We start from the raw sequence: 144179 nt of genomic DNA, 5'->3' as shown, positions 1-144179 counted from the left end.
ACGCATCTCCCCCATTTCACGTACATCTGTCACCCCACTAGGAATAGGGTTCCCCTGGTCCTCACCTACTACCCCACCAGCCTCCAGGTCCAACATATTATTCTCCGTAAGTTCCGCCACCTCCAACGGGATCCCACCACTAAGCACATCTTTCCCTCCCCCCCTCTCTCTGCATTCCGCAGGGATCGCTCCCTACGCAACTCCCTTGTCCATTCGTCCCCCCCATCCCTCCCCACTGATCTCCCTCCTGGCACTTATCCGTGTAAGCGGAACAAGTGCTACACATGCCCTTACACTTCCTCCCTTACCACCATTCAGGGCCCCAAACAGTCCTTCCAGGTGAGGCAACACTTCACCTGTGAGTCGACTGGGGTGATATACTGCGTCCGGTGCTCCCGATGTGGCCTTTTATATATTGGCGAGACCCGACGCAGACTGGGAGACCACTTTGCTGAACATCTACGCTCTGTCCGCCAGAGAAAGCAGGATCTCCCAGTGGCCACACATTTTAATTCCACATCCCATTCCCATTCTGACATGTCTATCCACGGCCTCCTCTATTGTAAAGATGAAGCCACACTCAGGTTGGAGGAACAACACCTTATATTCCATCTGGGTAGCCTCCAACCTGATGGCATGAACATCGACTTCTCTAACTTCCGCTAAGGCCCCACCTCCCCCTCGTACCCCATCTGTTACTTATTTTTATGCACACATTCTTTCTCTCACTCTCCTTTTTCTCCCTCTGTCCCTCTGAATATACCTCTTGCCCATCCTCTGGGTTCCTCCCCCACCTTGTCTTTCTTCCCGGACCTCCTGTCCCATGATCCTCTCGTATCCCCTTTTGCCTATCACCTGTCCAGCTCTTGGCTCTATCCCTCCCCCTCCTGTCTTCTCCTATCATTTTGGATCTCCCCCTCCCCCTCCAACTTTCAAGTCCCTTACTCACTCTTCCTTCAGTTAGTCCTGACGAAGGGTCTCGGCCTGAAACGTCGACTGCACCTCTTCCTACAGATGCTTCCTGGCCTGCTGCGTTCACCAGCAACTTTGATGTGTGTTGCTTGAATTTCCAGCATCTGCAGAATTCCTGTTGTTTGTATCTAATATTTTAATTGTTTTGTGGCAAATCGCTGGAATAACTTAACTGAGGTTCTTGGAACTACTGTTGGGGGTCAATATCAGTCCATCAAATAATAACAGCAAATCCAATGGGCTTTTATCATCTCTCTCTAATTTGTATTTTTCCAGTTGTTCCCTTTATGTGCTATTCAAGCTGCTTCAGAACTCCGTTTCCTGTAATAATAGTCATCAGCTCATTTAAAACCCCCCTCCATTTAAGTGCCGAGTTTCAAAGTTCAAAATAAGTTTATTATCCAAGCACATACTGTATATGGTGTGGGCACGTGGCCAAGTGGTTAAGGCGTTTGACTAGCGATCTGAAGGTTGTGAGTTCGAGCCCCAGCCAAGGCAGTGTGTTGTGTCTTTGAGCAAGGCACTTAATCATACATTGCTCTGTGACGACACTGGTGCCAAGCTGTATGGGTCCTAATGCCCTTCGCTTAGACAACATTGGTGTCGTGGAGAGGGGAGACTTGCAGCAAGGGCAACTGCCGGTCTTCCATACAACCTTGCCCAGGCCTGCGCCCTGGAGAGTGAAGACTTTCCAGGCGCAGATCCATGGTCTCGCAAGACTGTATATGCCACTATGCACACCATTGCGAGCATACTCAGTAAACCCAAGAACCATAATAGAGTCAATGAAATACTGCACCAAACAGGCAGACAAACGACCAATGTGCAAAAGACAACAAGCTGTGCAAATGCCAAAGAAAAAATAGTAAATAAATATATAAATAAACAATAAATATTGAAAATGTGATGAAGAGACCTTGAAAGTGAATCCATAGGTTGTGGGAACAGTTTAGTGATGGGCAAGTGAACTTGAATCCCCTTTGGTTCAAGAGCCTGATGGTTGAGGGGTAACAGCTGTTCCTGAACCTGGTGGTGTGAGTCCTGAGGCTCCTGTACCACCTTCCTGATGGCAGCAGTGAGAAGAGAGAATGTGCTGTGTAGTGGGGGTCCCTGAGCCTGTATTCATTGGAATTCAGAAGACCTTCATTGAAACCTATCAAATGGTGAGATTGAATGAGCGGTTGTTGTTGTGGCAATACTCAGCCAAATGTTCAATGTCCCTCTTTTATGCTGATTTGTCACCACCTTTGACTCGACCAACGACAGTGGTATCCTCGGCCAACTTAAATATGGCATTGGAATGCTGATTTCCTGCAACAGTGCTCCATGTAGATGTGCTCAATGATGGGAAGGGCTTTACCCATGATAGACTGGGCCATATCCACCACTTCTTGTAGGATTTCCGTTCAACAGCATTAGTGTTTCCATACCCGGCCGTAATGCAACCAGTCAATGTGAAGAGTGTTGTCATATGAAGAGCATTTGATGGATCTGGGCCTGTATGAACTACAATTCAGAAGAATGAGGGCTGACCTCATTGAAACCTATCAAATGGTGAAAGGCCTTAATAAAGTGGATGTGGTGAGCATATTTCCTATGGTGGGAGTGTCTAAGACCAGAAGACAAGGCCTCAGAATAGAGGGGGTGTCTTCGTAGAACAGAGATGAGGAGGAATTTCTTTAGCCAGAAAGTGGTGAATCTGTGGAGTTCTTTGCTACAGGCAGCTGTGGAGGCCAAGCCTTTATGTATACTTAGAGCAGAGATTGAGAGATTCTTGATTGGTCAGGGCATGAAGGGATACAGGGAGAGGGCAGGAGACTGGGGCCGAGAGGAAAATTTGATGAGCCATGATGAAATGGCAGAGCAGACTCGATGGGCCAAATGGCCTAATTCTGCTCCTATATCTTATAGCCTTATACACTCTCCACCACACAAATATAGATGTTTGTTGAAGTATTAGATGTCATAAAGAATCTTCACGAACATCTAATGAAGTAAAGTGATGCCATGTTTTCTTCATGATTGTATTTACTTGCTGGGTCCAGGACAGGCCCTCTGAAATTACAACAACGAGGATTTTAAAGCTGCTGATCCTCTCCACCTCTAATCCCCCAATGAGGACTGGTTCATGGGCCTCCAGCTTCCTCCTTCTGAAGTCAATAATCGGCTCTTTGGTCTTGCTGACACTAAATTGTTGTTGTTGTGGGAATACTCAGCCGGATTTTCAATTTCCCTCCTTTTTTGCTGATTCACCACCACCGACCTCGGCCAACGACCTCAGCCAACTTAAATATAGCAGTGGAGCTCTGCTTAGCTACACAGTCTTAAGTGTAAAGCGAGTAGAGCAGGGGGCTAAGCACACAGCCTTGTGGTGCACCTGTGCTGATGGAGATTGCGGAGGAGATGTTGTTGCCAATCCAAACTGACTGGGGTCTGCAGGTGAGGAAATCAAGGATCCAATTTTATAAGGAGGTATTGAGGCTAAGGTCTTGAGGCTAATTAATTCATTTTGAGGGATGATAGTATTGAATGCTGAGCTGTAGTCAATAGAGTGTCCTGCTGTATGCATCTTTGCTGCCCTGATGTTCCAGGATTGAATGAAGAGCTTATAAAACGGCATTTGCTGTGACCTGCTGTGCCAGTAGTCAAATGGGAGCAGAGTTGATGTGTTCAATCGCTGACATCTCGAAACAATTCATTACTGTGGATGTAAGTGCTACTGGGTGATTGTCATTGAGATTCTTCCGAGGCACCGGTATGATTGAAGCCTGCTTGAAGCAGGTGGGCACTTCAGACTGCCGGAACGAGATATTATAAGATATTGTTGAACACTCCAGCCTGTTGATCAGCACAGGTCTTTAGTACTCGGCCAGGTACCCTATCTGGGCTGGATGCTTTCCGTGGGTACATCCTCCTGAAAAATTTTCTCACTCCGACCTCAAAGACTGAAATTACAGTATCATCGAGAGCTGTGGGAGTTCATGCTGGTTCCTCCATGTTTTCAAGGTCAAAGCGAGCATTGGAGGCCTCTGATCTGGCCCTCAGCAGACTGTGGATCTCATGCTTCATCCAAGGCTTCTGGTTGGGGAAGACTCTGAATGATTTTGTGGACCACATTTGTTTACGACTGTTTTTATAAAACCGTGATGTATTCATTCAGATTCATTGATGAATCCTTGAACACAACTCAGTCCACCGACTTGAAAGAGTCCCATAGCCACTCCTCTGCCTCCTGCAAACATCCCTTTGTTATCCGAACCTCTGGAGCCTTGCTCTTTAGCCTCTGCCTGTATGTCGATAGGAGAAGGACAGCCAAGTGACCAGATTTCCCAAAAAGCAGTCTGCACATGGAACTGCATCATTCCTTATCATAGTAAACAGTGGTCCAGTGCGTTGAGACCGCTAGTGGTACATGTGACATGCTGATGGTCATTAGGCAGAGGTATCTTCAAACCAGCGTGGTTGAATTCCCGGACTATGATTTGGAATGTGACGGGTGGACTTTTTCTTGTTTGGTGATGGCATCATGCAGTATCTCAAGTGCCTGATTACAGTTGGTCAGTGATGGTATGTAAACTGTGGTCAGGATCGTGGAGATCACTCTTGGTAAATAGTTGATTATTAGTTATTCCAAGTCATGGAACACAAGGACAACAAAACATTGGAGCACCACAGAGAGTTTATCATGAAACACACACCCCACCTTTTGCCTTTTCTGAATCAGCAGTTTGCTCCATCCTGTTTGTCAGAAGCCTTTGGGTCTGATAGCTGAATCTGGTGAGCTGGAAGTAAGCCATGCCTCTGTAAACTACCAAACACAATTTCTCATTTCCTTCCGAGAGCAATCTTGGTCTCAGGTCCTCAGGCTTGTTCTCCAGTGACAGCACATTTGTTAACAAAATGCTGGGTAGAGAGGGTCTTGTTCCTCTGTGTTTCAACCTGGCTTGGAATCTCCACCACCACCGCCTTGCATCTGGCCATGGTGATGAACCTTCATCCACTTACAGGTGCCATATCTGCTTGCTTGAAAGCTAACTCTGCCGAATCCTTGAGAAGATCGTGAAATCTGTAGTTTATTAAGTCAGTTCAAAAGTATTGCTTACAGAGAAATTACATGCTGTAGATTGTAGTGAGAATAATTCAAAAGATGTATATTGAGAAGTTTTGTAAGCCAACCAGCAGAATATTTCCTCTGGTTCACTGTTGTCATTTTGAGTAAGGAAGAAAAAACATATATACATACACACATACACACATAATGCTTCTCTTCATTGAACAACACTGTTATGGGTCTTTTTATTTATTTGGTGAGCCCCAATAGCAAGTCCAAGAATTTATTGTTTTATGACTTAAAGGGTAAGCAGTGGAAGAGTTAGGAGAGCAAGTTCAAGCAGGTAGGAAACAGTTGTCTGTCTGTCTAGCTGTGGAAACAGCTCTTCATGCTTACATAAATTCAGAAAACTCAGGGCATCAAACAAAGTGTTGGCGGAACTCAGCAGATCAGGCAGCATCTGTGGAGGGAAATGGATAGTCAATGTTTGGATCAAGACTCTTCACCTTGGACCAAGATGAAGTGTCTTGATTCAAAGTGTAAACTGTGCATTTAGCCCCACAGATGCTGCCTGACCCACTGAGTTCCTCTGGGATTTTGTCTGTAGCTCCAGATTCCAGCATCTGCAATCTCCTGGGTCTTCAGAAAAATTGGGAAAGAAGATTATGGGTATTGGAAGCGGTTGGTTAGATCAGTATAACAAGGTGGGTGGAACAGGAGAGACTGGGAAACGATCAGTAGAAGTAGGATGGTGGGAGAGTGGGTTTGGATAGATCAATGATAAGAGGCTGGTAGACGAGAGAAAGAAGTAAAGTTCGGGTGGAATATCCTAGTCAGTTTTAGGTCATGCGTTGGTCTTCACACCTGTATTGGAGTCTCTGTTTTCCACACCTTATCACGAGCCACGTGGAACAAGATAGTTTTTTTTGTCATCCCCTCAACTGGATCCACCCATCACTTGCCAGATCTTCCTCCACCTTTTTTATGCAGCCTGGTCGCCCTTGTTCTTTCAGCCCAGTTGAAGGGTCTCAACCTGAAGCCTCCTCTGCCCATATCCCTCCATTGATGCAGCTAGACCTCCAGTGCCTGTGTCTTGCTCCAAATTCTAGCAGCTGCAGTCTCTTGTGTCTCCAAGATAATTTTTGTCATTGGGTATCACAGCTAAGTAATTGACACAGCACTCCGGTAGTTAGTGGTGCTATCATACATTACAACCTACCCTGACCTCCTGCCTGCATGCAGTGTGCATGTTTTTCCTGTGACTGCTTGGGCTTTCTCCCACATCCCAAAGGCATGCTGGTTGGTTAATTGCTACTTGATTGACCCTAACTATAGATGGATGGTAGGAGAATCAGGGAGGTTAAAAGGGGTGTGAGAAAGACTAGATTACAGAAAGGCAAGTGGGAAAATAGAATCGATGGAAAAGTCCTGAGAGTTGGCACAGACTCAACAGGCCAAATGGCCTCCTCCTACTTTGCAAAGGGGTATGCGTAGGAGATTAATTACAGAGCTTTATTTCTGTATAAGCAGTGTACATGACCAAGCAATATTTTGCGTAACTGCCTGAAATGACACACATGTGAGCCTCCAAAAATAGCCCACCAAATGTTCCTAGATGAATCTCATACCCTCAGTAATGTTTACATGATATCAAAAATCAAAAATCAAAATCCAGATCACTGCTGCAAAACTCTAATCATCCAAGCCAGGTAGTTACTTTCCTGAAGAAATCACAGATTAGAACAAGTTTTCAAAGTTACTATGTTACTAATCAGATTTTTCTAAAGGGAACACTCTTCTATTAAATTATTAATGCAACACAACACCTTCTGCATAAATGAACTGAGCCAGAAAATCTTGGACACTATCAACCCCGGCTTCAGCAAATTTTGAAATTCACAGCACCTGAACAGCTCCTAACCTCTGAATCCAAAGGAAAACATTTATTTTAAATCAAACTTCCAACACATAGTTGGAAACAAGCCATCAAACTACAGCTTTCATTGGACGTTGTAGAGTGTTTATTGCCTTTGGTGAGAGAGCCTCAGGAAAATTAAATTCTTTTATCAGGAAGGACATTCACTTGTAAGGCAGTGATTGTCAAATCATATTGATTCATTAAATAGTCCAGAATTTGCCCCCCAAGTAGCAGCAGCTTAGTTGAAAAGAAAACAAAACTGCAGATGGTGAGAATGTGAAATGAGAGTAGAAAATACTCATGAGGTCAGGACACAACTAAGGAGAGGTAGGATTTCTGATGTAGAGCCTTCAACCTGAAATGTTAACTCTGTTTCTTCCAAGACAGTTGCTGCCTAACCTGCTGAGTATTTTCAGCATTTTCTTCCCCAGCTATTTAATTACACTTCGCCCTTATCCAGCAAAGCTTGGCAAAGTAGTTTCCTCTGAAGAGTTGGTAAACAAATTGTGCCATTCTACTGTCGTCTTTGTGAGATCAGCAGCTTGCTTTCAGCTTCCACATGGATATCATAAAGTAATAACATCTGCACACGTGTCCTGCCCTGCTAACTCGGTAAATTAGGGCTGCTTGTGGGGAGACTAAATACCTGTTCAATGAAGAAATGTATGCTCTTGCAATGTCAATCAACCCCTCTATTCCATATAGTAAGAAATTTAATAGTGAGCTCTCAATTTAGAAAATAGAACAGTAAAGGGCGATTTATTTTTTTTTACATAACGTATTTTCTTCCTGTGCTGTTCTCTATGTAACAAACCTTCCCCTCTCTCCCTCCCCCCTCTCCCTCCCTCTCTCTCCCTCCCTCTCTCTCCCTCCCTCTCTCTCCCTCCCCCTCTCTCCCTCCCCCTCTCTCCCTCCCCCTCTCTCCCTCCCCCTCTCTCCCTCCCCCTCTCTCCCTCCCCCTCTCTCCCTCCCCTCTCTCCCTCCCCCTCTCTCCCTCCCCCTCTCCCCCTCACCCCCCTCTCCCCCTCACCCCTCTCCTTCCTCTCTCTCTCTCCTTCCCCCTCCTCCCTCTCTCTCTCCTTCCCCTCTCCTCTCTCTCTCTCTCCTTCCCCTCTCCTCTCTCTCTCTCTCCCCCATCTCTCTCTCTCCCCGTCCCCCTCTCTCCTTCCCCCTCTCTCTCCTCCCCCCTCTCTCTCCTCCCCCTCTCTCTCCTCCCCCTCTCTCTCCTCCCCCTCTCTCTCCTCCCCCTCTCTCTCCTCCCCCTCTCTCTCCTCGCCTCTCTCTCCTCCCCCCTCTCTCCTCCCCCCCTCTCTCCTCCCCCCTCTCTCTCCTCCCCCCTCTCTCTCCCCCCCTCTCTCCTTCCCCCCCTCTCTCCTTCCCCCCTCTCTCCTTCCCCCTCTCTCCTTCCCCCCTCTCTCCTTCCCCCCTCTCTCCTTCCCCCTCTCTCTCCTTCCCCCTCTCTCTCCTTCCCCCTCTCCTCCCCCTCTCCTCCCCCTCCTCTCTCTCTCTCCTTCTCCCCTCCTCTCTCTCTCGCTCCTTCCCCCCTCTCCTTCCCCCTCCTCTCTCCTTCCCCCTCCTCTCTCCTCCCCCTCTCTCCCTCCCCCTCTCTCCCCCTCCCCCCCTCTCTCCCCCTCCCCCCCTCTCTCCCCCTCCCCCCTCTCTCCCCCTCCCCCCCTCTCTCCTCTCCCCCCCTCTCTCCCCCCTCTCCCCCCCTCTCTCCCCCCCTCTCTCCCCCTCTCTCCCCCTCTCTCCCCCTCTCTCTCCCCCTCTCTCCCCCTCTCTCCCCCTCTCTCTCCCCCTCTCTCTCCCCCTCTCTCTCCCCCCTCTCTCCCCCCCTCTCTCCCCCCCTCTCTCCCCCCTCTCTCCCCCCTCTCCCCCTCTCTCCCCCTCTCTCCCCCTCTCTCTCCCCTCTCTCCCCCTCTCTCCCCCCTCTCTCCCCCCTCTCTCCCCCCTCTCTCCCCCCCTCTCTCCCCCTCTCTCTCCCCCTCTCTCCCCCCCTCTCTCCCCCCTCTCTCCCCCCTCTCTCCCCCCCTCTCTCCCCCTCCCTCTCTCCCCCTCCCTCTCTCCCCCTCCCTCTCTCCCCCTCTCTCTCTCCCCCCTCTCTCTCTCCCCCCTCTCTCTCTCCCCCCTCTCTCTCTCCCCCCTCTCTCTCTCCCCCCTCTCTCTCTCTCCCCCCTCTCTCTCTCCCCCCTCTCTCTCTCCCCCTCTTCCCTTCCCCTCTCCTCTGCCATTACTCATTTTCCCTCACCAGCCCTTCAATCATACTGTAGGTATTTTGTGCCTGTAGATTGTCAATTCAGTCCTCCACAGAAGTCCCAAGTAACCCACTTATTAGTTTGTTCCTGTAACTTCCAGGTAGAAAATAGCTTTAACCTTAAAATGGCCACAGTCTAATGAGATGCTTCTTTCCAGGAAATACTGGGTAATTATTTATAATGGAGATACACAATAGTGCTGCCACCTGCTGACAATCTCAGTGTGGTACCATTAAGTATTTGCTTCTTTGTCCACAGCCAGTGGAAGGGTAAAATAAACCAGCAAATGACCAGATCTACAGAGGGACAGAGACATTTTGTGCGACAGTATGTAGCTAATACAATTTATAAACTAATAATGCTTGATATGTGGCTCGGGTTTCTGAAACCGATGTCTGAATTTACTGTGTATTAACCAGATTTGCAGCATAATGCATCATAAATAGAAATCAGCAGACATTTTGGGCTCAGTTTGCAAGGATTGCTGCAGATTCAAAATGGTTACTTGTAGTTATCGGTGTGAAAAATAAAAAAAAGGTTTTTCCTGACAGAAACTTCAAAAATACACTGAATGTCAATTTTCAGCAATTCTAAACAGAAATGACAACATTTAGTGATTTGAATGCATTGCCTGTCAAATGCAGAAATCAAGGACTTACTGATAGATTCTGAATATCAAACCTGTCACTGGGATTTTATAGTGTTACGCAGCGCACCCACTCTTGCTGGAATTCCTGGTTTTATACTGGAAGATCACCTCCCAGATCCAGCATCCTATTAATTTCAAAAGGAATTTCAGGATGAAGAAGATAATTTATCTCACTTCATGCTTTTTAAAACAAATCATGTATATTACTTATTAACCAATTTTATTTAGTTTTAATTGGGTTAGATTTCTAACTTTGCTTCCATTTTAATAGTTTTTACAGGTCTCAAGATGATAGAGATATTAAGATGTGACTTGTGCCTTTAATACTTAAAAGCTGTTTTTCCATTTATGAAGAAAGGTCAGGGATATTTGGGAGCTGGGCTTCCCCTTTCTGAGCCTGGTAGCCCTATCATTGCTCAGATCATGTCACTGGGATGTAAAGGGCTAATGAGTTTGTTTACTTGCCAGTCAGTTGGATAGGTATGGCACAGGGACAATAATTCCAGCAGGGAAGTAGCCAGCAGGTTCACTCCCAGTTTTTAGATTGTGCCACAGAAATGGGAAGCCCCAGCCATCATCTGCTAATTAATTAAATGCTGTCCCTCAACTTTATTCCCATGATCAGAAGGGAAGTCTCATATTTGAATGAAAACCTGCTGCCCTTTAAGAGGTCAGTTCAATATGTCTTTTCACCCCAGAGAATTTTCCAATATCTAATCCCAGTTTCACCTCAAGCTGAACAGCTCTAGGACACTGTACCTCCTGATTGCCACAGTGACAAGCACTTACAGAGAAAACTTCTTAATGGAAAAAAGATTAATGCACACGATTTTTCAGCTGGCAAACGTACCCACATTTGTGAAAGTTGTTTAAAACTACAGAAGGCATCTGTGAAAGCAATATTTTAAGTTTACATCGTTGCACTTTTTAAGTAACAAGCAGTATCTGGGCTGCATTTAACTCTTTGCCTGAGACTTGCCAGCAGCAGCCAGCCCCCAAGTTTTGAGTTATAATGTTGGTAACTTTATTCACTCTGTATCCATTTAACCCTGACCAATAGAGATCTGTCAGCCTCACCAGAGCAAGCTGCCATAGTTATGGGAGGGAGTGAGGGAGGGAACGTCAACTCAGACCATGAGAGGCCTGCGTCGGGCATTTTCATGCCTTACAAGGCGCAATGGGAAATCTGAAATAAAAATGAAAACTGCGGGAGACGGACAGTGGGTAAAGTGACACTGGGGGAGGAGGGTAGAGAAATGTTCCAAATGGAAGACCTACCAGAACGTCATGGACATGAAGCCACTCTGATCCCCTCTCCATAGGTACTCTCTAAAATGCTGAGTATTTACAGTCATCATCATCGTCACTATGTGCCATGTCATATGACGTGGCGATCATGGTTTATAACCATGATTGTTCTTGGCAAATATTCTAAAGAGGTGGTTTGCCATTGCCTCCTTCTGGGCATTATCTTTACAAGCCATCTTCAGAGATTGTCTGCCTGGCATCAATGGTTGCATAACCAGGACGTGTTATTAGATTGGATTAGATTCAACTTTATTGTCAGTGTGCCGAGTACAGATACAAAGCCAATGAAATGCAATTAGCATCTGACCAGAAGTGCAAAAGAATAGTATTATTTACAAAATAATAACCAAGGACACCAAGGAATATGCACCAGCTGCTCATACCATGCAGTCACGGGGAGAATAGACAAACTCCTTCCAGATAGTATAGAAACCTGATCAATGATCACAGGCACTGTAAAGCACTGCACTAACTGCTACATCACCATGTCGCCCCACTTGAACATTCTCAGATCACTTACATGGTAGACTTATTAGTATAATTGAAGCATGGAAGGGACTATATATAATTGGTTAAAGGAAGTGAATAGTCCCAAGCAGTTGTTCTTTGGATTGTTGAGAGGGATGGCAGTGGACTTCAAGAGAGCAATGGAAGACTGGTGCAAGTATTTTTAAATTAATATGCAAAGTGATTACAGTTGGATAGGAAAATAAAGAGAAGTATAAACTATAGGTACAATTTTAAAGTGAAGACAAGAACGAAGAACCCACGAAGTGCATTTGCAGGAATCTAGGAAAGTGCTATGTCTATTAAAAAGATAAGAGATGACCTTGAATAGGTGACTTGGAGGGGATTTGTTCCCCATTTGGTCACAGAGATCTTGAGCAGTCGATGCACTTGTCCAGAGAGGGAGTAATGGTTACCAATGTACAAGAAATCCAAGTTGAAAGCTTTATTCCAACTCTGAGGTTGCTCTGAGAGTTTGATTGTTTAAAGCTGACACATAGTTTGCCAAATATCTTGACTTATTTAAGAGCCATTCAACCTTGGTGGCCTCCTACCCTGACAGCTGAGGAATGATTCACCCTGTCTCTAAATAATTACCACAGAAGGACAAGCATTCCGAGGCATGTTGTAAACCATAACTCTAGCCATTTAAACCCAATCTTTGCAATAGACCATTGATTTTCTAGCACTGGATGATGCCTGCAAGTAAAGTTCGATGATGTCTACTCATTGAATTTGGTCGCTCCATAACTTAAACCAGCTACACCCGTGAATCATATTATAATTATTATATTACATGACAAATGAATTCACGAGAAGAAGCTTGACAACGATGCTGTCACTTCTCACTGATTCTTATAGCAACTGAGGCTTGAATTTCAGGGGTTTACTTTGGTTTGTCAAACAAAAATTAAAAACGTACAGAATTGATTTGTATTTGGAAACAATCATCAGAAAATAAGTGGGAGAATAATTGTACCCTGATCTTATTTTATGGACTTGAAAAATCAAATAGCCAAAAAGTGAACCGTCATACCTTTTCAAAAGCTGATGTTGAATGTTTTACTCAATCCTGGGACATCTCCAGATTCATAAACAAAACTTTTGCGAATTTCCACAACGTGGACTTGGGACAAGGCAGCCTCTCTCCTCTGATCATTTCAATTCCTGAGATTGTGTTTTCCAGAAATCTGCAAAGCAGTTGCGGAAATCCACTGACCAGGAAGGCAAAGACGAAGCTGAGAAGGATATCAAGGAGGAAGAGGATAAGAGTGGTTCAGAAACAGGAGAGGCAGATGGCGATGCAAAAAATACTGCTGAGTATCAGCAAATGAATGAGGAGGTAACAGTGTTAATGCTTTAGAATATCCAGTGAGATTTTTCCTCAGGTTTGGAAACTGTGTTAGAGCAGGACATTGGTAGTTAAGGGAAATTGATAAATATAGCACACATTGACACAGTTGGACAGGTTTTAGGGATCTGATTTTTTTTTTCACTGAAAGAGGCCATTCAACTGTGCCTGCCCTTTAAAAGAACTGTCCAGTAATTTCCTCCCTTGAAATATCTCTGTAGTTTTGAAAGGTCTTCCCTTTCAAATCCCCTTTAAAGTTTAATTGAATCGATCTTCACCACCCTACGTAGCAGTATATTCTATATATGATCACAGCGTATCATGGTTACGTTTCTGTGTCTTGTGCACTGAAGGTCACACAAGTTACTGTTTCATGAAATGCACATTTCTTATGGAGGTGCTCCCTGGCTCAGCTATATCAAGCATCTGAAGATCAGTTTCAAAATGCAATATAGAAACATAGAAAACCTACAGCACAATCCAGGCCCTTCTGCTGACAAAGCTGTGCCGAACATGTCCTTACCAGAGAAATTACCTAGGGTTACCCATAGCCCTCTATTTTTCTGAGCTCCATGCACCTGTCCAGGAGTCTCTTAAAAGACTCTATCGTGTCCGCCTCCACCACCATCGCCGGCAGCCCATTCCACGCACTCGCCACTCTCCGTGTAAAAAAAAAACACCTTACCCCTGACATCTCCTCTGTACCTACTTCCAAGCACCTTAAAACTGTGCCCTCTTGTGCTAGCCATTTCAGCCCTGGGAAAAAGCCTCTGACTATCCACACGATCAATGCCTCTCACCATCTTATAATGTAGTCAGAGCATTAGCCCTGAGTTCCTCTAACTTCAGTCATCAGTTCAACCCAACTTAAATTTGTCAAAACTAACCCTAACATATCCCATTAGTCTTGCTTTCACTTTGTCCAGTTTCAGGAATATCTTTAAGATCTGGAACATCAGATCTTGCATATTACCTAGCAGAAATAGACCTGGATCCACCAATATCAAGTGCTCCCAGCTATGAGAGCTGGTGATAATGAATTGCTGTGAGCAATCCACCTCAATCCATTAATTTATCTGCAAATATATTTTGTATAGAACTCAGTTTGAATGTGCTTGTACTTGTGTGAAAGAAACTGAAGAGGACTGCAAAAGAATATTGTTTTAAGATGCAATGGCTGATGCCTTGAAGTTAAAGCAGAAAATGTTGTAAATATTCGGGGAATTGGGCAGCATCCGTGGCTAGAAAAACAACATTAACATCAGATTTCAGAACCTGAAATATCGCCTATGTCCTCTTTCCATAGTTATTGCTACAGCTACCGAGCATGTCTACAAAGTTTTGTTTTATTCCAGATTTCCATTCTTTTGCTTTTGGACACTTTAAAACTGACACTTCTTATATTCTGCTTACCCTCTGAATAGAATGGGCCGCAGAAAAGCAGTTCATGTTTGACTGAAATTAGAACGGAGAACATCACAGCACAGGAATGGGTCCTTTGGCCTACAATTTCTGTGCCAGCCATGATGCCAATCTAAGCTAATCCCATCTACTTGCACATGGTCTGCATCCCTCCATTTTCTGTTTATTTATGTCTCCTCAATCTGCTTCCACTACTTCTCCTAGCAGCAAGTTTCAGGCACCCATTCAAAGTTCAAATTCAAAGACCATTTCTTATCAAAGTATGTATACATAATGCTACCTTGAGATTCGTCTCCTTACAGGCAGCCATGAAGCAAAGAAACCAAAAGAACCCATTAAAAAAAGAAGCCCATCAAGCACCCAATGTGCAGAGGGGAAATAAAAACAAATTGAGCAAACAATAAAAGCAAGCAAACAGCATTCGGAGCTGAAGTCCATGAAAGAAAGTCTGTCCGCAGACACGAAGACATGGCCTCAGTTCATCACATTCATGTAAAAATAAACTCATCAATTTCCTTTAACTGCTCCCTAAAGCTATGCACTGCAGCGTTTGACTTTTCCACCCCAGGAAAAAGACTCTGATTATTTACCTTTACTCCCTCTCATAATGTTATATACTTTTGCCAGGTTGCCCTTAGGCTTCCAGTGTTTCAGGGAGAATGATATTCTCATTCATTCATTCATTCATTTTCTCTCTCTCTCTCTCTCGCACACACACAACAAAAGGTATTTAATTTAGATGTGTTATTCTTCACATTCAGGACAATTCACATCATGAAAACAATATGATTTTATATTGGGATCTGACAGGCTAATGCATTATTGTTAGAGGTTTATTGAATGTTAATGTGGAAGTTTTAGAATCAGCCCTTTGAAGGGGATAAATCACAAGATGGAATATAGACTGTTCCACATAGCCAACTAAAAGGTAGACATAGCTGGGGCCTATGCGGATGCCAGTGGTTACACCCTGAGTTTGGAGAAAGTGGGAGGAACTGAAAGATAAATTGTTGAGGGTGAGCACCAGTTCTGCCAGATGGAGGGGAACTGGTCAGGTCTTTTGTCAAGAAAAATGCAGTGCTTTAGAGCCTTCTCTGTGCGGGATGTAAGTGTATAGGAACTGGACATCCATGGTGAAAATCAGGCGATCAGGACCAGGGATTTGAAATTTGTTAAGGACATCGAAAGCATGTGAAGTGTCACATATGTAGGTGGGAAAGGACTGAACCAAGGGGGATAAAATGGAGACAAGGTATGCAGACTCAAATTCAGTGGGACAGGTGCAGGCAGGAACAATGGGCCTATCCGTCAGTGAGAGTTGTGGATCTTTGGAAGGAGATAGAAATGAGCATTGCAGCATAAGGGAACTGTGAGGTTGGTAACCGAGGATGGGAGATCTCCAGAGTTGATCAGGTTGGTAATGGTGCAGGAGACAATGGCCTCAGTGTCCTGGTGCAGAGTGGGGAACCCTTGCCGAAAAAGTGGACTCAGATTCAGAGGTGGCAGAGAATAGCTTGGCGTGCTGACTGGCATAAAACTCACTGAGGTGCGGGTGAAGGAGAACAAAAGGTAAGGCCCATGTTGAGGACAGAACATTCCACCTCAGGGGTAGGTCAGATGGAATGGTGAAGGCACGACAGGGATTAGAGCTGGCATCATAGAGAGGTGGTGGCATCAGCAAAGAGGGAAAGGTTGGGTGTTCAGAGAGGGTGAGGTGGGAGGAAGATGCAGGCTCTAAGTGCCCAAGAGGTAACAGAGGAACCTGAGAGACCCAGGGTTGCAGCTTGTGGTGGGGGAAGGGGTATCCAGGGGCCCAAAGGCAGTGAGAAAGGTCTCAGTCCGGAGCTGCAGGCGGCTGAGATCAGGGCTGGAGCGGTTGGCTGCATAATTCACGTCTGAAGGCAGCCTGGGTCACTGGAACCAGGGTTAGTTAACAGGGGGATCCATGGTCTGGAGCAAGCTGAGGTTGCTTGAGCCAGAGTTGGTGACGGTGGCGTCTGTGGTCTGGAGGCTGTTGGAGTTAGAGACGGTGGGATAGTTGGTGTTTTGCAGTGAAGGCTCTGCATCAGAACCAGGAGTTGGCCGGTGTAAGGAGGTGAGGGGGAGTAGTGAGGAAGGTGGATGGGTGGATCCAGGTGAGGGGAAGATAACGACAGATGCTGGGAGGTGATTGGTACAGACAGCGCTTTGCTTTTTCTTTTGCAACCATATTAAATTGATTTATTTTAGTTAGAAAGATAGACCATTGAAAGTCATTATAAATTCATAAGTTATTATCTAAGTCTCTCAAAACCAGTGAAATCGTTAGGCAAACATTCTTTGCAACTGCTCAGATATGACACTGAAATGTCCAGTGAAATCTTTAGTAAGTGTTGGGTAATTAGCTTAAGATCTCACTCCTCCATTGAAATTCAATGCACAGCAGGCAGGATTGCATCAGATCCTTAAGACAATAAGAAATAGGAGCAGAATTAGGCCATTCGGCCCATCAAATATGTTCTGCCATTCCATAACGGCTGATTTATTGTCCCTCTCAACCACATACTCCTGCCTCCTCCCTATAACATTTCACTTCCATGCTAATCAAAAACCTACCAACCTCCACCTTAAATATTCTCAATGCCTTGGCCTCCAAAGCCATCTGTGACTGATGAATTCTTCTGGCTAAAGAAATTCCTCCTCATCTCTGTTCCCTCTATTCTGAGGCTGTGCCCTCTGGTCCTAGACTCTGCCGCTATAGGAAACAACATTTTTAGATTTCTGAACGTTGATACAAACGTGGTAAAATGCTCTGTTCCAATGAATAATGAAGGTGATCAACAGTCCGGCTGCAAGTTCCAAGCCCCTTAACTCTGGTTCACTTCCGAAAGTTGCTGCCTGCTGAGCGCTTGCAGCATGTTGTGTTTTTAAAACTGTTTCTCTCGTCACAAGTTTAGAACATTTCTGGGATATTTGATGTTTCTTTAAAGTTTCCAGCATCTGCTGTAGTTGTTTAACTGTTTTGAATCCTTCATTTCAGACTTCGATCATTTGAATTCTGGCCACTAAGGACGGAGGACCAGGTCTCAGCTGTCCATGACTGGACATTTTACATACAATCATTCCTTCTGTCTCTGTCGACATCAGCATTTTGTGCAGGCTTTCCTTCGTTGTGCTACCGACTATAATTTTGCGCACATGCCAGTCAGTAAAACACCAAGAAAACGTCATGTATTTTATATTCTCCCTCTTCTGGAATGTGGTGAGCGGCATTCCATCCACCCTTTACAGTACTTCATTCTTATAACTGCCTAGCTGTTCTGTTACTGAGAGAGGATACAATATTTATTTTTGATGCTTGCTTTAAATGTGAAAAATAAACTTTTTTTCTTGTACTCAGCTTAGTTTTATTCTTCCCTGTGCCATTTGTCTTATGGGATTTTTTATGCATTTATTTAGTATCTTTACACAAAAATGTCTGTTCTACTGCTGTTCAGAAATGACTGGTAGAATAAAATTAATGGAATGCATGAATGTTGGTGTTACTTATTTTGAAGCAGATCACAGTGCTAGAAACTTTGGGAGAGGTCATGAATGTATGAGTTGATCACTATATAATGAAATGGTGAATGAAGTTACCATCATGCCAGAATTGAACAGTGCCACCGGTGTAGATGCTGCAACCTATTTATTATGAAATTCTGCAAAGGTACAACTACCGTCAGAATTTATTATCATTTGTACAAGTACCCATTTGCTCAGGTGCAATAAAATATCTTACTTGTAGCAGTATCACAGGCGTATAGTTCAAAGTACAGTACATATATATCACCATAATACAACCCTGAGATTCATTTTCTTGTGGGATACTCAACAAATATAGAGAATAGAGCTATAACAGACTCAATGAAAGACTGCCCAACTAGGGCGTTCAACCAGAGTGCAGAAGACAACAAGCTATATAAATGCAAAAACAAGAAATAAAAGTAACAAATATTGAGAATGTGAGATGAAGAGTCCTTGAAAGTGAGGCCATAGGTTATGGGAACATTTCAATGACGGGGCAAGTGAAGTTATCCCCTTTTGTTCAAGAACCTGATAGTTGATGGGTGCCAACTGTCCCTGAATCTGGTGGTGCAAATCCTGAGGCTCTTGTACCTTACTGATGGCAGCATTGAGAAGAGAGCATGTCCTGGGTGGTGGGGTTCCTGATGATGGATGCTGCTTTCCTGCAACAGATGTGCTCAATTGTTGGGAGGGCTTTACCCATGATGGACTGAGCCATAGCCAGTACTTTATGTAGGTGAGGCAACACTTCACCTGTGAGTCAGCTGGTGTGATATACTGCGTCCAGTGCTCCCAGTGCTCCCAGTGCGGCCTTCTATATATTGGCGAGACCCGACACAGACTGGGAGACCATTTCGCTGAACACCTACGCTCTGTCTGCCAGAGAAAGCAGGATCTCCCAGTGGCCACACATTTTAATTCCACGTCCCATTCCCACTCTGATATGTCTATCCACAGCCTCCTCTACTGTCAAAATGAAGTCACACTCAGGTTGGAGGAACACCACCTTATATTCCACCTGGGTAGCCTCCAACCTGATGTCATGAACATTGACTTCTCTAATTTCCATTAACGCCCCTCCTCCCCTTCTTACTCCATCCCTTATTTATTTATTTATTTATTATTATTATATTTTTTTCCCTTTTCTCTTTTTTCTCCCTCTGTCCCTCTCACTGTATCTTCCTCTGATGCTCCCCTCCCCCTTTCTTTCTCCCTAGGCCTCCCGTCCCATGATCCTGTCCCTTCTCCAGCCCAGTATCCCTTTTGCCAATCACCTGTTCAGCTCTTGGCTCCATCCCTCCCTCTCCTGTCTTCTCCTATCATTTTGGATCTCCCCCTCCCCCTCCCACTTTCAAATCTCTTCCTAACTCTTCTTTCAGTTAGTCCTGACGAAGGGTCTCAGCCCAAACCGTTGACTGTACCTCTTCCTATAGATGCTGCCTGGCCTGCTGCGTTCCACCAGCATTTTGTGTGTGTTACTACTTTTTGCAAGATTTTCTGTTCAAGGGCATTTTTGTTTCTATACCAGGCTATGATGCAGCCAGTCAATATACTCTCCACTACACATCTATAGAGGTCTCTCAAAGTTTTAGAAGTCATGTAGAATCTCAGCAACTCCTAAGAAAGTAGAGGCGTCATATAGGCAAGAAAAACATACTTTAAACACAATCTTTACAAGGAAGTACACAATTAGAACAAAAAATGTCTTATTTTAGTCATCATATATTTAGGATTGTGCCAATTGGTTTAAGAACCAAATGCTTGAGGAAAGTAGCTATTCTTGGACTTCATGTCATGGGATTTTAAACTTCAATACCTCCTGCCTGATGGGTAACTGGGAGAAGATAGCATAGCCTGAATGAAGGGTATCTTTGATGAGGGATGTGTCCGTGATGTATTGTGCAGAGTGCACTACTCTCTGCAGCTTCTTACATACCTGCTCATTCAAATTACCATACCAGACCATGGTACAACCAGTCAGGACACAATTACTCTAAGAAACTAGGGTCCTGTCTGGAAAATTGCAGCACTGTGACTGTGAAATCATCCGGTCTTTAAGATACAGCTAGGTCTGTACTGCAGGTATGAAGTGCAATAATTGCATTTACTATCCACTAACTTTTCTTTAATACCCTCACTACTGTGTACTCATTCAGTGCTAATACATTCATGGTTTTGTTTTAATTGTATGCTACATTCACATCTTCCTCAATCTCAGTGCTTCTTATACACTTAGCAACCAGTTAGGAACTCAAAATGTTTCATAAAGTATGTTAATTTCTAACCCGTTCACACCTTTTTATATCATTAATGCAAAGTAAGTAACTTGCCTTCACTTCCTCCCCTCCAGATTGGCATCATCTTTGCTGGAAGTGAAAAACAACACTTAAAAATATTAACTCTCTTTGGCAGCATGGCTTTGTGAGGACAGGCTGTGCCTCATAAATTTGAATTCTTTGAGGAAGTGACAAAACAAATTGATGAAGGTAGAGCAGTAGATGTGGTGTATGTGGATTATAGTAAGGCTTTCCAGAAGGTAGCTCATTGTAGGCTCAATCAGAAAGTCCAGAGGTATGGGATCCAGGGAAAGTTGAATTCAGAAATGGCTTGCCCATAAAAAGCAGAGGGTGGATGTAGATGGTGTGCATTCTGCCTGGAGGTTGGTACCCAGTGGTGTACCAGAGGAATTTGATCTGGGATACCTGCTCTTTGTGATTTTTATAAATGACTTGGATCGGGAAGTGGAAGGATGGCTTAGTATGTTTGCAAATGACACGAAGATTGGTGTGTTGTGGATCATGTAGAAGGCTGCTGTAGGTCACAATGGGACATTGATATAATGCAGATCTGGCCTGAGAGTTGGAAGGTGGTGTTCAATCCAGGGAAGTGTGAAGGTCAAATTTGAAGGCAGAGTACAGAGGTAATGTCAAGATTCTTAGCTGTGTGGAGTAACAGAAGGATTTTGGGGTCCACATCCATAGATCCCTCAAAGTAGCCATGCAAGCTGATAGGGTGGTCAAGAGGGCATATGTTGTGTTTGCCTTCATTAGTCAGAAGATTGAGTTCAAGAGCTGCAAAGTGATTTTGCAGTTCTGTAACACTCTGGTTGGACCACGCTTGAAGTATTGTGCCCATTTCTGCTCATCTCATTAGTGCCCGACACCGGCCCCCTAGGCCTGAGTTGATGTAGTAGTAGTCATCATAGGAAGGCATATAGAAACTTTAGGGAACGTGCAGAGGAGATTTATCAGGAATCCACCTGGATTAGAGAGCGTGCCTTTTGAGGAAAGGTTGAGCGAGCTTAGGGCCTTTCCCTTTGGAGTGAGGGAGAGTGAGAAATACCTTGATAGAAGTGTATAAGACCACTAGACAGCCAGCACCTTTTCCCTAGGGTGGAACTGGTTCACACAAGAGGGCATAGGTTTAAGGTGAGTGGGGGCAAGTGGGATGTTTGAGATAGGCTTTTTACACAGTGTATGATGGGTATGTGGAATGCGCTACCAGGGAATGTGGTGGAGGCAGATGCATAATGGACATGTAAGAGGCTCTTTGATAGGCACATGGATGAAAGAAAAATGGAGGTCTGTGTGGGCCTTAGAATGACCTTGGAATAGGTTAACATGTTGGCACAACATTGTGGGCTGAAGGGCCTATACTGTGCTGTATTGTATGTTGTAACTGGCTGATGAAAATATTCCAGAGCCCAACGATGAAGATATTTGAAGCCCAGACCAATGGATTTTGTCATAAGACCATATCAGCAGGCATAACTTACATTCATAAGATGCTTTAAATATTGCAAAATGTCCCAAGAGGAATTATTGGGTGAAAACTGATAGCAAGACAAAGGAAGCATCATTTGGAAGTAAGCTGAAGGAAATGAGGAGGAATTTCTTTAGCCAGAATCTGTAGAATTCATTGCCACAGGCAACTGTGGAGGCCATGTCACTGGGTATATTTAAGGCAGAGGTTGTTAGATTCTTGATCAGGGCATGAAGGGATATGGGGAGAGGGCAGGAGATTGGGGCTGAGAGGGAAAATGGGTCAGCCATGAATGAAATGGCAGAGTAAACTCGATGGGCCAAATGGTCTAATTCTGCTCCTATAGCTTATGGTCTTATGAAGAGACGTTGCAGAGAGAATTCCAGAACTTAAGGCTGAAGAGGGGTAAGGGAAAATTGCCAGTGGTGGAGTGGAGAGAAAAAAAACAGGACCAGAAGAACAAGAGAACTGTTGTTATCGCATTGTAGGGCTGGAGGAGGTGAAGAGAAATGAAAGGGATTTGCCTGTTTATTATGGCATAGAAGGAAGCCACTCAGCCCATCTGGACCATTTTGTCTTCTGACAAAGACATCCTATCTGTCCCGAGTTCCTCCTTTGCTTCGTTCTCTCTCATTAGCCGTGATCTCTCCTTTGGTTCATTTGTCACATACCTTTAGTATGGTACAATTTACAATGGACAATTGATCTACCAGCACGTCTTTGGGAGGTGGGAGAAAACTGCACTTGGTTGCAGGGAGAATGGCCAAGCTCCACACTCACACGTGTAAAAACAGACAGGATGAGGGATCAGGATCAAATCCGTGTCAGTGAAGCCGGGCCGCAGCAGCACTGGGTACTATGCCTCCCTGGAAGGATTCAAACACAAGGAAAATTTATACATCAAACGTGGGGGCTCAGGGCACCCTAATGTGTGGATCAGACGGCAAATTGGGATACATTAGGCAGGTTTTAGGAGTGCTCATGTTTTTAGAAGATAGGTGAGCAGTGGGATATTTTAGTTTAAAGCATTAATGTGGGATTCAGCCACAGAAAAGCTGATGGGAACCGTGATCCTTTAAATGAAGGGTGCAAACCATTTGACAGAGTTTCAGGGAAGGGCCTGAATTCAGACTTCAGACAGCATGTACTATGCAACAGCCCAGTTAAACTACATCCAGATAGGATCAACCCTGTGACAATGAGGAGAGCAGATGGGAACAGTCCCAAGCATACCAAAAAGTAAATGTCACCCTGGTGAAGCTACATTCCTGCTAAACATAATAAAACAGAGACATAGATACAGTGTGAAATCAAGCCCTTTGGCCCATTAAATCTGTGCTGACCATCATGCACCCATCTCTGCACTGATTCCATAACAACCTCTTTTCAACTCCCCACATTTCCACCAACTCCCCATAGATACTACCACCTGCCTATACTCAAGGACAATTCAGAGTCATAGAAAAATCCAGCACAGAAACAGGCCCTTTGGCCCATCTAGTCCATGCTGAACCATTTAAATTGCCTGCACCCATTGACCTGCTCCCAGACCACAGCCCTACCATCCATGTACCTATCCAAGTTTCCCTTAAATGTTGAAATTGAGCTTGTATGCACCACCTGCACTGGCAGCTCATTCCACACTCTCACAACCCTCCGAGTGAAGAAGTTTCCTCTCATGTTCCCCTTGAACATTTCACATTTCACGCTTAATCCATGACCCCTAGTTGTAGTCCCAGCCAATCTCAGTGGAAAAAGCCTGCTTGCATTTACCTTTATCTATATCTCTACCAAAACTACCCTCAATTTTCTACCTTCCAAGGAATAAAGTCCTAACATTGAACAGCACATTACAGGCCCTTCGGCCCACAATGTTGTGCTGACTTTGTAACCTACTCTAGAAACTGCCTAGAATTTCCCTACCACATAGTTCTTTATTTTTCTAAGACTCTCTTAAAAGACTATATTGCTTCCGCCTCCACCACTGTCATTGGCAGTGCATTCCAAGCATCCACCACTCTCTGTGTGAAAATCTTTCCTCTGACATCTCCTCTGTACCTACTTCCAAGTACCTTAAAACTACGCCCCTCGTGTTAGCCGTTTAAACCCTGGGAAAAAGCCTCTGGCTATCCACACGATCAATGCCTCACATCATCTTATACACCTCTATCGGGTCACCTCTCATTCTCTGTCGCTCCTAGGAGAAAAGGTCGCATTCACTCAACCTATTCGCATAAGACACCACCTTTTCAATCTTTCCTTGTAACTCAGAATCTCCAGTCCCAGTAACATCCTTAAAAATTTTTGGGAGAAAACTGTACTTTAGAGACATGTGGGATTAAGCCAGAATACTCAGAGGAAACCCAGGTGGTCACAAGGAGAATGTGCTGCCTTCACATAGAAAGACCCAAAATTGGGCTTGCAGCCATGTTACCGGAGCTGTAAGGAAGTGGCTCTACTAAATGAGTCAATGCATCCATAATAAAAAGTAGAGCTATAAGATTGGGCCAAATTTCTATAGTCTTTCAAGATCTAATGATGAATAATGTTGGGCAAAGGATCTGGTGCTTTCTCGGCGTATATGATGAGTAAACTTCTCTCAAGCTTTCAGCCGGGTGAAGATATCGATTATATCGACTTTTCAATGGTAAACTCTCCTGTTTTCATCAGGGATGAAGCCTGGGCGTTTCCAGTCCTGTCATATATATACCCCCGTCGTCCGTCTCTACTGATTGGTTAGTCCTCATCCAATCACGTTGGACAATTAAACATCAAACAGCAGGGGAAGACTACATCAATATCCCTATTCAGAATGAAGCCAGGACCCAGCAAATGAGTGCAAAAGGTAAGGCTGAGACATTCACAGCCACATTCAGGTTAGGTAAGAGAGACTGTCATTAAAGTCAAGATAGTTTTTGACTGAGTGTGCCGTCAAGGAGCACTAATAACACAGGTCATTGGGTTGTTGATATTAGAGGTCTATCATTACTGCCAAAGTTCCTCAGGACTGTCCCCTATGCTCAGCCAGCTTCAGATCCTTCCTTCCATCATGATCTCTGTAGTGGGAATGCTTGTAGAAGATTACACATCATTCAATTCCATTTGTAAGTTCTGTGCCTGCATGCAGAACAACATAAAGATCCAAGTAAAATCTGTGCTCAAAAAGTGGCAGGTAATGACCTTCTCCAATAAAAAAGTTTTATGTTCGGTGGCATTATCATCCCCATGAACACCGTCATCAAAATCCCCAAAGTCAGCATCAATTGAGACACACTCAACACAGAAATGGGTCCTTTGGCCTATTGTATCCATGCCAGCTATCAACTACCAATCCATGTTCCTGAACTCATCCCTTCTATAACATGACATTTTAATTGCTTAAATATTGTGGCATACCTGCCTCACCTAGTCAGGCAGTGTGTTCTGCATTTTAATCATACTCCAGATGAAAGAATTCCTCATCAAATTTCCTCTAAATCAGGAATTCCCAACCTTTTTTTATGCCTTGGACCAATACCATTAAGCAAGAGGGCTGTGGATTCCAGGTTGGAAAACCCTACTCTACCTCACCTGCACCTCGCACAAAATTCCCCCCCAACCCCCAGCTCATGGAGAGCTCTGAAACTATCTACCCTGTCAATGCCCCTCATAGACTGACCACCTCAATCGTGTGTTCCCTCAGGCTTCTCAGCTTCAAAGGGAACAAATCAGCTAACCAACATTCTGGTGAACCTCCTCTGCACTTTCTCCAGTAAAATCACATCCTTCCTATTATGTGGTAACAAGAACTGTGCAGCTGCGTCCTAACTAACATCTTTTAAAATTGTACCATAACATCCCTGCTCTTCCTGTACTGATGCCATCAGGAATTTTTGGACCAAGACCCCTCTGTTTCTCAGTACTCCTTTTGATCCTATTCATTTTATTTATCTTATCATTATTAGTCCTCCTAAAATGCATTACCTTACATTTACCAAGAATACATTCTGTCAGATATGGCTCTGTCTATTATATAAAATCAACAAAATAAACAGAAACTAGCCTTTAACAGATCAGAGGATCAATGTTCTGCATTATAGTCAGCTCCATCTTGGGTACTAGCCTACAAAGTACTCAGGACGTCTTCAAGGAGCTGTGTCTCAGAAAGGCAGCATCCATTATTAAGGACCTCCAGCACCCAAAGCATGCCCTTTTCTTACTGTTACCATCAGGTAGGAGATACAGAAGCCTAAAGGCACACACTCAGTGATTCAGAAACAGCTTCTTCCCCTCTGCCATCCGATTCCCAAATGGACATTGAGCCCATGAACACTACCTCACTTTTTTAATATATACTATTTCTGTTTTTGCACAATTTTTAATCTACTGAATACACATATACTGTAATTGGTTTATTTATTTATTACCCTTTTTTTCTATATTATGTATTGCATTGAACTGCTGCTGCTAAATTAACAAACTTAACAACACATGCCGGTGACAATAAACCTGATTCTGATTCAAATGAATTGTCTCCTGACACAACAAGGCCCTTTCATCCATTGGAGTGTGATAGACAATTGACATAGTGAGTGCAGCTTCAACAATTCTAAAGGGGAAGACCGTCCAGGATAAAGCAGCCTGTTTGACTGGTACCCAATCTGAATCCCAAACATGCCTTCCCTCCAACACAGTGACTGCAGCGTGTACCCTCTGCAAAATCCACTGCAGTTGTCCAGGCTATCCTACAGCATTTCCCAAACTCTTCTGTCAGGAAGGGCAAAAGCATTAGAGACATAGAAAACTACAACACAGAAGCAGACCCTTCGGCCCATCTAATCCATGCTGAGCCATTTAAACTGCCTAGTCCCATTGACCTACAGCCAGACCATAGTCTTCCATATCCCTCCTATCCACCTACCTAGCCAAGCATCTCTTAAACGTTGAAATCAAAATTGCATCCAGCACTTGCACTGGCAGCTCAGTCTACACTCCCACCACCCTCTGAGTGAAAAAGTTTCCCCCCATGTTCCCCTTAAATATTTCACCTTTCATTCTTATCCATGAGCTCTAGTTCTAGCCTCACCCAACCTCAGTGGAAAAAGCCTGCTTGCTTTTACCCTATCTATACCCTTCTTAATTTTGTATACCTCTATCAAATCTCCCCTCAATCTTCTAAATTCTAAGGAATAAAGTTCTAACTTATTCAATCATTCCTTATAACTGAGGTCTTCCAGTACTGGCAACATCCTTGTAAATTTTCTCTGTACTCTTTCAGTCTTATTTACACCTTTCCTATAAGTAAGTGACCAACACTACACACAACACTTCACGCAACACACATCAAAGTTGCTGGTGAACGCAGCAGGCCAGGCAGCATCTCTAGGAAGAGGTACAGTCGACGTTTCAGACCCTTTGTCAGGACACAACACTTCACATTAGGAATCAGCAATGTCCTAAGCAACTTCAACACAGCATCCCTTCTCCTGTACTCAATACTTTCATCTATGAAGGCCACCGCACCAAAAGCTTACTTAACGACCCTATCTACCTCTGACACCACTATCAATGAATTACGGACCTATATTCCCATTTTTACCACACTTCCCAGTGGCCTGCCACTTACTGTGTAAGATCTTCCCTGGCTGGTCCTTCCAAAGTTCAACACCTCACACTTGTCTGCATTAACTCTCATCTGCCATTTTTCAGCCCGATTTTCCAACTGGTCAAGATCCTACTGCAAGCTTTGATAGTTTTCCTCACTGCCCACTACCATCCCAACCTTGGTGTCGTCCACAAATTTGCTGATCCAGTTAACCACATTATCATCCAGATCATTGATTTAGATGACAAACAACTGACACAGCACTGATCCCTGTGGCATACCACTAGTCACAAGCCTCCAGTCAGAGAGGCAACCATCTACTACCACTCTCTGGCTTCTCCCACATAGCCAATGTCTAATCCAATTTCCAACTTCATCTTGAATGCCGAGCAACTGAACCTTCCTGACCAACCTCCTAAGCAGATCCTTGTCAAACACCAGAACAACATTAGCTATCCTCCAGTCATCCGGTACTTCACCTGCTGCTAAGGATGTTTTAAATATCTCTGCTTGGGCCCCTACAATTTCTACACTTGCCTTCCCCAGGGTCTGAGGAACACTTTGTCAGGCCCTGATGACTTATCCACCCTAATTTGCCTCAAGAGAGCAAACGCCTCCTCCTCTGTAATCTGTATGGGATCCATGACTTCACTGCTGCTTTGCCTCACGTCTATAGACTGTGTCTGTCTCCCAAGTGAATACAGATGCAAAAAATCCATTTAAGATCTCCCCAGTCTCTTATGGCTCCATGTATAGACTATCATTCTATTCTTCCAGATGACCAATTTTGTCCTTTGCAATCCCTTTTCTCCTAACATATCTGTAGAAGTCCTTAGGATTCTCCTTAAGATACCTGTTACTCACCTCCTTTATTTTCTTAACCTCAATATCTGTCAAAAAACCATGGCTCCCCTTCCAAACTGTCACCCTGCTGCCTGTGTCCTGCACTTTGGGTGTGACTACCTCCCTGTCTATCACCCCCTCAGCCTCCCAAATGATCCAGAGTTAATTCAGTTCCAGCTCCAACTCCTTTACTAGGAATGTTAGAAGCTGCAGCTGGATGCACTTCTTATAGGTGAAAACGTCAGGGACACTGGAGATCTCCCTGCCATCCTACATCCTGCAAGAGAAGCGTTCAACTGTCCAGCCTGGCATCCCTACTGCTAAAGCTGTGCATTAAGGGGACTGAGAACACTATCACATGAAGATCCCCTCCAAGGCATATGCCATCCTGACTTAGAAACATATTGTAGTTTATTTATTATAACTGGGTCTAAATGTTGTAACTCCTAACCAATCATACAGTAGGTGAGCCATCACAAGAAGGTCTGCCCTGGTCCAGGATGTGACTCACTATCAACTTTAGTGAGTGAGACTGTACTATTATATACAAACAATAAAAGCTGCCCTTGCCAACAACTCCCACATCGGAAAAAAAGATGAATAAATGGAAACAACATTCCAAGGGTAAGGAATCATTCACGGCTATCTGAGAATAACCAGCTGTATCCAAAGATGTTCCAGATACTGGAAGGCTGGAGTTATAAGGAGAGAATGGATTGGCTGGAACAGATTTTCCTGCAGCATTGAAAGCTGAGGGATGACCTTACCAAGATTTATACTGAGATTTATAGAATTATAAAGAGGAATAGATAAAATGGATCCTTCCAGGGTAAGGATGTCTAAAATTAGTGAGCATCAATTTAAGATGAGAGGGGTAAGATTTAAAGGGAACTTGAGGGGTGGGTTTTTTTACGTAAATAGTAATCTGTACAGTCCTCAGGTCAGCCTTAAGGACGTGCAAGATCAGTCCCGAGGACCTGGAGGATGTTGCTGTGTCGGGATGTTGCTATATTCTGGAGATGGAACGAACAACCAGAAGACAGCAGAGGAGAGCCAGGAGAAATGCAGCCATGGTTGCCACCACTACCACATATACATGTCCCACCTGAAACAGAGCTTGTGGGTCCAGGATAGGACTGTATAGTCATCAAAGACCTCACCGTTAAAGGAGTGGACGTTGTCATCGGATTTCGATGGACAACTGAAGTCTGTACAGCGGCATGCAAAAGTTTGGGCACCCTGGTCAAAATTTCTGTTCCTGTGAATAGTTAAGTGAGTAGAAGATGAACTGATCTCCAAAAGTCATAAAGCTAAAGAAGAAACATTCTTTTCAACATTTTAAGCAAGATTAGTGTATTATTTTTGTTTTGTACAATTTTAGAGAGAAAAAACGGAAAGGAGAACCATGCAAAAGTTTGGGCACCCCAAGAGATTTGAGCTCTCAGATAACTTTTACCAAGGTCTCAGACCTTAATTAGCTTGTTAGGGCTATGACTTGTTCACAGTCATCATTAGGATAGACAGGATCTGATTAGGAACAGTCAACATGGATTTGTGCGTGGAAGGTCATGTTTGACAAATCTCATTGAATTTTTTGACAAGGTTACTAGGAAAGTTGACGAGGGTAAAGCGGTGGATGCGGTCTATATGGACTTCAGTAAGGCCTTTGACAAGGTTCCACATGGAAAGTTAGTTAGGAAGGTTCAATTGTTAGGCATTAATATCGAAGTAGTAAAATGGATTCAGCAGTGGCTGGATGGGAGACGCCAGAGAGTAGTGGTGGATAACTGTGTGTCATATTGGAGAACGGTGTGTAGCGGTGTGCCTCAGGGATCTGTACTGGGTCCAAAGTTGTTTGTCATATATATTAATGATCTGGATGATAGGGTGCTAAATTGGATGAGTAAGTATGCAAATGATACTAAGATAAGTGGAGTTGTGGATAATGAAGAAGGTTTTCAAAGCTTGCAGAGAGATTTAGACCATTTAGAAGAGTGGGCTGAAAGATGGCAGATGGAGTTTAATGCTGATAAATCTGAGGTGCTACATTTCGGTAGGACTAATCAAAATAGGATGTACATGGTAAATGGTAGGACATTGAAGAATGCAGTAGAACAGAGGGATCTAGGAATAATGGTGCACAGTTCCCTGAAGGTGGAATCTCATGTGGATAGGGTGGTGAAGAAAGCTTTTGGTATGCTGGTCTTTTATAAATCAGAGCATTGAGTATAGGAGTTGAGATGTAATGTTGAAATTGTAGAAGGCATTTGTAAGGCCAAATTTGGAGTATTGTGTACAGTTCTGGTCACCAAATTAAAGGAAAGATGTCAATAAAATTGAGAGAGTACAGAAGAAATTTACTAAAATGTTGCCTGGGTTTCATCTCCTAAGTTACAGAGAAAGGTTGAACAAGTTAGGTCTTTATTCTTTGGAGCGTAGAAGGTTGAGGGGGGACTTGATATAGGTATTTAAAATTATGAGGGGGATAGATAGAGTTGACGTGGATAGGCTTTTTTCATTGAGAGTGGGGGAGATTCAAACAAGAGGACATGAGTTGAGAGTTAAAGGGCAAACGTTTAGGGGTAACATGAGGGGGAAATTCTTTACTCAGAGAGTGGTAGCTGTGTGGAACGAGCTTCCAGCAGAAGTGGTTGAGGCAGGTTCGATGTTGTCATTTAAAGTTAAATTGGATAGATATATGGACAGGAAAGGAATGGAGAGTTATGGGCTGAGTGCAGGTCGGTGAGACTAGGGAGAGTAAGAGTTCAGCATGGACTAGAAGGGCCGAGGTGGCCGGTTTCCATGGTGTAATTGTTATATGGTTATAGGAAAAACCAGGTGATGTAAATTTCAAAGCTTTATAAATACCCTGACTCCTCAAACCTTGTCCCAACAATCAGCAGCCATGGGCTCCTCTAAGCAGCTGACTAGCACTCTGAAAATTAAAATAAATGATGCCCACAAAGCAGGAGAAGGCTATAAGAAGATAGCAAAGCGTTTTCAGGTAGCCATTTCCACAGTTAGTAATGTAATTAAGAAGTTGCAGTTAACAGGAACGGTGGAGGTCAAGTTGAAGTCTGGAACACCAAGAAAACTTTCCGGGAGAACTGCTCATAGGACCCCCGTTTGACTGCAAAAGACCTTCAGGAAGATTTAGCAAACCCTAGAGTGGTGGTGCACTGTTCTACTGTACAGCGACACCTACACAAATATGACCTTCATGGAAGAGTCATCAGAAGAAAACCTTTCCTGTGTCCTCACCACAAAATTCAGTGTCAGAAGTTTGCAAAGGAACATCTAAGCAAGCCTGATGCATTTTGGAAACAAGTCCTGTGGACTGATGAAGTTAAAATAGAACTTTTTGGCCGCAATGAGCAAGGTATGTTTGGAGAAAAAAGGGTGCAGAATTTCATGAAAAGAACACCTCTCCAACTGTTAAGCACAGGGGTGGATCGATCATGCTTTGGGCTGGTGTTGCAGCCAATGGCACGGGGAACATTTCATTGGTAGAGGGAAGAATGAATCCAATTACCAGCAAATTCTGGAAGCAAACATCACACCATCTGTAAAAAAGGTGAAGATGAAAAGTGGATGGCTTCTACAACAGGATAATGATCCCAAACACACCTCAAAATCCACAATGGACTACCTCAAGAGGCGCAAGCTGAAGGTTTTGCCATGGCCCTCACAGTCCCCTGACCTAAACATTATCAAGAATCTGTGGATAGACCTCAAAAGAGCAGTGCATGCAAGACAGCCCAAGAATCTCACAGAACGAGAAGCCTTTTGCAAGGAAGAATGGGTGAAAATCCCCCAAACAAGAAGTGAAAGACTCTTAGCTGGCTACAAAAAGCATTTACAAGCTGTGATACTTGTCAAAGGGGGTGTTACTAAATACTGACCATGCAGGGTGACCAAACTTTTGCTTCGGGCCCTTTTCCTTTTTTGTTATTTTGAAATTGTAAAAGATGGAAATAAAAAAGTAATCTTGCTTAAAATATTAAAGAAATGTGTCATCTTTAACTTTATGCCTTTTGAAAGCGTAGAAGGTTGAGGGGGGACTTACAAACTGTAATAGAGGTATTTAAAAGTATGAGGGGGATAGACAGAGTTGACGTGGATAGGCTTTTTCCATTGAGAGTGGGGGAGATTCAAACAAGAGGACATGAGTTGAGAGTTAGGGGGCAAAAGTTTAGGGGTAACATGAGGGGGAAATTCTTCACTCAGAGAGTGGTAGTTGTGTGGAACAAGCTTCCAGCAGAAGTGGTTGAGGCAGGTTTGATATTGTCACTTTAAGCAAAATTGGATAGCTATATGGACAGGAAAAGAATGGAGGGTTATGGGCTGAGTGCAGGTTGGTGGGACTAGGTGAGAGTAAGCGTTCGTCATGGACTAGAAGGGCCAAGATGGCCTGTTTCCGTGCTGTAATTGTTACATTGTTATATGGAAATCAGGTTATCTTTTACTCACTTATCTATTCACAGTAACAGAAATTTTGACCAGGGGTGCCCAAACTTTTGCATGCCACTGTATATATGGAGCTAGAGGAAGCAGTTGAGGTGGATACACAATATTTAAAAGACATCTGGACAGGTATATGATAGAAGGAAATGGGTCAAACACAGGCAAATTAAAGTAGCTCAGGTAAGCACTTTGTTTTGCACACATGAGTTGGGCAGAGTTATCCCGTACTGTATAACTCTGTGACCCTATAATGAGGGTGCTAGTTCTTGCAGTTATACTTTGGGCAGAAAATGCACAAAACATCAAGATAAGCATTCAGCCTCCTGAGCTCCCTTCTCCTTTTCCATTAAATCATTCTACACATCAAAGTCATATCTTCCATGGTTCCTTTTACTACTTCTATTCCCTATTTCTTGGTTCACCAAAGGAAAGAATTCATAAAATGTTCAGTTGACTCAATCGACAGCTTGTTAAGGAATTAGCCCCTAATTAGGTCCTTCAGCATAAAGAATTCTTTCCTTAAAGATCTGGATCTAATTTCCCTATACATCTTTATATCTACCTTACTAAATCCCTTTATCGTGATAAATTACTAAAATGGATTACTCACAACTTTCTCAACTCAGGAGACTGCAAGCTAATTCAATGCAGCTTTATCTCCATAAGTAGACTTCTGAAGTCTGATATAATTCTGGTGAATACATGTTCCATCACCTTATGATCAATACAATCATTCCAGTATGTTTCACAGTGTTTGTACAAGGTCCTTTACTTCATCACAATTGCATTCTGGATTCTTTTCATCAAAGGTCATTATTATATCAGCCTTTGCAATGACCAAGAGTGATCTTATATATTTGTCAATGACTTGTATACTGTACATGGAAAATAACATTTCCTATCTCCTCCACCACTATTTTAATTTCATTTTAAAACGTCTGATTTGCCTTTTCCTACTCCATGAAGTATCAATCTCATCAATCACATCAGCACCAATTTAAATAAAATCCTAAATTAATCTGAAGAATTATAATCGATATTGATATCGTGGCAAATTTCACTGAATTAAATTTAACCATGACATCATGAGGCAGTACATTTCCAACTCTGTTATATCCATGGGTTCATAAAAGGTATAAATGCAGAAGGGATATGGTGACCCTGTAGAAATCACTGGTCAGGCCACAACACTTGTCCATTTCTGGACTCTACACTAACGGAAGGACATGAAGGTCCAGAAGTAAGACAGAAAATAGTCTGTACAAAGGATCCAAAGAGTGATTTCAACTAGTGTATCAGACTGGAGAAGCAAGGTCTATATGCCATAGAGTAAAGAGGCTGAGAGGACCCATGGAAGAGATGGACAATGAAAATGATGGTAGTACAGTTGATCAGGACTTTTGAAAGAGATGACTCTGGAGGGAAAATGATAAAAACAAGGTTTGAGACAAGGGGCAGACAATGGGAATGATGAGATTGCTCTTCTAGAAGACTCCAAGACATATCTGTTCCCTTACAAATCCACACAGTGTTTCCTCATTCTGTCCTTCCTAGGTTTCGACAACACAGTTCTGAATGACTTCATGTCCTACTTTGCATCAAGTGCAATTCATTGTTATCTCTGAATTATCACCTCAGTGTAATATTCTCAACCTAGTTTTCAACCACCCCCCACCCCTTGCTCTGGTCCTTCCTATCTCCAAAACAACCTCCAGCTTCAGCACACTCTAAAACACTTACACCACCCTATCATTGTTGTCAGCGGTTTTCTTCATTCCATGGTTGGCAGGCATGCCATCGGCTATCAAGGCACTAAAAGTTCAAAGTTCAACGTAAATCTATTATGAAAGTACATATACATTACCATAAGCTACCTTCAGAATCATATTCTTGCAGACTTTCACAGGAAATGAAGAAATACAATAGAATTTTACAAAAAATACTATACATTAACAAATAACTGATGTGCAAAAGAGGACAAACTGTGCAAACAAAAAATGTTGAAAACATGAGTTGTAAGAAGTCCTTGTAAGTGAGCCTATAGTTTGCAGAATCAGTTCAGAGTACTGTGATTGAAGTTATTCATGCTGCTTCATGGTTGTAGGGTAAGAACTGTTCCTGAACCTGGTGGTGTGATCTAAGGCGTCCATACCACACACAAAATGCAGCAAATCAGGCAGCATACAATATATGGAGAGGAAGAAGCAGTCAATGCTTTGGGCTGAGATCCTTCATTAGGACTGGAAAGGAACCAGGAAGAAGTCAGAATAAGAAGATGGGGCAAGGGGAAGGAGTACAAGTTGGCCGGTGATAGGTGATGTCAAGTGAGGGGGAAGGTGGGTGGGTAAGGTAGTGGGGATGAAGAAGCTTAGAGGCTGTGGACGGAGTGAAGCTACTCAATAAAGTGGTGCCCCCATCACCGTGTAGAGCAGGCTGCACTGGGTACAGTAAGTGATCCTTGCGGGTGAAGTGTTGCCTCACATGGAAAGAGTGATTGGGGCCCTGAATGTTGGTGAGGGAGGAAGTGAAGAAATTGTACTGCTTGTAGGGTTAAGTGCCTGGAGGGGGATCAGTGAACGAATGGACAAGAGTCTGATGGAGAGAGCAATCCCCATAGGAAGTGGAGAGGGGGTTTGGGGGGGGCGGCGAGGGATAGGTGCGCTTAGTGGTAGGATCCCATTAAGGATTGTGAAAGTTACGGAGAGTGATCTGCTGGGTATCCAGGCTCATGAGAAGGCTGTACCTCCTTGAAGATGTCCTGGATGCTGGGGAGGCCAGTCCCCATGATGGAGCTAACCTTAAAACTTCCTGCAGCTTACTTTGATCCTGTACATTGTAACCCTACACAACCATCCCCCCACTCCCATACCAGATGGTGATGGAGCCAGTTAGGATGCTTATCACTATATATCCGTAGAAATTTACAAGTGTCTTTGGTGACGTTCCAAATCTCCTTAAGCTCCTAATGAAATATAGCTGCTGTCATGCCTTCTTTGTAACTGCATCAACATGTTTGGCCCAGGATAGGTCCTGAGAGAAGTTGACACCCAGGAACTTAAAAATTACTCACTCTTTCCACTTCTGATCCTTCTATGAGGACTAGTGTGCACTGCCCCATCTTACCCTTTCTGGAGTCAATGTTTCATAATATTTCCGCAAAAATTTTCTCCAGCTATACTCTATGTATTTATCAATAAAGTCCAGAAATATTAACCCCATTCACAACCTGTCCATCCACACTTGATGGTTTTGCACACATACTCCTGTTGCCTTTGTTCTTGCACCTCTTTTACTTCCTTAAATGCTTTCATTGAGCCCTGTCCGTCAACAATCTTTTAGACAGTACCAAAATATTCCATGTTGCAGAGTGTCAAATTTGGCACAAATATCCAGTGATTTAGTATTTTTCTGCGCTAAAGGCGTATTATAAATACAAGTTGTCTTTGTTTATTTGAACCACAGGAGGGAGCTGACAGACACGTTCATTCTGAGTCACTGATTTCATCATCACTCACTGTATATCTGCACAGCAATTCAAAGGACATTACTAGTTTATTGAACTGCGTCAATGCTAGATCTTTAAACGCTTTACCAAGGAGAGAGATACGTCATGGATAAATCACAGACAGATCTTCAATGGTATAATGCTGCAGACATGAATAATCGAGATGTCCAGTTTCCATTTCCGTGAAATCTGAATCTAGTCAGCATATCTGACTTTAGTTAAACCTATCTTTTTAACAATCCTTGGGTCTAGTCAACATTACTGTAAAAATCAAAACAAAAAGGCAGATACTGGAACTCTTAAGTAGAAGTAGAAAATTCTGGAACTGTCAGTTCAGGCCTTACTTGTTATGTTTTGTAACTTCAAAATATTAAACTAATTTAAGAAAGATGCAGGGGGTCTGAAAATACAGTTTAACTTGGTCTTTACTTTAGGAACATAGAAACATAGAAAACTTACCGCACAATACAGGCCCTTCAGCCCACAAGGTTGTGCTGAACATGTCCCTACCTTAGAAATTACTAGGCTTACCCATAGCCCTTTATTTTTCTAAGCTCCATGTACCTATCCAAAAGTCCCTTAAAAGACCCTGTTGTACGCCTCCACCACCATTGCCGGCAGCCCATTCCACGCACTCACCACTCTCTGAATAAAAAGCTTAGCCCTTACATCTCCTCTGTATCTACTCCCCAGCACCTTAAACCTGTGTCCTCTTGTGGCAACCATTTCAGCCCTGGGAAAAAGCCTCTGACTGTCCACATGATCAATGCCTCTCATCATCTTAAACACCTCTACAGGTCACCTCTCATCCTCCGTCGCTCCAAGGAGAGAAGGCCGAGTTCACTCAATCTGTTTTCATAAGGCATGCTCCCCAAACCAGGCAACATCCTTGTAAATTTCTGTACCTTTTCTATGGCTTCCACATCCTTCCTGTAGTGAGGCGACCAGAACTGAGCACAGTACTCCAAGTGGGGTCTGACCAGGGTCCTATATAGCTGCAACATTACCTCTCGGCTCCTAAATTCATTTCCACGATTGATGAAGGCCAATACACCGTATGCCTTCTTAACCACAAAGTCAACAGGCGCAGCTGCTTTGAGTGTCCTATGGACTCGGACCCCAAGATCCCTCTGATCCTCCACACTGCCAAGGATCTTACCATTAATACTATATTCTGCCATCATATTTGACCTACCAAAATGAACCACTTCACACTTATCTGGGTTGAACTCCATCTGCCACTTCTCAGTCTAGTTTTGCATCCAATCAATGTCCCGCTGTAACCTCTGACAGCTCTCCACACTATCCACAACACCTCCAACCTTTGTGTCATCAGCAAACTTACTAACCCATTCCCCCACTTTAAGTGAGGCATACACGTATCACGTGATAGCGTGATGGCATATACAAATAATGTATTTTTATGTATATGTTGCAATTAATTATTTAACCAAAGAAGAATGCTTCATCAAACAACAAATACAGTACCCAAATAATTCACATTACTGTGGGAAGAGAGGCAAAGCTGACATTTTGGTCGTACAACACAAACAAAACGCTAGAGAATCTCAGCAGGTCAGGCAGCATCTATGGAGAGGAATAAACAGTCAATGTTTCGTGCCAAGACCCCTCATTGAGACTCAGCCTGATATGTCGACTGTGTACTCCTCTCAACAGATACTGCCTAACCTGCTGAGCTCCTCCAGCATTGTGTGTGTGTCACTCTAGATTTTCAACATCTGCAAACTCCCTTGTGTTTATATTTAGGTCGAACACCCTTGTCAGAATAGTCTGACGAGGGGTCTTAGACCTGGAACATTAACTCGGTTTCTTTTCCCACAGATGTGGACTGGCCTGGCCTGCTTCCAACATTTCCTCTTTCTAACTCAACTGTTACACTTGGCAGTATTGTGGACTCTGAAATGTATTGAGGTAAGTGAAAGCAGGACAAAAATAGATTGGTAGAATGAGCAGATGTATGGCAGCAAAGCTTATTCTATAAAATTGTCATGCGATGCGTTTGGCAGGAAGAATGGGGAAAGGAAATATAGATTAATATTAATATAGATTAAATGAAACCATTCTATTATGTATTGTAATGCACTGCTGCCACGTAATAACAAATTTCACGACATATGGCAGTGCTATTGATCCTGATTCTGATTCAGCATTGTCTGGTCTCAAATGGAGTATCATGTTCATTTATGGTCATGTCACTACATGAAGCATGTGGTGCTATCAGAAAGGGTCCGGGGAAGTTTTGGGCACTGGTACTGGTTCACTTTCACATGTACGAAAATACAGTGCAAAGGTTTTGTTTTGCCTGCCATCGAGACAGAGCATGCCATATATAATTACACAGAGATGGTGAAAAAAAGAAAACAGAATACAGAATATAATTTTGCCATTTCAGGAAAGTGCAGTGCAGGTGAAAATAAAGTGCAAGGGGTAGATTAAGGTTTCAAGGGTTCATCTTTTAGTGTATGAGAGGTCTATTTAAGAGTCTGATAATAGTGGTATAGAAGTCTGACTTTGAGTCTAGTGGTTCATGTTCTGAGACATTTGTGGCTTCCTCTTAATGAGAGGGGGATGAAGAGGCAATGCCCAGCTTGGGACGGTCCTTGATTACGCCGACTGCTGTCCTGAGGTAGCTGGGAGTGTAGACAGAGTTAATCGATGGGCGATTAGTTCGTATGAATTTTGATAATAGTTTACTATGTGATGAGAATACACATAAATTAAGATGTTTGCTGGCCTGGGCTTGCACCAGTGGCATCAGCAGTTGGTCTGCCACCTGTCCTCAGGGGACGGAGAGATAAGGAACAATGAAGCAGCATTTGGAGGTGTTAATGAAGGAGCCATCAGTCTGGCTATTGTCAAGAGCGGCTCCCCCTTTGAACCCTGAACTGTTTGAAGTGATGGACAGGCGATACCCCAGCAGGGGGATAAAAAGGGACAGGTTCGCTAAGGCAGGACACACACGACACCCGAGGTAACGAGACCCTGGAAGCGGTGCGCCTCTCACGAGTCGGTGGGAAGTACCGGGCCATAAACGCACAGGGTGGAAAGGTACGATCAGCGGGAACCCGGTGTGTGTCCACCCTCGCTTGGGTGCCGGGTTCACTGCAGAGGATCGACCGCATCTGGAGGAGGGGTCACAGTCGGTGACCTCAGGTGACATCACAAAGGACCCGCCCGAAAGCTGCTTGTGAGCAATATCGCCGGTCTGTGAGTGGAAGCCGTTCTGAATGATCAGTCGTTCTCGTTCTCTCTCTCCCTCCCCCCACGTTGTCCATCGCCATGGCAACGATTACTGCGAACTGAACTAAATTGGACTGAATTTTGTGTCACTTTGAAATTTGGTCATTTACCCCTAGACAACGATAGAGCTTGATTGATGCTGTTATCTTAATTCTGTGCACATGTGTGGTTATCATTGCTGAACTGTTGCATTTATTATCCTTTCGATTACTGCGTTGCTTGTTTCTTTAATAAAACTTCCATAGTTCTAGTAATCCAGACTCCAACTGAGTGATCCATTTCTGCAGGTTTGGCAACCCAGTTACGGGGTATTGGAATCGATATGGGTAGAGCTGCGTAACACTAAGGGGCAGAAGACGCTGGTGGGAGTTGAGTACAGGCCACCTAACAGTAGTAGTGAGGTCGGAGATGGTATTAAACAGGAAATTAGAAATGTGTGCAATAAAGGAACAGCAGTTATAATGGGTGACTTCAATCTACATGTAGATTGGGTGAACCAAATTGGTAAAGGTGCTGAGGAAGAGGATTTCTTGGAATGTATGCGGGATGGTTTTTTGAACCAACATGTCGAGGAACCAACTAGAGAGCAGGCTATTCTGGACTGGGTTTTGAGCAATGAGGAAGGGTTAATTAGCGATCTTGTCGTGAGAGGCCCCTTGGGTAAGAGTGACCATAATATGGTGGAATTCTTCATTAAGATGGAGAGTGACATAGTTAATTCAGAAACAAAGGTTCTGAATTTAAAGAGGGGTAACTTTGAAGGTGTGAGACGTGAATTAGCTAAGATAGACTGGCAAATGACACTTAAAGGATTGACGGTGGATATGCAATGGCAAGCATTTAAAGGTTGCATGGATGAACTACAACAATTGTTCATCCCTGTTTGGCAAAAGAATAAATCAAGGAAGGTAGTGCACCCGTGGCTGACAAGAGAAATTAGGGATAGTATCAATTCCAAAGAAGAAGCATACAAATTAGCCAGAGAAAGTGGATCACCTGAGGACTGGGAGAAATTCAGATTTCAGCAGAGGAGGACAAAGGGCTTAATTAGGAAGGGGAAAAAAGATTATGAGAGAAAACTGGCAGGAAACATTAAAACAGACTGTAAAAGCTTTTATAGATATGTGAAAAGGAAAAGACTGGTAAAGACAAATGTAGGTCCCCTGCAGACAGAAACAGGTGAATTGATTATGGGGAGCAAGGACATGGCAGACCAATTGAATAATTACTTTGGTTCTGTCTTCACTAAGGAGGACATAAATAATCTTCCAGAAATAGTAGGGGACAGAGGGTCCAGTGAGATGGAGGAACTGAGCGAAATACATGTTAGTAGGGAAGTGGTGTTAGGTAAATTGAAGGGATTGAAGGCAGATAAATCCCCAGGGCCAGATGGTCTGCATCCCAGGGTGCTTAAGGAAGTAGCCCAAGAAATAATGGATGCATTAGTGATAATTTTTCAAAACTCGTTAGATTCTGGACTAGTTCCTGAGGATTGGAGGGTGGCTAATGTAACTCCACTTTTTAAAAAAGGAAGGAGAGAGAAACCGGGGAATTATAGACCGGTTAGCCTAACGTCGGTGGTGGGGAAACTGCTGGAGTCAGTTATCAAGGATGTGATAACAGCACATTTGGAAAGCGGTGAAATGATCGGACAAAGTCAGCATGGATTTGTGAAAGGAAAATCATGTCTGACGAATCTCATAGAATTTTTTCAGGATGTAACTAGTAGAGTGGATAGGGGAGAACCAGTGGATGTGGTATATTTGGATTTTCAGAAGGCTTTTGACAAGGTCCCACACAGGAGATTAGTGTGCAAACTTAAAGCACACGGTATTGCGGGTAAGGTATTGGTGTGGGTGGAGAGTTGGTTAGCAGACAGGAAGCAAAGAGTGGGAATAAACGGGACCTTTTCAGAATGGCAGGCGGTGACTAGTGGGGTACCGCAAGGCTCAGTGCTGGGACCTCAGTTGTTTACAATATATATTAATGACTTGGATGAGGGAATTAAATGCAGCATCTCCAAGTTTGCGGATGACACGAAGCTGGGTGGCAGTGTTAGCTGTGAGGAGGATGCTAAGAGGATGCAGGGTGACTTGGATAGGTTGGGTGAGTGGGCAAATTCATGGCAGATGCAATTTAATGTGGATAAATGTGAAGTTATCCACTTTGGTGGCAAAAATAGGAAAACAGATTATTATCTGAATGGTGGCCGATTAGGAAAAGGGGAGGTGCAACGAGACCTGGGTGTCATTATACACCAGTCATTGAAAGTGGACATGCAGGTACAGCAGGCGGTGAAAAAGGCGAATGGTATGCTGGCATTTATAGCGAGAGGATTCGAGTACAGGAGCAGGGAGGTACTACTGCAGTTGTACAAGGCCTTGGTGAGACCACACCTGGAGTATTGTGTGCAGTTTTGGTCCCCTAATCTGAGGAAAGACATCCTTGCCATAGAGGGAGTACAAAGAAGGTTCACCAGATTGATTCCTGGGATGGCAGGACTTTCATATGAAGAAAGACTGGATGAACTGGGCTTGTACTCGTTGGAATTTAGAAGATTGAGGGGGGATCTGATTGAAATGTATAAGATCCTAAAGGGATTGGACAGGCTAGATGCAGGAAGATTGTTCCCAATGTTGGGGAAGTCCAGAACGAGGGGCCACAGTTTGAGGATAGAGGGGAAGCCTTTTAGGACCGAGATTAGGAAAAACTTCTTCACACAGAGAGTGGTGAATCTGTGGAATTCTCTGCCACAGGAAACAGTTGAGGCCAGTTCATTGGCTATATTTAAGATGGAGTTAGATATGGCCCTTGTGGCTACGGGGGTCAGGGGGTATGGAGGGAAGGCTGGGGCGGGGTTCTGAGTTGGATGATCAGCCATGATCATAATAAATGGTGGTGCAGGCTCGAAGGGCCGAATGGCCTACTCCTGCACCTATTTTCTATGTATGTTTCTATGTATAAGTGGGGTTCTCGTCCGCGATTTTGAACGCTAAATTTGGGATGGAGTAAATTGATTGGGTTAAAATTCCCGAAAGAAAGAAAAGACAAACAGCAGAAATGGAGGCTGAGGAACTTATAAAGGCTCCGACCTTGGAGGCATTAGAGGATGCCAGGAAATCGGAATCGGTAGCTGTGGCCAAATGGTTGAATCTTGCTAAGGGGAAGTCGACAATGAGGAGAGAGGAGATACACAGAGCTATTGTAGAGCACTATGTATCTAAAGGTGTGTTTCCCCAAGGCGAGCTGGGGGTGGTGTCTATTGAAAAACCTGCTGGAGACGCGGTACAGGTTCAGCTTGAAAAGCTGAGACTGGAGCACGAGTTCCGGGTACGACAGTTGGAGCGAGAAGAGAAGGAGAGAGAGGTAGAAAGACAAGAGAGAGAGAGACAGTTGGAGAGAGAAGAGAAAGAGTTAGAAAGGCAGGAGAGGGAGAGAGAGAGACAGTTGGAGAGAGAAGAGAAAGAGAGAGAGAGACAGTTGCAGCAGTTGGAGAAACAGAGAGAAAGGGAATTCAAGCTGGAGAAGTTAAGGTTAAGGGCAGAGCAGGGGCTCGTGCCGAACCAAGGTGGAGGGTTCCGGGCGACCCAGGAGGTTAGGCTGGTTCCTCCATTTGACGATACCGACGTGGATCAGTACTTCCTCCATTTCAAAAAAGTGCCTATAAGTCAGGACTGGCCGAGGGATAAGTGGGCTGTGTTACTTCAGAGTGTACTGAAAGGGAAAGTCCAAGAAGCTTACTCAGCTTTGTCCGCAGAAGATGCCCAGAGGTATGAGGTGGTGAAAGAGGCCATCCTCAGGATTTATGAGTTGGTCCTGGAGGCATACCGGCAGAGGTTCCGGAATGCGAGGAAGCAGTGGGACCGCACATATTTGGAGTTTGCCCATGAGATGCAGACAAGTTGTGAGCGTTGGTGCACCTCAAAGGGGGTAGAGGGGGATTATGACAGACTACTGCAGCTGATCCTGATTGAGCAGTTTAAAGGTTGTGTCCCTGAGGGTATGTGACCCTACCTCGATGAGAAAGAGGCAGCCACGTTAGCCGCAACTGCTAAGTTAGCGGATGAGTATGCGTTGACGCATAAAATGAAGTTTGCCCTGAGTAAAGGCTACCAGAAGGGTAGTCAGGACGGTGGGGAGAGTCCGCCGGAAAAGTCAGAAAGTAAGCCGGGGACTAGTGAGAAGGATAAGGTAGACCGGGAGCAGTCTAGTAGGAAGTCCCCTGGGGTCGTCTGTTATAATTGCGGGAAAGTCGGACACTTTGCGTCCAAGTGCTTTGCCCCAAAAAAGGAGACAGAAAAAGGGAAGACAGCGATTTTGAATGGCTGTATCGAGCTGTTAAGCGAACCGCTAGGGAAGGACAGGTCTGCCAAAGTTCAGGAAGGGCGCGAGAGGTTTATCTCGGCCGGATTGGTGTCAGTGAAGGAGGGGTTAAAACCAGTTCCAGTGCGGATCTGGAGGGACACGGGAGCGTGTCAGTCTCTAATACTGAAGAGTGTATTAGAGTTTAGCTCAGAGACCCGGATTGGGGAGGTCAAGGTCAAAGGTGTTGGGGAAGGGACAGAGTCAGTCCCTTTGCACCAGATACACTTACAAAGCAACCTGGTCTCTGGACTAGTCACGATCGGGATGAGGTCCAAATTACCGATGAAAGGCGTGGAAGTCTTGCTCGGTAATGACATCGCCGGGGGAATCGTGTTCCCAATCGTGAGATTGACAGGTCAGCCTGCCAGCATTGAGACCCCGCCCATGGACTCACAGGTTCATCACGGGGCTGCGGTAGTGAATTTAGCTGCGGTGGTAAATTTAGCTGAAACGTTTCCTGCCAACCTTGTACGAGAAGGGGGTAGAAAATGAAAAGAAGGAGTGTGGTGAGACAAGAGGTAGTGAGGGAGCTGGGACAGACGTAGCATTAGCCAGGAAAAAATTTGTGCAGACACGGGAGCGAGACGAGGGGCTGATGGTTTTGGCAGAGACAGCTCTCTCTGACACAGCCTTAACAAGGGAACTAGTAGACCATTGTGCGGAGGAGGAAGTGCTAAGGAAGAAAGGGAAATCAAGTGCAGTACCCACAGATGAGGAATGGGGGGTGGTGCAAAAGAGTTATGGGGATGAGGTTTTTAACATGGCCCACGAGGTACCCCCCGGTGGAAATTTTGCGGTGCTGGAGGAAACAGTTGGTGGAATCATGAAAGAGGTTTACCGGCTGCCCAGGGGGAAGGATGTTATTGATCATGACCGACGCGAACTGAGATGGTCACAGGCTTTTGATATGCTAACAAACCTAGTCAGTGTTAGCGTGGAAATCAATGAAGCTAGGGGCCCCCTGATAAGAGAAAAAAAACCATTTTGAAAAGATTAGTATGGGATTGATCAGATGGGAGAAGGCTATTGTTTTGGCCAGGTCTACTGATAAGGTCTCTCCCTTAATCCCCGAACAAAGCGACTCTTTAGCAGAAGTAACTAAACGACTCGCACCCGTGTGTTTGATTGTCCCGAGGCGATGCAAAGAACTGGGACGTTGGGTGATGTCTGTTACAATAGGCCAGCCTAGTAAACAACACCCATATATAATGAGTAATTCCGTGACTAAAGGGCTGGTGAACACAGAGGTGTGTATTGGCAATTTAATACGGCTGTCTGAAGCCAGCTTGATAGTGAACCTTGGAAAAAATGAGTTCGGCCACACGAAGGTCACTTACCTGGGAATTGTGGTGACACAGGGGCAGCTGGCAGTGATGCAAGCTACAGTGCAGGCTATCGCTGCCAGCTGCCCCTGTGTCACCACAATTCCCAGGTAAGTGACCTTCGTGTGGCCGAACCCAACCCCGACAGACAAGAGGGCCCTCAGAAGGCTCTTGGAGAAGGTGGGGTACTGTAGGAAGTTTTGCAATAATTCTGCGGTCACTACCCCTCCCCCTCCTACTAAGCCCTTGCGAGAGAAAACTGAGTCGGAATGGGACGACCCTTGTTATTATGGTCCGGGACAAAACCAGATGAGAGGTTACATTGATCACAATTCATCAGCGTTTTTGGCCACTATGAAGTTTGCTGAGTTGGAGCCTGGTCTAAGGGATTATTAATAACACATATAAAAGGGGTGGAAAATGTGATTACTGACTGTCTGTCAAGGTGTTGACAACTTCAAATTCTCTGTATTAGCCAAATAGCTGATAAAGATGTATATTTGTGTGTATCAAATAATGTACTCATGTTTTTTAATTTTTACCTCCTGGTAAAAATCCTTAAAGGGGGAAGTGTGATGAGAATACACATAAATTAAGATGTTTGCTGGCCTGGGCTAGCATCAGTGGCATCAGCAGTTGGTCTGCCACCTGTCCTCACGGGAGGGAGAGATAAGGAACAATGAAGCAGCATTTGGAGGTGTTAATGAAGGAGCCATCAGTCTGGCTATTGTCAAGAGCGGCTCCCCCTTTGAACCCTTAACTGTTTGAAGTGATGGACAGGCGATACCCCAGCAGGGGGATAAAAAGGGACAGGTTCGCTAAGGCAGGACATACACAACACCCGAGGTAACGAGACCCTGGAAGCGGTGCGCCTCTCATGAGTCGGTGGGAAGTACCGGATCATAAACGCACAGGGTGGAAAGGTACGATCAGCGGGAACCCGGTGTGTGTCCACGCTCGCTTGGGTGCCGGGTTCACTGCAGAGGATCGACCGCATCTGGAGGAGGGGTCACAGTCGGTGACCTCAGGTGACATCACAAAGGACCCGCCCGAAAGCTGCTTGTGAGCAATATCGCCAGTCTGTGAGTGGAAGCCGTTCTGAATGATCAGTCGTTCTCGTTCTCTCTCTCCCTCCCCCCACGTTGTCCATCGCCATGGCAACGATTACTGTGAACTGAACTAAATTGGACTGAACTTTGCGTCACTTTGAAATTGGTCATTTACCCCTAGACAACGATAGAGCTTGATTGATGCTGTTATCTTAATTCTGTGCACATGTGTGTTTATCATTGCTGAACTGTTGCATTTATTATCCTTTCGATTACTGCGTTGCTTGTTTCTTTAATAAAACTTCCATAGTTCTAGTAATCCAGACTCCAACTGAGTGATCCATTTCTGCTGGTTTGGCAACCCAGTTACGGGGTACGTAACAACTACAACAAGGACAGATTGGAGAAGTTTGGGACTGTTAACCCGAGAAAAGACCCGGTGAAGATTTAGTAGAATACATACAATGATAGTGGAGAAGGAAGGATGTTCCCATTGTTGAAATGGTCAAGAACTAGAGATCATTGGCACAAAGTGAAGGAGAACAGGATGAAAAGTGACATCAGGAGAAAAGTTTTTTTGCATTATCTGGGTAGAACGTACTACGGCTGTGAAGGAGGCAGGTTCCATGGTGGCCTTCGAAAGTGAATTGGATAAACACATGGAGAGGTTACATCTGGAAGGTGTGGAAACGAAACCACGGGCTGTAACCAATGAGTCGCTCTAGTCTCCTGGATTCCATGGTACCTTGCTTCCATTCCATTTCTGTGGGTCCTGATGAGGAAGGTGATTGGGACCTACAGTCTTTGATCTGCTCAGTGGAGTGATGGGGAGGTAAGTTGTGGAGGTAACGGGCCTTTTCCACACTTCCTTGTGAGCTCCCTCATGCCGTGAGGAAGATACTTGATGTTTCCTGCGGCTTTCTGAATGTTCTTCCTCCACCTAAAGGAGTCTTGCGCTAGGCGTTCCCTGTGTCTGAGGGATGTGGCACTTTTCCAAGGAGCTACCTAAGAAGAAGAAGATGAAGTAGCCCTGAATAAACTGTGGATGCTGACTGATCGTGTTTCGGGATTGTTTTGCTAAACTGCAAGGATCAACGTTATCACTAAACCGGTCTTCTCCTGTGACTGCACCCAACTGATTGTAGATCAGCGGCATCTGTGCCACCTGAACATAAACACACATTTGCCTTTACAGAGCTGTCACAAGTGTAAATCAGATCCTAAGATACTTGGGGTAGTAATGAACTGTATATTACAGGGTATATTCTGTGTCCTGTACAGTGAGTCTCCTGATTGAAATGAGGACCAAACAGAAGCGCTTGAGTGTGTTGGAGGAAGTAATCAAGAGGCTCTTAGAATATAGGTGAATCCCTTTGGTTCAAGAATAGAGCGTCTGTTTCTGGACACTGGTGAGTGACATGGTCTGCCCAAAGTCGTTATAGCCCCAAAGCTAGGAGGGCTGCCTTGGGACAGTTTGCTGACTTCTGGTTTACGCAGCTGGAGGTGAACATTGTACGACTGCAAAAGTTTGTCCAGCTTCAGGCCTGAACTAGGACCATGTACTCACTATGCCAGACCTTCACTCACAGGCTGGACTGTTGGACTTTATGCACTTCTTTCTGAAACTCTGCTTTGAGGGAAAAGGACATAATTCTGGGAAGGCAATTAATGGACTTGGCCTCCAGACAGATATAGATATCATACCCAATGATCTCACTGTCTGAGTTATCAAACAAATCTCTGTACTACATTAACTATTTATCCAGCCTCATTTGTGCTGAGTGAGGGACGATTGATCGGCATGGACAATCTGGGTCAAAGGGCTGTATGCTATGTCTACCTTGTATACTTTGAAGTTGCTCCCTACACCAATCCCATTAATACCTAAATATCTAAAGATATTTCTGTACACTCTCCAGCCTACATGCATCATCTCCAATTTTCCAAGTTCCCGTCTGTGATCATTTGCTCAGATTACAGTGGTAGGCGTTGCCACCTTTCCTGTCCACATGACCTGTTGGGCCCTCTGCACTCGCATGACCGGGTCCCAGAGAACAGGTTGAAGACATTTCCGTCAGTCCCTAAGTTGCGGAGCCACTGATATGCAGACTCTCATTGTAGGAGACTACTTCCATTGATAGTGCTTGCATTGTTGAATATTATATAATTCAGTTAAACAAAGAGCATCAGAGAAACGCATCAGTTTATTGAAGCAGAGATGTTTAACTGCCTGAAACACAGTAAACGGAGTGGTACAATGGTTAACTGTGTGAATTAGCTCTTTAAGGTACCAGCAACTCCAACATCACACTGATAAACATACAACAGTTTTTAATGTTGTAATCGCTGCAGTCTTAATAGAAAACATTTGACACGAGCCACATGCCATTTAAGGATATACAAGGCTGAATTTTTGTACAAAAACTATTTTGCCACGTTAGAGATTAAAATCTAGTACAGGATTTTGCAACCGTACCTTGAACCCTCCTTGAACTCATCCACTTCCTGTCTGATAAGAGGCCGACTGTCCAGTTTACGAAAGCAGGCGGTTATTTAACTGTTACAAGGCTGGATTCTTGAAATAGAGTCTATACCACACAGTTTGTATATCAGAGGGAGCAAAGGTCTTTCCTGGAGAAGTTGACCCACTTCCACCTTCCGTGGCCTGCTAGCTCCACTACACACAAATAGGCCTCAAATATCCTCTGTTCCAGTAATGGCCACTATTTACCCACATTGAACTGCCTAACCAGCATTGGAGCACTTTTCTATCAAGCCCTAGCTCCATTGTTTGGACCTTTCCTTTGGTTTAGGATCCCTGAAGATTTACACCCACTATTCAAAATTTGGAACCACGCTCCTTACCTGATCCCTTCACTCCCCTATTCTCATTAACTTCAGCCCTGTAAATCAAGCTTCCTATTTGAAAGGCATCCAGATTGTCAACCATACAGCCTGAAGGCAGGAATTGCAAAGTAAAAATTACCTTTAGTAAAACACTAAGGAAGCCCAATCTTCCAGGTTTCCCATGCTTGTATCAGCACCCACCATCTTTAACCAACTTACCACACAGAGCTCCCCTCGGGACCATTGTAACAAACAACTAAATGTTTGATGAATGAGGAAAGGTTTTGGGAGCATCTTCAAAGAAGAGAAGTGCTGAGTAGCAAAGCTTAGGAAGAAAAATCTAGAAGCCGTGGTCCAAATTCCTCAAAACGCAATTTCTCAAAGTGGAGCAATGGAAATTCAGGAAACATGGGAGGCCAGAGCTGGTGGACTGGAAGATAAAGGAGATTGTGTAGCAACATCCAACATTAAGGGCTCCCATCCTGGTCATACCCTTTTCTCATTGTTGCCATCAAGTAGGAGATAAAGGATTCTAAAGACCCACACCTCACAGTTCAACAGCAGCTGCCATCAGTTTCCTAAACTGGCCTGACAAACCCTAATACTGCCTCAGACGACATTTCCCTCAAATTATTAATTTTCAGCCCCAGATCCATGGTTTGGATCGTTTTAATTTTATTTATTGTGGTATGTAAATTATGGGTGATTAATGTTAATTTAAGTTGATGTAATTAGTGTTTGTCATGTTTGTAATGTACTGAGCTGCTGGTACAAATAAAAGCTAATTTTCAGGACAGTTATACCTAGGACGTGTATTACTTTGACAATAAATATAAACCTGAACTTGAAACTTGCAATGTTCCTTGGGATTTGCCGAAGATTAGTGCAGTAGGGAAACGAAGCAGTCAATTTTAGCTGAGTGCAATGACAGAATTAGACATCTACATTGTCTTAAAATCCACAAATTTATATCATGAAGATCCTTCAAAAATGAGTACAGATTTAAAAAAATGAGGCAGAATGTCCCTCAGATTCATGTTTGTTTATTTATGTTTCACATTGTACTCTTATTTTTCCACACTAGTCATCTTATGTAAACAGTCATCTTAACATTGGCTGCATGAACTACAGGATCTACTGCGTATAGTTCAAATATATTCAAAGCAGATGATTTGTTACGATCAATAATAATGATTCTATTCTAATATCAGTATCTTCACTGCTTTCAGCACATCTTACAGTAAGACTGAGACAATTCAGCCCATCTTATCAATGGCAGCTCTATGCAAGTTCTACTTCTTCAGCATTATTCTACAGCCCATCCTTTCAAACCTCTCTGCAACGCCCTGTTAAAAGTTACTATTAATAGTTTTGCCACATTTTCAGAAAGTACACAATCTAAAATTATACCAGACTGCTGTACTGATATTCACAGCCCCTCCTGGTTCCTATTGCACAGACAAACTTGGTAACTTATTGCGTTACACAGGATAAGCATTGAAACTGATGTGATTGATGCAGATTTCACAACTGCAGTCATTGACTAAAGTATAATAAGTGCATTGTGTTTGGCACTTAGATTACAATTGCTCTTAAATACACAAATCTATTAATTTTACTCAACAGTACACTTGGGAAAATAAAACAGTATTAATACCAAAATAGAAAATGAACTTCATTTACAAGGCACCAATACAATTTTCTACTAATAATGTTTCTCTAATATTAAATACGCAAACCTATTTAATTAACAATTATGCATATTTGGACATAAAAATAAATCATTTCATATAATCAGGGTCTACATGGTCTTTGTGTCCTTTTTTCTTTTTAGAAAAAACTCTGGGCTATTGATACATCTGTAGGCAAGTAACTGTGGCAGAATACCATACAGTCCATTTATTAATAGAAAGGACAGATAGGCGTCTTCTGGTACTCTGTATGTGTAAGGAGTCCTGGAATGAAGGGATGCTCCAATGTGTGAAAACTGTGCCTGTTTGTTAAAGAAAACACACATTAATAAATACAAGAAATGCAATATTAATCAATAAATTGATTAGAGAACAAACTTGGGTCTGATATATTTGCATTTCTGCCTGTTCCCATTAGAAGTACGTATATGAAGCGATGTATTTTTTTCCCTATGGAGGAAAATAATTCTCTGTGAAATTGCTTCAAAAGAACTGGTGGAATGAGCTCACATGCAGGAAATGTCCTGTTCGAGCCACTACTGCCCACTCCTTCCCTCCCTAGCGGATAACCAGTGAGATTTAGCAGGGACCAAGATATTAAAGATTTCCCCTGCCCTCTATCATGTAAAGCGTATCCCAAGATGCAGATAGAAAATGACAAGGTTACCTCCCTCCATTTTTGTACTCCAATTTGTGAAAACTTTGAACAGGAAGTCATAGGAGAATCCTCCCCTATCCAGCCAGCTCCCGAGACTAACCCGAGATAGCCCCCAGTCTCAGCAAATATCTCTGCAGAAGCTTATTTCAACATTACGGAGAGAGGGTTAAGAACTGGTGCAAAATAGTCCATGTAAACCATAGAAGGCCCAATTATTCTGAGGTTTTGTTCCCCCACCTAAGCAAGGAGATACTTGTGTTGAAAGGAATGCAGAAAAGAGTCACCAGATTGATTCTTGGGAAGAGCATCTGTCACCTATAGAGCTTGTTCCTCTAAGCCTGACAGGAATGAGAGGTGACCTTATAGAAATGTACAAAAATTCTTCTGGAGCTAGACAGGATTGATGCAAATTTTATATTTTCCCTGACTGAAATATCAGAAACCAGGGGTCATAATCTCCAGAAAAAAAAAGAATAGTTATTCAGGGCAGGGATGAGAGGAAGGTTCTTCATCCAGAGGGAAATGTTTCTTTGAAATTCTCCTCTCAGAGAATTGTGAAGGCTCAGTCACTGAGAATATTTAAGGATGTGTAGCTTTTAATCATAGGTTATTAGATTTGGCGTTAGTACAGGAAAGTGGGATGAATGCACGGCTCCTGTCTCTTTTTCTCATGTTATGTATGCATGAAGGAATTACACAATAGCAACTTCACCAAACAGGTTAGAAATTGTAAGATGACTGAAAATGCACAACAGAGCATTGATGTGGGGGATTGAACCCCCAGTGTTATACTTAGTGTATGCTAGGACAGCCCTTAATCAATGTCTATAGTCCATGAGTTCATGCCATTGCAGAGTGTGGACTTCTCCAAGAAATTGAGTTGGGCAGCAGATGAGAGCGGGGTGGCTTATCATTGTGAGAGATGACTGTGGGGTGGAGGCATAAACAAGATCATGAAGAAAGGATCATTGTTAAAGTGCTAACTGAGGAGGTGATCAATGTGGGCATATGATTGGGGAGTCTGAAATCAGCAGCCCTGAAAACTGATTTCAGTACGCTGGGAACGCCCATGAAAGAAAGTCTGAGAGAAAGCTTTTTGAAGAATATAGGCACCTCAGGCTTCCAGTCTATGGTCTAGTTAAGTTTGGACACTTTCCAAATAACACCAAGGGACATTTCACCTTCATTAGGGTCTGCTTTAGTGTGCAACATAATTTTGCCCAAGTTACAATCAGCACGTTCCACTGTTTGATATCACAATATATATTAAGTAGTGTCCATGCATTTACGTCTGATACACAGAATCTGGAATAAAATCGCAAGTGTGTGCACACAGCCACCTTTAGTGACTGTGTCTTTCACAAAGTTCCATCACAGCATGAAGAAAACATTGATTTAAGCAATGGAATTTCAAGATAAGTAGTTTCTTTTGCAAAATTCAGCAAGGACAGCTGTGAAGAATATTTTGCCTAATTGTGTCTACCTTGCCTTATTGCCATCTTTGAATTAATCTCCCTGATTGATGCTAATTAAATAGTCTGGTCTCCACGGCATATCAAGCTATAAGGTTTACACCATTCTGTGACTATTTTTATTGCAGGCAGCTGACTTTTAAAATAGCATCATTGTATCTGGGATTGGATATGGCCATTATTTTGCTCTGTAACATCAACAGAGTGCAAGCAGGAGATCAAATAATATCTTAAATTAGAAGTGCAATGTGGCTCTGCACTTTGCTTCATTCTGTGGAACACAGAGACTCTCAAAGTACAGTTTAAGATTGCTGAGCTATTTTATCCTTGATCCACTTTCACATTCCTGCTATCTATTGTTAACCAACTGCCTTCATTCATTCCTCCCCAGAACCCTTTCTTCACCAACTATGGCCAGAACTTCATAACTGAATGCACTATCCACATTCCATGCCTATTTACAACACTCGTGACCTCGACACCTTATAAATAGAATGCATAATAGAGAATAAGTAATGTGCTTCCCAATGGAGTCAAAGTATATTCATCCATGCACCGTGTTTATAAACATTTCCTCTTCATTTTAAAATGCTCACTAGTGACCATTGTTAGTGGGAAGCTGAGATGACTGGGGGTGCATAGCAGCTTAAGCACTATGTGCTCATTACAGTATCAATGGTTTCCAATATATTCACTGTTTTGAATGCCAGCATAGGAGATGGTGGCTCAGTGGTAGCATTTCTGCTTTTGAGGCTGCAGGTTGTGAGTTCGAGCCCCACTCCAGTGATATGCCATTCAGGCCTCTGGTACAGAGATGACAACCTATTGAGCTAAGGAACCAACTGCTTCACAGATAGGCACAATAGATCCTAGGTTACATTACTGAAGAGCAGCAGGGGGTTTTTCCAATATTTATCCCTTGGTCACTTTCACTAGAAGAGATTATCACATTTCTATTTATGGGGTTGTAATGTCTATAAACTGGCTGCTGTGCTTTCTACAGTGATTTGTGCCTGAAGTACCTCAACAGCTGTAAAGCACTTTAATATGTGAAAGGTGTTCTAAAATGCAAGTTTTCCTTTAATGTGGGGTTAAGACTGGAATGGAATTTGCAAGGGTTCTCTGTAAAAGTAATTGCAGTATACGGTTTTATGAATCCTCCAGCAAATGGAAGTCATTATCTAATTAAATGCAAGTGGTTAAACCAGTGCATAGAAATGATCCTCCCTTTTGTTTATTTAGATTAAAAACTGTCAAATATATATGAATTAGAAATTATTCATCAGATTCACATCTTTGTCTTTATTCAGCAAACAACCGGGAGTACCGTAGTGGTGCAGCTCAAAGAGGTGCTGTCACTCAACTCCAGCAGTCCAGGTTTAATCCTGACAATCTCCCCAACCCCCAGTACTGTGACGTTTGCATGCTTTGCCTATGACTTCACGGATTCTTTTTCTGGTGCTCCAGTTTCTTCGGCAACCCGAAGACATGCTGGCTGGCAGGTGAACTGGCCTGTGTGAATTGCCCCCAGTGTGCAGATGAGGGGCAAAATCCAGCAACAGCTGATGAGAATGTGGAAGGAATAACATGGGCATAGCTTAAATAAGTTCTTGATAGCTAATCCAAGACTTGAAGGGCCAAAGGGCCTGAGCTGCACTGTACGAATATGGTTCAAATTCACCAAGACCTTTGGTAAAATTTAATTCAACAAAACGGCTTCGAAAAGAAGACTGAAAGCTGTTGGGTCTTTGTCACTGATGCCCCTTGGAGAACAGAGCCTTCCACATGTCCAACCAACACGTGGTTCTAATTCCACACTCTGTGGTCAGATCTCAATAACATTGTAGCAAGAGATGGGTAATATTTGCAGCTATGTCGGTGATGCCAATGTTAGGGAAACACATACAAAAAGGTCAGGCTGCATTCAGTTTGGTCAGCCTTGAGCTGTCACTCTGTACCGGTTCTAACCTGATGCGGGCAATGGGTCCAAATGTCCTCAGCCTTCTGACCCTCCAGCTGGGTGAGGTGAAGACCACCACTCCCACAAAGAAAACACCCCAACAACTCTCCGCAAGAAGCAAGACAGGGGCCAGAGTCCCACCCTTCATTAAAGTTCTCAACAGAGTGTCAGATGTATGTCATCTGCAGATAGTGGAGATGCACTTTCTACCCTGCAATCCATAAGAACCATCCCAGAATTAACAGAACTTTGGAGGGTATTGTTTCATCTCTGCAAAGAGCAGTCACTATCTCTTAAGTCAATTCTTTCAAGCCTTGAAATGTTGATCTTGGGTCCTTGGGTTTTGTCAGTTTTCAATCTCACCAACTTCTCTAAAGTTGTTTTTTTCACTAATGCTCAGTCCCTCCAGTTCCTCATTCTCATTAAACCTTTAAGTTCCTAATACATCTGGCACATTGCTATTGAAACAGATACCACCAGCCATTTAAAGCACACCAGCACCGTGTAAAAACAAAGTACAAAATAGAAAACGGTGGAAACATTCTCTGAGCTGAAATATTAACTCGGCTTCTCTTTTCACACTTGGCCCCTTGTTTCAGATTTCCATTGTCTGGAGCTTTTTTATGCTCATGTAAAATAATAAACATCTGCCACTTGGATTACTTATCACCGTCTCTTTTGCTGCCATTGAAAACAGTTTCCATTCATCTCATCTATTATCATTTGTACTATTGCTGTTAACTCAATTTTTAACTTCCTCTCTTCTAATGATATCAAGGATACGGGGCCATAGGGCGAGACTTGTTAAAGGGAGATTTCAGACTAACATCAGGAAGCATTTCTTTACACGTGGAACTAACTACCTAGTAGTACCCTAGAGACTTTCAAATCCAAGCCCGATAGTTATTTCAACACACTCTGCGAGTCGGAATTTGGCAAGCTTTGTTGGGCCAAATGGCCTGTTCTTGTCAAAAAAATTTCTATTGTTCTAAGAACATCTTTAGATTCTGTAAATCATTCAAATTCAAAACTGTGTTGTTTCTTCAAAGCAACAGTTCAATAGCCTGGAGTTCCCATAGCAACTTTTCTTTATCCCACCACTCTCACTTCCAGCACAGTACAATTGTGTGCAGCGTGAAACACCTGCACAGTGCCCCAGGATGGTGCTTTTTGCCAAGATTCAGTTCAGGATTTCCTAAGGATGCGACTGTTTCCTCTTCCAAATGAATCCAAAATAAAGAATATGATGATTACATTTCTTGAAATGGGTTTAGGTCATGGATCCAATCAATCTGAGATTTCAGATCAAAACTGACACAAAAATATAGGAGTTACCATTTTCTAAGTATCTTCTTGCCTTACCTTCCCTGGTTAAAACAAGAAAGAAGTAACATTCTCCAAGCTCACAATAAATAAACCCTTTCTAGCAAGTTAACCTGAAATTAGGAAAGGCAGAAGCCAAGATGACACAGCACAATATTCCAAAGGGAATATTTTATCAGTGTTAGTTAAGGGACAAATGTTGAATAAAACATTAATCTTCTGTACATAATGTTATACTTTGACCAAGCAGTCAAGACTTTGGGATAATATCTGTCCCAGGAAACACATTCCCAGTTGATACCACTGGTGAATTTCAACAGAGGTGTACAATGTACTAAATCTGTACTGGGGACATCAGGTTATGATAAGGGACAGATTACAGTTTTAAATATTTTAAACCTCAGACCTGTTCGTAACCCAGCCATTACTTCTTTATTGTGAGCCACTGAGACAAGATTAACACAACAGAAACCACTTATATATCTCTCCGAAATATTCCATATTCCATGGTGCTGAGCTGTGACAGTCACACCTGCTGTAAAGGATTTACACTACATTTCCTAAACAAGTGAAAACTGATCAACTTGTTTTTCAGATGATCAAGATGCAAAATAAATTCTGGTTGCTGAAGACTTTAGGCCAATTGTGTATCCTTTATGACAGATAGACTATCTTCTAAACAATTTTAGATGTAGAATCAATGTCTACCAGATCCTAATGTAATGCGCTGTAAGGCTTCATTGCTAAAGTAATGGCCTCTCTGTAAGGTTTCACTGCTAATGTAATGGTTTCTCTGTAGCAGCAATGTTTGGGTTATGAATAGAGATAACGGGGAATGTGTGCCATCTAATGAGAGGCATGCTGTTCTTTCTTGTTGTGCTGAGAGAAGGGATCTCACAGTTTTTTGCCAGGGAGAGATGAAGAGAGAAGACGCGAGTGGAGAGAGTTGGTAGACCGCCGGACGGAGTGGACTTGGAGCGAGGGTCCAAGGGTCAGTGGTGCTCAGAAGAAGTTGATGGGGAACGAATGAATGGAACCCTGAGCTCCAATGTGCACATTAGACTGTTTCACTAATAAAGAAAGGGCATCTTAGCACTCATCTGGGATGCAATAGTATCAAAGTAGTATCAATCAAGAGAGGAGGGTGAGCTACCTCAATGACTAACACCCAGTAGCGCTCACATCTACTGTGATAGAGTGCTTTGAGAGGTTGGTCATGGCTAGAATTAACTCCTGCCTGAATAACAATCAATACCTTAAAAAAACATGCAAGCATGGGCTGATAATTTGTCTCAAAACACCTGGACAATAATCATCTTCACAAGAGAAAGTCGAACCGCCTGCCTTGATGTTCAATAGCATTGCCACTGCCAAGTGAACACCATCAATATTCTGGGGATCAGAAATGGACCAGAAACAAGAGCAGGTCAGAGGGTGGGGTGAGTGACTCGCTTCTAAATTACTTGAAGCCTTTTCCACATCTGTAAGACACATGTTAATGCTGTAATGGAAGACTTTTCACTTCCTGGTAGACACTTTAAAAAGCCAAACTTCATCCAGACCAATGCAACCTATTTGACTGACGCCCCAGTCACCACCATAAACCTTCCTCCCTTCCAGCACTGCCACACACTATACCATCTATAATTTACACTGCAGTTCCTCACCACGGACTGCACCTAATAAACCTACAACCTCTACCACCAAAAAATAGTCAAGGCCTTCAGGGACAGGCAAACAGAAACTTGTGCAGGGCCCCTCTCCACCCCTTCACATACCATCATCGTCTGAAAATCTGCCACAATTCCTTCATCATTGCTTGTACTAAATCCTCCCCACCAATCAGCACTGTAGGAACTCCAGCAGTCCAAGTGAGCAGACTACATCCATCTTCCCAATTACAAATCAGTATTAAATGTTGCCCTTACCAGCAATACTCAATAAAAAAAGAACAAATAAAAATTAAATTGTTCTTTAAATGTTTCCAGCAAGATATTTTAACTATTAGAAAAAGAGAAGCATCATCATGCTTTCTCATTGCTTCCATCAGGGAAGAGGTACAGGAGCCTGAAGGCACACACTGAACATTTCAGGACAGCTTTTCGCTCTCTACCATCAGATTTCTGAATGGACATTGAACCCATGAACACTACCTCACTACTTTTTTTTCTCTCTTTTTGCACTACTTATTTAATTTAACATATATATATATATATATATATCTTACTGTAATTCACAGTTTTTATTATTATGTATTGCAATGTACTGCTGCCTCATAACAACAAATTTCATGACTTATGTCTGTGATATTAAACCTGATTTTGATTCAGATTCTCGGGGCATCTGAAGATGGGTAATAAATATTATTGTGCATCCATTTCCTGTGAGTGATTTTGTTAAAAAAAAGTAACACTATATTACTTTTACTGAGGTTGGAAGGTGAAATGAAAGCATAAGAGTTTTCAGTATTATTGTGTTGCATGGTTCAGCTCGCTATATTTAACCCTTCAGAAGAATAGAGATACATTTTAAACAATGCATTACTCTTCAGGTTACAGCACTTAAACAATGTAGCAACACCCTCATTGATATGATGACTAATATATTAAAAGGATAATTAGAATTTGTCAGTTATGCAAATAGAATCACCACATTGGTTAGCACAAAATAACTTAGCTGGATCATCACAGTAAATGAAAGGAGCAGTGAATATTACTGTTGTGTATTTAATATGTCAGTAATATTGTAAATATATTGTTTGATTAAGCATTCTTTGTTTGTTTTCATGATCCATTACAGGTTATATGAAAGAAATACATGAATGGCATACATCATTATGGCACCACGTCATAAGTGAGCGCCTTACTAAAGAAAAACAAAGTACACACATTTTCCTGGGCTCCCACGTCTTCCTTTCGATTCATTTCTGGAGTAAAGCATAAAAGAGGCAATGAGGAAGCTTTAAAGCAAGCCCAAAATGACTAAATGTTGAAGTGCAGCACATTTTTTTCTTCACAAGGAGAGAGAGAGAGAGAGAGAGAGACGTTCAAGTGAAAAAGTAAATGCCACACATGTTCCTTCACCAAAGGAAAGAGATTGTTGATTTTTTTTAAAGGCAGAAAATGGATGAAGTTTATTGGTTCATTGACAGTGAGAATCAGGTGATAATAATAATAATAAATATAATAAATCAGAAATGGCACCAGAAAGATAGATGTGTTTGATTGAAAAGCAGATAACTGGATGATGTATACTGAATGAATTGAGGAATATTTTGAAGCAAACAAAATAGACAATGAAAAGCGAGTGCTAATGTTACTGAGTATAACAGGTGAAAAAGCATACAGTTTACTTAGAAGTTTGACTGTTCCAACCAAACCAGACAAAATTAGCTTTACTGATATCAGGAAAGTAATGCAGGAAAATTTAGAACCAAAACCACTGTTGATTGAATTGTTGGTTTAGGTTCCATAAGTGGAATCAAAGGGAAGAGGAGTCCATTTCAGCTTCTGTGGCTGAATTGAAGAAATTTTCCAAGCATTGTCAGATCAGTGATGCACTGAGAGATTGTTTAGCTTGTGGAACCTTACAAGAAAGTATTCTAAAGCAGCTCCCAACTGAAGCACAACTCACATTTAAAGGAACAGTTGAAATTGCTCTATCTATGGAAACAGCAGCCAGTGACACAAGTGAGTTGTAGTCAGGAATGAAAGTAAGCATGAACAAAATTGAGACTTTCAAAACCAGCTTGGCCAAACAAATTGTGTTACCTTTGTAGCAGGGTCTCACATACAACAGAACAACGCAGGCTTAGGGGTGAAACTTGCAGAAAATGGAAACAAGTAGGGCATTTACAAAAAGCAAGTCAGGCAGACAAAAATAAATAAACTGCACAGGGAAGAGAAAAAGATTAAAAGTCAAATTGCAGATTCACAAAAGCATTAATCTGTATGCTGTTGATGTAAAATCAGACAATAATGAGAGTGAAGCGGGATTGCGTAGTCTTAAGATTTATACTGTGGAAACTAACAAGACATAAGCACTATGGCTTACAACAGAAGTGAACGGCAAAGTAATTCAAATGGAATTGTGCACTGGCTTGGCTGTTTCAGTCATTCCACAAAATGATCTTGAATGGCATTTCAAATATACTGAACTGAAGCCTGCAGATATCTAAGAACTTACACTGGAACAAAAGATAACTTATTTGGGAATGGCATTCGTAACAATGAAATACAACAACCAACAAGCCATATTGGACTTGAAAGTGGTAAAAACAAGAGGGCCAGCATTATGGGGCCATGATTGGGTGAGAAAAATACAACTTGATCAGAGATCCATTCACTATTTGCATGCCACATCTCCTGCAATAGAATCAACTGAAACCAAATTAAGAAAGGTACTGCATGATGCCACAGCAGTGTGTTCATGGATGGCATTGGAAAACTCAAATATATCAAGAGTAAAATAGCGGAAAATGAAAATGCCACACCCAAGTTTTAGAAAGCCTGTCCGACTCCTTATACCATCCGTGATAAAAGTATCCTCTGAACTGGATCGCATGGAGTCTGAAGGTATTCTTTCCAACATTGAGCGGAGCCAATGGGCAATGCCAGTGGTTGCAGGAGCAAAAGAAAGGGTCTTTCGGGATCTGTGGTGATTTTAAGGTCATGGTCAACCTAATACTGAAAATAGATCAACAACCCCTGCTCAGAGAGAGAATACCTTTGCAAAGGGAAATGCTTCAGCAAATGGATATAGCTGACGCCCACCTACAGATGGAGGTGTAGGAAATCCAAAGTGATTCTCCCCATAAACGCTCACAAAAGGCTTTATCGCTATAACAGATTTATTGTTGGAATAGCATCGGTACCTGTACTCTGGCAGAAAGCTATGTTCCAGGTGCTGCAAGGCTGCCCAGGCACTCAGTGTTATTGGTAAGGATGACAAGGAACATCTCCAAAATCTCGTCAGTGTTAAAAAGATCATGGGCTCACAGCACAATGCAACAAGTGTGAAATCTTTAAACACACATCACTTACTGTGGTCACACCATTCACACACAAGAATTTACATAATGGTGCTGAGAAAATTCAAGCAGCGGTAGATGCCCAAGGTCAAAGGACATGTCACTGTTGCAGTCCTTTATAGGATTTGTTAATTACTATAATAGGTCCCTGCCAAAGCTGGCTACTGTGTCCCACCCCTTAAACTCATTATTACAGATCAAGAAGAACTGGCAATGGACAAAACAGTGTGAAAGTTGGCTTTCCAAAACGCAAAGGAAATGGTGGCGTCAAACATTGTACTCACACATTATGATCCACATTGTTCAGTAAAGCTTGCCTGTGACACCTCACCTTATGGTATCCTGTTGGTGCACTCTTGTCATGTGTTATGAGTGATGGAAGTGAACACCCTACAGCCTTTGCATCAAGTTCCCTTACCACTGCAGAGAAAAAAATATGCACAGATTGACAGAGAGGCCTTGCATCTGGTTTGGGGTGTAAAACGTTCAACCAGTACTTGTTTGGGAGAGAGTTTACCCTCATTACTGATGATCAACCATTTTCAATCCACAGAAGGGTGATCCACTAACAGCAGTGGCACAAATAAAGAGATTGCTCTTTTTCACGGAGGACACCATTATGAGACCGAATTCAAGAGGACAACTAATCATGGAAATTTGATGCATTGTCCCGTTTACCTGAAAAGAAAATACCTGAAAAATTTACAAAAGAGGACATTTCTCTTGACATATTCTCCCTAATGCAAATCAAAAGTCTCCTTATTATGGCAGAAATGATCCAAAGGGAAACTACACTGTCTCGGGTCTACATGACAACTCAAAATGGTGGAATGTGCAGCTGAAATTCCAGTTCCCCCATTTTTACCGGTGCTGGGATGAACTTGCCCTTGATGGGGTTTGGCTTATGTGGGGATTGAGAGTTGTTGTGCCGTCCAAGCTGAGAGCTGAACTGTTGGAGGAGCTACATGCTGGTCATCTAGGCATGATCAAAATGAAAGTGCTGGCTCAAAGCTTTGAATGGTGGCCTGGGTTAGACCAACAGGTCAAGCAGCTTGCAATGGACTATTCGAGATGCCAACACATCCAGAAGTTGCCAAGAGCAGCGCCCCTTCTTTCCTGGGAATGGCTTGCATTGCCCTGGCAGAGAAGAAAAGTGTCCAGAGCTGTCAGAACCACTTCCTACAATCCTAGATTCAGCTCCTACAACCAGCACGGAGGAGGCCCTGAAACCTGAGATTGTTTCACAGCTACAAGTCTCACCTGCCTGCATTGTTTGTTTACATAATTCATTACAGATTGTATGTGAGAAGTATGATATTACACCACCAAGTCATACAGTAAGTGAGCACCTCACTAAGTTAAAACAAAATAGACACGTTTTCGCAGATTCCCATGTTCGTTCTTTCAATTAATTTCTGAGGTTACAAAACATAACAACCATTGCTGCAGACTTACAGTAATGTTTCTGTGAAACACTGTTATTTTTAAAGGCAGATCAAAACCGAAATTTCTTAAAAGGCTAGGAGGCATTATTTGATAATTACACAAGCGTAATGTTTTGCATGGCCGATTGCCAAAAGTGATGAGTTATTATGCCATAAAACAGCAGAAGTGACACAAACTGACTAGTGTAATGTTTCTTGAGAAGTCTGATTCTAGTACATGAGTCACATTCACAGCTGCGAGGAACAGAAAAAAAAATACACACCAACTCTAAAACTGGTTTCCTTGACGTTTTGCCTTTGTAAATATGTGATCAGAGGTGGGACCTTGTGCAGTCAAAGATGGCTGCCACTGCCAGCCAATCAGAACCCAATGCAATTGAGCAGGCAGATGCCTCTTTCTGTTCATACAACCATGTTTATGTTTACAGTGATGCTAAGCATTTCAAAGACCCATGTCGCTTCCTCTCATCATCTTTCACAATTATTACCACCACCTGGTGGGGGCGGGGGAGGTGTGCCACTCCAGGTCACATGACCTGCAAATTTATTCTCCCCCCCCCCCCACATTGTCACTGAAGTCCAAGAATCCCCAACTCCATAGCACCATGGAAAAACATCACCTGAGGTCCGCAACAGTTCAGGAAGGCAACTCAACACTGCCTTCTCAATTAGAGATGGGTAACAAATGCTGCTCTTGCCAACAACGCACACATTCAGAAAAACAGATACCAAAAAGATTGTTCTATTTTATGATCTCTTCTGAGTCACATCTCCAAGAATTAACCCCTTCTCTTCTGAGTATGGATCTAGAGCTAGTGAAATTTATCAACCAGTATTTTATTTTTGAGGTAAACTTACAGAACCTTTTGCGGATCACCGAGTATTTTATCATAGTTTTGTAACAGAATACTTCTGAAATAGAGTCAGTGGATGTTGTTTACTTAGATTTTCAGAAGGTCTTTGACAAGGTGCCACGCAGGAGGCTGCTAAACAAGAGCACATAGTATTACAAGAAAGATACTAGCATGGACAGAAGACTGGCTAACTGGCAGGGGCAAAGAGTTAGGATAAAGGGGGCCTATTCTGGTTGGCTGACGATGACTAGTGGTATTCTGTAGGGACGGTGTTGGGACTGCTTCTTTCCACATTATATGTCAGTGATCTGGACGACAGAATTGATAGCTTTGTGGCCAAGTTTGCAGATAATACAAAGATAGGGTGAGGGGCAGATAGTTTTGGGGAAGCTGTGAGTCTGCAGAGGACTGACAGGGAGAAGCATAAGTCACATGAATCAGTATTGCAACACAATAAAGAGAATTACATGTGGATTGGAGGGGATACTGGTGGGGATGATGGCAAAACAGAGGAGGCTGAAGCTTCTGGGAATAGTTCAGGATAGATATGTCCCACAGAAGAAGTTGTCCTCAAATGGCAGGGTTAGGTAACCCTGACTGCCAAGGTAAGTTGGATGATTGGGAAGCTTTTAAAATTCAACAAAAGGCAACTAAAAAAGCTATGATAAGGGAACATGATTCCCCATAATATGAGCGCAAACAAGCCGATAATATAAAGCAGGATACCAGAAGTATTTTCAGTAACATAAAGAATAAAAGGGAGGTGAGAGTTGATATGGGACCACTGGAAAATGATGCTGGTGAGGTAGAAATGAGGGACAAAGAAATAGCAGATGAATTTAATAAGTACTTTGCTTCAGTCTTTACTGTGGAAGACATTAGCTGTGTGCCAGAGGTCCGTGAGTGTCAGGGAGAAGGAGTGCCATTGCTAGTGCAAAGGAAAAAATGCTAGGCAATTCAATGGCCTGCAGGTGGATAAATCACCTGCCCAATGAAGCAGTGGACGATACTCAGTAAATATATTTAAGACAAGGTTGGATAGATTTTTGCATATTAGGGGAATTAAGAGTTATGGAAAAAAAGGCAGGTAGGTGGAGAGATCATGGCCAGATCAGTCATGATCTTATTGAACGGTGGAGCAGGCTTGATGGGCCAGATGGCCGACTCCTGCTCCTATTTCTTATGTGCTTATGTTCTAAAGTTATGGACCAGATGGACTACATCCCAGAATCCTGAAAGGGGTTGCTGAAGAGATAACGGATACAATGGTCATGATCTTTCAAGAGTCACTTGGTTCTGGCATGGTCACGGAGGACTGGAAAATTACAAATGTCATTCTGCTCTGTAAGAAGGGGGGAAAACAAAAGAGAGGAAATTATAGGCCAGTTAGCCTAACCTCAGTGGTTGTAAAAGTGTTGGAGTCCATTATTAAGGAGAAGGTTTCGAGGTACTTGGAGACTAATGATAAAATAAGTCAAAGTCAGCATGGTTTCTGTAAAAGGGAAATCTTGCCTGACAAGTCTGTTGGAATTCTTCAAAAAAGTTAACAAGTAAGGTGGACAAAGAGAGGTAGTGGATGTCATTTACTTGGATTTTCAGAAAGCATTTGATAAGGTGCCTCACATGAGGCTGCTTGACAAGATAAAACCCTATGGTGTTACAGGAAATATACGGGCATGGATAGAGGAACGGCAGACAGGCAGGAGGCAGCAAGTCGGAATAAAGGCCTTTTCCGGTTGATTACCAGTGATTAGTGATGTTCCTCAGGGGTCAGTATTGGGACCACTACTTTTCACATTGTTTGTTAACGATTTAGGTAGTGGAATTATCGGCTTTGTGGCAAAGTTTGTGGATGATATGAAGATAGGTGGAGGAGTAGGTAGTGCTGAGGAAGCAATGCGATTGCAGCAGGACTTAGACAAATTGGAAGAATGGGCAAAAAAGTGGCAGATGGAATACAGTGTTGGGAAATGTATGATAATGCATTTTGGTAAAACGAACAATAGTGTCTTAAATGGAGAGAAAATTCAGACTTCAGAGGTGCAAAGGGACTTAGGAGTCCTCATGCAAGACTCCCAGAAGGTTAATTCACAGGTTGAGTCTGTGGTAAAGAAGGCAAATGCAATGTTGGCATTTATTTCAAGGGGAATGGAATATTAAAAAAAAGGAGATAATGCTGAGGCTTTATAAGACACTAGTCAAGACACACTTGGAGTATTGTCAACATTTTTGGGCCCCGTATCTCAGAAGGGATGTGTTGTCATTGGAGAGAGTCCAGAAGATGCTCATGAGGATGATTCTGGGAATAAAGGGGTTAACATATGAGGAGTATTTGCAGCTTTGGGCCTGTACACACTGGAATTTAGAAGAAGGTAGTGGTATCCCACTAAAACCTACCCAATATTGAAAGGACTAGATAAGGTGGATGTGCAGAGGATGCTTCCTCTGGTGGGGATATCCAGAACTAGAGGGCACAGCCTCAAAATTGAGGGGAAAGTTTTTAGAACAGACGCAAGGAGAAATTTTTTTAAGCTGAAGTGTGGTGAATCTGTGGAATGCTCTGCCACAGACTGTGGTTGAGGCCAAGTCCGTGGGTACATTTAAAGCAGAATTTGATAGATTCCTGATTGGTCAGGGCTCCAAGGGATATGGTGAGAGGGTAGGGGAATTGGGTTGAATGGGATCTGGGATCAGCCATGATGAAATGGCAGAGCAGACTCGATGGGCTGAATGGCCTAATTCTGCTCTTACGTCTTATGGACTTCGATATTTTGGGAGAATAAGCAAAGAAGTGGCAGATGGAATATACTGTAGGGAAGTAGGGAGAAAATTCAAAAATCGAGCTGCAAAGGGACATGGGAGTCCTCATGCAGGATTCCCTAAGGTTAATGTGCAGATTGAGTCAGTGGTAAGGAAGGAAAATTCAATGTTAGCATTCACTTTGATTGACTGAAATATAAAGGCAAGGGTGTGATGCTGAGGCTTTATAAGGCATTGGGCAGACTGCACTATGAGTATTGTGAGCAGTTTTGGACCACTTATCTAAGAAAAGATATGCTGACATTGCAGAGGGTCCAAAGGAGGTGCACAAGAATTATTCTGGAATTGAAAGGGTTAATATATGAGAAGCATTTGAAGCTCTGGGCCTGTTCCCTCTGCAGCTTAGAGAACGACAGGGGATTTCATTGAAACCTATCAAATATTGAAAGGCATAGACAGAGTGGACGTGGAGAGGATGTTTCCAATTGTGGGGGAGTCTAGCAGCAGAGGGCACAGCCTCAAAATAGAGGGACATTCATTCAGAACAAAGATGAGAAGGAATTTCTTTAGCCAGAGGCTGGTGGTCTGTGGAATTCATTCCCATGGATACCTCTGGAGGCCATGTCATTGAGTATATTTAAAGCAGATGTTGATAGGTTCTTGGTTAGTTTGGGCATCAAAGATTGCGGGGAGAAGGCAGAAGAATGGCGTTGAGAAGGATAATAGATCAGCTATATCCGAATGGTGATGGATCGAGTGGCCTAGTTCTGCTCCCATGTCTTAGGGTCTTAAATGGTGCACTATTGCTCATGTTTGCTGCACACCACTCATCCTTCCCGTAGGCATTACAGCACTCAACATACTAAATGCCCATTCCCTGTTCCTACAGATTTAGTTTGATGGGCAACATCCATTTATCATAGAACATAAATAATCCCTTGCATTGCAATAACTTATTTGCCACATTCATTATTTTTTCTCTTAAAACTGATCTCTTAATCTTGGCAAAGTATTGATCAGCTACAGGGAATGGAGACCTAAATAAATTCCAAATACCTATAATCACTTCAATATCGTATTGTTCTGTTGTGATCAAATGAATTAAAACAGAATCTGCCAGAGATGTTCAAAGTTTATTCTCCACCAGCATGGAGTGAGAGTCTGGAGTGAGATACAGCAAACCTTTCAATTGTCCTGTGTTTAGACTAGCGTTAAATAATTAGGTGGGTCACTGGGTGGTGTGACTTTCCTGCTGGATTTATAAATGAATAAACAAACAATGGTTTTAGCCACGTGGAGGAATTCTGTGGTCAACCTTCAGTGAAATACCTATTCTGTTTTTGACCAATTTTGCTTGTTCAGAAGAGCTTGATGTTGATGATTGCTATGTGAAAACTAACAGGTTTGCAGCTTGGACCAATGACCAAACTATTCAGTAAAATAACAATGATTTCTTTCTCTTTATTTGCCATTTTGATGTTATGCAAGGCTGAAAAAGAAACTAAAAAGAAATAAATCTGGACAGTTTATCACAGTCACCAATTCACATTAAAAAATTCTAAATATACTCCACTCAAACTTGGCAAGAAAGCCAGACAGAAGCCTGTTGACCCAACCATTCTCTGCTGACAGTGGTGAATGATTAAACAAAACTATGCAGTATTATGAATGAAGCCAAATTACAATTACATTTTATGATCCACATTTGAGAACTTTTTGGAATGAGAAGGTTAGCTGTGCTTGCTAACTATTCTGTCTATTAATTATGTATTATACTGATATAAGAAATACATAAAACACAATATTCAAATCCCTGGCCTTCAGGAAATAGCAAGTCTTCTTAAACCCTCTTAGACAGAATGAAACATGTTCCTTTACAAGCTGTTTAGGTATAAAAGTGTTGAAAAATACAATCCTTTGCCCCAGGGTGTCTGTAGGCCTGCATTTGCTTCTGTGTTGTAAAACCTGCATAACCTCCATTGACTCTGTCTATGTTTCCTGCTTCCCCCTTCAATTGGGCAGAAGGCACAAAAACTTGAGAACACATACCACCAGGCTCAAGGAGAGCTCACTGTAATAAGACTCTTGAATGGACGGCTTATATGATAAAGATTGCTCACTCTACCTCATCATAGCACTTGCAATTATTGACTACCTGTATGGTACAGTACTTTCTCTATAACTATAATACTCGATTCTGCATTCTGCTTCCACTCCCCCCCCTTTTGTACTACCTCAATGTATAGAATAATCTCTCTGAATGGTATGCAAATAAAAGTATTTCACTGTTTCTGTGACAATATTAAGCCAATTACTAATCTACATTAAGGTTGCTCATACAATCTCCTTATGAAGCTAAGAAGTTCAGGGAAGATTGCTTCACCCCTCTCCAGACCATCACTTCTCATCTGTTCTAGTGATTATGAAGCCTTTGGTAGTCACACAGCCAGTCAGCACACATGCCCAACACACAGATAAGCAGTATTATCTATTACTCTTAATACTACACTACTACAATTTATACTATTGCTCTGAATAGTATAAATTGTCTTCCAGGAATAAACCACCAGGATGAACGTTACTTATAGATGTGCGAAGGCTGAAAGTACTTGTGAACCGCTGGGGTTTCCGTGAAATTACTATCATCTAATCCCCTTCTTGACCCACTCAGCTCTGTATTGTGTTCACTATTCCATAATGGTTCCTCAGAACTTGACCCTGCATAAATTCCGTCCTCATGGAAAGAAAAGCAGCTTAACGTATTTAAGCTGTACAATATGACACATGCTCCTATTGAGGGCTTGAAGGGCAGCGCATCTCACTTCTTTACCTGCGCAAGGCCTCCAGCATGAAGTACAGCGAAGTCAGGGAGCCAGGAACATCCAGGAACCAAAAGACCATAGATTGTTCCAATGCAGAATGGGACAGAGTAAAACATGTACACCAGCATCTAGTGGAGGACAAAAGAACATGTAAAGAAAGAAAGATCACCCATAATTAACTTCACTAGCTCAAAACCTTATTCTACCAAGTACACAGCCCAAATGGACTTACTCCAGATCGAAATATTAAGAGGCGGCTGGAAGAACTCAATGTGCAAATCCACCATTAGGATTAGGGCTTGGATTGTTTCTCCAGATGCAATGTCAGGATTATTCCCATTCCCTCAAACTTTTCCCTGAGGGCCATTCCAAAAAGCCTGCTTTACCAGCTAAATCAGCATTTAACGAAAAAAGACATTGCCAGGGTATACCTGAAGCTAGGATCCACAACCAGGAAATGGGCAAATTGACTTGTTTTTGGATTCCAAGATAAAGGTGGTGGCAACTATTGTCTTCCAGGAATAAACCACCAGGATGAACGTTACTTATAGATGTGCGAAGGCTGAAAGTACTTGTGAACCACTGGGGTTTCCGTGAAATTACTATCATCTAATCCCCTTCTTGACCCACTCAGCTCTGTATTGTGTTCAACAGCAAGATACAGCACATTTCCTTCACAGTCCACCAGATGCTCTGCTCTAAATTGGCCAAATAAAACAGCACCTGTCTTTATTTCTCCCATGGAGAAGGGCATTTTCTGCTGCAGTGTGATGAGAGGGGCTTGGGTGCTACGGCATTTTTGCCATTTTTTGACTGTCAAAACACACATACAATGCAGGTTGGAGGCAATCTCTGTTCAATGACTTCTTTCGCATTCCTCTCATGGACATTGCTGCTACTTTAGAGCTTAGAACATTAGACAGGCCATATATACACACAGTAGAGGAACAGGCCCTTTGGTCGATAATGTTTGAGCAAATGCTGAATTGAACTACATTTGTTTTCTGGTTGTTCATGAACCACATCCTTTCATTCCCTACACATCGATCTAAAAGCCTGTTAAATACCACGGCTGCATCTGCCACTACCAATGGTAGCCCATTCCAGGCAACTAAAACTCTCTGTATAAATCTTGTCCACTTCCCCTATCCCCTATAAACTTTAAAAGCATGTCCTCTACTATTTTACTCTTCTACCCTGAGAAAAAGTTCCGACTGTCTACTCTATCTCACTCATAACTTTACTGACTTCCACTCAATCTCTGACACTGTTGAGAAAACAGGCCACATTTGTAACCTAAGTAAAGCCAATTCCAACTCAGTGACAACCCCTCGAACTCCTAACCAGCATATCACCAAGTATCACACACAAAATGCTGGAGGATCTCAGCAGGCCAGGCAGCATCTATGGAAAAGAGTACAGTCAACGTTTCAGGCTGAGACCCTTCATTGGGACTGGAAAAAGCAGAAGAGAAGTCAGAATGGGCATCATCTCTCTTGATGAAGTCCTGATGGAGGATCTTGGTCCGAAACATCGACTGTTTACTCTTTTCCATAGATGCTGCCTGGCCTGCTGAGTTCCTCAAGCATTTTGTGCAAATTACTTTGATTTCCAGCAACTGCAGATTTCCTCTTGTCTGTGATATCACTAGGTATCACCTAGAGGTGCAGTCGAACAGTACCAAATGTCAGGAAGAGTTCAACCAATCAGTTACCATCATAAATGGGACAACATGGTATCGTAGTGGTCAGCACAACGCTTTACAGCGGGTTCAATTCCTGCTACTATCTGTAAGGAATCAGTATGTTCTCCCTGTGAATGTGAGGGTTTCCTCCCGGTGCCCCAGTTTCTTCCTACAGTCCAAAGACAAATGGTTGGTAGGTTAATAGGCCATTGTAAATTATCCTGTGATTAGGTTAGGATTCCACGTTGTATCTCAATAAATCAAAATAAGTAAGTCTATCTTTTAATTAGTTTGAGCTATCTTTCTATAAAATTTACCTCTTTATAAGGACTAGCTTTGATACTAACTTACAGCTTTTGACCGATCAAGTCTCTGCTGGCCCTCAGACCATTCCCTGTCAGGCCCATCCTTCTATTTATTCTCACTATAATCTATTCCCTAACTCATACCAATCACCCCACCCCACTGACTCTCCTTCTACCAATTTACACCAGGGGTGGCTTACAGGGGCCAGTTATCCTTGGGATGTGGGAGGAACAAGGGAAAGCTATGTAAAGTGTGCACACTCTATATGTGCATCATCCAAAGGCAGGATCAAAGGTTGCTTGCTGGAGCTATGAGGGGCCCCACTAATTGCCTCCCACTAGGCAAATAATGAGGCACAGGACTGTTACCTGTATCTTTGGATAGGCTGCGGGATCTCTCAGATACGGCTCTTGTTGCTGCAGGTATTGGCGGCACACCTCGGCAGGGCAATCCAAGGCCACCTATGACCAAGAAAAACATATTGAAGACAATAAATTCTGATGACTAAGGAAATGTCAACCTCTGTGCTCTGCACACCACCTCGACCCAGTTTCACGTTACAATTTACTGTGGAGTGCCTCATTCTATTTCTGGGGGTTTCAATTACTTCTGTGGCAGAGTCGCGGAGAAAAGATAGAATCCAGGCAGAAGTCAAAAATTCACATATAGCCAACAATGGAGTTCATCGAGGTCATGTTTGAAAGAGAATTCTGGACGTGGAAGTTTTGGAGATTTTAATGTTTTCATTCCTGCAAGCAGGAAATTTTGAAAACCTTCCAGTCCTAAGATAGTCTCATTTTCCTTGTCCTGTTTAGACAAGAAAGATGAACCTGTTTCCGTTCTTTCTGGGCAGGTTAAAGGCAGAGAAACCGAAACAAGGAAGTCCTGACTAGCTACAGTGTGACTACGACTGTTTCACCAGAGGTGGAGGACTTAGTTCAGGCAGAGCTGAGGATACACAGCTGAACACCTGCTGGCTTCTACTTTGTCCTTCGCGTGCTCCACAACCCAGGGAACCTGCACCGGTTCGGAACGTAAGCAGGCAGATAGGAATCACTGGCAATTAAATGATTTATGACCTCCCATTCCTTCAAACATTGCTTCATTACATCATCAGTTGTAATAGACCAAAAACCTCAACAGAGACTCACGCTGACTGGAATACCAGGAGGAGAATCATTGCAGCTCCATCAATTGATTTATGCAGTGAGATGGGTGTATGTTTTACTAGAGTGTATTGAAGTCTACACAAGTCCATTTAAGACTAGTTACTCTCAGTCAGATACTTTGGGCAGGCCATGTGTCTGATACTTGATATCCAAAGAAAACAGTCTACACTGAGCTGGTAAGATGTTGATAGATTGGGAGGGAAAAATTGAAGGATGTTTTCAAACCTTCCTTGAAAATATGCAACATTCCCAATGGTCCTTGGAACCACTGTTCAAAGTATGGAAGCAATATTTGGGACGACATTGAGTACCCCATAGCCATGCGTCAGGAACACGCAGAAACTCTGCATAAGTACTAAGAAGGATGGACCATCTCAGAAGCTACCTACTTGTCTGTCTTATTGGGCATTTCCCATCATAGCTATGGAAGAATCTACAGTTACAGAGCCTGCAAAACCAGTTATCCTTGATCAAAAGAGTCTGTCTAAGAAGATCTCAAGACAAACCTGGAGCAACTGATAAAGTCAATGCAGAGTTGAAAACTACATAACCTTTACCTCTCATTATATTGTGGTAATGCAGAGATGAGGAAATAAAGTTGATTTCCTTACCAGTCCTCTGAAAATACTGAAGGCTGCAATGAATACGAATAAAATCGCCAACACCAGATCAAACGGTCTCTGGATCAGATTCTTCTTTTGGACAATTTCAATTGCCTGAAATGTTGGAAACCAACCTTTGTTTTAAATCGTTCTGTTGAAATTTTAAGGTTAAAAATAACTAGAGAATACCAGCAATTAAGTATATTCAGTCAATATTCTCATCAGGTTGAAGCCGCTTATTTTCAGTAGGCTGACATTTAGCTGTGACTCAGTGAATAACAGTCTTGCTTATGAGTAGGAGGGTCCTGTGATCAAGACCCTCCAAATGACTGACCACAACGTCAACACAGTTAGGTGGTGCAAACTCACAGCTCCAGCGACCTGGGTTTGATGCTGACCTCAGGGGCTGTCGGTGATGAAGTCAGTGCATGTTCCCTCTGACCACATGGGCAGCTCACACAAGCTCCAATTACTGTACCTCATAAACCCAAAGACCTGTGAGCAGATTAACTGGGTGTTGTAAATGATCCCTTTGTGGGGATGAGTGGTCAAAGCAGAGTTGATAGACATCTATGAGAGAATAAGTTGCAAAGGTACAGGGAAATAAGGAGAGTGGGAATCGGACTGATAAGAATTGTAAAGCAACATGGACGCAATGAGCCAATAGCACCTTTCTGTTTTATAATCATCGAGATATAGAAAAGCACAGCACAGAAACAGACCCTCCATCCCATCTCATACATGCCGAACCATTTAAACCACCAACTTACATCGACCTGCACTGGGACCATAGCCATCTATCCCCTACCATCCATATATCTAACCAAACTTCTCTTAAACATTGAAGTCAAACTCGCATGCACCTCTTGCGCTGACAGCTCTTTCCACACTCTCACCACCCTCTCAGTAAAGAAGTTTCGCCTCATGTTCCCCTTAAAATTTTCACCTTTCACTCTTAACCCATGATCTCTAGTCATAATCTCACCCAAAACTGCTTGCATTTACCCTATCTATAACCTCATAATTTTGTATATCTCTATCAAATTTCCTCTCCATCTTCTACATTCCTAGGGATAAAGTCCTAACCTATTCAAACTTTCCTTATAACTCAGGTCTTCCAGACCTGGCAAATTCCTTGTAAATTTGCTAGGTACTCTTCCAACCTTATTTACATTTTTACTGTAGGAAGGTGACCAAAACTGCACATAGTAGGTAAGTAAGATGCTATATTCTGGCCTATTTCTCAGGGAGTACTGAACTGTCGTTGTTGCCATGTCTTCGAGAAAATATTAAAACAATATTGAATAGGTTGGGACTTTATTCCTTGGAACATAGGAGAATGAGGGGAGATTTGATAGAGATATACAAAATTATGATTGGTATAGATAGGGTAAATGTAAGCAGACTTTTTCCACTGAGGTTGGGTGAAACTAGAACTAGAGGTCATACGTTAAGGGTGAAAGGTGAAATATTTAAGGGGATATCTGAGGGAGAACTTCTTTGCTGAGAGGGTAGCGAGAGTGTGGAACGAGCTGCAGACTGAAGTGGATGTGCATTCCATTTCAACATTTAAAAAAAAATTAGACAAGTACGTGGATGGGAGAGCTGGCTGGTGGCGTAGTGGCATCAGCGCCGGACTTCAGAGCGAAGGCTCTGGAATTCGAACCCAGCCGGCTCCCCGGCACACTTTCCATCCGTGCTGGGTTGAGCGTCGAGCTAGCAACTTGACCTCGTAAAAAAGAAATTGCCTGCTACAGAAACGTCAACAGCAAAAAGTCAATGGCCTATGCTCTCTCGTGAGTTTAAAAGGCAATTTCCTTTTCCTTACATGGAGGGGAGAGGTATGTAGGGCTATGATCCAGGTGCAGGTCAATGGGACCAGGCTAAATAGGAGTTCTGCATGTGCCAGAAGGGCTGCAGGGCCTGCTTCTGTGCTGTAATGCTCTACAACTATGACTATACTCCATGTCTGATCACTCACAGTGAAGTTTTGACCTGAATTTATTCTTTACCCCCTATGAGACAGATCAGAGATGGCTTCCATACAGACTTCAGGCTTTAGGTGGCTCAAAACATAACACACTATCTTAATAAAGGATGCATATGCAAGGAAATTAGCTAAAGAACTAACTTCTACTTGCGTTCAATAAAAAAAATGCACCCAGTTTATCTCACAATCCATCCTAACTGCCAACACTGAAGAAGTTACACTGAGGGCTTTGGTCGCTCCTTAAATGCAAACTCAGCTTTAGCTTTTTGCTTGCTACTGGAGTTTAGTGCAGCATTTCTCAAACACGTTAGGAGACGTGGGCATAATTTGCTGAGATTTCAACAATACTGCAGCAATATGTATCCTGGAAGTTTTTGGGAAAGAGTGCTGATCTCCGTTACTAGTTGGACAACTGCCAGGAGGAAAGGACTATCAGTCATGGGCAATTCACTGGAGTCTTCCTTTGTCTCCGGAATACATGAAAGGAAGAAATAGAGCAACATCAGCAGCGATTCTAGGAGAGGGGCTGGTGAGAGTGCAAGGAAGAAGTTTAAGGGAACTCCATAACCACGTAGGCATGTGACACCTGGCCTCCTCCCGAGGAGCTTTCACTTGACCACATCTGGAGAGGTGTGCTAAATTATACATTATAAATTCTGACAGTTTCTTCCTCAATAGCTGTTGAGAGTGGGCCAATGTTTTCAACAGCCGTCACCCACCCACCCACCCTCCCCTTCATCTTCTGCACCTCCCACATTGGGCCTTTCTGTGCTGGGCCTGATGACCTCAGTCCCAGAGTCACCTTGAAATATTCAGCTGGATATCAGTCAGTGCATTCCACACCATCATAGGTGTTAGATTGGGAAGTCAAATTGTTTTTTTTTGTGTAGTTTTACTTACCAATGCTTGCTTGTATTTTTATATAATCACCTACATACATGTAATTGTTCAGTGAAATTTCCAGTAATTATGGTACAGCTGCTCATGGATTTTCTAGTTTTCAGTACAAGGTGTCACACTACTTGAGTTTGGTTATTTTATACAGAAGGTTAACTGCTACACAGAATGTTTTGTTATCTCGAGACAGGGTTATGAGACAACCAAGACTGCATTTCCCCTGCCTTTGTTCTCTCGGCTCCTCTGTCTTGTTTGTTTTCCACTCTTGTAAGACTTAATAAAACAATCATAAACAACAAGTTTTATGTCTCATTCTTGACTTCCAAGGAATCTTTGGGTCACAAAAGCATCAAGATCCAACGATGGTCATTCTGAACTGACTCCAGATATACATCATTGCTGTTAATCAGCATTTGAGTGCTAAACTGAAACTGTCTCTGGATTTACGATCAAGCTCTGGGCAAATTCAAATTGGTGGTGTGCACCGAAACTGGACTTCCAAATTCCATTTTATTAGTACAGCACCCACTCAGCAACTGCGTTCATCCAAACAGCTCAAAGTATCTAGTCATGATCAAATGTTGGTTCTGGTTGTGCAGAAGGCTGGCCCCTACTTTTAACAAAACTTGAACCTCTGATGACGAATCGATGAGGAATGATCTGCAAGTATGCAGACAAGCTGGTGGGGTGGATGGACACACAACAGACTAAACATTGCAAAACCGTGAAAGGTGAAAGACTTTGATGAGAAAAAAGAGGGATATTGCCTAGAAAAATGGTGCAGAGGAAGGGAGATTCAAGAAGAGAGATCAAGAGGCGCTTGTACTTGAAGAAGAAAAGTCATAGTCATAGTCATAGTCATATGAAGTTTATTAATCCCGGGTGAAATTGCTTTTCGTTACAGTTGCACTATAAATAATGAAATAGCAATAAAACCATAAATAGTTAAATAGTAATATGTAAATTATGCCAGGAAATAAGTCCAGGACCAGCCTATTGGCTCAGGGTGTCTGACCCTCCAAGGCAGGAGTTGTAAAGTTTGATGGCCACAGGCAGGAATGACTTCCTATGACACTCTGTGCTGCATCTCGGTGGGATGAGTCTCTGGCTGAATGTACTCCTGTGCCCAACCAGCACATTATGTAGTGGATGGGAGACATTGACCAAGATGGCATGCAACTTGGACAGCATCCTCTTTTCAGACACCACCGTCAGAGAGTCCAGTTCCATCCCCACAACATCACTGGCCTTATGAATGAGTTTGTTGACTCCATTGGTGTCGGCTACCCTCAGCCTGCTGCCTCAGCACACAACAGCAAATATGATCGTACTGGCCACCACAGACTCGTAGAACACCCTCAGCATCGTCCGGCAGATGTTAAAGGACCTCAGTCTCCTCAGAAAATAGAGACGGCTCTGACCCTTCTTGTAGACAGCCTCAGTGCTCTTTGACCAGTCCAGTTTATTGTCAATTCGTATCCCCAGGTATTTGTAATCCTCCACCATGTCCGCACTGACCCCCTGGATGGAAACAGGGGTCACCGGTACCTTAGCTCTCCTCAGGTCTACCACAGCTCCTTAGTCTTTTTCACATTAAGCTACAGATAATTCTGCTCACACCATGTGACAAAGTTTCGTACCGTGGCCCTGTACTCAGCCTCCTCTCCCATGCTGATGCATCCAACTATGGCAGAGTCATCCAAAAACTTCTGAAGATGACAAGACTCTGTGCAGTAGTTGAAGTCCGAGGTGTAAATGGTGAAGAGAAAGGGAGACAAGACATTCCCCTGTGGAGCCCCAGTGCTGCTGATCACTCTGTCGGACACACAGTATTGCAAGCACATGTACTGTGGTCTGCCAGTCAGGTAATCAAGAATCCATGTTACCAGGAAATCACCCACCTGCATCGCTGTCAGCTTCTCCCCCAGCAGAGCAGGGCGGATGGTGTTGAACACACTGGAGAAGTCAAAAAGCATGACCCTCACATTGCTCGCTGGCTGTCCAGTTGGGCGTAGACACAGTTCAGCAGGTAGACGATGGCATCCTCAACTCCTAGTCGGGGCTGGTAGGCGAACTGGAGGGGATCTAAGTGTGGCCTGACCATAGGCCGGAGCAGCTCCAGAACAAGTCTCTCCAGGGTCTTCATGATATGGGAGGTCAATGCCACCGGTCTGTAGTCATTGAGGCCGCTGGGGCGCGGCGTCTTCGGCACAGGGACGAGGCAGGATGTCTTCCACAGCACAGGAACCCTCTGGAGCCTCAGCAGTTGAAGTATCCTACAGGTTTCCAAGAGTTACACACAGAGGAATAGAATGCAAGGACACCGGAACTAATTTGCCAAATGGCTTCATCCTGGACTGCACTTATTCTAATATCCTAAATTTTAAGAAGATACTAAGATACATGCAAGAGGCAGGACCTACTGTAGGTCACTGGGTTCCTGACTAGCAAGTAACACTTAGTCTAGAAAAGGAACTGGAAGAGGAGGTGAGAATGATATCTGGTCCATACAGCTCATTTCTAAAGTCTCATGATCACTTTTTTAAGTTATACAAAGGAGAATTTTCACTAAAGTAACAGGGTTGTTGCAGAAAATTGAGAACCCTTGCATCAATACAAGACCTTCATCAGGATGTGGTTGAAATTTTGTTTGATTTTGAGAAAAGATGGAGCTCATTTGCTCGTTATTATCATTTGAGCTAATTGATAGATTTTTTCTACGATCTAATTGTAAATTTTTTGGTATATTTTCTTTTCTTGCTGGCGGTTTGATGTTTATTTTTAGAAGCTCTTTGTATGATGCACGGCTCCGGGGTTGTACACCTAATGGGCTTTTTTCCCTCACTTTTTCTGCTTAGTAGGTTTTTTTTGTTATCACAAATTTTTTTTCAATCTTTAAGATAATGTCTTTTTTGAGACTTTGTAAGTGTTTTTACTTCAACGTACTCATGTTATTTCTTTTGTATAATATAACAATAAAAAGATTTGAAAAGAAAGAAAGAAACTTTGTGCAAACATGAGGAATTTTGCAGATGCTGGAAATTCAAGCAACACACATCAAAGTTGCTGGTGAACGTTTTGTGTTCACTTTTGACCTCACGAGGCAGGGTTTTGGAAGCAGCGTACAGAAAGATCACTAGAGTAATTCTCAGCTCCACGTACCTTTGATCTCCAGAAAGGCTGAAATAATGACAGCTTTGAAATGTACTGCATGGAAAAAGTTGCCAAGCAAAATCAATGTAATCACATACCTTGTGTAATTTATTACTTCCTTCCCATGTATCTGGTACATGTCTTTAAATATATATGTTCACACATTGCGGGAATCGGTACAAAAGCCAACATTTATTGCCTATTTTTAATGAGCAGATTAGTGGAACATTTCTAATGGACATAAAATTCTTGGCGGTTAGGGGTCCAGTACAGGTCAGACTGAGAAAGGAGAGCAGAATTCCTTCCATGAACATTATTAAGGAACCAAACTGGAGACTTGTGCATAGTACAACACTGCCACTGTTGTATTTATAAAAAGGAGCATGGATCCATTGTTCATTGCTGATGTAACACCCCTTACCAAGTGATAGGAACTTACAGGCCAGGGATGAATTGATTAAGATTTAAATTGATAGAATAATAAAAAAAATATTTTGCACTAAATCAACTGTGTCAACTAAATAGGTTAGGAAGGACTCATGACATTTAAAGTTGTGTAAAAGTGATGTTGCATCTTGGTCTGTAGAGCAAATAGTAAACAATGATTCAATTAAATAATTCAACTGAGAAACAGAAGTTTTCCTCACTGGGACAGAGTTCAGCTCCTGTCTCTGTTACCTCAAAAACGTAATCAGCAGCAGAACACTCCAGAGTAATCTGGAGTAGGGTGGGGTGGTCTATGTTAGACCATATTCTGGTGTATAGCAAATTATTAACTTCAGCAACCAATCTTTGCACCTGAACATGGACTGTAGATTAAATTTAAAATGCAGCTCTGGACAATAGGCTCCCAGAGCTGTTAATTGTTAGAGACAATGTGGTCTAACATACATTTTGGTTGTCTGTAGTGTGGGTGCGAAGAAGGAGGTGTGAAAGTTATATGTACTTCAAAGGAAGCACTGTAGGTGCATTGTAACCATAGAATTGCTCTTTGATCTTTGGCACATAAAATGTCATGTAATGTTGGGTCAAGCAGGTCTCTTCTTCCGAAAGGGTTTCAATATGACGCCTGCTGTCCCATTTTGTCACATTAAATACTACTTCATATCTACCAGGTGCATCTATCCAGTGATTTTGTTCACATTACAACAGTCTAAGGATGGAAGAAGTGGACTGAGGAAACACAAAGATGAGTTTCCCAGGTGTTCTTTCAAACTGAGGTTTCTGTCTTTGTTAACCTTCCCAAGAGATCACATGATAGGAGGTGTATGCTACAAGATATCATGTTCTTAAGAGGCAAAATGCATGGACCAACTAGTTTATTTCTGCACAGCCTGTGCGTTTGTATAACAATTAAGAATGCATCTTGATGGATTTATCAAGTACAATTAACGCCACTGGGGCTGAGTAGAATCAGATCAGATTTACTGTCACTGACTTACAGTATGTGATGTTAGTGAATGGCAGAACAAGAAGCTATAGTGGAGGGGGTCAAAGATACAATGCTTAAACATGCAATTTTAAAATGTTATGAGGAAGAATATATGACTAATTCCAACTAGTACAAAAAATCAAGTGATAATTCTAAACAACCTTTTGCAAAACAAATTAGTGAAGCCACAATATATCTCATTAATGCTTACAGACAGGGAGTGCTTGTTAAGCTTTATGTACCAGATTGATTCTATAACGGATAAGACACATCATCACACAATTCTGGAGCTGGTAAACAAATTGATCTCCCAAAAGATGCTCTCATTCGATTGGAATCTAGTTACAGTACTCATCTCAGATGTGCGAGAAGTCTAGCTTAAAACATGAGGAATTCAAAACTGGAACATCTTGCTTGGTAGCCCTAATTTACCACCAAGCAATTCCACCGAGAAAGGAATGGAACCACTTCTGGCCCAAATCTAAAACAGTGGAGACATGGAGCAGGCATTGGTCAACTGACTGAAGCTGGAATGCTGTATCCTAACTGGCTGCATCAGAATGCAAAAGGCTACAGAGAGTTCTGATCAGCCTCGTCTATCCCAAGCACAGTCCTCCCCACCATCAAAAGCATCTACATGAGTCACTGCCAGAAGAAGAATCCCCACCATTCATGTCATGCTCTCTTCTGGCTGCTACCATCAGGCCAGAGGTACCGAAACCTGAGCTCCCATATCTTAAGCATTAAGGTTCAAATATATATATATACACTTCCATAAACTCATGGAGGGGAGTCTGGAATATCACTTCCACCATCCCCAGGACAGCTCATTACTTGCAAGGTCCTTATGATATTTATTATGTTGTGGCAGCTGGCAACATCAGGAGAACTAGTAAAAAGCTCCAATTCCCTCACTCAATATTGCTGAGGAAGTCTGAATGAACAAAGGTGTTTTGGAATTGTGATGAGTGGCATTGCCTTGGACAATATACAAATTATGATGGAGGATGTATTGAAGGCTTTAAAGTACATTAGGTTGGATAAATCCATAGGGCCTGACCTGGCCCCCACTGCTTTGGGCACACTATAGTAGGAAAAATATTATTAAACTAGAAAGGATGCAGAACATATTTATCAGGATATAGGGGTCTGAATTACAAGAAGAGGTTGCATAGTCCAGGACTTGTTCCCTGGAACATAGGAGATTGAGGGGTGACCTGAGAGAGCCATATTAGATGATTGGGGGCATAGACAGTATGGAAACATACAGTCTTTTTCCTGGGGAGGGGGTGCTAAAACAAGAGGGTATAGGTTTAAGATCAGAGGTGAGTGATTTAAAAGGGAATCAGGGGCAGCTCACAAAGAGGATGCTGTATAGCTAGAATGTGCTGCCAGAAACAGTGGTTAAGGCAAGCGCATTAGCAACATTTAAAAGCCACCTTGATAAGTACCTAGATTGGTGAGGTTTAAAGGGCTATAGACCAAATCTGGGCAGCTGGGACTAGCTGGGCAACATAGATCTATGACTCTGTGCACATATCACCTGTATCAGCTGACACACAGGAACTGTTTCAACTTGGAACCAAAACGAGTGTTGAAGAATGATTAACTGAGTTGATGGAGTTTTTCACAGAAGTTTTCAGTGATGAATCCCAACAGAAAAATGTCCCTTCACCAAAGAAATCTAGCTGGACACAATACAACACTTAGATTTCAACACTGAATTCAAAAAGCCTTGTAATGACATGCAGTCACTTCAAGGTCTGAATTGGCTAGTTCTGGTGGAAAGGCATCAATCTTTAACATGAACATTTTTCTATCTCTAAAGATGTTGCCTGACCAGCATTCTCTTTTACTTTAGATTTTCAGTAACTACTGTGATTGATATTTTAGTTTCAATAATGTTTTCTCTCTCTATCTTGTGTTCACTTTCATGTCCTTTTACTTCCATCTCCTCCGGAATAGTTCAACTGTTTGAAGTCAGGAATGGGAGTTCATGGATTTGTAAGAGGAAGTGACATTCATGTTGTAGAAATTCCAGCCAATGACCTCCTCCAACAAGAGAATGTCTAATATACACCCTTGGCATTACCATTACTCTATCCCCTATCTTCAATGTCCTTCAGGTCACCATTGACCAGAAACTCAACAGGACCAGGCATATAAATACCATTAACTGCAAGAGCAAGACAGAGGCCACATAATCTATAGCATGTGGCTCACCAGCTGACACCTCAAGGCCTTTCTATCATCTAAAGGACATAAATCAGGAGCACGATGGTATGCTCCTCTTGGTTGGAAAAGTACTACATCAAAAACTCTCAAGATGCTCAACACCGTCTGGAACAAAGCAATCTCATCAATTTTTCTTACCATCAACAGTACACTGTAGCTTTACCATCTATCATCTAAAAATGAATTGCAATTGCTCACCGAAGACATTCCAAACCTACAATCTCCAACACCTGGGACAATAATTACAAATGCAAAGGAAAACCATCTTGCAGGTTCCCTCCAAGTTCCTTTCAAGACATGAAACACATCAACTCCTGTCTCCCAGACAACACTGGACCATTGCCTACCATCGAAAGAGGCCCACTGTGATACTATCTCCCTGTCATACACTCATCTTTAGAGCATCAGGGCGGTAAAGACACTTATGTCAGACAATTGTTTATTGACAACTGTTCCAGCTTCAATACTATGACTCCAGTCTCCACACTTCTAAACCTGGGACTCAACATCTCCTTTTGCAAATGAATCATTGACTTCCCAAATAACAGTCTGCAATCAGTAAGCAAAGGCAGCAACACCTTCCCATGATTATTCTCAATACTGGTTCCCACAAAGCTGAGTCCTCCGCCCACTTCTCTATGTGACTGCATAGCCAGTTTCTACTCTATTTACATCTACAAATTAGGAAATGACACCACCTCAGTCATATCTCAAATAATGATGAGTCAGACTACAGAAAGGGGAATGAATGTCTAGTGACATGTTGTCATGACAACAACCTCCCTCAATGTCATCAAAACAAAAGAGCAGTACACATGCTCCTGTTTACATAAATGATGCTGAGGTCAAGGGGGTTGAAAGCTTATGTTCCTAGCAGGGAACATTACCAATTGCTTGTCCTGGTCCAACTACGTAGGCATCAGGGCTAAATAAAAGCTCACCAGCACCTTTACTTCCTCAGCAGGCAGAATAAATTTTGCATCTTCCCTTTGACCCTCACCACTTTTTTTTTGTAAATTCATCATAGACAGTGTGCTATCCGCATTTGGCATGGCAACTGCTCTGCCTGTGACCACAAGAAAGTGCAGAGGTTGTGGATGCTGCTCAGCACATCACAGAAACCAGCCTCCCCTCCACAGGTTTTGTATACACCTCGTTGTCTGCCTTACCTAAGCAATATACTTCAAAGACCTTACCCATCCTGGACATTCTCTCTTCTCCCCCGCCCTACCAAGCTGAAGATACAAAGCCTGAAGGCATGTACCACCAGGCTCTGGGACAGATTCTATTTGCTGTTCTAAGATATTGAATGGTCCCGTACTATGGACTCTTGACTTCACAGTTTACCTTATATGGCCTTACATCTTATTGACTGCCAGCCCCACACTTTCTCTATAGCTGTAAAACTTAACTCTGTTATTGTTTTCCCTTGTACTACCTCTGTACACAGTTGTAATGAAACAATCCATACTGACAATATGCAAAACAAAGCTTTTATCTGTTCCAAGTACAGGTAACAGTAATAAACTAATTTACCAATTTAAATTACACACCATCATGATTTGGAAATATATTGACAGTCATTCACCATTACTAGTTCTCCTCAACAGCAACATGAAAGTTCATTCATTAGAAGGACCACAAGCGTTCAAGTCTCACCATTACTTTCACAGGAACAATAATGGATGAGTAATAGATCCTGGCCTTCGGTGATAGACATCCAGATCCCAAAATTGATTAAAACAGTTGCAATTAACAAGCTTTGATAACCCTCTCTCTCCTACCTATAGTGCCATTAGTCTCCATCCTATCACAAACATTCCCCTTGTCCAGTTAGCAACATAAAATACATTTGATTTCTCACTTCTCCCAGATCCAAGGACAGGTAAGTGATCTGAAGTGTAAAATGTAAGCCCTGTTTTGCTCTCTACAGATGCTGCCTAACTTGTTGAATAAGTTCAGCATTTTCTGTTATTATTTCTGATTTCCAGCATCTTCAGAGTTTTGCTTTTAAAAAGGACCTTCGCCAGCTTTTACATTTGTTGCGAAGGTTGTCGACTTCAGTAGAACAGTATGCTGGGACATACAAATAGCCTCTGGCAGACACTCTCATCAGCCATTTCTTCTAGCACATTATGTTTTAAATTTTACATTGGTGAGCACAAATACAATATAATTAGGTCAAATAGTGTAAGATAGTTCATCTAAAAATGACTCCACTGTATCAGCACCAAATGACTTTGGACTTCTTGCCAACCCTGTTAAAAATAGGTTATTCACATGCCAGCCCCTTCATTACTAAAGAGCTAATGGTGACAAACAATTCCTAGTCGGGATTGTACAAGAATACACATAAAACAAAGCCGAATTAAACATAAATAATTTTGATCTTGTTGAGTTATTGAGCTCTGTCTCTTGTTACATTGGACTAAGTTAGCACTTGTAATAAATAATGATGGAACCTAGATGTCTAGGCCACTTGCCGAGATCCCATGAGAAAATTTACCAATATTAATAACAATTCTGTGGAGTCTCCCGTGTGTAAAGTGCCTCAACTCTGTGTTTTTGCTTACCCTACCTTTTACCTCTTGCTTAACAAGAATCTTTCCACTTCTGCCTTTAAAATATTTAAAGATTCTGCTTCCATTCTCTGCTGAGAAGAGAGCTCTAAAGACCGACAATCCTTACAAAAAAGAGGGTTGCCTCTGTCCAACATGACCAAGACATTACTTTGAAACAGAGGTCCCCAGTTCCAGTTTCCCTCACATGAGGAAGCATCTGTCTCCATAAACACCCGTTAATAACTTTTAGGATCTTATGTTTTAATCAACCATGCTCTCTGCTTTCTCAATATCAACAGCTTGTTCAAAGCAACACACACACACACTCACACACAGAATGCTGGAGGAACTCAGCAGGTCGGGCAGCATCAATGGAAAAGAGCAAAACAGTCAACGTTTTGGGCCAAAACCCTTTTTCAAGACTGAGAGAGAAGGACAAGATGCCTGAACTAGGAAGTGAGGGGAGGGAAAAGAGGCGAGCTAGAAGTCTTTCATTGTAAGACAGCTGTTCTAGCAAATGAAAATGATAAAGAATTATAGACAGTGAAAATTTGAGGAAGTATGTGGAATACTCAACAGGACCAATGGTGTCTATAGAGAAAGAAGGACAGAATTTTATAGGCATCCGTTAGTCTCGTGAGACCATGGATTTGCGCCCTGGAAGGTTTCCAGGGCGCAGGCCTGGGCAAGGTTGTATGGAAGACTGGCAGTTGCCCATGCCGCAAGTCTCCCCTCTCTACGCCACCGATGTTGTCCAAGGGAAGGGCACTAGGGCCGATACAGCTTGGCACCAGTGTCGCCACAGAGCAATGTGTGGTTAAGTGCCTTGCTCAAGGACACAACACGCTGCCTCAGCTGAGGCTCAAACTAGCGACCTTCAGATCACTAGACCGACCCCTTAACCATTTGGCCAAGTGCCAACACGGACAGAATTAATAGTTCAGATCAAGTCAGTGATCTTTTGCAAGGTCTCATGACTTGAAACATTAACAGTTTGTTTTGTCACTATGCCGCCTGACCTACCAAGTATTTCCACCATCTTCAGCTTTAACATAGTCTAGTGAACTTGGTCTGGTCTGCTTCCAAGACACTAACATTCTTCCTTAAAGAGGCCAATACAGCATCAGTCCTCCAGATATCAGAGAGTTATAGAGCTGTACAGAACATAATTGGGTCCTTTAGCCCAGCACGTCTATGCTGTCCTTTTTACCCATCTACCCCAATCCCATTTGTCTGCATTAGGATTGTATTCTTCTATGCCTTGCTAATTTATACATACAGTATGGCCAAATGTTTCTTAAATATGCTAAGTGTATCTGTAGTTTCAACGCCCCATATAACTGAAACAAAAACGAAACCACACTCATGATGAACTAATCAGAATGGCAAAACCTATCTGAAGTGATTACCCAGTTGAAATTTTACAGCAAAACCAATTTTTTCTCATCAATATTCCTAAATATTTAAGAATCTAAGTACAGGCCTGAAACTTCCACTAGAAGTCAGTAGTTCCCCCAAGTGTGCAGAAACGTGGAGATCCCAAACTTGGATTTTGTTGATCGCCACTTCAATGTCAACTACGCCTGAACACTGGATTCCTCTCCAAAATCAAGAGTGGAACAGAAACACACAAAACTGGAAGCTTCTTGATCTGACTGGCTTGCTTCTTAGCCAATGGCGCATTACCAGCTGCACCAAGGTTAATTCTAAAGGAAGTCACTCAGCAACTAACGCTTGATACTAACCTTAGGTGCAGACTCATTCTGTAAAGGCTGGTTATAAATTTGGAGGACAGCCCACATTGGAAGAAGAAGGTAAGGAATAATCAGGAGACTGGCAGGGCCAACTTTTGTGCTGTATTTTCCTAGTGGATATATGAAAGCAAAGATTCAGAACTAAGTTGTATGGCCTACAAATTACTAATTGAAAAAAAAAACACAGAACAGGTTGGGGCAACAATTCCTCTCTGTTCATCCTTTTACATATCTTAATCTTAAAACTTCGTGATCACATTAATTTTTAACTCTTTTTCTTTTGTAAAAATGTTGCTTTAATACCCACAGTTCAAACCTAATAAAATAATTGAATAAAGAGGATGAGTGAGAAAGATATGGAGGTGATCACACCGGCACATAGTTCAGAACAACTCGAAGAAACAGTAAGGCCAGTTCATACCGGATCAAATATAAATACAAAACGCAAAGAGCCAAACTAAAGTTTGCTCTTACCAACAAGGTTTCCAGGTAAGAATACAACAGTACTCATCAGAATCGATCCAACCCAGTATAAGCCAATTGTTCTGTAATTCTGCCTGAAAAACACAAAGCAGTGCTTTCATATAAAGTCATAATTTAACACATCACATAGTGGGATATGTGAAGTTTTACTGAACACTGTAGCAAACATCTATAATAGATCACATAATACATTTCCATTTCACACATTTCTTTAATAGAACTTGTGTAAACTCATACTTGCTTATGTAGATTTGTTTTAATAGAGGATGCATTACTGGAACACTTGTCTTTTGAGTACTGTTACACTGTATACTCCTCCCTCTCTGCCACAGTTACTTCTGCTCTCCGAAGGTCTTCATTCTTGCTAGGGTTTCCCTTTTCTAATAACTGTCTCAAGTATCCAGACTTTATGAAGTTTAACAGAGAACGTCAGGACACAAGTGTTTTTTTCCACTTCACTAAAGCCTCTGAATCCATCAACCAGCAGGCAATGTTATTCACCCTTCATCTTATGTTTGCTTCACAATGGCATGCCAGCAAAGAACGTAATCAACAAGCCATCAACAGAGCCAGATTCTAGAACATTGAACTACTCAGCATTTTAGCACCAGCTCCTTCCTCTCTGTCATCAGATTTCTAAATGAGCCAAGTACCCATGACACTACTTTGCTAGTCCTCTTTTGTACTCTCTCTATCTATCTACAATATTGTAACTTAGGGTATATTTTATGTCTTACAGTGTACTGCTGCCACAAGATAATAAACTTCACGACATATTCTCAATGGCCAGTGCAAATTAGTGCAAATATCTAATCAGCCAATCATGTGGTAGCAATTCAATGCGTAAATGCATATGTACATAATCAAGAGGTTCAGCTGTTGATCAGACCAAAGATCAGAATGGAAAAGAAATGTGAGTTAAGTGACTTTGACCATGGAATGATTGCTGGTGCCAGATGGGGTGGCTTGATTAACTTAGGAACTGCTGATCTCCTAGGATATTCATGCACAATAGTCTCTAGAGTTTACAGTGAATGGTGCAAAAAACAAAAAAAGCATCTGGTGGGTGGCAGTTCTGGGGGCAAAAGTGTCTTGCAAATGAGAGAGGTCAGGAGAGAATGGCCAGACTCTTTCAAACTGACAGGAAAGTGACAATAAATCAAATAACCACGCATTACAACAGTGGTGTCCAGAAAAGCATCTGTGAGTGCACAACACATCAAACCTTGAAGTAGATGGGCTACAGCAGCAGAAGACCACACCAGGTTCCACTCCTGTACCTAATAAAGTGGCCACTGAGTGCACGTCAGTGATGATAAATCTGATTCTGATCCGAATCATCGTTCAATGTTTTTTTTCCAAGCCTTCTCACCACGATGATACACGTCACCTTCAGCATGTTTCCCACTGCTGTGAAGCTAAAGGGAAGCCACCACATCTGCACCTCAGAACCAAGGTCACCCTGACCTCAATCATTGCCCTGCAGTGCACAAACAACGCTTGAGTTGTTCACGTTTTGGGTTCGTGCTCCAGGTCATTTGTCTTACTTCAGCATCTGGAAAACAAAGGCCCTTCATCAACTTTCTCTCCCCCTCCCCCACTGTGTAAGCCACTGTCTGACAATGTAGGTTCATGGTGACACATCGATGGTGACATTTGCCATCATCATCTTCTGTGCACTAGCACATTCTTTGGCCAAGGGAGAAAACAAGTGTTTGAAGATCAAGACCTCAGACCCAATAACAAAGCACATGGGCTAACAAGCCAGCAGTGATCTCTGTCGTCCTATGTGTTTTTAAGGCCTGAACAACCTACAGCAGGCACCTCAAAGCTCTGGAGAGTATCACCAATCCTGTGACTTGATTCCACTTCTACTTTGTGGGTTCTGTGGTGATAGAAGTGGGAACAGCAAACTCTCGCACAGAGGTAGCAGCAAGTACCAAATGAGATAGACAGGTGAATAGAGTCATAGAGCCGAAGAACTATATGGCACAGAAGCAGGCCATTCAGCCCTACTCTTTCTGTTAACCAAGCAGTCTAACTGAGCTAGTCCGATTTGGTTCTAATCCTTCTAAATCTCTCTGATCCACATAACTGTACACATCTCTTTAAAACCTTGTAACTTGTACCTACCCCTACCACTTTCACTGGCAACTTGTTCTATGTACACACCATCGTCTGTGTGAAAAGCTGGCCTTTGGAAACTAATTGTGGTGGTTTGTGAGGGGTTGATACATCCTGCCGCTGCCATAGATTCTTGTTCTCTCCGGCTATCAGGATAAGGATGCCATCAACAGTTTTTTCTCTTGCTTTCTCTGGCCAAACATCGCCAGCACGAAGATCAAATTTCATTCAGTTGACGCCACTAGGCCAAGTTGATCGATAGACTTCTGAAACAATCACTCTACACTGAGGCCTCTGATGGGAAGGGATTACCAGGAGGACTGCATCTCAAATAACGATGAGTCAGAGTACAGGAAGGACATAGAGTTCCTAGTACAATGAAGTTCTGACAATAATCTTTCCCTCAATGTCAGCAAAACAAAAAAGCAGGTTATTGACTTCAGACAGGGGATTTGACACACATGCTCCTAGTTATATCTGAGATTGAGACGGATGAGAATTCCAAGTTCATGGGAGTGAACATAACAAATAGTCTGTCCTGAACTAACCACATGAGATATCATAGCCAACACGGCTCACAGGCTCCTCTGCTTCTTCAGGAGTCTACAGAAACTCAGCATATCTCTGTTGACCCTGTTGATACACCACAGAAAGCATCACAGCTTGGCATGGCAACTGCTCTGCACAAGACCACAAGAACCTGCAGAGAACTGAGGACACAGCACATCACATTACAAAAACAAGCCTCCTCTCTATAGACTCGGTCTGCACTTCCTCCCTCCTCAGTAAAGTAACCAACCTAACCAAAGGCCCCACACATCCTAGACATTGTCTCTTCTCCCCAACTTCCATCAGACAGAAGATACAAAAACCTGAAAACAAACATCACCAGGTTCAAGGACATATTCTGCCTTGCTGTCATAAGACTATTGAACAATCCCCATGTAAAATGTCACAATTTGCCTCATCATGGCCTTGCACCTTATTATCTGCCTGCACTGCACTTTTTGCTCTGTATTGTTTTTCCCTTGTAAATGCACAAATATAATGCAAAATGATCTGATGGTATGCAAAACCAAGTTTCCATTGTGTCTCAATACATGTGACAACTATAAATCAGTCTACCAAATGGAGGAATGCCATGCCTTGCTTTGGATCTCAGTAGTTCCAAGTGATATGCATCAGTTCTCAGAATGGACTCGTAATTGAAAGGCTGCGATATCGGAAAAACAAACTTGTTTCCAAGAAGTCACTGCAATTACTGTATATTTTGTCTAAATTAACTAACATAACATGTAATTGATGTTCAGTTCTTCAAGTTTTAACAAGTACATAAAAAATAAGCTTTTATTTTAAAGTCTGCTGAAAAATTAAATAAAAATGAAACATTTACTACTTTAACACACTACCTTTTGAATTACAGACCCAGAACATTCAATCTAATACTGTTCCAGAGCTACATTAACTAACAATGGAGTTGCATTGACAGAGTTGGGCATTGCTTCAAATTAGGTCAAATTGCAAACAGAGTGTCCTTTTATTCCGTGTTGCATTTTTAATGAATGCACCAGAGGCGTACAATAAGAACATGTTATTAAACCGAGAGCAGCCTAAATTAATTATTTTGTCTGAAAGTTCCCATTACCCCACAACTTACCACGTCATCACCAGGTTATGAAAAGGTTTGCTTCTAAGAACAAGAAATAATTCATCAATTCATCAAGATTACCCTAAATGTTACGGAAAGATGACATGGCCGTCCATCCCTCTATAAATCAGCAAAATCAAGGATACAAGTTAAAATAATTCAAGTACAGAAACCAGAATATGTCAGTGGATCTGGCGATGGAAAGTGACCATCCTCTGCTGGTTGCTAGGTTACAGATGTATGTGTCTCTTGCAATGGTAGCGCAGCTTACCCATCACAAGGAATCTTGGAATGAATTGTGTGAAATAAGGACTGGCACCCTGTGAAGATACAGCTGCTGTCTAAACTGTGCAGTGTCACAGAGTCATTCAGCATGGCAACAGGCCATTCAGCCCATCGAGACCAATGGGCACCCATCCACATCAATCTCTCTTCCAGTACTTGGTCTGCAGCCTCCAATGCATAATGAATTCAATGCTCATCCGGACATTTCTTAAATACTGTCAGTAAACCTGCTTCCAGTACTCTCTCTGATAGTACATTCCAAAAATCCATCAATTTCTGGGTGAAAAATATCTCTCTCAAGCCCCGTCTTTACTGCGCTGCGGTAGCGTAGCAGTTAGCCCGTCATTACTGCAGCTTGGGGTGTCAGAGTTGGCAGTTCAATCCTGGCATCCTCTGTAAGCAGTATGGACATCATCCGCGCGGAATGCAAGGGCTTTCTCTGGGTGTTCCAGTTTCCTCCCACAGTCCAAATACATACCAGCTAGTAGGTTAATTGGCACTGTAAATTGCCCTGTGATTAGTGTTAACTCCAGGGTTGGTGGATGGTGCAGCTCGAAGGACCAGAAGGGCCTATTATGCACTGTATCTCTAAATAATAAATAACTAAGTACATTTCTTACTCCTCACCTTAAATTTACATTCTGTACTTTTATTCACTTCTGAGAAGGAGAAGAAATTCCTATAGTCTACCCTATCTCAACCTCTCAAAATTTTATCAATCATGTCCCTCCTGTGGTCTAGGAAGACAAAGCCAGCCTATCCAGCCTCTCCTTGTTCCATCCCAGGCAACATCCTGATAAACGTCCTCTGCACACTCCCCAACTCTGTCACACCTTGCGCTATGGTGACAAGAACTGCATGCAGTATCTGAACTGAGGTATGACTGAGGTTTTAGAAAGCTAGAGCAAAACCTCCCTGCTCTTGTATTGTGCACTCTGCAGTAGGCTCATGTCAATTTTTTTTAAATCATGCCAAATAACCATCATGGCCAGTGACATCTCCTCCACTGACAATCAGCACCAGCACACCTCAAGGATGATGCTTAGCCCACTGCTCTACGCTCTCGACAACCATGACTGTGTTCCAAGGCATAGCTCAAATGTCGTCTGTCAATTTGCTGATGACATAAATATTGCTGGCAGAGTCTCAGATGGTGATGGGGACGCATACAAGAGTGAGATAGATTGGCTGGTTGAGTGTTGTCACAACTATCTTGCACTTAAGTAATCAGGAAGACCGAGGGATTGATTGTGGACGTCAGGTAGGGGAAGTCAAGGGAACATACAGCGTACCTCATCAAGGATTCAGCAAAGTTGTGCAGATATTCAATGACAATTTTGACCTCTTTAAAGCTTATGCAACTTACTCCCAGGCAATTGCTGCCACCATCAAGAGATACATCAAGTAGTGTGCAGAACCATCCCAGTAGCAAATCATGTGACCATGGCCCGTGCTCAGGTAAGGTCCGCTCTGTGTAACAAAAACAGAAGGGAATGGCTGAACTTACAAACACATTTAGCACTGGAGCTTACTAAAGCATTGTTGGCACACAATGCCATCCCATAATCAAGGCAAGATCATAACTTTACATCTTTTCTTACTGTGAGACCTTAGCTTACTGATAATGAAATTTTAAAATATTATCAAAACAAATACATTTGATCAATGGGAATCAGGCATGCCTGATGTAAGTTTATGCAACCATAAAGTCATGGGTAATTTTAGTAATAGTTAAGCATTAAACATATCAAGGTCATTGTTAATTTTGCTTTGAACAGGGTAAAACTGAGTTATTTCACGGTTAGACTACATTATGGGCATCTATAAGGACCCCCACCACCTAGGACGTGCCCTCTTCTCATTGCTACCAACAGGAAGGAGATACAGGAGCCTGAAGGCGCACACTCAGTGATTCAGGAACAGCTTCTTCCCCTCTGCCATCAGATTTTTTGAATGGACTTTGAACCCATAAACACTACCTCACTACCTCACACACATATACACACACACACACACACACACACTTACTTCCTACTGTAACACAGTTTTTATTATTAAGTATTGCAATGTACTGCTGCCGCATAACAACACATTTCACAACATACGCCAGTGATATTAAACCTGATTCTGATTCAGACACCATGATGAAAATTAGACCAGGCACAATTAATGGGGGAAAGGTTGGCTGAAGGAGAATTTAGAGCCTGCAATATTTGAACAGATTTCCATCATTTGCAGAAATTAAAGGAACTGAATTAAAATTCGTGAATCATCTATAGCGGAATATCTTCAAACTATGCTTAAAAATAGACAGGTGCAATATGGTTTAGAACAGACAGATTAAAAAGACATGCACATATAAAATGAATATCACAGTCTCAATAGTCTTAAATGAAGCTAATTTTAAGTGAACTCAGTACTTTGAAACAAAGAGTGGCTTTGCTTCTGGTGTATTTTAATCACTTTCAAATCTCCACTTTGAGGTTCATTCTATTTTCATTGATAAACTGTATGTTGGTGATAAATTTCAACAACTTTGGGTGACACGTTTGTTCATTTCACTTTATGAATGCCAGACATAACTTTCAAAACACTATGAGGATCGAACAATACAGCAAAGGAACAGGGCCTTCAGCCCAAAATGACCAACCAATCCCATTTGACTGTAGAACAAACTGGTCAGTGTTGAGATCCTGGTGAAAAGTGTGAGAAAAGTAAAAATGTCCATGGGAATAGGAACGTAGGCCACTCAGCCCCTCTAGATTAACCTGAACAAGATGATCGTCTGCCCTAGGCCTTCTGTGCCAGTCCCCCATAACCTCTATTCCCTGACCTTGCAAATATTTATCTCTTTCCTTTCTAAGTATGTCTCCCACCCCCTGCTCCCCATGATCTAGCTTCTGTGACAAAGAACTCCAGACATTCATCACACTCTGTCAGGAGATGTTCCCACACATTTCAGTTTTACATGACTGCTCCAACCTCTACTCCCTCATTCCAGATTCTCCCACTAGTGCAAACATCTCAATATCCGGCCAGTCATTTTCCCCTAAGAATCTTATATGCTTCAAAACAAGGAAAAAATAACATTGTTGGAAATTACCTGACAAAAATAAAGATTTTGTCAATGAAATTATTAAATTATGAATTATTTTGTCTATTATTATTGACTTGGCTGAACTTTAGAAAGATCACAAATTAAATATTATGTGGAGATTTGTGACAAATATGATTATATGACATATGTGTACAGTATCTGAAATACATCTTATGGAAATGTTTGTTTTATGATGAAATTCAATAAAAAATAATTAAACAAAAAAAGAAAGATCACAAATTGATAAATCTCCAGTTAAACATGTTTTATTTATTGAGAGTGCTTCTTTTTGCCCAACACTAATAAATACTTGTGTTATTTCCTATCTCTTAGCTCAACACACAAATATTGCTTTTCAAATTCCATGTTACATTTACTTCAACTTACATGCTTGACAATTTATAAATCTAAATTAAAAATAACATGAAATAATTGAATGATGAACTAAATAAAAATTTCCCCCTTTCCCCCTTCCTCTATTCCTCACTTTGATCTCTTACTTCTCACCTGTCTATCACTTCTCCCTGGGTCCCCTCCTCCTTCCCTTTCTCCTATGGTCCACTTTCCTCTCCTATCAGATTCCTTCCTCACCGGCCCTTAATTTTTCCCACCCACCTGGCTTCACCTATCACCTTCCAACTAGCATCCTTCTTCTCCTCCTCGCCCCACCTTCATTTTTAATCTGACATCTTCCCTCTTCCTTCTCTGTCCTGAAGAAGAATCTCAGCCTGAAACCTTGACTGTTTATTCATTTCCATAGATGCTGCCTGGCCTGCTGAATTCCTCCACCATTTTGCGTGTGTTTCTTTGGCTTTCATTCCTAGTAAATCATTACTCCATTTACAACTGACATGAAAGCTGCCTTCTCAATCTCTGATCTCTGTTGCTAATGTTCTCTGATAAAATCTAATTGCAAATTCGGTGCAACATTTTCATAATTGCCTTCTAAATTGATCGGGAACACAGTGTAAAAATGCTGATGAGATTAATTATTGCATCAACTGTTTCAGTAGTATTTTATTTAGTTCAGGAAAGGAACTCACAGAAGAGTCTTTATTCCATGAAAAAGAATTGACAAAGATGTGATATTTGATAGCCACTGATCCTTTCCCACCATTTTCACACAGCTAACTCAAAGCAAAATGAGCTTCCTCCCTTGTTAATCACTCGCTGAAGGTTAAACTCCCTTTCTGCTTACCTCCTTCAGGTACACGGTCATGAATCCATCAATGAGACCATCCTGCTCGAGGCCAATAATAAGATCCACTACACTGGTAAAGGCAAATACTGCATAAACTGTCGTGAAGAGAAGAATACACAGTTATTGAGTGATCTAGTTCAGAGTTTTTCCATTGCATGGATTGATTGTATTTATATGTGGAAACTCTCAGCATTATTATGTTTTACTCACCATAGAATAAAGTATCCCTTGGAGGTTTTTTTTTAACCAGGAGAAATGCCACTATTGCGATAGAAATCAAGATCGACAATACAACAATCAGGATTGTCCATGGGTTGCTAAAGTGAAAATAAAATAAGGAATTTTTAAAATGTTTTATTTATTACTTTATATTAAAGAACCATGTTTTTATTGAAATGGCATATTTGTGCAAATGTGTGAAAGTGGCAGCAAAGACACTCGCAATTTTCTACAGGTGTACCGTGGACAGCTTTCCAACTGGCTGCATCACTGTCTGGTATTGGGGGTGGGGGAGGCATGCTACTACATAGGATCGAAATAAGTTGCAGAAAGTTGTAAACTTAGCTCCATTGTGAGCACTATCCTCGACGGTATCCAGGACACCTTCAAGGAACGATGTCTCAAGAAAGTGGCATCCATTATCAAGGACCCCAATCACCCAAGTCATGCCTTGTTCTCATTGCTACCTTCAGGAAGGAGGTACAGAAGCCTGAAGGCACACAGTCAGTGATTCAGGAACAGCTTTTTTCCCTCCAACATCCAATCTTTAAATGGGCATTGAATCCATGAAGTCCTCCTCACTACTTTTTTATTTCCATTTTTGAACTATTTACTTAATTTAACTATTTAGTATACATATTCTTACTGTAATTCACAGTTTTTTCTATTATTATGTATTGCATCATACTGCTGCTGCAAAGACAACAAATTTCATGACATAATCCATTGATATTAAACCTAATAATATCAATACTCTAAGTAGTAAAGTCAATTCAATTCAATGATTTTGATATCAACTAGCAAGACTCTTTAAGGAAGAAAATATCTAATCAAATACGATACCAAGGTATATGAGGAGATATAAAAAGGAAGTTCAACCAAAACTGTAGGTTAAAGAAACTGGATGTAAGTGGGAAAAAGAAATGGTATGATGGAGAGGTTTAAATAAATTTTCCAGAGTTTAAGGGCCAGACAGCAAAAAGAATGACAATCATGGTGGAGCAATTGAAGTTGAGTAAAAATGATAGGTTATAACATAAAGATACACAGCCAGACCACAGGAACAAGCCATTGCTGTCGCTTGTACAGGTGAATGTTTGCAAAGACAGCAAAGTAAAGCTTTCATATTTCTTATAAATTTTACTCTGATTTTGGTTCAGTCTTTTGTTGAAACAGCAATGACTCAAGCGATTCCTCAAAAGGTTCATTCAACATAACACTTTGCAGTTTAATGGACACCCCCCCCCCCATGCTTGATCAAACTGAAGCTTCTATCAAAATGGAGGTGATAATTAGGAAGATTCCCCGGGGAAATTCAATCCCAGCAGATTTTTTAAAGAGGAGTAAATCTCTGCATCAATGTGCCTCACAAAGGGCCAAGAATATTGCTCCTAAACTTTAACCAGCTCAACTGGCTGAAAGCACAGATGTGCTAAGGATCAGCTTGGCCTTTGCAATTCTACTGGTTACTGACGACTCTCAACCTTCACGGACCTGCAGACGACAATTAGCTCCAGTTACGCCATCCCTAAGCAAAAAGTCAAAATGAGGAGGGGCAACCTGCTATTTGTAAACAACCTTCCATGATCTCTAGACACCTAATAAAGTACTTTGGAAATGGACTCACTGTTTTAACAAGGGGTACGCTGCAGCCATTTTGCATACAGCAGGATTCTGTGAGAAACAATTAAATAATCAACTGAGTACCTAGAATTTTCTTGGTGTGGGGATAAACCGTGTATTTTATTGCCATACAATGGTTCATGAGTCGGGAATAGGTCAGGGCAAGAGTCAGTTGCAGGCAACTTGTGCTGCTGGTTACTGCAGTCTTCGAGTGAGGGGGGGAGCAAAAGAGTGCATCAGGTGAGTGAATAGAGGTTTGGATGATGGTCAGGTAAATGTTGTGACCTTGTAAGGGGTAATAAGGGAGTGTGAATAAGGCCAGAAGTTAAAGGTGCTGTCAGTCACATCTCCAGGACTCAGATGGGATCTGACCTTTCATTAGTACATCTGCAGAGCATGGACCTTGGAAAACGAGACTGTGCTGTGACTGGCCTATCATGGACACACTGTCCATCTAAATCTCTCCTCGCAATCTTCAAGAGGAAGAATACTGTTATATGCAAATGCAAAACAGGGAGCAGCATGTTCTCCCAACTACAACTTAGAATGGAAAAGGCCTGGTCAAATTTCTGTAGTGGTGTGATTTATTCCAACACAAAAGCACTCAGAAATGACAATTTTCAGACATGCATAGTGTTAAAAAAAAAATCAGCACCCCACAACTGATATCTAGGCAAAGTGTTTGGTGATTCTAGTTATGGGATAAGTATGGCACAGGATGCCTAAGAGACCAGGGTTGCATCTGCCTGAGAAAGCAGGCAGGAGTAGGAAGGAATAAAATGCCCAAGAATCTCAAGAAAACTATTAGCAATTAATAACACAGTATTAGAGGACATTACAGTATAAAATTAAGGTCTTTCAGCTCACTTCCCCACCATCTCCACAGCTCTGCAAAATTCTTTATCATGTTATTACCATTTTCAAGCTCCCAATATATCTGGCAATGACACTTCAGATCCTAAACACTCAATGCATAATAAAAATCTACTTTCCTCATGTCATGTTCAGTTCTTTTGTTTCTAACTTCTCTGCTAATGGGAATAATTTCTCTCTAACTACCATAAATATACTCTTCATTATTCAACTGCCTCTATAAAATTTCCTCTCAAGCACCTCTATCCCAAAGAAGACAATCTCAGCATCTCCAATCTATCTACATAACTAAAATTCATCATTATTTCTGTAAATCTCTTCTGCACTCCCTCAAAACCCTTTATATCATTCCTATTGGGTGGTGTCCAGATCAGGACACAATATTCCAGTTGTGGCTGGACCAGCACTTTGCACAGTTTCATCCCAGATTTTGTGCTCCATGCCTCTCATGATAAAGCTCAGGATCACATAATGCTTTATTATTCATCTCCTTAACCTGCCTACCACTTTCAACAAAGATGCATATCTATCTTCAGATTTCAGGGTGCTTGACTCTCTCGGAGATATGTACCGCTTTTAAAGTTACAGCTCACTGAAGAAGCTCCCCAAGGCAGGCTGATCAGAGTCCCTCACGGTTCTGTCAACAGCAAAGCAGCATTAAACTGACAGTATAATATTTCAGACACAATGCAGGTCCCAGCAACTCTGGCAGTGTTGCAAAGAATATCCGACACAAGGCAATTTAGATTTTAAAACAATTTAATACATACAAATAAACTTATTTTGGTCCAGAGTTAAATTTAAATGTAAATTATACATGCTTGCTAAAATAGAAGCAGGCAGTCTCCGTTTTTTTTTCATCAATTAGAAATATCCCGCGTAACCATCGCCGGTTAAACAAGGTTAAAGAGCTCACTTTCGGTTGGTAACACACGCACACTCGCTTTAATGGACTTTCAACACAACTTCCTCACTTGGCTGTGCACTGGACTGCACAGCCAACAAATTCACATCAACACCCTTACCTGCTGCTGATGGAGGACAACAGATTAAAGAGGTAGGTCACCGGAATTGACACAAGAGATAGCACAAAGACCCTAGTAGCAGAGGAAGCTGTCATGTTTTGCAGAAAAATAGATAATCTTTCCTCTTAACTGCGTTGTTCCTTTTTTTTAACTCTGCTCACTGTGATTCCGTTATATGAGACTCCGTTGTATAGTCCTGCCTTTTGTCAAGGTTATCACAAAGGAGAACTTGCTCCCACTGCAAGCAGATATGTAACTAACTCTCCTCCTCCCTTCAGAACAGGGAAAAAAAATTGCAGGTGGCAAATTACTGTTAATAAATCCTGAAAGCCCGGGCTGTGTGCCGCTTGCAGAGACCGAGGATATGCGTGCAAGACACGGTAGCTGCTGGCGCCGGTCCCTGTTAATGATCACATTCCAGTTTAGCGGTCTGGAGGGCACTTCACATCTCTGAGCGGCAGTGCGGGGCTGTGACTGTGATGTCACTCTCAGCTCAGACCGGAGATCTTCCCGTTCCGCTGTTCTGGGTTTGCTCGAAGGCAGCAGAGTACAACTGACTTCTGATTTGCATGTTCTTTATTATTTGTTTTTTTTTCTTCCCGAACGTCTTGCCGTCATTGCAACGGTTGTGACCGCCGTAGGGCAAGTGAATCGTCCTACTGCCCTTCTCTCTGTACGCTTCTCAATATGTGACCGAGTAGCAGGTGCTTGTTTATCGAGCTCTCTGAGTCTTTTTTAAGCGTCCCCATCCGCTTAATATTCGCGCAAAGCTAAAACAAAAAGAAAACCCGCAGATGTTGGAAATACGAAATAAAAGTAGAAAATGGCGGAAGCTTTGGAGAAAACTGTTACCGTTTCAAGTATGACCGGCAGAAATAGATGAAAGTTATGAACATAAAATATTGGCTCTGTTTTTCTCTCTCCTCAGGTGCTGCCTGACCTGCTGAGTGTTCTCGGCAGTTTGTGGTTCTATATTTGAAACATAACTGTGACACAAGAAATTTTGCACTCACGCAAAATGCCGGAGGAACTCAACAGGTCAAGCAGATCAAGCAGTATCAATGGAAGGAATACACAGTCATGTAAAGATCTCGGCCGGAAATATTTACAGTCTATTCTCCTCCATGGGTGCCGCCCAGCCTGCTGACTTCCTCCAGCATTTTGTGGGTGCAGCTTGCTTGTGGGGTTAAGCAAGGAAAACGCAAAAGGTTAATGTATCACATATACAATCTGAGAACTGCAGTTGAGACCCGTTGTGGTTGATCTTTCCCTCCTCATGACTTTTCCATATTAACCAAACATCCCTTGATTCTCTTAGTATCTAGATCTCCATGAATCACTATCTTTAATATGTTCAGTGACTGGGTTTCGGCAGTGCCTCTGGCCAGGTAATAGCACGTCCAGTTATTTTATTTAGAGATAACCGTACCACCCAGCAACACACCAATTTAACCCTAGCCTAAACACAGGACAATTTACAATGACCAATTAACCTAAAATACTGCTTTGGAATGTGGCAGGAAACCAGAGTACCCGGAGGAGAAGACATGCGTTCTCGGGGAGGGCATACAAGCTCCTTACAGTCAGTGTTGGAAATGAACCCCAAACTCCGACGCTCCAAGCTGTAAGAGTCGTGCTAACCACTACGCTACAATAGCGCCCCATGGTAGCTCTGATTTAAACTGCCTAGTATATTTTCAGCAAAGTGGGATGCAGATATCCTAAAAATTGTACAGCCCTTAGTGGAATTGGTTCTGTTCAAAGGAGGAAATGAAATTATGCAAACCATCCGTGTTTCAGCTTAGTAACCAAACTCACAGCCTGTGGTGTCCAGTTATTTGTGCCCATTGAAGGCTGGGCAGGGTGATTCCGGCTCCTGACTGATATCCTATCGGGCACAGCGGGCCACGTTTGGGTGAGCTGGCCTCAGCTGTTATGTCCCGAGACCCAATCCCTGATGACCTTTGACACCTCGCTGTCTTTCAAAGGCTTTTGGACCATCTTCAAATGCTTCCAGTCATCAGAGACAATGTTTTTTTAAAAATCAAATTTACTTAGATAAACAATTATTTAAAAATGTTAATGGAATGTAAAAATAATTAAAAGGAAAGCCACATGAGTAAAACAATGACTAGTTTCAGTTATAATGACTAACAAACTACCAGATGATCATAAAACCTAGTCAGGATCACTAATACCCATCGAGGAGAAAATCTGCCTTTATTACTTGCTTGGGGCTACATGTGACTCCAGACCAACAATGTGCTTTGTTCTCTGTAATGGCCTATCAGATGAATCATGTGCATTGCATTGAAACAGGAAGAGAATAAAACTTGAGGTGACCCAGACATCGAGTTCACTGATGACAATGCATCATCATTGGTCAAAACCTTCCTCCGGGGGTCCAGCTGTCTAAATTAGGTGACCTGTTCCACAAACATGGTCAACAGTTTGACATAGTTGTGCTGACAGAATCACATCTTACAGACAAAATGCCAGAATCACTGCTTACATCCTGATCAACATTCTCTCTAATAATTTTTGCAGCTGTGCCGACCAACCAATGCTCTGAGCAGGAAATTTTTACATGGCCTGAAAACTACGCAGCACTTAAAATGTTTTTTTATTGTAATATGCATACTATGAATATTTAGGACAAAATTTGAAAAAAATCGCATACTTTTTATTAATTAATTGAAGGGTATAATGAAATACAGTACAACAAAGAAAATGTTACACGTTTCATAAACTTTTTCTCATCTGGCTTCATTCCAGCTGCACGGCAGCAAAAGCTACGTGCGCGGGAGCATTTCAGCTACTGCGCGGCCGTGCACCCGCACAGCGTAGAAGGAACAGTGATCCTGATCCACTGGCAGCACACACCCAGCAGAGGTGGCAGAGGGTGTTGGTGGGGGACAGGGAAGGTAGGGGTAGAAATACAGGTAGAATGAGTAGCTTAAGGTGTCCTTGCTGAACCAGCCTCTGCTCCATGGACTCTATCTACACTTCTCATTGGGCCTCCCGCCACTGATGAATCAGTACTCCTCCACATTGAATAGCACTTCAAAGAAACAATAAAAGCTTGAAAGAGGCAAGGACATGTGCACTTTTGTTGGAGGTCTTCGATGTCCTTCAGTAGAACAGCCATTGACTGCATTGGCTGAAGGGAATAACTGCAGCAGAATTAACCAACATGAAGGATAAACCTATTTGACCTCATCCTCACTAATCTACTTGTGGTTGATGTATCTGCCATTAATGGTATTGGTAGAAACGTCCACTGTATAGTCTTTATGGAAAAAAATACCCATCTTCCTACCTTTGCACCAAAGATATCCTCCATTGTACTATGTGACATTACCACAGTACTAAATGGCATAGACTCATTTTGTGAATAGGCCACACCAGGGAACTCAGTAGTTTAATTGTACTGTAGCAGCTTAGCTAGAGGCGCAATTAGTTCTAAAGAGCAAGCTAGATGTTTCCTGGTTCCACTGCCACTAAAAGTCTTAGGCAGATATATATAGCCAGGGTACTTAAGACTTTTGCACAGTATTATAGTAATTTTATGTACTGCACTGTACTGCCACAAAAAAAAATAGATTTCCTGACATATGTAAGTGATGATAAATCTGATTCTGATATGGGTCTCTATTGTGGACTGACAGTAGGAAGAGAGCAGGGAGAAGGGAATCATAGCTGGGAAAAAGGGAAGGGAGAGGGGAATCATAGCTGGGAAAAGGGGAAGGGAGAGGGGAATCATGGCTGGGAAAAGGGGAAGGGAGAGGGGAATCATGGCTGGGAAAAGGGGAAGGGAGAGGAGAATCATGGCTGGGAAAAGGGGAAGGGAGAGGGAATCATAGCTGGGTAAAGGGGAAGGGAGAAGGGAATCATGGCTGGGTAAAGGGGAAGGGAGAAGGGAATCATGGCTGGGAAAAGGGGAAGGGAGCAGGGAATCATGGCTGGGAAAAGGGGAAGGGAGAGGGGAATCATGGCTGGGAAAAGGGGAAGGGAGAGGGGAATCATGGCTGGGAAAAGGGGAAGGGAGAGGGGAATCATGGCTGGGAAAAGGGGAAGGGAGGGGAATCATGGCTGGGAAAAGGGGAAGGGAGAGCGGAATCATGGCTGGGAAAAGGGGAAGGGAGAGGGGAATCATGGCTGGGTAAAGGGGAGGGAGAAGGGAATCATGGCTGGGAAAAGGGGAAGGGAGAGTGGAATCATGGCTGGGAGAGGGGAATCATGGCTGGGAAAAAGGGAAGGAGTGGGAAGCACCAGAGACGTTGCGTAATGACCAATAAATTGCCTGCTGTCTCAGTGCTGGGTGTGTCTGAACCTGCGTCACCACCCCCCCCCCCCTCCACCCATGGCACTCCTGCTCTGCCACCTGTCCCACACCTCTTCCGAGGTGCTCCATCCTAGCTATTCCCAGCTATTTCCAACATCAAGCACTCCTGCCAAACTTACAAACTCATTGTCCGCTCCATGTTGACAAGTACAGTACTGTGCAAAGGTCTTAGGCACCCTAGCTATATATCTGTGCCTATCATCAAACCCTTGGTTCCCATTACACTAAATGCCCTTACCCAACAGAAAAATATCAGCCTCATTTTGATATTTCCAAATGACACCAGTGGCAATAGATAACTGATGGAGAAAGTTCAGAATGTCCATGACATTTTGAATGAAAAAAGGGCTTCCTAATATCATCTCTGGCCAGCCTTTCTCCAATTTCAGGAATACATTTAGGATAGTACCTTGGTGTGCATCAATGTCGGTTCTCTGGAGTGATATTGGGACTTTCACTCCCTTAGTTTTCAGAGAATTAGAGTGTGGCCTGAGTGGGGTGCTTACAATGATGAAAGGATTTATAACCCAGTCTCAGAGGGAGAAAGCATGGAGTGAAGACAATCATGAACTTAAATTGAACACGGTGGCATGCTATGCTGATGACTCCCTCTGGTGGGTGAATTCAGGATGGTAGGAACAAGTTTTACAGAACTCCAAGAATGCAATATCTGATTGTTTTCAAATCCCAATAGCCCGGCGTCAGGCTCATCATGACGATGTTTCCCAAGCCCTTTTAAAAACACCACAGTCCTGTTTCCCTCGCCCCTATAAACTCGCCGCGGCCCCATTTCTTTTTCTCTGGTTTTAGATGGGATGCACGGTGGAAACCCACATCGAGGACTATAGGAGGTGTATCTGTTTGGGTCGCCCGGAGAAACCGGTGGTAGCAGAACATTGCATTCACAATGACGGTTGGAAGGACTTCGATGGCACAAAACTATTGTGCCACGCCAGTGGCTTTTGGGACTGCCTGGTGAAGGAAGCCATTAAAATAAAACTAGAGGAAAAGAATTTTAACGAAGATGAAGGTCTCACTCCAAGTAAGAAGTGGAATTCAACTGTAAACAAGGTGGCACAGTGGAACCCTAACTGAATGAGGACTAACCAATCAGGAGGGATGGACAACAGGGGCATACCACAAGACTACACTTGCCCATGCGTCATCCTTGATTAGGATGGCAGAGTTTGTCATCGAAACATGGGTTATTATCGGTCCCTGTACCCAGCTGGAAGCCCAAGAAAAAGATGAATAAACTCATGAAGTGTTTGTTGTTTATTTCCATATATTCGTATTTCCTTCTGAGGTAAAAGGACGCTATATAGCCCTTCAGATCCATACTGGCTCATAAAGCAGTCCCATTTGGTGTGTCTCCAAACTCACGCACAAATTTCTACAGCTGTACTATGGAGAGGATTCTAAGTGGAGAGGGAGGGGGGATGGAGGGAGGGAGAGAATGAGAGAGGGGGGATAGAGAGAGAGAAGGGGATAGAGAGGGGGATGGGGATGAGGGATAAAGGGGGGATGGGGGATAGAGAGAGGGATGGGGATAAAGGGGAATGGAGAGGGTGATAGAGAGAGAGAAGGGGTACAGAGAGAGAAGGGGATAGAGGGGGGATGGGGGATAGAGGGGAGGATAGAGAGGGGGATGGGGATAAAGGGGGATGGGGGATAGAGGGGGGGCAGAGAGGGGGGATAGAGGGGGGGAATAGAGAGGGAGATAGAGGGGGATAGAGAGGGGAGGATAGAGGGGGATAGAGAGAGGGGGATAGAGAGGGGGATGGGGGATAAAGGGGGGATGGGGGATAGAGAGGGGGGATAGAGAGGGGGATGGGGGATGGGGGATAGAGAGGGGGATGGGGATAGAGAGGGGGCATAGAGAGAGAGAGAGGGATGGGGGATAGAGAGAGAGAGATGGGTGTGGAGGGATGGGGGTTCAGAGAGATAGAGGGAGGGGGGTGCAGATGGAGAGAGGGGAGGGTGCAGGGGGAGAGGGGGTGTGGGCGGAGGGAGAAAGAGTAGGGCATGGGAGGAGAGAAAGATGCAGATATATGCAGAGAAACTCATGGCAGATAGCTGCTTGTTAAATTTGTTTTGGAAGGAAATTTAAATTAATACTAGCTTCTGAATCAAAATACTGGGAATAAGTAGGATGTGACCAAGAAAAAGATTCAGTGTTAAGATATAAACAATTTGCAAGCTCCGATAAAATAAGAGGCAGTGCTCTTTAAGGAACAATCCAATTATGAGAGTGGTGTGAGGCCGCACCCACTTTTACCCTTGTCATATATCCCTTGATATAAATGTTCAGTGGAAATTAATCCTCTTATAACTTTTACTGTTATTTGCTAAGGTTCTTAAGGATATAAAGTTTTTATTGAGTTTTTAATACACATCCTTTAGTTCATTTTTCTTTTTCCCTTAACTTGGAAACTAATCAAAAAATTCTGTTTGAAGCTGTAAAGCACTTTTTTGGCATAGTTTGTGTAGAGGTGCAGCTGAATGTTTGTCTGGTTATATCAAGAGAGAAAGTTTGTCTGGTTAAATGCCCTTAAAAGTTGTTTGCTCAACCAACACACATCAAAGTTGCTGGTGAACGCAGCAGGCCAGGCAGCATCTCTAGGAAGAGGTGCAGTCGACGTTTCGGGCCGAGACCCTTTGTCAGGACTAACTGAAGGAAGAGTTAGTAAGAGATTTGAAAGTGGGAGGGGGAGGGGGAGATCCAAAATGATAGGAGAAGACAGGAGGGGGAGGGATGGAGCCAAGAGCTGGACAGGTGATTGGCAAAAGGGATATGAGAGGATCATGGGACAGGAGGTCCAGAGAGAAAGAAAAGGGGGAGGGGCAAGGGGTTTAGTCAGAGGGACAGAGGGAGAAAAAGGAGAGAGAGAGAAAGAATATGTGTATATAAATAAATAATGGATGGGGTACAAGGGGGAGGTGGAGCATTAGCGGAAGTTTGAGAAGTCGATGTTCATGCCATCAGGTTGGAGGCTACCCAAACGGGATATAAGATGTTGTTCCTCCAACCTGAGTGTGGCTTCATCTTTACAGTAGAGGAGGCCGTGGATAGACATATCAGAATGGGAATGGGACGTGGAATTAAAATGTGTGGCCACTGGGAGATCCCGCTTTCTCTGGCGGACAGAGCATAGGTGTTCAGACCCAGTCTGCGTCGGGTCTCGCCAATATATAGAAGGTCACATGGGAGCACTGGACGCAGTATATCACCCCAGCCGACTCACAGGTGAAGTGTCACCTCACCTGGAAAGACTGTCTGGGGCCCTGAATGGTGGTAAGGGAGGAAGTGTAAGGGCATGTGTAGCACTTGTTCCGCTTACAAGGATAAATGCCAGGAGGGAGATCAGTGGGAAGGGATTGGGGGGATGAATGGACAAGGGAGTCGCGTAGAGAGCGATCCCTGCGGAAAGTGGGGGGGGGGAGGGAAAGATGTGCTTAGTGGTGGGATCCTGTTGGAGGTGGCGAAAGTTACGGAGAATAATATGTTGGACCCGGAGGCTGGTGGGGTGGTAGGTGAGGACCAGGGAAACCCTATTCCTAGTGGGGTGGCGGGAGGATGGAGTGAGAGCAGATGTGTGTGAAATGAGGGAGATGCGTTTGAAAGCAGAGTTGATGGTGGAGGAAGGGAGGCCCCTTTCTTTGTAAAAGGAGGACATCTCCCTCATCCTGGAATGAAAAGACTCATCCTGAGAGCAGATGCGGTGGAGATGGAGGAATTGCGAGAAGGGGATGGCATTTTTGCAAGAGACAGGGTGAGAAGAGGAATAGTCCAGATAGCTGTGAGAGTCAGTAGGTTTATAGTAGACATCAGTAGGTAAGCTGTCTCCAGAGATAGAGACAGGAAGACCTAGAAAGGGGAGGGAGGTGTCGGAAACGGACCAGGTAAACTTGAGGGCGGGGTGAAAGTTGAAGGCAAAGTTAATGAAGTCAACGAGCTCAGCATGCATGCAGGAAGCAGCGCCAATGCAGTTGTCAATGTAGCGAAGGAAAAGTGGGGGACAGATACCAGAATAGGTTTGGAACATAGATTGTTCCACAAAGCCAACAAAAAGGCAGGCATAGCTAGGACCTATATGGGTGCCCATAGCTACACCTTTAGTTTGGAGGAAGCGGGAGAAGCCAAAGGAGAAATTATTAAGAGTAAGGACTAATTCCGCTAGACGGAGCAGAGTGGTGGTAGAGGGGAACTGGTTAGCAAAGTTGTTTGCTGCTTGGTTTCATTATTAGTTACTCCTATGTTCATTTCTGTGCACATGGACATTATTTTTAATTTGAACATTCCTTAGTTAATTTTCTGGTCTTTAATTGACCAATGTGGTAAGTTGTTTCATAAACCTTGGACACTAGACCTTAAGACCATAAGACATAGGCCAATTGGCTCATCAAGTCTTCTCTGCCATTCCATCATGGCTGATTTATCACGTCTCAATCCCATTCTCCTGCCTTCTCCATGTGACCTTTGACACCATAACTAATCATGAACCTATCAAGCTCTGCTTTAAATATACTCAATGAGTTGGCCTCCACAGCCATCTGTACCAAAGACTTCCACAGATTCACTACCGTCTGGCTAAAGAAATTTTTCTTATCACTGTTCTAAATGGTATCCCTCTGTTCTGAGGCTGTGCCCTCTGGTCATGGAGTCATAGAGAAGTACAGCACAGAAACAGGCTTTTTGGCCCGTACAGACCATACCAAAACTACTTAAACTGCCTACTCCCATTGACCTGCACCAGAACCATAGCCCTCCATACACCTCCCATCTATGTCCTTATCCAAACTTTCCTTAAGTGTTGAAATCAAACTCGCATGCGCCACTTGTGCTGGCAGCTCATTCCACAAATTCACAACCCTCTGAGTGAAAAAGTTTCCCCTCATGTTCCCCTTAAACTTCTTACTTTTCACCCTTAACCTATAACCTCTGGTTGTACCCAACCTCAGTGGAAAAGCCTGCTTGCATTTACTGTTATGGATACTGCTCATCATTTTGTTTACCTCTATCAAATCTCCTCTCAATCTTCTACATTCCAAGGAATAAAGTCCTAACCTATTCAATTTTTCCTTACAACTCAGGTCTTCCAGTACTGGCAACAACCTGGTATGGAAGTTGTCCTGTACAAGACCGGAAGAAGCTGCAGAAGATCGTGAACACGGCGCAGCACATCACACAAACCAATCTTCCATCCTTGGACTCACTTTACACCGCACGCTGTCGGAGCAGTGCTGCCAGGATAATCAAAGACACGACCCACCCAGCCAACACACTTTTCGTCCCTCTTCCCTTCGGGAGAAGGCTCAGGAGCTTGAAGACTCATACAGCCAGATTTGGGAACAGCTTCTTTCCAACTGTGATAAGACTGCTAAACGGATCCTGACCCAGATCTGGACCGTACCCTCCAAATATCCAGACCTGCCTCTTGGTTTTTTTGCACTACCTTACTTTCCAGTTTTCTATTTTCTATTTATGATTTATAATTTAAATTTTTAATATTTACTATCGATTTGTAATCCATGGAGCAGGAAGCGCAGAATCAAATATCGCTGTGATGATTGTACGTTCTAGTATCAATTGTTTGGCGACAATAAAGTATAAAGTAATCCTTGTAAATTTCTTACCTAAATTCAACATAATATCCCATCTCCTGTACTCAATATATTGATTTATGAAGGACAATGTGACAGAAACTTTCTTTACAACCCTATCTATGTCTAACGCCACTTTCAACAAACTAGGGACCTGTATTCCCAGATCCCTTTGCTCTACCACACTTCTCAGGTTTAAGACCAATCCTGGTTGGTCCTACCAAAGTGCAAAACCTCACACTTAACTGCATTAAATTTCATCTGCCATTTTTCAGCCCATTTTTCCAGCTGATGCAGATCCTTCTGCAAGCCGTGATGGACTTCCTCACTGTCCAATTATGGTGCCATGCGCAAATTTGCTGATCCAGTTAACCACATTATCAAACAGATCATTGATGTAGATGACAAACAACAACGGACCCAGCCCCATTCTCTGTGGCACACCACGAATCACAGGCCTCCAGTCAGAGAGGCAACCATCTACTACCACTCTCTGGCTTCTCCCACAAAGCCAACGTCTAATCCAATTTACTACTTCATCCTGAATGCTGAAGAACTGAACTTTCCTGACCAACCTCCCAAGCCTTGCTAAATTAAAGTCCATGTAGACAACATCACTGCCTTGCCTTCATCCACTTTCCTGATAACTTCCTCAAAAAAACACTATAAGGTTGGTTCGACATGACCTACCACGTACGAAGTCATGTTTACTATCCTTAATCAGTCCATGTATATCCAAATACTTACAGTATATATCTGGTCCCTTAGAATATCTTCCAATAACTTTCCCACAACTGATGTCAGACTCACAGGCCTATAATTTCCTGGTTTACGTTTAGAGTCTTTTTTAAACAGCTGAACAACATTGGCTATTCTCCAATCCTCTGATTCTTCTCCTGTTGCTAAGGATGTTTTAAATATTTCTGCTAGGGTCCTGGCAATTTCTGCACCTGCCTCCCATAAGGTCGAAGAGAACACCTTGTCAGGCCCTGGGGATTTATGCTGCCTGATTTGCCTCAGGGTAGCAAACACCTCCTCCTCTGTAATCTGTACAGGTTTCATAAAGTTGATGCCACTTTACCTCACTTCTATAGGCTCTGTATCTGTCTCCTGAGTAAATACAGATGCAAAAAAATTCATTTAAGATCTCCCCCTTCTGTTTTGGCTCCATACATGGGTTACTATTCTGGTCTTCCAGAGGACCAATTTTGTCCTTTGCAATCCTTTTGCTCTTAAAATATCTATAAAATCTCTTAGGGTTCTCCTTCACCTTGTCTGCTAGAGTAACTTCATTCCCTCTTTTAGCTTTCTTGATTTCTTTCTTCAGTGTTCTCTTGTATTTCTCATACTTCTTAAGCACTTCATTTGTTCCTTCTTGCCTATAGCTGTTATGCATCTCCTTTTTTCTCTTAACCAGGTCTTTAATATCGTTTGAAAACCAAGGATCCCTACACTTGTTATCTTTACCTTTTATTCTGACAGACACATACAAGCTTCGTACTCTCAAGATTTTGGTTTTGGACCCCTCCCACTTTCCGAGTGCACCTTTGCCAGAAAACAGCCTGTCCCAATCCACACTTGCCAGATCATTTCTGATGCCATTGAGATTGGCTATTCTCCAATCTAGAATTTCAATCCACAGATCAGAATTACTTTGAGACTAATGGCATTGTGGTCACTGGATGCAAAAATCCTGTCACCTGCCCTGTCTTATTCCCTAGACTCAACCACTATAGCAAACATCCTCTCCACACTCACTCTATCTAGGCCTTTCAATTCAATTGGTTTCAATGAGATTCCCCCCTCATTCTTCCCACATAAACCCTTTCGTTCTTGGCATCATTCTTGTGAACCTCTTCTGGACCCTCTCCAATGCCAGTACATCTTTTCTTAGATGAGGAGCCTAAAACTGTTCACGATACTCCAAGTCCGGTCTGACCAATGCCTTATAAGGCGTCAGCATCACATCCTTGCTGTTATATTCTAGTCCTCTCAAAACGAATGCTAACATTGTAATTGCCGTCCTTACCACCAACTCAACTTGCATGTTAACCTTCAAGGAATCCTGCACAAGGAGTTCCAAGCCCCTTTGCACCCCTGATTTTTGAATTATCTCCCCTATTACGAAATAGTGTATGCATTTATTCCTTGTACCAAAGTGCATGACCATACACTTCCCTACACGATATTGTATCTGCCACTTTTTTTGCCTATTCTTCCAAGCAGTCTTAGTCCTTTTGCAGACTCCCTGCTTCCTCAGCAATATCTGCCCCGCCACCTATCTTCATGTTGTCCACAGGCTTGGCCTCAAAGCTATCAATTCCATCATCCAAATCATTGAAAAGTAGCAGTCCCAACATCATCCATTGTTGATCACCACTAGTCACTGTTAACCAACCAGAAAAGGCCCCCTTTATTCCCACTCTTTGCCTCCTGCCAGTCAGCCAATCTTCTATCCAAGCTCGTATTTTTCTTGTTGTACCATGTGCTCTTATCTTGTTAAGCAGCCTTATGTGCAGCTTCTGTAGATCCAAGTGAACAATATCTACTGTATCTCCTTTGTCTTTCCTGCCTCTTATTTCCTCAAAGAATTATAAAAGATTTGTCAGGCATGATTTCCCATTTAGAAAACCAAGCAGATATTTTTCTCTTTTATCATGTGCCTCCAAGACCCCCAAAACCTCATCCAACATGGACACCAACATATTCCCAACCACTAAAATCAGGCTAACTAACCTATAATTTCCTTTCTTCTACCTCCCTCCATTCTTAAGGAGTGGAGTGATTTTTGCAAATTTCCAGCCCTCTGGAAGCATTCCAGTATCTACTGATTCTTGAAAGATCCTTACTAATGCCGCCATAATTTCTTCAGCTACCTCTTTCAGAACCTTGGGGTGCAGACCATCTGGTCCAGGCGACTTATCTACCATCAGACTTTTCAACTTCCTAAGCACCTTCTCCGTAATAATAGCAACCACGTTCACTTCTACCCCCTGATTGTCTTGAATTTCAGGCATACTACTAGTGTCTTTTCACAGTGAAGACTGACACAAAATCCCTATTAGGTTTGACTGCCCTTTGTCTCCCATTACTACCTCTCCAGCATCATTTTCCTGTGGTCCAATAGCCATGCTTGTCTCTCTTTCACTCTCTATAGTGTATATCTGAAAAAAAAACACTTTTGGTGTACTCTTTTATTTTATGGGCTAGCTTTCCTTCATTATTTCATCTTTTCTCCCCTTATGGCTTTCTTAGTTGCCTTCTGTTGGATTTTTAAAACTTCCCTTTCCTCTAACTTCCCATTAATTTTTGTTATATTATATGCACTCTCTTTTCCTTGTATGCTTTCTTTGACTTCCTTTGTCAGACATGATTGGTGCATTTTCATTTAAAAAATTTCTTCATCTTTGTGAAGCATCTATACTGCACCTTCCAAATTGCACCCAAAACTCCAGCAATTGCTGTTCTGTCATCATTCCTGCTAGTATCCCCTTCCAATCAACTTTGGCCAGCTCCTCTTTCATGCCTCTATAATTCCCTTTTCTCTACTGTATTGCCAATACATCTGAGTTTATCTTTTCCCTCTCAAACTGCAAGGTGAATTCCATCATATTATGATCACTGTCTCTTTTGGGTTCCTTTACCTTAAGCTCCCTATTCAAACCTGGTTCAATAAACAATACCCAATTCAAAATTGCCTTTCCTCCAAGTGTGCTCAACCACAAGCAGCTCGAAAATGTCATCTCATATGCATTCAACGAATTCCTTCTCTTAGGATCCAGCACCATCCTAAGTTTCCCAATCTAACTGTGCATTGAAATTTCCCATGACTATCATCACATTGCCCTTTTTACATGCCTTCTCTACCTCCCATTGTAATTTGTATCTCATATTCTGGCTACTGTTTGGAGGCCTGTAAATAACCCCCATCAGGGTTTTCTTACCCTTGCAGTTTCTTAACTCTACCCACAAGGTTTCTAGACCTTCTAATTCTGTTACCTTTTTCTAAACTCTACCCACAGTTTCTTAACTCTACCCACAAGGTTTCTAGACCTTCTAATTCTATTACCTTTTTCTAAGGATTTAGTTTCACTTTTTACCAACAGAACTATTCCACCATCTCTGCCTACCCACCTGTTCTTTCAATCCTCGGATGTTATGCTCCCAACTCTGATTTCTTTCAGCCATAACTCAGTGATGCCCCCAACGTTGTACCTGCCGATCTCTAACTGCGCTACAAGGTTATCTACTTTGTTTTGTATGCATTCAAATATAACACCTTCAGTCCTGTGATCATCACCCTTTTCAATCTTGGCCCCCATGTTACACTTCAACTCATCCCACTGACTGCAATTTTGCCCTCTTATTTGCCTGTCCTTCCTCGCAGTCTCACTACACACTGCATCTACTTGAATACCAACTGCCCTTTCCTCAGCCCTATCACTCTTGTTTCCATCCTCTTGCCAAATTAGTTTAAACCCTTTCCAACAGTTCTGGCAAACCTGCTCACAAGGATATTAGATTCAGATGTAACCCATCCTTTTGTACAGGTCATACCTCCCCAGTAGAGATCCCAGTGATTCGAAATCTGAAACCCTGTCCCCTACACCATTTCCTCAGCCTTGCATTCATATACCAAATTATCCTACTCTTACCCTCACTGGCACGTGGCATGGACAGCAATCCAGAGATTACTATCTGGAGGACCTGCTTTTCAACTTTCTACCTAGCTTCCTAAATTCACTCTTAAGGAAATCCTCCCATTTCCTACACGCATGTCATTGTTCCTAATATGTACCACAACTTCTGGCTTCTCACCCTCCCCTTTAAGAATTCTGTGGACCTGATCCGGGACATCCCTGAACTTGGCACCCGGGGGGACAAAATCCATCCAAAACTGTGTACTTATTATTGATGAAAACAATCACAGGGGAAATTCATTCTGGCTGCCTGCTGCCCTTCCCTCTCCCAACAGTCACCCAGGTACCTGCCTCCTATAACTCAGGGCTGACAAACATCTTGGTATCTCCGATCTATCACCTCCTTATTCACCTAAATGAGCTGAGGGTCATTGTGCTGCAGCTCCAGTTCCTTAACACGGTCTCCAAGGAGACATAGCTGAATGTAATTTGTGCAGATGTCGTTATCAGGGAGACGGAAGGTCTTCCAGGGTCCCCACATCTCACACAAAGAACATACCATAAGACATGGGAGCAGATTAGGCCATTCAGCTCATCGAGTATTTCTGACATTCCATCATGGCTGATCCTGGATCCCACTCAACCCCATACACCTGCCTTCTTTGCCATATCCTTTGATGCCCCGACCGATCAGGAAACAATCAACTTCTGCCTTAGTATACCCACAGACTTGGCCTCCACCGCAGCCTGTGGCAGACCATTCTGCAGATTCGCTACTCTCTGGCTAAAAAAGTTCCTCCTTACCTCTGATCTAAAAGGTCGCCCCCCCCCCCCAATTTTGAGCCTGTGCCCTCTAGTTCTGGATACCCCCACTATAGGAAACATCCTCTCCACATCCACCCATCCACCCTATCTAAACCTTTCAACATTTGGTAGGTTCAATGAGAAACCCCACCCCACCCCGCATTCTTCTAAATTTCAGTGAGTACAGGCCCAAAGCTGCCAAGTGCTGCCAGCTGCCTCGTATGTTAACCGCTTCATTCCTGGAATCATCCTTGTGAATCTTCTCTGGACTCTCCCCAATGACAACACATCCTCTTTGAGATATGGGGCCCAAAACTGTTGATAATACTCCAAGTGCGGCCTGAGTAGTGTTTTATAAAGGCTCAGCGTTATCTCCTTGTTTTTATATTCTATTCCCCATAAAATAAATGCCATTATTGCATTTGTCTTCTTTACTGCAGAGTCAACCTGTGAATTAACCTACTGGGAGTCTTGCACAAGGTCTCCTAAGTCCCAATACACCTCTGATGTTTGAAACTTCTCCCCATTTAGATAATAGTCTGCATTATTGTTCCTTTTACCTAAAAGAGTTATCATACGCTTCCCAACACTGTGTTCCATCTGCCACTTTTTTGCCCATTCTTCCAATTTGTCTAAGTCCTGCTGCAATCGCATTGCTTCCTCAGCACCACCTACCTCTCCACCAATCTTTGTATCATCCCCAAACTTTGCCACAAAGCCATCAATTCTGTTATCCAAATCACTGACAAACGATGTGAAAAGTAGCGATCCCAATACTGACCCCTGAGGAACACCACTAGTCACCGGCAGCCAGTCATCTAACTTCCTGCTTACTTTTGCCATGTTATATGCCCTTTCCTTGGCTTTATGTTGTCCTTAACTTCCTTTGTCAGCCATGGTTGCCTACCCCTGCCATTTGAGAATTTCTTCCTCTGTGGGACGTATCTATCCTGCACCTTGTGAAGAAAATTCCAGGAAACTTCCGCCATCTCTGCTGTGCTGTCATCCCCACCAGTATCCTCCTCCAATCCACCTGCGCAAGCTCCTCTCTCATTCCTCTGTAATTCCTTTTATTCCATTGCAATACTGATACATGTGAGTTATATTTCTCCTTCTCAAATTGCAGTATAAATTCAATCATATTATAATCACTACCTCCTAAGGGTTCCTTTACACTAAGGGTGCCATACCACTAACTCTGGACTCATTCTCAGCATACTAGCTATGTACTAATAGACAAAGAAAAGAAAACCTTACTAGAAATTTACTTAGAATCTCTGCCTGTACTTGCCCAAGCCTGTTGAGCTTGGCTTCCCACTCTAACACTGGCTCACTCCAACAATGGCTGCTCTACTTCCATGGTCAGCAACTGTTTGATTTCTAGTGCAATACATAAATCCATGAATCTAAGTTATCAAAAGAAGTGTGTTTACCTTCATTTTTTTATTACTTTAAATCTTTCCGCTAAGTCTTGGAAGAAAGTTTGAATCGGAGACTAATGATTAAAAATTTAACTGCAGATTAACAGAATTCTTGAGCGCTATGGGAATTATAAATAAGACGTGCATTTTGAATCTGACATTCAAAACTACAGTGATTGGTTTTGAATGAAGTATTGAAACAAATAGTGTTTTGATTCAGATGCCATTAAGAAATTGCTTTGAGGTTCCGGTGACGTCATCGTCCAGAACGGCAGCTTAAATCAACAGCTCCTCTGGAAAAACGCATATTTTGCCCCATTAATCCATCAAATATAAGATCTTCTGAAAATATCTGAATTGATAAGGGGGGCAAGAATGGGGAGAAAGAATGGAGATAAGAAAACACCACTGCGGAGCCTGTGGAAGAGAGAGGGGCAACGCGCGGTTCTCCTACATTTGCACGCGGCTCTCCTACACGTGCGCGTGGCTCTCTTACACGTGCGCCTGGCGGCGAGGCTGATGCCGGGCCTCGTGCGGGTGAAGCGGCAAATATGATAAGGATTCTGGAAGAGATAAGGGAAGTCCAAAAAGATATAAAGCAGCAACTCAATGATATAAAATCAGAGCTCGCCACCGTCAATCAGAAAACAGCGGTGGCAAAGACTCGAATTGAGAAGGTGGAAGATTGCGTGCAAAATGTGGGACAGATACTAAGTAAGATGATAAAAATATTAAATCAATGGGAAAGTAAATTACTTGACCAGAGGGAAGATCGCGACGGAAAAATATCAGGATTTATAATGTTCCCGAAGGAGCGGAGGGACTGTCGATGATGGACTTTGTAGACAAGCTGCTGCAGGAAGCGCTGGAGATTCCCCAGACTATGGAGATTGAAGTTGAGTGGGCACATCATTAGCTCGTCCCACAGCCCTCAGAAGACAGACAAAGTAAACCGCACTGAATAGTACTTAAATTCCTTTGATTCAAGAGCAAGGCAGAGATTCTACAAAATGCCTGGGGTAAGAAGAGGGTTTTTTGGAACGAGAAGTTAATATACTTCGATCATGATTACCCCTCAGCGGTCCTACAGAAACGGAAGGAATATTCCGAAGCGAAACGAATATTAAAGCAAGAAAAGATTAAATTCCAGACCCCGTACCCTGCTAAACTGAGGGTATTTTACCAAGAAGGGATGGGACTGTACCAGATGGTGGAGGAGGCGACTACAGACATGAACACCAGAGGACCGTCCATTAGTGTGGTCAAACCAAGGGAAAGTCTGGCTGAGCAGTTGTCCCGAGCTGCTTGGGAAATAGTAAGAGAACCTAGAAGCAGGGGACGGGAGCAGGGCGAGAGAAGGATATTAGGAAGAGACAACACACATCAAAGTTGCTGGTAAATGCAGCAGGCCAGGCAGCATCTCTAGGAAGAGGTGCAGTCGACGTTTCAGGCCGAGACCCTTCGTCAGGACTAACTGAAGGAAGAGTTAGTAAGAGATTTGAAAGTGGGAGGGGGAGGGGGAGATCCAAAATGATAGGAGAAGACAGGAGGGGGAGGGATGGAGCCAAGAGCTGGACAGGTGATAGGCAAAAGGGATACGAGAGGATCATGGGACAGGAGGTCTGGGAAGAAAGACAAGGGGGGGAAGGGACCCAGAGGATGGGCGACGGGTATATTCAGAGGGACAGAGGGAGAAAAAGGAAAGTGAGAGAAAGAATGTGTGCATAAAAATAAGTAACAGATGGAGTACGAGGGGAAGGTGGGGCATTAGCGGAAGTTAGAGAAGTCGAGACTACCCAGACGGAATATAAGGTGTCGTTCCTCCAACCTGAGTGTGGCTTCATCTTTACAGTAGAGGAGGCCGTGGATAGACATGTCAGAATGGGAATGGGATGTGGAATTAAAATGTGTAGCCACTGGGAGAGACTGTCAGTTCTCTGAGGGCAGCCCTCACCTCCTCCAGAAGAGCCATAAGATTTGGCTAACTTTAAAAGTGCTGATAAACTAAACGGAAGCAAAAATAGACGGTGATATACTTATCTCGAGAAATACGTGTTATAATGTGGATTTTATATTACTCAATTTTTAAAAATTCATTTATTCATTCCTTTTTCCCCACCTAAATGAGAATATATACGTGGGAGGAATACATAGATTTTTTAACTTACTTTTATAGGTACTGCAGCGGGGGACCTCAACTCACAGGTAGGAGGGGATATCCCCCACAGCTAGACTTTTCTTCTAGCTCAACCCAGGATCATCTAGAGACCCCAGCCTTGGAATTACACCTTCATTACCTTTTTTTTTATTATTCACGTTTCTTGGCTCTTATTTCTTCAGGGAGTAGATCAATTAAGTTATATTCTGCAAATTTCAATGATATACTAACAGATAAATACACATGGCAAAGGACAAAGTAAAATTCATTTCTTTTAATGTTAATGGGCTGTTGAATCCATTCAAGCACAGTAAAATTCTATCAAAAATGAAAAAAGAACAAGCCCATGTAGTATATTTACAGGAAACTCACTTAAGTGATAATGAGCATGGAAAATTAAAGAGAATGGGCTTCACTAATTTGTTCTTCTCCTCATATAAATCAGGACATAGAAGAGGAGTTGCTATTCTCATCTCAATCAAGCTAAATTTTGAAAAAGTATTCGAAATGGGAGATAAGGAGGGCAGATATATTCTGGTAAGGGGGAATATAGATGGAAATCGGGTTACTTTATTGAATATATTACGCACCCCCAAGAAGTGATATTAGTTTCTTCCAGAAAATTACTAATATTATGGTAACGGAAACAGAAGGTCTCTTGATACGTGGGGGAGACTTAAATTTACAATTACAACCAAAGTTAGACTCTTCCAACAGAAAAACTTATGAAACAAAGTCCCTACACAAGAAAGTTAACACTCTTTTTGAGGTTGTTGGTCCATTTGATATATGGAGGGACCTTTCCCCCGACAGAAGGGATTACACTCATTATTCTGCCCCCCATTCTGTATATACAAGAACAGACTATTTCATAACATTTGGAAAAGATAGAGACAAAATAATCACCCGTGGAATTGGGACAATAGATGTAAGTGACCAGGCACCTATATATATATCTGTTCATTTTGACCTACAACCAAAGAATACTATTTGGAAACTAAATTCAAGTCTACTCAATGATCCCTATTTTAAGGAACAAATTAAAAAAGAAATTGGTCTTTACTTAGAATTCAATGATAATAGAGAGGTTTCATATGGGATGCTCTGAAGGCTGTCTTAAGAGGGAAAATTATAGTGATATCTTCATATAAGAAAAAAATAAGGAATACAACATTAGAGGAATTACAAAATAAGCTGAAGGAACTAGAATAAAAACACAAATTGAGTTTGGCACAGGATATACTAGAGGAAATTTTAAAAATTAGGAATGAAATTAATAGTTTGGCTTCACAAGAAATTAGAAAAAAATTAATGTTTCTGAAACAGAGACACGATGAAAGTGGATCTAAATCTATGAAAATACTGGCGTGGAAACTGGAAAAAAAAGATAGCAGAAAATACAATTCATAGAATTAGGGATCCAAGAACAAAAGTGATAAAAAATAAGCTAAATGAAATTCAAGAAGCTTTTGAAATGTTTTATAAAACTCTATATTCCAAAGTTCCAGGGGGAAGCATAGCCCAGATTGACACCTTCCTGAATTCTTTAGAGTTACCCACTTTAGGTAAAGAACAAAATAGAACGATGACTGCTGACATAACTGAAGTTGAACTAAAAACTGCAATTAGTAGGCTTAAGTTAAGCAAGTCACCAGAATCAGATGGATATACGGAAGAGTGATATAAAGAGTTTAGAAGTGAGTTAATTCCTGTCTCACTCCCCACACTGAACTGGGCCCTAAGAAAGGCGCAAATGCCACCCAGCTGGAAGGAGGTGATAATCTCAGCTATACCGAAAGAAGGCAAAGATAAGATGGAATGTGGGTCATTTAGACCAATATCTGTTCTCAATTTGGATTATAGAATATTTACCTCCATCATGGTCAAATGATTAGAAGATTTTCTACCCACACTGATACATAATGATCAGACAGGTTTTATACAACAACGCCAAACATGAGACAATATACGAAGGACACTTCACATTATGGATCATGTTAAAAAAATGAAATTGAAGCAATAGTGATAAGCGTGGACACTGAAAAGGCATTTGATTCGGTTAATTGGAATTTTCTTGACAGAGTTTTATATAGGTTTGGTCTACATGACACAATTATTAAAACTATACAGGCACTATATGACAATCCTACTGCCAGGATTAAAATCAATGGATAGTTATCTAATAGTTTTACCCTAGAAAGGGGCACGAGACAGGGTTGTGTGTGGTCACTGCTACTCTTCACATTATATCTGGAACCATTAGCTTAATACATCAGACAAAATGAAGATATCAGGGGAATTACTATTAAAGGGACAGAGCATAAATTGGCCTGTTACGCAGATGACATTTTGATCTATCTAGGGCAACCAACATACTGTTTACCTAAATTGATGCAATCCTTTGAACAATATGGCCAATTATCGGGATACAAGATCAACATAGATAAAACCCAACTACTTTCATATAACTATAGCCCACCAAGAGAAATTGAAAGTAGATATCCTTGGGCATGGCAAACAGAGTCCGTCAAATATTTGGGCATCACTATGCCAAAAGATTTAGCAAAATTATCAGGATGCAATTATCAGCCTATATATAAAAAATTAAGGAAGATATAACAAGATGGAAGCTAATTCCTTTTCTTGGTCTCAGTTCACAGATTGAATCTATTAAAATGAATATACTGCCCAGACTACCATATCACTTGCAGACCATACCAATAGAGGTTAACCAAAATCAATTCAATGAATGGAACAAGATGTAATCAAGATATATATGGCAAGGTAAAAGGCCTAGGGTTCATCTCAAAATTTTGCAATTAGCCAAGGAAAAGGGGGGATGGGGCCTACCTTCTCTTAGAGATTATTATTTTGCAGCACAATTGAGAGCCGTGACATGCTGGTGCAACCCATCATATGACGCTCAATGGAAAAACATTGAGGAGAGGATACTTTCCATCCCCATACAGGCAATTTTGGCTGATAACAACCTGCAAAGTTACATAAATAATATTGACAACCCGTGGGTGAAATGGACTCTTAAAATATGGAAAACTATAAAAGAATATAAACTAGAGAGAGAGACATTGCAATTCTTAAATGGTGTGCATATGACTCGGATTTTACGTCGAATAAACTGGATGCTAGATTTAAGGACTGGACAGCTAAAGGAATAACAGCTATTTGCAATATAATGAAAGAAGGAACACTGTTCAGTTTTGAAATGCTCAAAGAGCAACACTTATTAGAAAAACAAGACTTTTACCGGTATTTACAGTTGTGACAGTATGCTAATAGAAGGACAGTTAAAAATGTAACCAAGGCAAGTACATGTCTGAAAGAGTTATTTAGAAAAGCATATAATTCAGACAACAATAGTAGAATAATTTCAAGCGTGTGTAAGGGTTTCTCAAATCTTAAAACACATTCAACTTCATATATTAAAACAAAATGGGAGAAGGAAGGAGGGATAATAATATCTGAGGAAGACTGGACAATAATATGGAGGTATCAATGGAACTGTACCAGTTCACAGAAATGGAGGGAGTTCCAGTAGAAAAACTTGGTAAGATATTTTATACGCTCTCAGAAATCCCATTATGATAATAACCCCCCTGTTTGCTGGAGAAATTGTGGAAATCAAAATGCAAACCATTATCATATTTTCTGGGAATGCCCTGTTATCAAAGACTATTGGAGTGGGATACATAATGCCCTACAAGACATCTTTAAATGTGAAAGACCCTTAGAGAGTAAGACCATATATTTTGGGTTTATACCTCAAGAATGTTTGAAAAGAGATAAATATTTAATGAATGTACTGCTGGTGGCTGGTAAAAAGACCCTTACAAGGAAATGGTTAACACAGGAGAGCCCAACTTTAAATGTATGGATGGAAATTACAATGGACATTTACAAAATGGAGAAGATAACAGCATCTGTTAATCATAAGCTGGAACAATTTTATGGTTTAATTACATAACACCTCATAGGCCTGATTTTATTCTCACAGGTCAATGAATTTGTTGTATAAAAAAGATCACTCCCTACTCTGTACATAGTTTTCTTCTTTCGATTCTTCTTTCTCTCCTCTCCTTTCTTAATGTACCTCGGATAGGTATTATGTGGAGATTTGTGACAAATATGATATATATGTACAGTGTCTGAAATACATCTTGTGGAAATGTTTGTTTGATGATGAAATTCAAGAAAAAATAAATTACAAAAATAAAAGAAATTGCCTTGATTTAGTTCTGTCTAAACTGAAACTGACTTGCATTGTTTGGTATTCTAATGCAGTTTAATTCACCCACAAATCTGAGAGCTAGTTCATTAGACTGACTTCTCCAAAACCGCACACTGAAATTTTGTCAGACTTGATTTTAAAAAAGTATTAATCCAACACAGCAGACAGTAAAGAATGAAAGGAGGAAAAGATGTTCCTTTCAAACATAAAACTCAAAGAATTTCTTTTCCATTTTAAAAACATGTTGTAGAACATATAGCATGTTACAGGCCCTTTGGCCCGCAAAATTGTGCTGACCATGTAATCTACTCTAGAAACTACCTAGAATTTCCCTACCACATAGCCCTCTATTTTTCTAAGCTCTGTATACCTATCTAAGAGTCTCTTAAAAGACCCTATTGTAACCACCTCCACCACCGTCGCCAGCAGTGTATTTCATGCACCCACAACTGGGTATGAAAATCTTACCCCTGACATCCCCTTGGCACCTAATTCCAAGCACCTTAAAACTATTCCCCCTCATGTTAGCCATTTCAGCCTTGGGAAAAAGCCTCTGGCTATCCACACCACCACATTATCTTATACATCTCTATCAGGTCACCTCTCATCCTCCAATGCTCCAAGGAGAAAAGGCCAAGTTCACTCAACCTATTCTCATCAGGCACATTCTCCAATCCAGGCATAAATCATAAATCTCCTCTGCACTCTCTCTATAGTATCCACATCCTTCTCTGTAGTGAGGTGACCAGAACTGAACACGGTACTCCAAGTGGGGTCTAACTAAGGTCTTATGTAGCTGTAACATTACCTCACAGCTCTTGAACTCAATTCCATGGTTGATGAAGGCTAACATACCATACACCTTCTTAACAACACTGTCAACCTGCGCAGCAGCTTTGAGTGTCCTATGGACACGGACCCCAAAATCTGGCTTATCCTCCACACTGCCAAGAGTCTTACCATTAATATTATATTCTGTCTTCAAATTTCACCTACCAAAATGAACCACTTCACACTTATCTGGGATGAATCCACCTGCCACTTCTCAGCCCAGTTCTGCATCCTATAAATGTCCCGCTGTAACCTCTGAAAGCCCTCTAGATTATCTACAACACCTCCGATCTTTGAGTCATCAGCAATCTTACTAACTCACCCTTCTACTTCTTCATCCAGATCATTTATAAAAATCACAAAGAGGAGGGGTTCCAGAACAGTTCCCTGCGGAATGCCACTGGTCACCGACCTCCATGCAGATTAGGAACCATCTCCAACCAACCTTTGCCTTCTGTAAGCAAGCCAATTCTGGAACCACAAAGCAAGGTCTCCTTGGATCCCATGCCTCTTTACTTTTTGAATGAGCCTTGAATGCTACATCCTTAAAGAATTCAATCAGGCTCGTAAGGCACGACCTCTAATCAGATTATGTCTCTCCAAATGATCTTAAATCTTGCCTCTCAGGATCTTCTCCAACAACTTGCCCACCACTGATGTAAGACTCACTGGTTTATAATTTCCTGGATTATCTCTACTCCCTTTCTTGAACAAGGGAACAACATTTGCAACCCTCCAATCTTCCGGTACTTCTCCCGTCCCTATTGATAATGCAAAGATCATCGCCAGAGGCTCAGTAATCCCCTCCCTTACTTCCCACAGTATCCTGGGGTGCATCTTGTCAGGTCCCTAAGACTTATCTAACTTAATGCTTTTTAAAAGCTCCGGCACATTCCCTTTCCTAATGCTCAAGCATTTCAGTCCACTGTAAGTCATCCCACAATTACCAGGATCCTTTCCCCTATGAATACTAAAGCAAAGTATTCATTAAGTAACTCCCGCTACCTCCTCCGACTCCATGCACACGTTTCCACTATTTCACCTGATTGGTCCTGTTCTCACACTTCTCATCCTCTTGCTCTTCACATACTTGTAGAATGCCTTAGGGTTTTCCTTAATCCTGTTCACCAAGGCCTACTCATGGCCCCTTCTGGATCTCCTAATTTCATTCTTAAGTTCCTTCCTGGCAACCTTGTATTTCTCTAGAACTCTATCAGTACCTAGTTTCTTGAGCCTTTCAAAAGCTTTTTTTTCTTCTTAACTAGATTTTCCACATCCTTTGTCCCTGCCTCAATGGAGCAGACCTATGCAGAATGCCACGCAAATGTTCCCCGAACATTTGCCACATTTCTGCCCTGAGAACATCTGCGCCCAGTTTATGCTCCCAAGTTTCTGCCAAATAGCATCATATTTTCCACTATCCCAATTAAATGTTTTCCCAAATTGTCTGCTCCTATCCCTCTCCAGCACTATGGTAAAGGAGATAGAGTTGTGATCACTACCTCCAAAATGCTCTCCCACTGAGAGATTTGACACCTGACCATGTAATAAAAAGTTGAGACCCAAGAGACTGCATGTGCTGAAATCTGGAGCAATAAACATGTTGCTATAGGAACTCAAGTGGATCAGGCAGCATTTGGTCCAGATGAAGAATTTCAACCTGAATCATTGAATGTCCATTTCCTTCCACATATGCTGCCTGACCCATTAAGTTCCTCTAGCAACTTGTTTGTTGTTCTTTAAGTATTTCCTCTCCTTCAAGAATCTACACAAATTGAAGCAAGTCACATCTCTTTCTATCATCCTTGTACGGGGGTGGTGGGGGGGGAACCTCGACTCAGACCATGAGAAGCCTGCATCGGGAATTTTCATGCCTTACAAGGAAGGCATGCAGATTGGAAGTCTGTGTGGGGTGCCACTCCTCGCACAGACTAGAGCAATGTGTGATTAAGTACCTTGCTCAAGGGCACAAACACACTGCCATAGCTGAGGCTCGAACTAACGACCTTGAGATCACTAGACGAACGCCTTAACTACTTGGCCACATGTCCATCCTTGTACAAGGATGTTAACATATTATTAATGCGATCATTACTTTTCTTCTGGTTTCATTTAGTTTTTGTTTCAGTTATCCAAGGAAACCCAAATGAACCTGAAAAAGGAACAGCAACACTGCATGCTCCCTGTGCCAACATAGCATGCCCACTACTTACTAACCCTAATCTGTATGCCTTTTAAATGTGAAAGAAAACCAGAAGAAACCCATGCAGTGATGGGGAGTCCTTACAGAGAGTGGCAGGAATTGAACTCTGATCACTTGTGCTATAAAACTTAAGAATCTGGATATGAAATTCCCACATATTAAAAATTGTGAATATTGAATATGCATTTTGGGATATAGTTTGAGGCAATTGAATAATGATCTGAAATGTCCTTAGCTTGAATGAGAATATTTTTCTCCTGAAGGTTAGTTCTGATTTTCTAGTCCCTGAGGGTAAAATTCTGGTAAGTTTCAAATGTTGTTCAAAATATGAAGTTTTAAAAAATGAATAGGTTAAAGATAAAAATATTTTCATTGTTGTAGCACGAAGAATAGCTGATATAAATAGATTAGATTAGATTCAACTTTATTGTCATTGTGCTGAGTACAGATACAAAGCCAATGAAATGCATTTAGCATCTGACCAGAAACGCAAAGAATAGTGTTATTTACAAAATAACTGCGAATAAATAGGGATGGTAACTGGCTGTAATCAGGGAGATTTTATTTTAAAGTTTAGATTTGATTGGGGTGTGACTTTTGCTCCACTCTCAAGTACAAGTCTTGAATCTCAACAGAGACCCCAGTATTATTCGTTCATTTTTTAAGGGCAGCACGAAAGCAGATAGAGTTGAATTCCTGCCAGTGCCTGTAAGGAGATTGCATATTCTCCCCATACCTGAGTGGGTTTTCTCTGGTTACCTTCCACATTCCAAAGCTGTACGGGTTAGGGTTAGTAAGCTATGGACATGTTATGTCAGTACCAGAAGCTTGGCAACACTTGTGGGCTGCCTCGAGCACATCCTCAGGCTGATGGTTGTGGACGTAAACGGTACATTTCACTGTATTGATGTACATGTAGCTAAGCTAATCTTTATCTTTAAAATGAACAGGATGGACCTATAACTTGAGAAGCCATGCATTCAAGAACCAATGTTCCTTCTGAGGTGTTTCACATCTTTCACTATGACCACACAAAGGAATTTAAACTATGCACAAAAGGTTGTCACCCTCCACCTTATTGGCATGCTAAGTATATTTCACAATCGTACACAATCGCATTTCCTTTTCTGGCTTCTGATGAGGATGGTGTTGACAATGTGGAGTTTGCAGATTTTAGAACTGGCTTATTTATACTGCTTTTATTGAAATTATTCAGTACACACATGTTGTTACTGGGCAAAAAAATTGCACAGTACAAGTTTTTTGTGCACTCTGGTCATTACAAATCAGAGGGAACATTGTCAAGAACCCAATGAAGTAAACGGAAAAGAAGCTGATTTCAACAGCTGGCTCTGCACAGCTTACATCAGAGACAACCCTGAGAAACCGGCAAGGAAACTACACTCAGGTCAGTTTAATCAGTGTAGAGGAGGGAAACACTGGTGTGAGATTTATTTTATGTTATTTTATTTGGAGGTAAAACTTGGAACAGAACCTTCCAGCCCTTCAAGCCACACCAAGCAGCAACCTACCGATTCAGTTCTAGCCTAATCACAGGACAACCCCTATCTATACAGCAGTTTGCTTCCTTAAATATAGATTCCAAAATTGTATGCAGTAAACCATGGTCTCACAAGGATTTTGCAAAGTTGCATCAAAATCTCTCTATTTTTATACTCAATGTTGCTTTGAAGAATGGCCTCATTCCATTGGCTTTCCTAATTATATGTTACACCTGTATGCCAACCCTTCATACAGGAGGAAGCCCCAGAGAGTAGTGCAGTCTCATTCAATTTAAATGTAGCCCCCTGGTAAGCCTCAGGCTCGCTCAGCTTGCTTTCATCTAGGGGGAGCAGCCTTCGGCCCCGCCAAACTGGGTAATCAAGTTTGTGTGGATGCTGTGTGATGTACCCCACCATGCCAAATAACAGACAATACACCATATGCGATTAAATGATTACACTTTATAGATCTTACTGGAACTATGTAATTAATAGAGATAAAATATAAAAGGAAAATAAAAGGCGCCAAACTTATCAAAGTTCAACCACTTCGTGCACAACAGTTGGAGCTCAATTAACGGAGTCCTTTTTCCACCATTCGATCCCTTCCGACCTCCTCGACTCGCCACCTGGGACCAACCACAGTGGTCAACCAGAGCGCGTCCAGCACATTCAGTCCTCTTCGGTTCTCCTCCCCAAAACCCTGGGCCTTGGACTCCCGCTTGGGGTCCGTCCCATCGCCCAGTTTACAGCATCTCATCTCCTCTCTCTGTCCCCATCCGCCTCCGCCCCAAAGCCCACAAAAACTATAGCTTACAGACAAACAAGAAAGAATAACATCTATCCCAATTGGTTAGCAAATGAATAGAATCCTCATTATCAGTAATATAATCCAAACAAGCTGCTAGAGAGAGAACTTTCTCAGCAGTTAACATAACAAAGAAGCCATTTTATTCTAACATAATAAAGAAGCCATTTTTTAGCCTCAGCAGTAACATAAAAGAAGAAACCCCTTACATAAGAAACTGTTTTTACATTCTTCTTCCTAAAGTGGATAATCTCATTATTCAAACTTTATATTCCATTTGCCAATTTCTTGCCCACTAAACTAACCTTTTTGTATGTGTCACAGGATACTTGCAATCTTCTCGAAGCTTGCTAAACCACCAGTATGGATTCCTGTGACACTGTTGGTCAATCTGAAAATGACATATTTATCTCAACTCTCAGTTATCTGTCGGTTAGCTCATTACCTAGCCATGCCGATATATTAGCATCAATCCTGTGTGCTTGAGAAATAACATTTGAGAATCAGAATCAGGTTTAATATCACTGGCATATGTCATGAAATTTGTTGTTTTCCGGCAATGGTACATTGCAATACCCTCCACTGCCTGTAAGGAGTTTGTATGTTCTCCCTATGATCACATGGGTTTCCTCCTGGTGCTTCGATTTCCTCCCACAGTCCAAAGATGTACCAACTGGTAGGTTAATTGGTCATTACAAATTGTCTCATGATTAGGCTAGGATTTAGCTGGGGGTTGCTGAGCAGTGTGGCTCAAAGGGCAGAGTTTAATAATATAATTAAATAGGCAGGGCAGAAACAGAGGTTCTTTGTCCATTCAGAACTCTGATGGTGGAGAAAAAGCAGCCGGTCTTAAAACAATGAGTGTGTGTCTTTGGGCTCCTGTACCTCCTCCCTGATGGTAGCAATGAGAAAAGGCTGTGAAAGACTATGCCCAACAGGGTGGACAAGCAACCAATATGCAAAAGACAACAAACCGTGCAAATTCAACAGAATAATATAATTAAATAAACAAGCAATGACTCTTGAGAACATGAAAAGTCCTTGAAAGTGAGTCTATTGGTTGTTGGAACAGTTCAGTGATGGGGTGAATGAAGCTGAGTGAAGTTATCTCCTCTGGTTCAAGAGCTTGCTGTTCAGAAACCTGGTGGTGTGGGTCCTGAGGCCTCTGTGCCTTCTTCCTGATGGCAGCAGCACGAAGAGATCATGGCCTGGATGGTGGGGGTCCTAGATGATGGATGCTGCAACAGCATTCCCTGTAGATGTGCTCAATGGTGGGCAAGGCTTTACCTGTGATAGACTGGGCCATATCCACTATCTTTTGCAGAATTTTCTGTTCAAAGGCATTGGTGTTTCCATACCAGGCTGTAATTCAACCAGTCAATATTCTCTCCACCACACAACTATAGAAGTTTGTCAAAGTTTTAGATGTCATACCGAATGTTTGCAAACTTCTAAGGAAGTAGAGGTGATGCCATGCTTTCTTCATAATGGCATTTATGTACTGGACCCAGGACAGACCCAAGGAATGACAACACTGAGGAATTTAAAGTTGCTGACCCGCTCCATCACAGATCCTTCAATGAGGACTGGCTCATGGACCTTCGGTTTCCTCCAGAGGTCCACTTCCGGTTTACAAGCATCTTTGGTGACATCCCAATTCTCCTCAAATTCCCAATAGAATACAGCCTTCTTTGTAATTGCTTCAAATAGTTGGGCCCAGCATAGATCTTCGAGAAATTGACACCAGGAACTTGAAACTGCTCACCCTTTCCACTACTGATCTGTGGATGAGGACTTGTGCATATTCCCTCAACTTCCTTTTGCTGAAATCCACAATCAATTCCTTGGTCTTACTGATGCTGAGTGCAAGGTTGTTGCTGTGAAACCACTTGATCATCTCATCTCTCTCACTCCTGTATGCCTCCTTTGTCATCATCTGAAATTCTGCCAACAATATTTGTGTCATCGGCAAATTTATAGTCGGCATTTGAGCTGCGCCTAGCCATACAGTTGTGGGTGTAGGGAGAGAAGAGCAGTGGGCTAAGTCCGCATCTTTGAGGTGCACCAGTTTTGATTGTCAGTGAGAAGGAGATGTTATTTCTGATCCACGCAGTCTGTGGTCTCCCAGTGAGGAAATCAAGAATCCAGTTGCAGAGGGAGATACAGAGGCCCAGGTTCTGGAGTTGGTTGATTAGATCTTGCGGTTTGATTGTGTTGAACACTGAGCTGTAATCAATAAACAGCAGCGTGACGTAGGTATTACTACTGTCCAAGAGATCCAGGTCTGAGTGGAGAGCTGGTGAGATTGCAAGTACTGTAGGCCTATTGTGGTGATCTGTTAGCTGCAGTGATTCCAGGTCCTTGCTTAGGCAGGAGCTGATTCTAGTCACGACCAACCTCTCAAAGCACTTCATCATAATAGATGTGAGTGTCACAATTTGTTAGTCATTGAGGCAGCCCACCCTGCACTTCTTGGGCACTTGTCACTGTTTTGAAGGAGATGAGAGATTGAAGATGTCCTTGAACATTCCTGCCAGCTGGTTGACACAGGTTTTCAGCGCCCCACCAGGTACACCATCAGGGCCTGAAGCCTTGCAAGGGTTCACCGACCTGAAAGGTGTTCTGACATCGGCCTCCAGAACAGAGGTCCCAGGGTCATCTGATGCTGCGGGGATTCGCACAGCTGTAGGTTTATTCTCTTTCAAAGTATGCATAAAGGCATTGAACTCATCAGGAAGAGAAGCATCACAGTCGCTTATGATATTAGGTTCAGCTTTATCAGAATAATGGCCTACAAACCCTGCCAGAGCTGATGTACATCCAATTCTGTCTCTAATCTCAGTCAAAATTGTCTTATCACCCTTAAATTAGCCTTCTGTAGGACATACTTCTATAGTTCCGAATGACTGGTCTTGAATGCCACAGACCTAGCCCTCAGCAGAATACAAATCTCCTGGTTCATCCACAAGTTTTGGTTTGGGGGCTGTATTTCTGGTATGTTCTCGAAGGCGCACACTCATACACACAGGTTTTGTTGTAGTTGGTGAGAACACTGGTGTATTCATTCAGACTTGAAGATAAATCCCTGAATATTGTCCAGTCCACTGACTCCAAGCAGTCCTGCAAGCTTTCCTCTGCCTCCCTTGACCATTCCTTCTTGGTCTTCACCACTGTTGCTATGGTCTATATGCTGAGATTAGAAGTACAGGCAGCTGATCAGACTTTCCAAAATGTTGGCATGGGATGGCACAGTAACTGTTCTTGATGAAGGTATAATTGTGGTCAAGTGTGTTGGCTCCTCTGCTTCCACAGGTGATATGTTGATGGTAGTTGTTCAGAGATATCTTCAAGCTGGTCTGGTTGAAATATCCCACAATGTTAGGGAAGCCATCAGGGTGCGCAGTTTCATGCCTGCTGATTTCATTGCTCAACTCCTCCAGTACCTGCCGGACGTTGGCCTGAGGTGGGCTATACACCACTACCAGGATGATGGCAGGCAAGTCTCTCAGCAGAAAAAATGGACAACATTTGACCACTAGATGTTCCAAGTCACATGACCAGGACTGAGCGAGAACTGAGACCACTGCATTTCTGCACGATGATGAGTTAATCATAAAGCATACTCCATCTCCTCTGCCTTAAATAGACTCTGTTAGTTTTGCGCATACGATTATAAAGTACTTAATTTGACCTTGGATCACCCAGTTCAATTTGTAGAGATTTATTTAATTCTGGCACATGCCAAACATATCAAGGTCTAAATAAATTCCACTTTCCTAAACAATTCGTTAATATTCTTATCATACTACTTCTTTCTGATTGAAAATAGTATTGTCATCCAAGTCCTTTCATTGCTGTCGACCTCTCACCAAAAGAGTTAATTACTCGTTTATTGGCTTCTCTTCTGTGACTATCAAAGCTTCCTTTTGAAGTTGATTTTGCTTGCCTTTCATGCAGGCATTCTCTCGCCTGTCATCAAGTCACTTAATGATAGAATCACCACTATGATCTTTAATGCTGTATAAAGCCACCCCTGGTTCCAATTCTGGTATGCCTTTTCAACTCTAGCTTCCTACTTGCTCAGAGGAAAATATTTCAGCGCCGAATCTCTGGCGACTTACACCTGATTCCTTGGGGGTAGGTGGAAGTTCCCACCTTTTGCTTGTGAAGTATATTTCCTTTATGACAAGACTTATAATGTCATTCACCACCTCAGATGTTCAAACTGCTTCATAGCCAACTGCATGTGATTGCATTTTATGATATTTAGCAGTCAGTTTGCCCTGAAAACAAAACTGTGACAATGACAAAAGAGATTCTTTCTTTTAGTTGAGAAACGGATATTGACAAAGACCTTGAGGGGTATTCCTCTGCCTTCTTCAAACAGTTCCACTGATTGCACCATCCAGGTCCTGGTTTAATATCTCATCTGATCGACTCAGGGTACGTCCACACTAGACCAGATAAATCCATAACCAAAGCTTTTTCTCTTTGTTTTGACCCTCTGTCCACACTGAAACGGCGTCTTCCTCCCCCGAAATCGGAGCTTTTCAAAAACGCTCTCCAGGGTGAATAAATCTGAAAACGCCTAATGGCGGTGTAGTGTGTACGGGGTAACCGGCTCTTTTTAAAAACGCTGCCATGACATGCCGGAACAGATGGTGGCGGCAGCGCGGCATTTCATTGTTTTCTTGAACGCAACCTCCAACACCACAACAACAATGGTGGACAGCTTCATGCATGTGTTGTTTAGTTTATTGTCTACGTTAATTTCAACCCCCCACACAACCTAACAATTTCAGGACAGACAGCAACTGAAGCCAGAAGAGTTAGAAATGTACTCACCAAATACTTTGACCCATAACTTACTGAATACTGAATAAATAAGTATACTCACTTTGCCCTGTTTTCTGTCCTTGCTTGTACGGAGGCGGTTTACCTATTAATGCAAATACTTCTCTGACAATAGATGTGTAACAGCCTAATGTAACATTGTATGGAAATACAAGATTACACTGATGCAGACATGTTTTATACATTTAACAAGGTGCTTTATTGATGTATTGCTTGTGCAAATATTCAATAGGTGCAATTGTCACTACTGCCAAAATGTCATTTTTAAGTCATAGCTTATGTTTGGCATGGACGTGAAAATGTTAAGGCCAAAAAAGGAAAATTGTAAGTTTCACTTTTACTCAGGTAAAAATAAAATCACTTTTGCCCAGTACCTCGTTTTATTGCACATGTTAAATACAGCAAAATAATACGCAAAGACATGGCAAAAGTAAAGGCAAACGAATGAGGTAACAGCAAATTTCACTTTTGCCCAGTAACAAGCCTTATTGCATTTAATTGTAGCTGTCGTCCCTTTCATCGGTGAAGAGACTGTGGCTGTAGGAAATGTTTCCAGGGTGACCCCTCTGTGGGAGTGGGGAAGATGTTGGTGGGGCCACCCGGGGGTCTGTGTGTCCGTATGTGTAGATATTGTAGTGGCTGTGAGGCTGGTATTGTGGCGGTGCAAAGTACCTGGGGGCGGAGCCATCATATTCCTCATCATTGCAAATCCCTTTGCAACAGAGTTAGTCAGTTTTTCAATGTTCGTCGTCAGCCAGGTCATACTGTCCGTGAACTCCCTGTCGGTTGCCTCCATACGCTCCAGTACATTTTTTTTTCAGTTTTAAGTCCTCCTGAGCGAGAGCCAACAGCTGTCCATCGTTTGGCAATTTCCTTTTACATTTTTCTAGTCTGTAACTGGACAAACACTCACAAAGTCTTTCATGGCGAGATTCCTCACCAAACATGTCACAGCCATCACCTGTTGCTTGGTTCAAACTGTCGGAGTTGGGCGTACTCGTCAAGGTGGGTGAATTCTGCAGATGAGTCCTGCGCATGTCCAGTAGGAGGAGATTCGCCCAAATACCTGTTTTAATGTGGACAGCTGGGGTGATATACTGCGTCCGGTGCTCCTGATGTGGCCTTTTATATATTGGCGAGACCCGACGCAGACTGGGAGACCATTTCGCTGAACACCTACGCTCTGTCCACCAGAGAAAGCAGGATCTCCCAGTGGCCACACATTTTAATTCCACATCCCATTCCCATTCTGACATGGCTATCCACAGCCTCCTCTACTGTAAAGATGAAGCCACAATCAGGTTGGAGGAACAACACCTTATATTCCATCTGGGTAGCCTCCAACCTGATGGCATGGACATTGACTTCTCTAACATCCGCTAATGCCCCACCTCCCCCTCTTACCCCATCCGTTATTTATTTTTATACACACATTCTTTCTCTCACTCTCCTTTTTCTCCCTTTGTCCCTCTGACTATACCCCATGCCCATCCTCTGGGTTCCCCCCCTCCTTGTCTTTCTCCCCGGACCTCCTGTCCCATGATCCTCTCATATCCCCTTTGCCTATCACCTGTCCAGCTCTTGGCTCCATCCCTCCCCCTCCTGTCTTCTCCTATCATTTTGGATCTCCCCCTCCCCCTCCCCCTCCCACTTTCAAATCTGTTACTAACTCTTCCTTCAGTTCGTCCTGACGAAGGGTCTAGGCCTGAAACGTGGACTGTACCTTTTCCTAGAGATGCTGCCTGGCCTGCTGAGTTTACCAGCAACTTTGATGTATGTTGCTTGAATTTCCAGCATCTGCAGAATTCCTGTTGTTTAATGTGGATGGAGGTATTTTCAAAAATGCCTGGTGTGGACGCCTATTGTTTTTACGCGAAACCGGCGTTTTCAAAATTATCCGGTCTAGTGTGGACGTAGCCTCAGCCTTTCCACAGTCCTCAAGCAATAGAATGTGGGACGGGATTTGCAACTTTTGATTCAGATAAGGGTACTTTGGAGACTGAATCAAGAAAATTGTACTATGAGCGTAAAGTTACAGTACAGAGCAGCAATTGAAACACAGCTAACAGCACCTTCAAACTAAGGCCACCTTAGCCAAGACTCTCCTTCAAGGGCTCTACATCTCATGCCTTCAGTATTACCTATTTATTTGTATTTACATACTTTGTCTTCATTTGCACATTGTTTGTTTGTCAATCTTGGTGTGTAGTTTTTCATTGATTCTATTGTAGTTCTTTGTTCCACTGCAAATGCCTGCAAGAAAATGAATTCAGGGCAGTGTTACGCTCAACTATATTGGCTTGTATTTATCTGGGGGAAACCCCGTCCGCCGTCCACCTGGTCTCCCGGTTACGTCGGTTGCTGTACAACTGCCAGCTGATTCGGTTCAAACATCAGTCATCAGCCAGCACACAATGTACATGTACGTTTACCAATTACACTTTATAGATGTTACTAAGTCTATGAGATTAATAGAGGTACAATACAAAAAGGAATGGAAAAGGCGCCAGACTTATCAAAGCTCAATTTCTTCGTGCACACGCTGGAGCGCGGGACCTCCTTTCTTCACGGTTCACTCTGACCCCTTCGACTCGCAGCCCGAGACCACCCAAAGTGATTGACCAGAGTACTCCCAGTACGTCTGTCATACTCACGGTCTCTCCTCCAACTCCCCACCAGAACCCCTGGTTCTGAAAGAATAACATGGCCACCCATTTGTTCATTTGCTCTATTATCAATAATATAACCCAAGCAAACTGCTAGCTAGAGACTTTATCACTATTAACATAACAAAGAAGCCATTTTAATTAACATACGCAGTAACATAACAGAAGAAATGCCTTACAGTAGTATACGGTGACATACACTCAGTGGCCATTTTATTAGGTACACCTGAAATGCTGCTTGTTAATGCAAATTAACATGTTAATCATCAACTCAATACACAAAAGCATGCAAACATTAGATTAGATTAGATTCAACTTTATTGTCATTGTGCCGAATGCAGATACAAAGCCAATGAAATGCAATTAGCATCTGACCAGAAATGCAAAGAATAGTGTTATTTACAAGATAACTGTGAATAAAAAGTAAGTGCTACAGCACACAAATATAAAAGTACTGAGGCAGTACAATATGGGTGCAATACCGCTTAGCGCTGTGATGTGAGGTTCAGCAGGGTCACAGCCTCAGGGAAGAAGCTCTTCCTGTGCCTGCTGGTGCGGGAGCGGAGGCTCCTGTAGCGCCTACTGGATGGAAGGAGAGTAAAAAGTCCATGGTTAGGGTGAGATGAATCCTTGATAATGCTTTTTGCCCTGCCCAGGCAGCGTTTATGGTAGATATTCTCAATGGTGGGCAACTGGGTGCTGATAATCCACTGGGCAGTTTTCACCACACGCTGGAGTGTTTTGTGGTCCGATATGGGACAATTGCCGTACCACACGGTGAGTATGCTCTCAATGCTCTCAATGGTACAGCGTTAAAAGTCCGTCAGTATCCTGGGACAGAGGTGAACTTTCTTGATGCTCCGTGGGAAATAAAGGTACTGTTGCGCCTTTTTGATCAGGATGAAGGAGTTCAGGGACCAGGTGAGATCCTCAGAAATGTGGACACCATGGAACTTGAAGCTTGATACATGCTCCACTACAGCTCTGTTGATGTAGATGGGGACGTGACTGTGGCTTCTAGCATGCCTGAAGTCCATAATGATCTCCTTGGTCTTCTGGTGTTAAGGGCCAGGTTGTTGTCGGCACACCACGCGGCCAGGTGCTGGACTTTGTCTCTGTAGGCCGTCTCGTCATCCCCTCTGATCAGGCCAACCATCCTGGTGCCGTCTGTGAATTTGATTATGGAGTTAGAGCCATGTACAGGAACGCAGTCATAGGTGAAAAGGGAGTACAGAAGAGGGCTCAGCACACAGCCTTGAGGCACGCTGGTGTTCAGGGTGATTCAGGTGGGTCAGGATAGAATGAAATGCCACGGAGATGGCGTCCTCTGTTGACCTGTTGGTGCAATAGGCAAATTGATGGGGTCCAGAGTAGTGGGCAGACTGGATTTCAGATGTGATAGAACCAGTCTCTCAAAGTACTTTGCAATGATGGAGGTGAGGGCAACCGGACGGAAGTCATTCAGGCCTGTGGCAGTGGAATGCTTCGGCACTGGCACGATGGTGGCGATCTTGAAGCTTGTGGGGACAACTGCCTGGGCCAGGAACAGATTAAAAATGACCATGAAGACCCCGGCCAACTGCCCTGCACGGACTCTGAGCACACGGCCAGGTATTCCATCCGGACCAGCTCCCTTCCGTACATTCACCCCGCTCAGGGTGGCGCAAACATCGGAGGTAGAAAGTGAGAGAGGCAGTTCACCAGGTGGGAGATCCGCTTTGAGGGTGACCTCCTTGTTCTCTCGGTCAAAGCGAGCATAGAAGTAATTGAGCTCATCAGGGAGGGAAGCAGAGCTGGAAGGGGGCACAGTACTAGGTGGTTTGAAATCTGTAATAATCTGTATGCCATGCCACATGCACTGGGGGTCCGAGGAGTTGAAATGCTCCTCGGTTCTCTGTTTGTACATGTGTTTAGCCTGAGAGATTCCCCTCCTCAGGTTGGCCCTGGCTGAGCTGTAAGTCTCCCGGTCTCCAGACCTGAAGGCTGAATCTCTGGCTTTGAGCAGGAGGTGAACTTCTCTGTTCATCCATGGTTTCTCATTGGGGAAAACTTTTACTTGTTTTTGTGATGTCACTCTATCCACACACTTGTTGATGTGCTCAAGGACAGAGTTGGTATACAAGTCAATGTTAATCTGAGAGTCTGTGGTGGCATGGACAGCAAACGCGCTCCAGTCTGTGTGCTGGAATTGATGCTGAAGAGCAGAGTCAGCACCTCCAGCCAGATCTTTGGTCAAGAGGTTCAGCTGCTGTTCAGACCAAACATCAGAATGGGGAAGAATATGATCTAAGTTTGGCACAGCATTGTGGGCCAAAGGGCCTGTGCTGTGCTGGAGGTTTTTCTATGTAACCTGCGTTTTCTAAGTGACCTTGACCATGGAATGATTGTTGGTTCCAGACAGAATATCTCAAAAATTCTGACCTCTTGGACTTTACACACACAACATTCTGCCGAGTTTACAGCGAATGGTGTGAAAAACAGAAAAAAAAATCTAGTGGGCAGCAGTTCTGTGGGCAAAAGCCAATTATTAATGAGAGGGGTCACTGGAGAACAGTCAGACTGTCTCAAGTCAATAGGAAGGCAAAAGCAAATCAAATAACTAACGTTACAACAGTAGTGTGCACAAAAGTATCTCTGAATGCACATCACATTGAACCTTGAAGTGAATGGCAATCATTTTCAGGGGGTACCTAATAAAGTGGCCACCATATATATGTATTTTGATAATAAATTTATTTTGAATTTCAAATTTGTAATGGATCAGGTGTCTCTCAGTCTGAAATTCCTCTTTTTCTACTTCTTTTGTGAAAATACTACTTTGCTTACCAGATTACTGATAGATATTGCAAATGTTCAATTAGGATTCATAGCTAGAGGCATAAGTTTATCTGCAAAGGAAGGGATAACGTGTCTGCTGCAAACTACCCATTGTGATTTGTGCAGAAGAGAAGCAGCCTAAGCTTCAGTAAATTCCATGTTAAATCACTAATACTAATTAGTTTGCTATTCCTGATCTCAACAACTGATAAATGGTGAAGCAGATGATTTACAGGTGTAAAGCCGTGTCACAATCTGAGGATGTCCAATCTCCTAGTTAAGCCTTTCATTCCTGGAATCATTCTCATAACCTCCGCTGAACCCTCTCCAATTTCAACACAAACTTTCTTAAATGAAAGGCCCAAAACTGTTCACAGTTCTTGAAGTGAGGCTTCACCAGTGTCTTATATGGACTCAGAATTCACTGATTCTTGAGAATTCAGATAAAACAGGTTTTAATTTTGAAAATAAAAAATGTTAAATGTTAAGAAATCTAAACTTACATGTTTATAGATCAAGGTCTCAGCAATCAAGCAATATTTTGGTGCAACCTCTTGATTGTAATTTTTTCATAAAATGTCTTTTTTCTGTCATTACTTAGTTTTTGTCAACACAGTCAGACACAATAAAAAGCTAATTATTCCTATTTATTTAGTCTTACATAGATTTAAACATTTTAAATCATTGTGTCTACACCATAGGTACACATATATGCTGTTAAATGTTGAATATTCACTTTTGTTCATTTTTTATACTATTTCACATGTACTCCTTTAAAAACTCTTACATCATGCAACTTTTATCATTAGCATTCAATATACAAAATAACAATTTTGGACATAAAAACACATTTTTAATTTTAAAGAAACAATTACTTTAATAATCAACTGTTTTGGAGGAACAGATTGTAAGCATATTAATTCGAAACAAAGAAAGTTCCATCTGACGGTGGTGACTGAGACCTGACGGTGGTGGCAGTGGCCTAATTACATCAAACAATTCCAACCTTTTCACCACTCAGGTCAATGCTTCCTTGCTTAACAACTTTAACAATTTGGTACAACAATTAACAACTTGTCATATACATTTTGTCCTTCTGTAAATATTAACAATGGTAAACAGCAAAATAAAAACTACAGTACAACTGCAACGTTTAAGCATAAGTATCATAAAAAAAATTCCATCCATTTCTGGGCTTGAAAATCTTCAAAAACGTTCAGTCAGCTTTATCAGGAAGTAGACAATTAATGTGCTCCTCCTCTATGAAGTCTATGACTTCAGCAGACAGGTGGTAGATCTCCCTTGCCCTGCTTGCACGGCCTGGTGATGATGGCTCCATCAGTTTGACCAGAATATCTTCAACTGGTACGAAGCACATATCCTTTCCATCTGGTTTTAGATGGAAGCATGTGTTGGGCCCATGAGGGTGGAAAAACTCTACTTGAACATCTTGATGATGAGCAGTAAAGTGACAGCCTTTGCTAACTACCAATTTTTGTCATAAATGACTGCAAGCCAATCTCCACAATTAATGACACCAGCAGATATATCTGCCGTAGTGTCATCAGGACCACTCTGGGGTTCCTGCTCCATTACCTCCATCAGCATTGCCAAAGGCCCTCTGTTCTTTCCCATTGTGGTAGGGCCATCATTCTCCACAGCCTGTACCCTGGCATGTGTATTTTCAGTCTACTGAAATATTGTTGGGCTGAAACACTGACACATCTGTGGCTCACTGCAGAAACAGGACAATGGTCTGCAATGGATGCTGTTTCTGTATGACCTGATGGATTTTCCTCCTTGTTGGTACAGGTTTTAGTGGTTGAGAAAGGAGTGCATCATATGTCTGCATGTCACCTTCAGCAATATGATAGAGCTGAGTACGGCAAAGGCTTCTCCCAACCATCTCATGGAAGATCTTGCCATCCACAATGTCATTCCCCCATAGTACAAGGCTGTCTGCAGTCCTTTTCACAGCTCCCCCAATGCCATCTGGAGCTCCCTTCCCATGTGAAGTGGCAAAGAAGTTACACGTTGTTCTCTGGAAACCCAGTGTTAGAGGACCATTGCAGAGGAGAGAGCATTTCTTCTTGTTTTTGTACTGCTTGCTGGGGTCATCTGACCAAAATTGAATGGTATAAACTTTTGGAAATTTTAAATGAATATCTTTGAGGACTGGTTCCATGTGAGTCCAAATGGCAGAAGCATCCTGTCACTTGGATTCTGATATTGTACAAAATCCTGCTTTCTCTTCTTTTGTATAGTACATGCCAGTGTGCAGATTGAGCTGTGGGAGGTTCTGACCAAAATGGCATGACTGTACCTCAGAACTATATTTGCATTTCCATGCCTCAGAAAAGTCCACATGCACAATTACAGTGCTTTCATTGCAGTTCTGTATCATGCTCCTGTATTCCCTGGACTGGCTCTGAACCAAGCACACATGTGTTGTTGTTTCACTCTTTAGTTCGTCTTCATACAGTTTGATGAACTCTGCCAGTGTGCCATTGTGCTTCACAAGTCTTGTATTGTAGTGAATTCCATCTGCTGTTTGGTCCTGAACTTGTTCCCATTGCTGCCGCTCAAGATCGGTCAACTCTTGCTGTGGGGTGGGAAGTGTGTGCTTGTGGAGGCACCGGGTGCGGGAGCTCAGAAGACATGCCTCGCTTGTCTGAGAATAACACACGTTCAAAACTATCCTCCAGTTTGCTAGACTTGACAATACCATATGCTCTTAGGACCTCAAATATCAGCTTTGCATTTTCATGGTATTGGCATTGGCATGTCTTTCAATCTGATGGTTCTGGTGCTGTGACATAGAATGGACATAAAGCACAGAAGGATGAACTACTGAGTTTTACAGTCGGTTCCTTTTTGATGAACTCCCTGTGGAGGTTGAAGATTGTGTCAGTCAGAATCATTCTCTGATGCTTTGTTTTCTTCCGTGTTATCGTATTCTGTTTGTCAGATGTCATTCGTGCAGCATTATGGTAGAAATCCTGAACCATCTGGGTTATTGTTTGAATGTAAGTGGGTTTTTTTGTCAGTAGTCCTGCTCTTTCGCAGTGTTGTATGTCAGCCCAAACTGCTTTGTCTGGTGTATTAGGATATTTCTTTAGAACCCTGCCTGACAGAGTCAAGGTCTTTGATTTTTGAGCAGACTTGCAGGGCGACTGTAAATAATTTTTGTTTTGATTAAATTCTTGAATGAGACAGTTGTGGAAGAGCAGGGTTTTCTTGATGGAGGGGTTTTTGAGCTTGCTTCCCTGTAGCATCTGCTCTGGTTTTTTTTTTCTTGGTGATACTTGAGTTTTTTTATTTCTAGTTTGCTCTCGTCACCAACGCTTTTTCAGTTTGTTCCTATCTTTTATTATCTCTTGAAGTTTATTTTTCAAAGCTTTTATCTCCCTCAAGTATCTTGCTCTTGTTTTCTTTCTTTCCCTTTCTCCTGCTATAGACTGTCTGCTGTGAGCTGGCTCCTGTATAGTCTGATCTAATGGACTATCTGGGGGAAGTTTCTGGGTGTTCTGGGCCCTTTCTTTTACGCTCTCTTGACTCTTGCTGTCTATGTTTCCACGCCTTTCTCTTACCCCTCTTTTCCCTTTCATTCAAATCACTGAGTTTTTACCTTCCCATCCTCTATTCTCTTCCTCCATCTTTGCTTTCTCTTTCTCTGGTATTCCTCCTTTAACTCTGGCTCACTATATATTTTCTCTCTCCGCTTTTTTTGGTATTCCCTGTTTCTTCTTCTTCGCTCCTCCACTGATAGCTGCTGCCTAGCCACAACTTCCTAAAATACATAAAAGGTCAGAATTTAATGGAATTATTATGAAATTGTGCAAAATTACTAAATTTAATTATGTTTAATATAATAAACTTTTAAATGATTATGAAATGGGGCAACTAAATTCATTTATGGTTTTAGTCATTGGAGATACATATAGTACAGAAATATTATAGGCTTGTGTGGGGAAGAAATAAAGGGGAAACTATGTATGTTATAAATAAAGAGGTTAATGAAACATTACAAGCCATATTACTATTTAGTGTGATCATAAATTATATTCAAGCCTCCACTGAGGATGATTTGGATGTTTTGTCAACACCGTCAAACTATGTGTCACCACGGTTAGACAGAAAACCTAATGGTTTTGACAAAAACACACTTTTTTACATGACGTGCATGAGTTGTATACAGGAGTCATCTTGTGTTCCGTCTGTTGCTAGCTGCCTTGGGCCTCTACTTAAAATGCATAAATTTATGTCATAATTTAAAATAATTCTTCCTATACAAAAGATAGTGTTGACACATCTTGGTTGTGACAGTAGCAACATCAATAAATATGTAAAAATTATTGAAAAAATAGCAAACTTACAGGAGCTTGTTTGACCTTGTTGCATTTAGCAGATGTGGAGGGTGGAAGGGGGGGTCCTCAGGTATATAGTTGACCACGTGGTTGCCCTACTATTGCTTTTTTTTTCTGTAAATATCTGACGGTGTTGACAAAAACTTGGGCACATTTTGAGCAACCACAAAATAAGTAAATATTGATGAAAATTTACTACTTTTAGTTTTAAAGAGGTTTTTCACCCTACTCTCATCTAGCATATATTATACAGTTTAAATAATTTTTTTTTCCCCCCACACATTTTTATCAAATTGAAATGATAATCTCTTGTCTGAGGACACCAGCAACTTTTATGTGTGCTGCTTGAAATTCCAGCATCTGCAGATTTCCTCGTGTTTGTGATTTTGTGGGTACTGGGCTATCATATAATCATATAATTTATAAAATTAAAAACAAACATATGAAAAAATGTTGCATTTATGCAAAAGACCCTCAGGTGATCCACCCTGATTATTTTAAAGAAAATGTTATTCATTTTCAACGGAATTAGTACTTTTCTTAGTGGGACATATTTTCGCCAAAGTCTCAAGAATCAGTGAATTACATCCTTGCTTTTATGTTCTAGTCATCTTGGAATGAATGCTAACATTGCACTTGCCTTCCTCATCACCAACTGAACCTGCAAATTAAGCTTCAGGGAATCTTGTATGAGGCCTCCCAAGTCCCTTTGCACTGCAGATTTTTGTATTTTCTCCCCAGTTGGAAAAAAGTCTATGCTTTTATTCTTTCTGCCAATCTGCATGACCATACACTACCCCACACTGTATTGGCCACTTTTTGCCCATTCTCATAATCTGTCCAAGTCCTTCTGCCAGCTCCATGCTTCCTCAACACAACCTGCACCTCCACCTATCTTCATACTGTCTGCAAACCTGGCCACAAGGCCATTAATTCTATCATCCAAATCACTGACATACAACGTTAAAAAAGCAATCCCAAAGCTGACTTCAGGAACACAACTAGTCACCAGTAACCAGTCAGAAAAGACTCCCATGGGCTCGTCTTGTTAAGCAGACTCATGTGCAGTACCTTGTCAAAGGCCTTCTGAAAATCCAAGTACACGGCATCCACTGATTCTCCTTTGTCTATTCTGCTTGTTATTTCCTCAAAGAATTCTAACAGAATTGACAGGGAAGATTTTCCATTAAGAAAACCATGCTGACTTTGGCCTGTTTTACCATGTGCCTCCAAGCACTCCATTAACAATTGATAGCAACATTTTCACAACCACTGAGGTCAGGCAAACTGGCCTATAATTTCCTTCCTTCTGCCTTCCTCCCTTCTTGAAGAGTGTTGTGACTTTTGAAATTTTCCAGTGCTCTGGAACTATGCAAGAATCTATTGATTCTTGAAAGATCATTACTATTGCCTCTACCATCTCTTCAGCTACCTCTTTCAGAACCCTGGGGTGCAGTCCACCTGGTCCAGGACTTACCTTTAGTCCTTTCAGTTTCCCTAGCACTTTCTCTAATAACAATTGCACACACTTCTGCACCTCACCCCCCGACACACTCA

General features: G+C 42.5%; 2 protein-coding genes across 3 annotated transcripts in view; one reads left to right on the top strand and one right to left on the bottom strand.

Annotated features, from left to right (window-relative positions):
* The window catches only part of LOC140209807 (hepatoma-derived growth factor-related protein 3-like), a 137155-nt gene extending 119344 nt beyond the window's left edge, over nucleotides 1-17811 (top strand). Inside the window, exons 5-6 of the mRNA XM_072278313.1 lie at nucleotides 12847-13002; nucleotides 17453-17811. Of these exons, the coding sequence (XP_072134414.1) occupies nucleotides 12847-13002; nucleotides 17453-17467 (171 nt within the window). The 3' untranslated portion in view covers nucleotides 17468-17811. The remainder of the gene's footprint in view (nucleotides 1-12846; nucleotides 13003-17452) is intronic.
* A 32146-nt stretch (nucleotides 17812-49957) lies between these two features.
* On the bottom strand, nucleotides 49958-100029 carry LOC140209806 (transmembrane 6 superfamily member 1-like). Of its 2 annotated transcripts, XM_072278311.1 has the most exons (10): nucleotides 99357-100029; nucleotides 95827-95933; nucleotides 95614-95711; nucleotides 92685-92788; nucleotides 87253-87335; nucleotides 86770-86888; nucleotides 72766-72870; nucleotides 71354-71446; nucleotides 69004-69123; nucleotides 49958-50974 (listed from the first exon to the last, which is right to left on the bottom strand). In XM_072278311.1, the coding sequence occupies exons 1-10, from the start codon at nucleotides 99449-99451 to the stop codon at nucleotides 50783-50785; spliced, it is 1116 nt and encodes a 371-aa protein (XP_072134412.1). In that variant the 5' UTR covers nucleotides 99452-100029; the 3' UTR covers nucleotides 49958-50782. The 2 variants fall into 2 exon arrangements, with proteins under 2 accessions (XP_072134412.1, XP_072134413.1); XM_072278312.1 differs by lacking the exons at nucleotides 92685-92788; nucleotides 95614-95711; nucleotides 95827-95933; nucleotides 99357-100029 and adding an exon at nucleotides 87499-90649 and having other exon boundaries at nucleotides 49961-50974.
* Between the last annotated feature and the right edge of the window lie 44150 nt (nucleotides 100030-144179).

The sequence above is a fragment of the Mobula birostris genome, chromosome 14, assembly GCF_030028105.1.
Source record: "Mobula birostris isolate sMobBir1 chromosome 14, sMobBir1.hap1, whole genome shotgun sequence".
NCBI classification, from domain to species: Eukaryota; Metazoa; Chordata; class Chondrichthyes; order Myliobatiformes; family Myliobatidae; genus Mobula; species Mobula birostris.
The sequence above is the reverse complement of the archived record's forward strand: the minus strand, read 5'-3'. Positions and strand labels throughout refer to the sequence as shown.

Bases quoted from the DNA above. Each gene is read 5' to 3' on its own strand.
- LOC140209806 (XM_072278311.1), bottom strand. From the start codon at position 99,451: ATGACAGCTTCCTCTGCTACTAGGGTCTTTGTGCTATCTCTTGTGTCA. The intron at 95,934-99,356 runs GTAAGGGTGTTG...TTTTCACTTTAG, and splicing joins TTGTCCTCCATCAGCAGCAG to CAACCCATGGACAATCCTGA. The intron at 87,336-92,684 runs GTAAGTTGCATA...TGTGTTTTTCAG, and splicing joins GTGGCAGCAATTGCCTGGGA to GCAGAATTACAGAACAATTG.